Here is a 144,179-nt window from a genome sequence, read left to right as displayed (position 1 = left end):
TTAATTTCTTAATTGTCTCCTGACCAATATTTTCAGTGAAGTCAACATGAGAACATTATCAGAAAGGAATCTAAAACAGTACAATCCCTTTCATCAAATGCCATGAAGTGTTTATTATCTATACTGTGTGCAAGTACATCTGCACACAGTATAGATCTGACTGTCATCAGGATACAGATACACCACAGGATAGATAATAAAATTGTTTGAGTTACCTTGTCTCCAAATTCCTCATTAAACATTTCTTCTTTTATGGAGAAATCTTCTGTAAAACAGCAGAAATCTTCTGTGATGCATCTTATGTGATGTTGTTATGATCCAGGTTCAGAATTTATGGCAATGAATTATTGACCCTTCTGGATCATCCTGAATACTGAAATATAGCTCATAGGGCTTACATGTGCTCAAAATTCTTCAACTAGTGTGAGATACTGCCAAAGCACCACTAACTCCTCTGCAGAGATGCAAGAATTTTATCTTTACATTCATTGAGGGTAAATAAAGCTGCGTTACATTGCAAATAAGGAATTATTGTGACAAATCCATCAGCTGAATCCTTGGCTCACAGGCATAACTATATTCCAACAATTATATAAGCTGAGCTGCACTTATTTCTGTTGAAAAGTTAAAAATAAAAAATATATGCAAAAGAAAGTAGATAATAGAAATATACTTTACACATACTCTTTTAAGTCAGTGTGAATGTGAATGTGTGATAGCAAATGGACTATGAATGTTTGTATCTTGGACTCTTAAATACATTACATTCATAAGTAAGTTGTGCCTGTGAGTTCTTGCTGTGCTAGTAAATTCTATAAGAACCTTTTGTTAAATTGTTTAAATTAGTCTATCAATTAAGTGCTGTCAAGTTTAGGTGCTGTTAAAACCTCTAAGCCTAAACTGTTGGCCAAGTCCTGGGTTCAGTTTGGCAAGGGAGTCCACTCTGAACCTTATGATACAACAGGAGAGCCTCCCTTATTCCTTTTTATCCTTACTCTTTCCCATCCTTACCCCTTTTTCTATCCCCAGACTCCACATATATCATTTTAGGTTGTTTTTTTGTTCAGATTGATTGATTTTAGTCTGACCATTTTAGTCTGATTTTTCTCTATGTGCTTTAACCATGTATAAGTAACAGAGTGAACTTTGCCAATGAACTTTATCATACTTTCCCTTTTATATTAAACCTGCTTCTGCTGATACCTTTGCCAGGGATTCTTTGAGCAACGTAAAATACTCATTCACAACAGTCTTAAAATCCCACATGGTTTTTCAAAATAGAAGCTCTTTACAATGCAGCTATTAAAGCCTTTTCAAGGTTAATGAATGGAAGGCTGAATATACATCCCAGTCCTGGTCCAAGATGCCAACTCAAGTTAACATTGTTAATCTCCTGTCAGTTTGCATCTACTAAAACATGAGGGTTAGTTTTGAAAGTAAGAATTCAGTTGTCTCCAAAACTGAGTAAATAACCCCAAATTGATGTTTGAATAATTCAGCAACTTTTTTTAAAGAATCTTATTAAATACTTCCAGATATAGAAAATCCTTATGTACCATAAATTTAAATTGCCTAAGAAAATTTGCAACAAATATCATAAAACTCTTAAGAGAATCCTTCACCATTGCACCAACTTGTTGTTCAAGAGGATTTTGTTTGAGGAAGTTAGAGGTAAGAACTTTTTATTTAATCATGAAAAATTTATTGCAATGTTAACTACAAAGAGCCCACTCCTACTTCATAACCATTAAAACGCAGGAAGTCACCTATTCAATAATGCAGAATTGTTGTGTATTAAAAATTTAAATCTATAAATATTAATAGAACACAGGTCAGTCTCTTAACGAACAGAGGTAGCTGTACACACAGCTATTGTTGTAAGCCTTAAGGGGTGTACATTAGTTATGACATAGAGAAAAACAGACATGTTAAAAAGCAGTTGTCCAAAAAAGGAAGTTTTGTTCCTTTTTTCAGATGAAAGACAAGGACAGTAAATCCTTTACTAATCCCAGTGTCTGTGCTTGTCCTTTGGGAAGGCAAAGTTCCTATTTCAATCTAACTAGTCAACGTGTTGGAGTCAGCTTTACAAGGGCATGGCATAAAGGTGTTTATAAACTAACAGCAGCCAAAGTCACCTTCTGCAGCCTTGCTCCTTTACACCACTTCGGCTGTATCAAGAGGTCAAAGACATGATATTGCTTTTCAAGGCACTGAAAACACCCGGACAACATGTGCCAAATGTATCCAACGTCAACAGAGTGATTGCCATGAGGAAAACTCCCAGGTTTTCACAGCCTGGATATTTATAACCCCCAGGAAAGGGGAAGCTGAGTGGGTTGTGAGAGAGCTTTCAGTATCAGCATAAAGCAAACCTGAAGTACTGGAAAGCTACCACTAGCTCGTCAGCAGTGAATCCTGTTAGATGTAGTCAGCTCTTGCAGGAGGATACTTGTGGCCCTTCCCAGCCTAAACCAAACTGACACCCTCAACCACTCTCCAGCTCAGCCAGGGTAGCTAGTTAGCAACACAGGTTGAGTGGTGGCCTGCGTGAAAAGCACGGATGTGGCCTGACAGCAGAGCAGAGCTTGGGCAGCATGCACAGCACAGGTCTGTCCAGGCTGTGTCTGGAGAAACATGTTTGCTTCTTTACTTGCAGCTCTCAGCCACTCTAGGTAAACACTGGAACGTGGCCACGTTTTTCATAGCCTTATCTGTGTTTACCATACTGGTGACACTATGTAATGCTGCAAATGCAGGAAGACACAGATGTCTTCTGCCTGCAGCTGAAGGGTGAGGTGTGGGTGGCTGAGTGTCCTCCCCAGCTCCTGGGGACAGGTCTGCTGCTTGAGAAATAGAAAGAGAAATAGCAGTAGACAGACCACTGGTCTGTCCAAGGAGGGCTTCTTTCATATTCTTATTTCCATCCCTTGCCTGATCCAAGATATCCTTCCCCAGTTTTGTAAGAATACAAAATGCAAAAATGGAAGCATTTTTTTTTCTTACAGGCTGTCTGTTCTTCCTCCTGTCCCCCTTAGGTGGAGCAGTAAGAAACTGCAGGCTACAGCATAGGAATATTTCTCCAACACACTACAGGGAAAGCTGATCATCTCACATGCATTGTTGTTTGGCACCACATCAGGAAAGCACATCTGTCTTCACCACTTCTCACAATGGCAGTGTTGAACACTCCACACTGCTCTGCAGGGTGCTCCTTCAGCCCTGCTCTCTGAGGCAGCACCTGAGGCCAGAGGACCCATGCCATGGCCTCTCTGCTTCAAAGCATGATTTAATATTAAGCTTAATTCAATTTTAGACTGATGACAGTCATAAATATTATCACAAGACCAGTGGAATGAGGAAAATACAAACTTGGTGGAGACAACACTTCAGTTAATGAAACGTTTTGAATTAGAAATAGTGGCTTGAAATAGAATGTTTGTTAGGCAATCTGGGCCTGTTTAGAAATACTGTATTTAGTTGAGTCTGAAAGTGAAAAGCAATTTCCTAGCTGTGTGTTTGTCCTAAACTTCTTCATCTGCATTTCTAAGGGCTCTTGATATGCTACTTTGTTGAATGCTCCCTGCTTTTAATGATGTGACAGCTCTGCAAAAGATTGATGGTTGCTATTAATATATAGGAGAAGATGCAGGTCCCATCTGTATATCTGAGTGTTTCAGAATAGAAATGGAATAGATTTGGCCACATAGAAACAGAATAGGCACTGCTGCAGCTAGTGACAGATCTCCATTCTCCTGAAATTTTGTCCCTCTTAGGATGACTATTTCTATCCCATTGTGACATTTATCCCATTTTTGATTCCAGTTTTTTGAACTCTGTAACACCAATGCTAAACATGGCACATGAGTTGTTCTAACTTGGACCTTGGCAAGAGAAAGAATTCAGGATGTAGCAGTAGTTAATAATTTTGAAGTACAAGGTTAAGTAGTCTGAGGTTAGAGAGGAAGAGATCAGCAAAGCACTTCTTATTGATTTGAGATGAACAAGCCAATTGTATTCATTTGTAACCAGCATCTGTGCAATAAAATATATAAAAACAACATAAAAACCTGTTCTTTTGTATGTTTTACCCTGGATTGCTCCCAGGACTTCTCAGTTTGTTCCACTTCGCTATTCATTTTCACACACTTGGGTTCATACCATCCCATGTAACTGTGCTTGATTAACACCACTGCCATTCTTTATTTCATCATCTCTTTAATTTACTAGGCTTTTTGTTCTTTCATCAAGTAATTGGATCCTGTCTTTTATTCTTGATTTACAGTATTATCTTCTTGAAACATTGAACCTGGTTGTTCCTTTTGCCTAGCTTCTTGGCCTCATTATCTTTACTTTTTTTCTTCCTTCTTCTCTTCATGACACATTGTGGTTTTTGGATATTGTTTGTCACATGTCTATTGTTGGACAATTATAATTAATAAATCCAGCTTTATCATTCTGTGTGCACTCACAAAAAGAGTGTGGGCATGGAAGCAAGGAGGATGTGGCTTTCCATTTATATATGGTGCTTTATGGACAGAAATTCCCCTATTTCTGGAAAGCAGACAGATATGCTTAGTGTTGGCTCCCTAGAGAGACTGAGAGTATTATCTGCAGAACCAAATTCCCTACTAGAAAAAACAGTGGGATTGCTCCAGGAAAAAATGCAACCTAGTGTCTGTGTGGTATTTCAAAAGTTCACATTTTTGCATTCTCAGCATTAGTCCTTTCAGAAGAATACAGAGCATCTAACAAATACCAGTCTATCAGTCTGTTGGGGCCAGTTGATGGCTTCAGTGATGAAAGTCTAAAACTCTTTTGTCTCTTATGGGAGCTTTTGCCTAATTGAACTATATTGTCCTTTAGCTAAAGGCAGTTTTATTAGTGCATGCCCACACCAAAACATCACCTAACACAAAGGAGAACATTGAGTAAAGAGATAGGCTCAGTCTCCAAATCTTTTGGACTTGTTAGTGATGGCCACTCATTGTATTGACAGTGTTGTGTGGCTTTTGCTTCTGAGGCAGCATGGCATCTCCTCAGTATCTGCCCTGTCTTTGCAGGGTAACAGGGCATAGCTAAACTATGCCTTGGGCTTAATGAGTTGTGTATTTCACTAGAAATCCTCATTTTAAAAAATCTGGATTTACAGTAACAAAAAGAAGCAAAACCAAAAAATTACAGTATAGGGTTGTAAATACCAGGACATTTTATTTGGAAGACAAGAGAAGATGTGCATACCTATGTGTCCTAGATACAGAGGCATAGATGCTGAAACTTTAGCATTTGAGCACGTATCACAGCAACAAAGTGGAAATTCTGTGTGAGGAATATCAGTAAGTTTACTGTATAATAGTTTTTATTTAAAATATATCTGCAGTCTTCCATAGCACTCACAGTGATTTACAGGATTCCATTTAAATGCTTTTTTCAATTTACACTATTTGCTGTAAGCATTGAAAGTTGACTGGAAACTATTAACACCTATTTATCAGAGTATTTTTTGCAGAAGTCAGATGGTAGCTAATGCTAATGCTTTTGGAAGAGATTTCTGTCTATATACATAGCCATTCCTCAAGCAATATTCAGAGTTGATTCAAAAAACAAGAGAGAGAAGTGATTTCTTCTCTTTGTCATTTACCATGAACAAAAAAGTGAATTGCATAATATGCAGCTACCAAGGCTTATTTGACCAGCACTGGTTGTAATAAATGAGAAGGGGAACAAAAAACTCAGGTTGCCATCCATCTGCAAAGGCATTTTTTAAATGATTAAATATAAAGCCATTTAAACAATTTTGGCATTAGAAAAAAAAATCCCAGGGAGACAAAAAAAAAAAAAAAGGCAAAAGAAAAAAAAAAGGCAATGTAAAGCATGATAAAACCAGATTGTTCCTTCCCTTCAATATCTGAAAGTAACATTCTAGCCACAGATCTATACTGTCAGAGAGAGGTAAAACTTAAAAAAAAAAACCTCATGTAGATTCTCAAGTACATTTATTTTTTAATGCTTTTGACAGAGACAAAGTGGTATTAGATTTCAGTAAGCCAAACATTACAGTTTTGTCATGTCATATATACAATAAAGTATTTGAGTTTTTCAAAATAATACTATCAATTTACAGTTAGAGAAAATTCTACCATTAGATGGTGAATTGACTTAGCCTATGGATGTATACTCTTGCAACAATGCTGATGATCTTCAACTCAATAATCAGATAGATATTAGATCAGCAAATAGGGATCCATGTCCATGGAATATGCTCTGTTTATGGGTGTGTGTGTGTGTGTGTGTGCCATGCATGCACATCTTATATAATTTAGTTTCTTCAAAATGTAAATTAGTTGCTGTTCTCACAGTCACTATATCAGACTGCCTGATTAAGGATCCAAGAGGTTTTCCATTGCAGAAATTATTTATATTTCTGTTTTCTCATGGGGGAATCTAGACTGTGGTACACAATGGTACAAGCAGCTAAATTTTGTGCTGGCTTCTAGAACAGGCTCGGTCATGCCTTTACTAAGCAGGCACTGCTTGTTCTAGAGTATAGCTGGAATATAGTCTGGTGTTTAGCTAGGTGGGACTAACATCAAATTGTGCTTCCTGGGCTTACTGAAAACATACATGTAAGAAAGTTTAGTTCAACCGAATATGATACTGTGCTCATTGCCCAGCTCTTCTCTCAGCCGTACAACTCATATCACAGTATGACAACTGTTAGTGTGGTCTGACAGAATCTGTGCCACTACTGTAAATGCTTTGTTTTTCTGTGTATTGCAAAATTGTGTATTGAGAAATTTAAGGGATAATTGCATATTAGATTTTATGCCTGTCGATCATATAAATTTTATCTCAGCTCAGCTACAAATAAATTTAAAATTTTCTGCATTTTAACCATAGATTAAAATGTCACTGTGAACAATTCTACCATTGTCTCAATTAGATGAACGTAATCCTGTTAGTCAGTTAAATAACTCTCTTATTGTGTAAATAACAATTGGCATACATTAATTCAAATATTTAGGGAGATATTACCATGAATAAAACCCCTTGGGAACACATCTCCCTGCTGTTGTGCTCACAATTCTTTAATTTCAATGACTTCTTATCTCAAAATTCAGGACAAAAGAGCTTGACTGAAGACATGTTAAGCTTCTAGAAAATCTAACCAATTTCAAAATGCTTAGAACTGGCCTTGCTAGTTGCCTCTAATATTGTCACAAATTCATAGAAAATCAGAGCAGGAAAGTCCTTCATGGGATCGTTTAGTCATTTAAAGAGAAGCAGAAGCTGTCACTGAGCTCAGTGACAGCAAATCACACATTAGGAAATATAGTTCCTGGTGCTGAAAAATTACTCATTATAAATAAGTTTTTAGAGGGGTTGCATTTTTTGTTCCACAGGAAGAGATATTTCCCATTTTTCATTATTTGCACTTTCTGTACTACACAGTGGATGCAGTGTTTTTCCAGATGCCAGGTGCTTCCAGTCAAAACTACTTTTCCCTTCTAGCCAGCTGTAATCTTTCAGGATACCCCAGGGTCACAGCTGAGCTCTGCTTCTCAGAGCATTCTGTTAACCTACCCCAAGCATAGTCCTGTCTGTAAACATCCAATTTTGCTTATGTTTACGATTGAGTGAGGAGCCCATCCACTTAACAGATGTGCTAATGAGGGAAAAAAAGTGAAACAATATTGGCCAGTTGTCATGGTTTGACACTGGCCAAACACCAGGCACCCACAAATGCCTTTCACTCAGCCTCCCCTCTTACAGATGGGCAGAAAATTTAATGATGGGTTCAGGAGTTGAGATGAGGATTGGGAGAAAACACTCCAAGGGGAAAACAGGCTCATCTTAGAGCTACAAAGTGAGTTTAGTACTAACAGAGTCAGAGGAGGAGAATGAGAATTAAAATAAGCCCTTAAAAACACCTTTTTTCCCTCAACCCATCCCTCCTTACTGCAATAGCCCAGGGAGACAGGGCATGGGGGTTTGGTCAGTTCATCACCCAAGGTTTTCTTCTGCTGCTCTGGGAGAGGAGTCTCCTTACCCTGTGAGACTGTGGGGTCCCTCCCAAAGGAGGCAGCTCTCTGGGAACTTCTCCGGAGTAGGTCCAACCTCACAAGCAGCAGTCCTCCCAAAATGGGCTGCAGGTGGATCTCTGCATCCCCCATGGATCCCCATGGGCTGCAGGGGCGCAGCTGCCTCAGCAAGGCCTCACCATGGCCTGCAGAGGAATCGCGGCTCTGGTGCCTGGAGCACCTCCTGCCCCTCCTTCTCCACTGACCTTGGTGTTGTCATGTTGTTTCCATCACATGTTCTCGCCTCCTCCTCCTCTTCTCTGACTGGAATTAAAACTGTGCCACTACTTTTGTTTTGATTTCTTCTTAACTATGTCACCACAGAGGTGTTACCAGCCTCTCTAATTGGCCCAGCCTTGGCCAGCAGCATGTCTGTCCTCAGAGCCATCAGGGATTGGCTCTGCTGGACATGGTGGAAGCTCCTAGCAGCTTCTCACAGAAGCCACCTCTGTGCCAATGCCCCCCCCACTAAAACTCAGGCTGTGCTAAACCAAGACACCAATAAAAAAATAATGGCAGCTTTGAGTGCTTAGTGATTCCTCTTGGGGTTTTTTTGTGTAATTTCTTCAGAGAACAAAAATTTTATTCTGTGCTGAATAATCTACCTTGGAGTTTAAACTTACCATAAAGCAGATTTGCTTTCAAGTGTATACTGTCACTCATTAGGGTCCCTCTTGCCATTCCACTAACATGTTTACCTGCCTCTGAAGTATCCTTGCAAACTCTCTTGAAGATTTTTGTTAAGCCTATACTCTGCTTATTGCATTGTTATTCCTTGCTCTAGGGTGCACCTGGTGCTTGTTGCTTTGAACTTCTTTGGCTTTGTAAAATTCTACCTATCCTTTCAGGCTGGGATAGAATCAAGCATTGAGACCATTCTATAGTGTGCTAGGACACCTTGTTCAGGTTTGCAGAAGTCTGTGAAAATCCATATTAATACATAATTTAGAAACTTCTGGTTGCTAATCCTTAGTCAAGGTGGTAAAGGGTTCCTTAATGGAACAGAAACCAGAAACTCCTCCATGGAAAAAGCTCTACTCAGAGTACAAAAGTCATGATGTATGGCAGTGCTGCCCTCCTCTTATGAATTTTTGCCCAGCATAAGTGGCAGTTCTTCTGCTTGTTCTGGATTTATTGATAGCTGTGACTCCATCAGAACAGCTGTGCTGGTAGATGCTAATTGTACACTGGCTTCATGTTGTCAGGGTTTGATGGACATTGTACACCAAAGCCTCTTACACCTCATTTTCCAGTCTGACTGAAGTCTCACAGCCAAGCCCAGATGGAATGGATTTTGTGTCCTCTGCATTAAATTTTAGAGTTTATCTGTAGAAACATTGGATGATGTGTGATTAACTGCCAGACTTTCATTTTGCTGCAAAGTTCACCTTGTATGTAAGAGTCCCTGCATTGCCATGAGGGATGTTGACTACCATTTAATTGCTATTTCTTCTAGCATCATTAGTTACACTTTCAGCTTACTCTTGTAATCAATCCCAGCTAATTCAGGAGTTTATCAGTACATGACATCTGCCTTAAGGAAATGTACAGAAAACATTACTCTTTTTATTATTATTGTTATTACCTAAATGCTAAATATGCATTGTTTGGTGATATCTCAGAAAAGGCATATACAAATTTTGGCTACAGTAATGGTCAGAGAGCTGGAGTACCTCTCCTATGCCTGGAGGAAGGAGGGCTCTAGGGAGACCTCACTGCAGCCCTCCAGTGTACTTCCCTAAAGGGGAACTACAAAAAAGCTGGAAAGGGACTTTTCACAAGGACATGGAGTGATAGAATGACGAGGAATGGCTTTAAACTGAAAAGGGGCAAATTTAGATTAGCTGTTAGAAAGAAATTTTACTGTGAGGGTGGTGAGGCAGTCGCACAGGTTGCCCAGGGAAATTGTGGGTGCCCCCTCCCTGGATCTGTTCAAGGCAAGGTTGGATGGGGCTTTGAGCAACATGGTCTAGTGGGAGGCATCCCCTGCACATGGCAGGGAGCTTGGAAATGAGATGATTTTTAAGGTTCCTTCCATCCCAAACCATTTTATGATTCTATGATTCTAATTTACTGTTTCAGAGTTGTATAGCACTGAGGACAAAAATGTATATTTGGCTTGTGATAAATCTTTTGGCATAGTCACCCAGAGCTCATAGATTTTTGACTCATGCTACATTTGTTGACATTGTTCCTGGCTTCTAAATAATTTACTTTAGTTCACAAAAAAAGCCTCATTTGAAGTATATAGTTGAGTGAAAATATAACTATGTGCAGTTAGAGCCTGTTAACTGATCACATTCCTTTGGGAAAGGATAACTAGCATTTTATCACTAAAATTTTTAAGGAAATACCTGAGTAAGCATTTAGCAGTAGAAAAATGCCACTTTCATTAGTGCATGGAGTGAAAGGATTTGGGAGGTTTGGGTTATTTATAGAGAGGGGCAAGCCAGGTGCTGCTGCATATAATGGTTGCCTGGTAACACATCTAGGATTACAAGATAGCAGGGTCATTGATGTAGGCCTATTTCATCAGTAAAAGAGAAAAGAAAGGAAAAAACCCCAAACCCACACCAGCAAACTGTTCCTTGGCAAGTAGTGTTTTCCAGTGCTTTGTGAGCAATTCAGTAATGCCAAGCTTTCAGAAATAAATGCTCTAGAAATGAAAGACCACAATAGAGGCTTGTTAGTCATTGCTTTTGTTGTATCAATAAGAAACCCAGTTTTGCCTTTGGGCTTGGATAAGATTTATTTTCATTTGCCTTGCATGTCAGTTTACAAATACTCAAAAAGCTTTACATGACTCTCTGCATGCTGTTCTACTTTAATAAATATTTGTTGATATTTTGATTGTAATATCTTTGAAGCTGATCCTAAGAGGATAACTGGTACTGAAAGCAAAATTATTTAATAAGATCACTCATGTATTCAGCTATTACCTCTCATCATTAAGAGTGGCAGATTAGGTTCTGCATAGCTGTAGATGGGCGAGCTTTTGTACACGTGTACTTAAAGCTATATTTAGGTAGTCAGTTGCTGAAAAAATACCCTAGCTTGCATAGTCATTGAGCACTTACAATGAACATTGTTTGTCATGGGAATTTTTGATCCTCATAATGCCTTGGTTTGGGTAGCATTCAACAATTTTGGCATCAAAATATGCTTGAAATTGTTGGTTAGCAAATATAGTTGTCACTGCCATATTTATTTTTCCATTTTTTTTCCTCTGAATATGTCTTACCTTTCTGCCAAAAACACTTCTCCAGCCAAGCTGGGAACGGCTACAGAAGTTACTTTGCAAGTGGCTTCTCAGAGGCACAAACTCTCCCTTTGAAGTCTTTCAGCTTTCCCAAAATCTTTTATTCCAGTCAGGCCTGGGAACTCATCCTACATCATAATTTGTTTCATGTTTCTTTAAAGCTCTGGTGTAAACAGAAATCAATAATGATTGATGATGAGACCCACTGGCTCTTGAGTTTCTTGTGCAGTAATATTAATATTCCCAGGTTTTGGATATATGGACTCAGCCTGTGACCTCTGCTAAAGCACAGCACATGAATCATAAAAGGACCTTGTCATAGATTTGGCAGGGGGAGGGAGGGACTCTCTTTTGCTGCCTTCTGGACTCTTTTCATAAGGAATCAAGGGACAGTCAAACTGGGCAGTATTATCCTCCAGGGCAACTTACTCAAGTAGCCAGAAGACTCAGCCTGAAAAAGAAGGATATTTTGTACCAGGCACAGGCCCTGCAATTCTCATCTTAGGAAGGTGTAGGAGTGTGTGTGAAGAGCCATATTTTTGTTTCCTGATCCATTCTCTTGTTCAATGGTTGCGTATTCATAGAATCATTTAGGTTGGTAAGGACCTCCAAGAACATCAAACACCATCATGTGAACTAAACCATAGCACCAAGTGCCATGTCCAGTCACTTCTTGAACACCTTCAGGAATGGTGACTCCAACACTTCCCTGGGCAGTCCATTCCAATGTTTGGCTACTGTTTCAGGAAGAAATTCTTCCTAATGCTCAACCTGAACTTCCCCTGGCACAGCTTGAGGCTGTTTCCTCTTGTCCTGTCACTGGTTGCCTAGAGAAGAGACCAACCCCTACCTGGCTACAACCACCTCTCAAGGTAGATAGAGAGAGTGATAAGGGCTCTCCTGAGCCTCCCTTCTTCCAGGCTAAAAAACCTCAGTTCCCTCAGCAGCTCCTCAAAGGATTTCTGTTCCAGACCTTTCACCAGCTCCATTGCCCTTCTCTGGACACACTCCAGCATGGCAATGTCTTTCTCGAAGTTAGAGGCCCAAGTACAATCACTGCTCTGGTTCTGCTGGCCACCCTATTTTTTAATACAATCCAGGATGCCATTTGCCTTCTGGGCCACCTGGGCACACGCTGGCTCATGTTCAACCTCTGTCAACCAGCACCCCCAGGTCCTGTTCTGTCACAGTTGAGACAGCCACCATACACAGAGTAACAGCATACAGCTTCAGAGGGCCTCAAGCATGCAGAGCACCGCCAAACCACATCAAAAAGCCTCAAGGTCCTGCACTTTATTTCTCTTCAGTGCACTTTATTGCCCTTCATCTGACATGCATTGCACCTGAGTGCCCTCTGCACCCTTTGGTGATTGGTCAGTGCACCTCAGCACTGCATGTCTCATCACCTTCAATACTGTTCACATGTCCTGCACAGCTGTAGCCCATTAGGGATGAGGCTCAATCACAGCCCCACTCCCAGTTATCACAAAATGTGTGCCTGCACTTTTCCACCAGGCAGCTTTCCAGGTGCTGCCCTCAGCCTGTAGTGCTGCTGGGGATTGTTGTGACTTGAAGGACTTCATCTTATACTACATCTTGTACTGTTGGCCTCAGCCCATGGATCCAGCCTGTCTGGATCCCTCTGCAGAGCCTTTCTGCCCTCCAACAGATCAAGACTCCCACCCAACTTGGTGTCATCTGCAAACTGACTGAGCGTGCACTTGATCCCATCATCCAGATCATTGATAATGATGTTAAACAGGAGTGGCCCCAATACTGAGCCTTTGGGAACCCCAAAAGTGACCAACCACCAATTGGATGAAGCTCCTTTCACCTCTCTGGACCCAGCCTCCAGGTAGTTTTTAACCCATCAAAGAGTGCACCTGACCACGCTGTGGGTTGCCAGCTGCTCTGGGAGAATACTGTGGGACCCAGTATCAAAGGCTTTACTGAAGTCCAGGTAAACAACACCCCCAGTCTTTCCCTCATCCACTAGGCAGGTCACCAAATGATAAAAGGGTATCAGGTGGGTCAAACAGCACCTTCCTTTCCAGGGTTCCTTGAGTACACTGGAAGATTTTTATATCAGTACTTTGCCATGTCTGCTAGGAACAATTTCAACATCATATATGGAATCTGTAAATACCGATTCTTGTGAAAAGCAAAAGAAATAAAATAGGAGAATCACTGATTTTGATTTGAGCTATTTTCTAACATGCCATTCTTCCTTCTCTTTAAGTGGTGACCTGCATTCTCCCTGAGAAGCAGAACTAACTCTTACTCACCCTTTCTTCACAAGACAAAAATTCATCCCCTCATACCACTCATGTTTGTGCCGTGTTTTGATCAATATTAAATTGCAGGTTTTGATTGACAATATTTTACCAGTATGAATTGGTAAATAGGAAAATTCTATGTTCATTATAAAAATTGAGCAATTAAACCATTGCGTCATCCTGGTATTGTCATTCCATCAACCCAAATTTTCTCTATTGGAAGCTTTGTAGTTTGTAGTTTTGGTTTCTGCTAACAAAAGTCTTTACTTTTTAAATTTGCTTTGTTGCTTTTTTTCTAATCAGCATTCTTGTTCACAATATATTTTCATAATTAAAATAAATAGAAGAATCTCTTCCCTGCTTTCCATTTCCACAGAAAATAAAAATAAAAAGAAAGTTTTTCTCTTGAGTATTCCAATTCTTTTAATTACTGTCTCAAATTTGATTTAGGGTTTTTTTTGTTGTTGTTGTTATTTTCATTGCTCAAAGTAATTTTGCTTGCCGGCAATTAGAGATAGGTGTTGTGCAATAAACACTGGGAGAAACCTCAGCAAAATTGTTTCCATGGTGTTTAGTCTGATCTGCAAAACTGTTGCTTAGTGAGGAAAATAAGACAAGAGTACTCAAAAGCAGAAAAACAGGGGTCACTTGAAGTTCTGCATTTCAAACTGGCCACATCTTCCATCCAGCCTGCTGGGGTGGTGTGCCACAGCATGGATGGGGCATTTCACCAAAGTGAATTTGTTCAAAATTCTCAGTCTGAATGACAGATTATTATATTATTCTGTTTCCTTTTTACTTTGTTATTTATGAAGAATAAAATATGCTGAAAGCATGATTTATGAAGAAGTAGATCTAAAGAACTCCCTCCATCAAAGCATACCTTTCTTCTCTCAGCTCACTGTGGCATGCAGCAGGATTTCATGCCTGAAAAAGCATCCCTGAGCCTCTTTGGTACTGATCCAAAGCTGCAGAGTCACCCAGAAGCTGGAGGCTGGGTACTGCTTGTCCTGGAGCTGCAGCTCAGGGGGTCACAGAAGAAACTAGTGAAATGTGTGGCAATTCCTTAAAGCTAGAAATACTATTTCTTGCTTCTCCTACTCAAGGGAAGAAAGTAAGAGGGAAGTCTCTCTGCAGAGTAATCTGTATGCAGAGCAGGTTCATTTATACAACTATATGAGAATTAAAATTTTGGGGTTTTTGAACCTGTAACTTGGACATCAAGCCGTACTTCTATAGAGTAACCTTGTATTTAGGAGTTCCCACAAAACAAAGTGGAATATCCTTCACAAATTAAGCCAGAACTTTTCCTCTCAAAAAAAAAACAAAACAAAAAACCCAAACAAACAAACAAACCTCACAAAGATAAGAGAAAGCAAAATATGACAGATAAGCGGCTTTCCCCACATTTGTGTGGGGCCATACGATGCCTGATTGCTGATTCCATCTGGGAGCTTTCAAAGTCCATGGCTCGCCCTTTTCCCCACGTCCCTTGCAGCTTTTGCTCACAGAGAGACAAATCCCTGCACCATGCCTATGGGCCAGTGGAGTCAAAGGACAGGGGATGGATAGCTCAATTCTGTTCTGTCCCATGCTCCAGTGGGAATAAAAGAGTGGTTTTGTGGTTTGCAGCAAAGGGCTGCTTACGGGCACGCTTGTTTCAGCCTGTTTATTCACTGTGGTTAAGCAGAGCACCTCCAGCAGCACTGCCCAAAGTGTTACACAGTCCTGGACCTCCCCAGGCTCTTCCCCATGTAGCTGTGGTTTTATCTATTGCATTACACTTCACATTATCAGTCCCTGTTAACTCCATCTTCTGTATATACAGTCTTTCATTTCACTGTCAAGCTAGTAAAATCCATCTTTTATGTGTTAAGCCAACTTTTGTCCACAAAGCACTCCATTAAACCCATCAAATCCATTTTGGTCTTATTTCTGCCATCAGTTCTGCCCCATTTTGTGCCAGCTCAGACCAATAACTAAATTATTAAAGCTTGGAGCCCTACTCAGATAATATGGGCACTCTCTGAGCAGCATAGGACAAAGGTTAACAGCAGAATGAGCAGTGGAAAATGAAGCACAGAAGGGATGTAGTATAAAGACGTTTTGTAGCCAGTCCTAGCATTAATGTACTTACTATATTTTCCATGTCATTTATAGCATCTTCCTCCCAGTTAATTTTGTAATCTAAATCTGAGGATTCAGGCTGGGGAGGAGAATTGCTCTTCTGGAAAAGGGGAGGCTATTTTAAATATTTGATAATTGAAGTAGAAAGAGGGAATATGTAGAGGGAAGGCTTGAAAATTTGGTCCAGGGAAACAAATTTTTTTAATTTTTCTTTTCTTGCACTATAAAATGAGTGCAAAATGAACAAGATTAAGCAGTATTAGTTTAGAATTATCCCAAAGTTCTACCAAATGCAGCTGAGTTTGTTTTTGGGAGAAGCTTCATTTTCCATTGAAGAATTATATGATACCAGAAAATAGGAACTAAAGCCTCGATTTGCTCCTCCTATATTGCAGAGTTAAGTGTCAAGATACCATACTAGAACAAGAAAAGCACCTTTCAGCAACTGGTGTCTTTCCAGCTCATGGTATCCAGAGTAGGATGGATCCCAAGGCATGGGATCCTAACGTCCCCATGCCTTCTCCAAGATCTCTGGTATTTGATTTACTCCCCCGATGTGAGGAGTGTGACCGTCTGTACAGAAAGAATTCACCCCGTCCTGACCTTTTTGCTAAGAGGGGAAAAAACAAACAAGAATGAGCTGAGTGAAATAAACATTGAGGGGTTTCTTTTAATGGGCAATTGTGAGGGCAAAATGAAGTGGTTTGGAAGAAATAAGCAGGTTTTAGGGAGAGAGGTTAAAAAGGAAACCAGGCCTGTGAGTTTCTTGTAGAGTTTGTCACCTAGTCACTCTGTATGGAATGCTGGCAGAGACACGACTCAGGGGTAGGAAATAGTTGTATGCCAGTATTGGAAAGCTCATGGAGGATGCAAGATCTAGCTCAAATATAAAAGATCAGCTCTGTGTAAAAAAGCAGCAGAGTGCAACCTTTCATGATTATCTGTCAGTTCCCTGCCACCATTGATCTGCATGGTCCAAGTTTGGTTCCTTCACCCTCTTCACTTCCAGGAATCCCCCAAATAGGCAGCTATTTCATAAGGAAATCCTAATGGGGACTTTTGTATTTCATACTTAATGCTTCTCTGCATGGCGCTTACTACTTTAGGGACAATGATTAAGTGTATACCAGAAGGCAAAATGCACCTTCTTTATCAAAAAATTTTGGTTTCCTTATGAGACTGTATTTAATATTTATAGATTGTCACATTGTTTTATTTGTTTACAAAATATATTTCTCCTCCACAATCTGTGTGAGAAGCATGAAAAAGAGAAGCACACTTATTTGTAAGATTAAATTCCTTTTATCTTCCTCATCACAAATCTTCACTCGGATAAGATAATATAGATTAGGAAGTCTCTGGAAAGCATAGAGTTCCAGTTCTGAACTTTCTTAGTGCAGAATTCTGAGTCTCTTTCTAATCTTTCTTATTACTCCCATCTCTACCCTTAGAATAACTATATTTTGAGATAGGCTAACCTGGGGACAGTATTCCTAGAGCAGCAGACATAGCTCGATTTATAACGGGCTTGCAATCTGTTTTTTCTTCATACCGGCCTTTTGTAGACTAATAGTTACTTTCAGATTCTCATCTCTCTTATGCAGTGATCCTTAGAGAGCTGTGATTAGTAATTTATGACTGCATCCAGAGTTATTGTTTCATTGAATTTCTCATTGCCACCTCACTACACTGCCTATTTCCCAATATTAGCCAATGTTTGGCCTGGGTTTTCTTGACCTATATAATTTTGCTATCTTGCTGTTTATCACCCTCCCCAGAGCTACTACACATAGACAACCATACAAACCTCATGAATATATTTGTTGTATCTTAGCAGTCACCTTTTTTAGACAGTTTTTAGTCTATATCAACAAATTGCCTCTCACCTTGATCCTTCTGTATTTCATTATCAATGTGAGGAATATTATGAAAGGCAGTTTCAAAATCTAAATAAATAATGTAAATTAATTTTCCTTCCCTTATAAATATTTTCCTGGCTTTTTGAAAGACTGTTAAATATGTAAGAGGACATGATCTCCCTTCTAGCATATCTGCCCTTACTGAGCCATGTGGTCATGAAGCTTCAAGGGACATATGTTCTCTCCATAACCAATTCACAAAGTACAAATTCATAGAATCATAGAAAGACTTCAGTTGGAAGGAACCTTAAAAATCATGTAGTTCCAACCCCCCACCATGGGCAGGGATGTCACCCACTAGATCAGGTGGAATTATTCTAATAGAAATATGTATTTATAAGGCACTAACATTGTATTTGAATAAGAATAAATGCTTTTGAAAATTTAATGCTTTTGATTTATTTCTCATTAGAAAGCAGCATAAAATATAGGCATTGTGGAAGCTTACTGCATTCAGAAGATAAGTTTCCCCTCTGTGAGTCATTTGTGCAGTCATTAAAAGGGGTGCCACATGGTGTTGTGATGATCTTTTAGAACAAGATAGTCATGAGGGAGAATTCTGTGCTACTAATTCTTTCAGTTACAGCAACCTTGTAAGAAAAACACTTTTAACATTTAGCAAAGATTTTCTTTGGGACCCCTCAGTTGTTACATGGGCCTTTTATTTTTCATCACTTACTGAAGAACATGTTAAAGCACAATGGCAAGTATAAAACGCCTGACACTCTCTGCTTTAATGTTGATTTAGAAAAAGTTTCATTAATGACTATAAACCATTGGTTTGAACAGTCTTAAAGACTGGCAGAATGGATTGTCAGACTAAACAAAAATCAAATTGCCAAGTAGGAAACTAAAACATTAGATCACATTTTGCCTAGAGTTTGCCTCTATAATACTGGGCCATTTTATAAGGAGAAACAAATGCCCATATTCTTTGTTTAACTGGTCAAAATGTGTCACCCCAGTATGCTGATCTCTACAGATCCCTGCTGGGTTCTTGACCAATTAAAAATTTTCCACATTTTGAATCGCCAGAACATCTTATTACTAAGAGCTCTACTCCATCTCATTCTAAGCAATGAATAATTTTTCTGCACATCGTTTCCTTTTCCTTCAAATGGGACAAGCTTTCCTAAGCTTTGGAAAGTCCTAGAGGACCCAGAGTGAAACACAGTCTTTGGGAGGATGATTCAACCCATCTTGAGATAAGCATGAAGACAGATAATGTGCATTGCCTTTGGGAAGCACCTCTCTTCTCACTGACTGTGGAAAGTAAAAACATCTATGTTTTGCAGGGCTGCACAGATACCTGAGCTTGGTCTGAAAACCAGCAGCATCATGGCCATTAATTCCACCCTCATGGGACAGTCATTCTGAAAATGCACCAATGTGTCTGACCCCATGATCTCAGTTTGCACCTCGCTCGACATTGCATATTCAGAACAGCCTGGAGAATTTTCTATGGCAATACACTGCAAAGGTTCAGGCACGTGTCAGGTGTAGATGGCAAATCCATGCTCAGAAGCAGACAGGAATGTGACTGTATTTTGTCTTTGAAACTACCTACAGAAACATGAGGGTGTCACATAAATGCTGAGATGATAAGGTAATGCTAGAAAGCCTGAAGAGAACCTTCTAACTTTATTAAAATGGAATTAAAGAGAGAATAAAATTTTTCTAGCAATTTAAGGATTTCGAGGTTTTAACTGATTATATAGACATTTTTAAAATGTGTGGCTTCATTTCCCTCTTTTATTATTGAAATCCTTTCCACTACAATGTGTAGATTTTCTTTGTGTATATAGAAAGACAATTTAAATCAACTTTCATTTTTCATTCTAACAGAGAAAACCAGATTTGCACAGTGGAGCGACACTAGAAAAAAATCTAGTAAAGAATATGACTTTTACTGAGCTAAAACTGCTACTTAATTATCAATTCTATTGTCATAATGGATTTCTTGACAAAATTAGGTGCAACAAAAGTGGAACTTCTCTAATCTATCTCCATGTGCCATTTTACTCAATCACAACATGCTTGCCTGGAGCACAGGTTAGCTGTTTGCTCAAGCTGATCATGATACTGCATTTATTCTAAACATGACTAAGTCTTTTAGCCAGATGGCTGCACATATAGCTCTTTTTCAATTTTTTTTCCAGTATTTGTTTCCTGGGACTCTTGTTTATATTTATTATGGGATTTTATCACCATATGTCCATTTTTTATACCTTTTAATTACTTAGACTTGGTACACAATATTTTCTTTTTGAATGACTCCACAAAGCAGTGAAATAACCAAATTGTTACAATTCATGGCCATTTTCATACGCTAATGTCTTTTTTCATAATCTATTTAAAAGTAATTCTGGTACCTTATTCAACTAGTGCTGCATCCTCTGAGAAATTCCAGAGATATTCTCAGAAAACACAAAAGGTTTGTCCATTCATTAAGCAAAATATTAATGAGACTGAGTTCTCCATCTATCACATTCCTGATTTTAGATATGCAATTCTCATCATCAGTTGGCAAAAGTAAGTGATCTTGTTCCCATACAGAAAATACCATAATTCTCCTTTATAATGGAAAACTGTGTGAATAAACACTAGATTTTGCAAAAAATTTTGGTGACTGCACAAATGTGTTCCCAGTTTGGGACTCTATTTTCAACTCAGATATTTAAATTTACTTATGTGAATAATGTCACAGAAACTTTATTTTTTTAAATTTAAACATACTGCATGTAGAATGTTTCACTAAGAAGACTAGAGCCAGTACTATTGTCTGTACACAATAGTACTGGCTCTAGTCTGTGCTCTGAATAGGAGTTACAAATAATTGCTGAGTTAATCTACAATAGAAAGAAAATATTTTTAACATATGTAACCAGTTTCTTCAGGAAAAAAAAAGTGCAGCTCTTATTGTAATTGACTATTCCTGGTTAAGTAGCCTGCACTGAACCTAGATGTTATTGATCCAAGATATCTTCCTAGGTGTTGCAAGTCATTACTGCAGGGAGGCCTCTCTGTCTCTGAGTCTTTAGTTGAGGCCTCCTTCCATGAACAAAATCTTGCCACTCATCAATGCTGTCATCACCTCCAAGCTGCCAGTATGAACATCAGATACATCTACATTATTTTTCTTGGTTCAGGCAATTTTCTTTGTGCTGTTTTGAAAAAAAATGAAACTGTTTCCCCTTCAGAGTGGAAAGCTCTTAAACCTTTCCCTTAATTTTTTGCTATAAAAGTAATACCCACCAAAAAGTCAAAATGTATTGTGCTTACGTAAAAGCTGTTAAATATTAAACACAGCTTAAATAAAGTCTTCAGATTTCTAAAAGACTTTATCTGAAGAGCTTCTTAGAGGAAAAAAACACTTGGATGCGCTAAAAACTAATTCATATTGGCAATGGAGTCACAAAGAGGAAACAAAATTTCTCTTTTATAATCAAAAAATGATACTTTTCTACTCATTAAATCAGAAAGCTGTCATCTTGCCAAGCAGTATAGTTCTGTGGTCCAAATACCAGGTTCTAAAACTAAATACAAACAGATTGTGGGACACATTCTGGACAGCTTATTCTCAGATAGCCTGTAATGTGATGTGCCTTTCAACTGGCTGGTGGACTCAAGTTGTCCCCCCAGAGGCTTGGGAGATGGTCACTGGCCCCAGGGCAAGAAAAAAAGTGTCTCTGGGTGACAGAGACATGGCAAAAAGGGAGGAACTGTAGCCCACAGAGATAGTAATGGGATGAGTAGAGAGAGCTGGGTCACCCATAGCCCAAGCCCCACTGTGGCAGACAGAAACACTTTAGGGATGAGAATGAGTTGGCTGTAACTCAAACCATACTGGGATCGCAGCAGCCAAGCAGAGAAGCAAGAATTTGCCTGTGAGGATATGATAGATAGAACAGATTTGCTTATACACAATTTTATTTCTGTTCTGTCTATTTAGTTATGCTTAGTATTCTCTCTTTCAAAGGCTTCTTATTTTAGTTTATGTTTTAATAAAATCTGGCTTTGAGATGAAAGAGCTTTTTCGTCTTCTGGTCTCCACCATAAGGCCAGGATCTCAGAGATATACATCTCAGAGATTCACCTGCCTCTCCTCTCACTCCACTGCACATACATCCTTTGCTTAACAGTGTGCAGCATTTGAATTTATCATAATTGACTGCAAATTAGTACTTACATCCTGTGAAAATGCCAGGGTTTCAAAATTTGTGCTGTTAGGCAGAAGAAACATTGACACTTTTTTTACACAGCTTCCCATTCTTTTTGTATTGTCATTCCAAGCTAAACAACACTTCTTGACATTTTCATGTACTGGGTTCACTATGAGTTTAAGTGAAGCCTTTAGTTTCATCTTCCTCTAATTTACTGTGGATTTTGAGCTGCTGCACTGACTCCTGAAGAGCTGGTCTTTGTGCCTCCACTCTACTTTAACTCAACTGTAATAGTAAGATTTTAAAGTGACACTTAACTGTCTCGTTGTTGTGTAATGCAGCCCCATATTAATTATTTAATCACCCAGTGGTAAGCTGAAACATTTCAACATCTGCTTTTGGGTTTGAATTTGTCATTTCATTGGGTTTTAGTTTTGAAAAACTCCCAATAAAGTCTACATGTCATTAGTGAATTTGTAAAGTATTTTGTTACAAACATGGGAATGTTATTAGATAACTTATTAAGTCCGTGCATTTCAAAATCTACACTATTAGTTTCAGTAGCCTTCTAAAACCAGAGATCTACTTCAATTTCTGGAAAAACTGCTGGTTTTGGACTCCAACCGCCTGCTTCTCTGTTGGAGTTCTCCCACCTTATCTCCTCCTTCACAGCATTTCCTCTCTTCCCCACTAGGTTTGTGTGGCTGTTTCTACTTACTCCACAAGTACCACAAATTTGAATTCTTGACAACTGGGCAGGGTCATCCAGAAAGGCTCTTTGGTACTGTGGGAAAGGCACAGATAATTGTGGGTCATCACATTTTGTTACTTGTTTATTTATTTGTAGGTTGAGATCCTGATTATGTAGTCTGAATTGATTCAAAGTGAGCTAAAGGTCAAACTTATTTTGGCCAGGCAGTTGAGATGATTTGTAATTCATGTTTCTCCAGTTTTAGGTAGGGTCAAATACTTAAAGGAGATATGGCTGGGATGTTAACAAGTTCCTAACCTAAAGTACATGAGAATATTTTTATTATCCATTCCCTTCCCTTCCCTTCCCTTCATTTTATTTTTTAAAATGAAGAACATACAGGAAAGGTAAGTGAGAACATCCTATTTCCTCATGCACCACAGACAGAGAATCATAACTTTTATAACTTTGCGTGTGTACACAGACAGACATACATATATATATCCATCCTAAACCTATTATGAATTATTAGCAGAGGATTTAATAACTATTCCATGAGTACCATTCTGAATATTCTGAAAACTATTAAATAATGCATTTTTACACTAATATTATGTCAAGTAGTCATAGTATTTTTAGCATTTTTTGTTCTAAGTGTCTATAACCTATAACCACTATATAATGAAATTATTATTTGTGTATAAAGTTTTGTGCATACTATGTTGCCTGCAATAACTGTGCTTAATTCTGAGGAAAGGCAAACAAATAATTTTAAAATATTTGTCTATAATATTTTGTTTCAATGCATTGACAATTTGACTTTAGATTTTTGATGTTATCTTTTGCTTTCACAATACCAAGTCATGAAAGACTCCAATTTATTGAATATAAAACTATTTTCTTGGAACCTCTGTTAACAAGGTCTCAGACTGAAAAATTTTCATTATGTCTATGGAGAAGAAATAGTATTTTTCAGAATGTGCTGGTCTGGCAACTATTCTAATGCATAAAGTGCCTTTAAGTGGACAGGCACTTCAATTTAAATAATATCTATCTGCAATGTGACAGGCTTGAAGGAACTGGATTACTTGTCTAGTAGTCTAATTTGAAACCCCAGAGGTAATCAGTGAAATCCACAGGAAACAAAGCTTAATTTGACTATGTGACCTTGTGCGTTAATCTAGATTAGTTGTTTGATGGTCTCCAAAACCCTTATCAGTTTAACAGCTGCCCTGTAATAAGCTCCCAGTAAACAAATCTTCCTCCTCCACCTACCGATTTTTTATTTTGAAGAAGGCAAAAATTGGTGACATACAGAATGAAAACTAAAAAACAGTGAAGCAAATATACAACTAGATAGAAAATAGCAAACTGTCACACTACCCAGACCCCTTATTCTGTTTTGATTGCAACTCCTAACTTCTGGATACATCTAATTTAAATGCAAAATAAAACTGCAGAGCTATACTATGTATTGCTAGTTTACAACTGTTTTCACAGTTTTACATGAAGATTTTCTTCATATTTCTTATTTGAAAGAAATAGATCTGTTCTCTTGCAAACAAGTTTGGTTTGGTTGTTGTCATGGTTTGACACTGGCACAATGCCAGTGCCCCCATGAAGATACCTTCTCCCTGGTTTCTGCTGTGAGATGTGACCAGGAATAAGCAAAGCAGGCTCCTACTTAGGGAAAAAGAACCAGAACTTTATTAACTACTCTACAACTACAGATAAAAAGGAACACACACACAGGGAAAATGAAAACTTCACAAGTGCATTTCCTCCTCCCCCCACCAAATTTCCAACACAATACATTTGGTTCCTCAAATCACCAACTCTCGGTCCAGCACCACCTTTTAGACAATCAATCCTCAGTTCATCAAGAGGAGAGGAGTCCTTCTTGTACCATGGGCTTCCCCTGGAAACACAGCTGAAGCCTCGTGTGTTTCTGTGTCACTCGTGGCACCGCCCGGAGTACATCTGCCGTCGTGACTTCTTCCTTTCATGTCCAGTGCTCTCACCACTGAACACGGACCAGAACTGCTTCTAGGGTTGTCTTTTAAGGATGCTCTGTCCCGATCCAAAAAAGGCACAGTCTCTCCTTTGGGACACCTGTCCCCACAATCTCTCCTTTGGGACACCTGTCCCCCCCATATTTTTTCACCCCCTGCGGCCGAGGGGCATCAACACTGAGCAGTCTCTGTATCACAAGGAACATGGGTCTGTCCATCTCTCTTTTGGGACACCTGTTCCCACAATCTCTCCTTTGGGATACCTGTCCCCCCCATATTTTTCACCCCCTGGGGCCGAGGGGCACCAACACTGAACCCTCTTGGTTCTGAGGCCATTGCCTCCCCCTAGAATGCAGTCTCTGTGTCACAAGGAACATGGTTCTGTCCATGGCTGTACAAAAAGAGTCCAGCAAAAGCCACTCCATCATCTCTTCCCACTAGGATTCTTCTCTATTCTTCCACTATCTCTCGCTCACCCAGACCTGTCTCACACTTGCACATTCCTTCCTCATCTTCCACTCTATCTTCCAGGAGAGGTCAATGTTCTGTAAAGTTCTCATTCTCCAAAAAGGGGTTAAAAGCTCCTACAAGCGGCCGGCTGAACCCCCCCCTCTTCTCCGTCCCAGCCGTGCTGCCGGCACAGGCCCATGTTTATCAAGCTTCAAGGTTACAGTCCCAGGCAGCGGCTCTCTTTGTCTCTCCCTCTGTATCTCTCAGGGGGGGCTGCCCGATGGCTCCCGGTGTCTCTCTCTCTCTCTCTCTCTCTCTTCCACCCTTCCACCCCCGGGCTCAGGCCTACCTCTCTCGGCCACATGGCTTTCCCCTCCCCCTGCCCAGCCAGCAGCTGGGCCGGGGGAGAGACCCGAACTCTTTCCCGCCAGAAACCCAAGAGGACCCTCCCAGGGGAGAGCTCTGCTTTTAACCTCGTGTTCTCAGAGGCGTGTCCATGTCCCAATGGCCAGGTTAAATGCCAATATTAAAGTCTGAATATCCATTGGCCAAAAACACAGCATCCCAAAAACCACATTTCCTGTCAAACCAATACAGTTGTTTTTATGTTCTTTACCTGATCTAATGGTAAGGATTTTAATGTACCTAATCTTCACTTGATTTATTAATCTCCTTGATTGGTTTAACAGTAATCACACATGCAGATCTTCCTAGGATGTGCTTTCTCTTTTTATTTTTTTTTTTATGAACTTGGAGTCCTGTGTGCTGAATGCTTATCAGTAAGGTCTGTATTCAATTACAGGACTTTGTGTTTCACTTTCCTGTTTGAGTTGGGTGATTCCATCCAGAAGGTTATTTAACTGGCCCATTATCTTGCAAAAGGTATGTTAAGTTTCCAAATAACTTTCTTCATTTCTTATCTATAATTTGCTTTCTCATGGCCTTTTCTGACTGCTTCAAAATTTTCTTATTCGAATTCTCACGGTCTGACTCTTCCTTCAGCATAAGAACGGGACAACCTGGACAATATAACTAAGTATTTTGAAGTTCCTAGAATTGTAGACCCTGGTTTTCTTTCCCCCAAGCTTGACTTTCCTATACCTCCCCATGTCGTTACTTCAGCAAACTTTTCTTTGGACATTTTTCAGAGCCAGCATCCAGTGGGTGATATGGGGTTTTGTGGTTCTTTAATGCTGTTTCTCTTATCCTGTTTCTTATCCTATTTCTCCACCCTGGAAGACTTCCAGTACAGCTCTGCCTCTAGCAATGCAGTTGTCAAGATGTTTAAAGAGTAGAGAAGTTACTTTTTAGCTCTTTACACTTTTAAATGAGGCTATCTTTCTTGTACTTTTTTGTAGAATTTTTGAAATACAAGGAAACTTTCCCAGCATCTGGAAATCATTACGCAAAGGGGTAAATGCTACAGCGGCCTCTGCACCATGAGCACGTTGTCTGTATGCCAGTGAAAGGTCTGGGGACACAAAAATGCTAACTGCTGGGCATAAATCTCTGTGCTTCAGGAACTATAGTATTAGAAGTTCTTGAACTTCCAGACCTTCTGATAGCAGCAAATAAAGACTTCAGCACTACTTCTAATATCCAACTGTGAGAAGGGGCAATTCTTAGGAGTTCAAAAGAAAATATATGCATATGGGTGGGATGGGTATGTTTCATGGTATAGAACCATCTTGTCTACTGAGCACCTGGGAAAGCCTTACAGAACTGCAGCTTGACAAAATCCTCAGGGAGGACAGGGCAGTGGGGTCTGACCATCCCATCTGACAACCTCAGCAACTGCAACCTAACCCTTTCATGGTAGAAGTCACCCTGAAATTGGCATGAGAGGGGAGAGCCTGAAATGCAGCCTTTTTTGCAATATGCAGGTAGCAACTAGGATTTGCATGGAGGGCAAGGAGGGGAGACTTTATGGAGAGACATTGTATTTGGGAAGTGAGCTTTAGGAACCTCTGGCAAAAACCACCACAGATGGTCCAGAGAATATCTGCTGTTCTACCCAGGGAGGGAGCTCTTGGGGTTACTGCTGGCTGGTAGAAGGCCACTGTAAATTTTCTTGGTCCATAAGATTTTTGCATTCCTTCAGAGGAAAAAAAGGATCTTTATGGACCACTGTAAACATACATCTGATTCAACCAGATTTACCTGTGAACAGAGAAAAGGAGACAGCAAAGACAGGTGATAAGGTGTGTCATACTGACTAACTGTACAAACCAAAAGGGAAAGCAGTATCCTTTAGATGTTAGACCTCCTACATAGTTATTTCACATCTGCAACACCTGGGACCTGAGCAGCACAGGATTTGCTTTCAGACCTCATGGCCATGATTATACATTGTCATTCATTTCTTGTATACTCCTGTATTCTTAGAAATATGCATAAAATACTGCTGATCAGTCTGGATCTTTTTTAATCAACTGATTCTTTCCTGTACAACAACCAGAAGCATAATGAAAATACAGTCATTATTGGGTAATAGGTTTATACTCTCCAGGAAAGACAAGATTAAAGCGTGAGACTGAGAATCATTGTGGTAATAACCAACAGTGACATAAAGATTATATGGATGAAAACAAGAGGGATTTTGGTCAGTTGTATTGTGGAAAGCTTGCAAGAGAGATTTCACTGAGGCAATCTCTGAAATACTGCACAGCAGGTGAACAGATATCTCTATATTTCCAGTAAATTCTTATCACTGTGATTACAATTTTTCCAGATGTATGCTGAAGGACATGTATAAATAATAATGATAAAGCTCAGTTATTACAACATAGCCACATGTACAGGAATAAAAGACAATGGAATTCCAACCATAGATGGGATAGAGGTTTCTGCACCCTGATGAGTTGAGCTGATGATTGAGTAAACAGAAATGGGACAACATTCAGTGGCATAAAACACAAGGCCAAAAATTAAGGAGTAGTGTCTACAGTTTCTGCACCAAATCAAGTCACCTTTTGAAACAATACAAAAAAAAAAAGAAAAAAAAAGATATATAGTAGAGACCCTGTGATAGCCTGATGTGATGCAGCCATGTGAAAACATCTTCTTGTGAATAGAAATGTAGAAATAGAAAATAAATATATAAAAATAGAAATAAACAGTATTCTAGCAGGAGTTTACCTGGAATATAGTGTACATTTACAGTTGCTCACACAAGAGAATTAAGCATGTTGAGAAGCAGAGAAAGGCATCTAAGATGCTTAGAGGGATGAAAGTTTTCACATGATCAGAGGCTTGGAGTACCTCTCCTATGAAGACAGGCTGAAAAAGCTGGGGTTGTTCAGCCTGGAAAAAGAAAGCTCTGGGAAAAGCTTATTCCAGCCTTTCAATACTTTGAGGGGTGGGTTATAAGAAAGAAGAGAGAGACTTTTTACCAGAGTCAGTAGGAACAGGACAAGAGGGGATGGGTTTAAACTAGAAGAGGAGAGATTTAGGTTAGGTGTTAGGGAAGATGGTCTTTACTGTCAGGGTGGGGAGGCACTGGCACAGGTTGCCCAGAAAAGTTGTGGATGCGCCATCTGTGGAAGTGTTCAAGGCCAAGTTGGATGCAGATGTTGTAAAAGACATCCCTGCCCAAGGCAGGGGAGTTGGACTAGATGACCCTTAAAGCTCCTTTCCAACACAAACCATTCAATGGTTCCATCTTTCCAAAGGAACTTGTCTTTCACAGCCTAACAAAATGTTGCACGTCCATAATATTGCATGTTAATACACCAGAGAAAAGCCATTTGAACTAATAGCCACTAATAGCATTTGAACTAATAGCACAAGAAAAAATGGGTATAAACTGGCTATTTATAAGTTTATCCTGAAAAGAAGGTTTCTAAGCATCAGAGCAACAACATTTTGGAACAGCTTTTCTAGTTGCAGCACAAAATTTAATGTGGTTAAACAGCAAAATCACAACCTGGATTAAATTATATGATCAACCAACTAAGCAGAACTCCTGTGCTTTCCTATGGCCTTTATTATTAGAAGGAAATGTAATACAAGGGTTTGGGCAATAGCTCCTATACCTCTAGATAAGGTTCTGAGTTCAGCACACACCAAAAAATGCATTTGGTGCTGCTGATTTTTTTGTGCTTCACCTAATGCTTAGTTTCTGTGTCTGTTGTTCATTAACAACACTTATGAACTTGATTATGCTTTGGTTTTACTACTGTTTAGGAACTTAATTGCATTTCCATCATTAAATATGCACTAATTCTTTTAATTGAAACTTTTTGAAAAATATTTTTTCAGTAGATTAAATCTTTCCAATATATTGTGGATCTTGCTGTTATAGTATTACATTTCAGCTTGGCATGCTGATGTGTAATGTCCATTCCCCTCTCCTGTTAGGGTTTTATTGGTTGCTATAGTTACCGACCATTGCTCCGTTCATGTCATTTATGTAGGCTAAATTCTTAGTGACCCTAAATCTGTTATCATGCACACCTTGTTGTTCCTATATTGTGAGATGTCAAGGCACCCAACATGTCATGAGGAAGACTTCCAAAAAAATTAGTAGAGCTTGTCTGCCTGACAGTCTGGATTTGCAGGGCTGACTCCTTCCATGCATTGCCATATTTTTACATCCACCTTTAGAGTAAATCAGCCAGGTCTTGTACATGCTGTAACACAGTCGATCTTGATATTTAGTATTTAATCTATTAAAACATTTGGCTGTCTCCACACACAGTTGGGGGACCAATTAAAAGTCCAGAAAAACTATACAAAGTTTCTCATGTAATTAGACGTTTCAGGGCATGCTATTAAGGGCCATCTGTTCTCCTGGATGACTGAGTATGACTGAGAAATGAGATGTTTCCTTCTGTGCTTGAGGTTCCGTCTGTCTTGATTCTATATTTGATTAACTCTGTATGGGGGTGGGGACTGAATTTATTTATAATGGTCTTAATCTGTATAGCAGGTTAAGTATGATTAGGGTAGGATATTGAACTGTTCAGCATTTGAGATACCCTTTATTGTTTCAGAGCAAATAACTGTCTTGAACATTTTTCTAGGAGAATCCCCACTGCTTTTCTGTTGTTTACATTTCCCCACTGCCTGTTTTTTCCCTTTGTTATCAGTGATCCAATTTTCCCATAGAATAAATGGTTCAACTAGAGAAAAATCACTGCCATTTTATGCATTTTGAATTTGGCTAGTAAAGCCAAGCAGATCTGAGCAGAGCAGCAAAACATATGCTGTAAACTTATGAGAACTGGCTTGCTTTCCCCTTGGTAACATCTGTGCAGGCTCACCAAAGGTAACGTAGAACATGCCAGACAGCTGCAAAACGTGGAGATACCCAAATTAACTTTTAATTTAGGTATTTCTGCTGTTCTGCCAGCTGTGATGTGCCAATACCCTTAAGAGCAGATTTCAGTCGCTTTTTATCAGTGCAGCTGGCTGCCTACACTTTTCCTTCTAAGTGCCTCTAAATCCTAACAGAGCAATGACATGCAGCAATACTGTTGTTTAACATTCCTAACAACAACTGGTGGCTTTAGCCAGAGTTTTGCATTATCACACAAACATTTAAAACTTAAATCTGGCTCTAAATAATACTTCAGCTTCTTTGTATAAATTTTTGCAAATAAGATCAATGGTCTCTTATGCTCTGCATATTGCAAAGTATTTACAAATCTGTGCCAAGCCAAGACATCTGGTCATTGTGTTTTGGTTATAGTAATGTGGATTTTTCTATCTACCATGTTTTCTTTGAATTTCACCCACTTTACATACAGCAGCAAGTACAGTTATATTGATATTGAAAGAAAACGTTCACTTATTCACTTAAATGCAATATTGTTTGAAAAATTAAACAGGAAATAAGAGTTTATGACACTCTGTTGCACACTTAGCACTGCTAATGTCACTGCCCTAGCATCACTCTTAGGCATGTAAACCTGGCACTTTCCTAGGCTTCCAGTTGATTTTAGGAATGGTTATCATAAACAGTTTAAAACTAGTATTTGATGATAATTGTAGGCACTTAGAATAGAAATATCACCAAAATTTTGATACAGTTAGCTATCAAGGAGTGAGTTAGTTACCTTTCACTCCCTTTGGTGTCAGCAAATAATACCAAGGAATTTCCAATTTGAAGTAATTTTTCTTGACTTAGAGAGGATGTGTAATTGGGTATCTCCCTTGGAGTGAGGTATATCACCTAGGAGCCCACATTCCTCATCCCTATGAAGAGGTCAGTCTTAACTTCTCTTTTAATTCCTTGAAGTTAACTTTGCCACTCCCCTATGTTTCCTTGGCCTGCAATGAACTCAGTATTTTTCAGCAATTAGTATCTGACTCTAGAAATTACTTCATCTTCTCTCTTGAGGAGAAAGCGCATGGATCTTTCTACAAAGAAAATATAAGTGCAGCTATCGTGACCATGCAGCTACAGCTGTTAATGATGCACATCACAGTGAACATGATTCATACAGTCATCTGGAACTTATTATCTACTGTGAGGGAGATGTGGACTTTTTTGTGTAATCAGAATGAGAATATAAATTCTGTTTTAAAGACTTTTTCCTGAAATGAAAAGCCTAATTTCTCTTATTACTATTCAAAGTGAGTAAAGTTGTTTAAAGAACACCACAAAAGCTATTAAAACTTTGACAGATGTTCTGGTGAAATGTGAAACTGTTTTTTTTTTACCTTCAGGAATAACATTATTTCATTATTGTGATAATTCTATGATCAGAAAACTGGAAAAATTAACGTTGATGGATTTTCTTTTTTCCTGGAATGTTTCTTTCATAAGAGAACGGCACAAGAAATCTGGAGGCATCAAGATTTGGCAAGTAACTAAATCATTCAGAAAGTGGAATTTTAATCCTTATAGGAGCTCTACTTAAAGTGTCTTTCACAAATGTGTTTTCGTCTTGGGAATGGTCATGTTGGCTGTCTGCTCCCTTGACAATAATAACGTACATCTGTTCTCACAGTTTTCATAAAATGGAGGATAGTATAAATCACTGCAGATTATATAATTACTTCACAGTAAAAACACTGGGTTTATAGATGTTTTTACATTGTTTTCTATGTATTTTAATATGTGTATTGCTCATGTGCTACAGGAGTGGCTTTGCTTTCTCAAAATTCAATAATAAGCAGAAATCCTTAACACATTCCTTATCCATTTTCATCATAAGAATACAAGTTATGTTACAGAGAACTAAAAAAAAGGTGTGCACATGAAAATCAAGGTTTATATAATTTTCCTGCTACACTAGGAGCAGGATGGAAAAGGTGAGTTTTCTGGCCCTCTTGGCTTTTATGGGCCCTGTTAAAAGTATCTACGTTTTTCAGGCTCCTCCCCTGGCTCAGCAAGAAACATGGGACATGTTTTCTTATAACTGAGACAGTAAAGCCTCTGCTATTCAGTGGCATCATTTTCCATTACAATACTTCACCTATAGACACAGTAGATCCTTTTTCTCTCAGGATCTAAATTAATTACAGGTTTTTATCCTATGTAGACATTCCTTTGTGATAACGTGTTGTTTCGCATGCTAGAGAGGAGGTCACGGGAGAGATCACTACAGCCCAATCTGGCTGCAAGAACCCGTGAAAAGTTCAGAGCTGTTACCAGTGACAATCCTGTTCACGGAAATTGCCAGTGAAGTCATTTGTCCCCCAATAACACTTGAAGCTTGTGTCCCATCTGCCTCAGCCTGTGGAGCCCCGAAGAGCCTGGGTGACTTGTGCCTGGTGCATTTCTCCATGAGGATGAAGCCCCAGCAGCACAAAAGGGGTGCTCCTGCTTTGAGGAGCAGCTGTTCAAAAGATACTGGGGGAGCTTCTGCATCAGTGGGGTTAGTAGCTTTTTGAGGTTTTAAAACTTGTTTTTGTTGAGGAATAAATGAGAATGGATATGTGAAAACTCTCCTGTTAGACAGAATAATATAGACTCTGTGTTCAAGCTGTATTTTAATTAAGGGTATCAAAAATAGAGTGTCATACAGACTGAAGCTAGGGTTGATTTAACAGGCAGAAAGAACAATAAGTGAGAGCTTAGCAAACTAATATAAGGTTGGAAAACAAGATTTGATGACCTTTTAATCACTGACTTTCTCAGTATGTAGAGGAAGATCATTTATTTTCCCAATGCTTCAATTTTTTTTTGTATGGTGGGGAAAATAAAACTGCTTGAAATAAGCCTTTTAGGGAGAAATGTTGAATATTGGAAATTGCTTACAGCTTTGATCAAAGAATCCCACTGGCTATTTACTTTGGGAAGTAAATGCTATGTGTAGATACAGAATTTCAAAGTATAATAGGTCATGAAACCATGATATGGTAAGGTCATGAAACCATGATATGGTAAGGCATTCCTCTCAGACTTGTGAACTAAAAAAGCCAACTGGACATGAAAGGGCCTTTGACAATCTTCAGAGGAAAGAACAAGTTAGCACCTTTAAATCTGAAATTACAGATAAGTACATTTTCTTTCCTTAAACCCCCTGTAGTTCCAATTAGGGATTCTACTTCTCCCTTCCCTCCCAAAGTGTGGCACAATGCTGCTATGCATTATTGAATATGCTGCTGTGCCTTACTTGACCCCAGAGGTGACTGCTTCTTGGCACCAGATAAAACGAGTCACACAGATTCCTTGAGTACCTTACTGAGAGATTGTGACTAGCTTAATTAGAGAATGCTCAAGAAGTGTTGTGAGATACTTGGATTACATGCATTGTTTAAGGCCAAATTAATTATGAGCATTAATACAAACTTGATCTAAAGAGTAATTTGAATAAGGGATGAAATAATAACAAGATCCCTTTGAGTCCCATACAGCACGCTTTGTTTTTCCACGTAAAATATCTCCCACATCATTTAATGTTTCTGTGGAGCAGAGCAAGGCAGTGCCACTCAGAAGTGCTAGGAAAATGCACTGCCAGATGTGAGTCATTGCTGAACTCCAGCATTCGTTTTTTTTTTTCACCTTTCAAGCACAAGACAACCTGTTCCCTACTGCAGTTGCCTGCAGGTGCCTTGATAGAACATGCAGTGAGGAGCCTGCCAGACAAGGGGGGGTTGTTTGATTTTCTTCTGAAGTTTGAGGAATTATCTTCATTTCCTGTGAACATCTGGGGTGATATGGCACAACCATCTTTGTCCTTGGGTGAAATCTTGGCATTTGTGAAGTCAAAGAAATCTTCCCTTTTATCTTTCAGTGGAACCAGGATTTCCACCACAAACATGTTTCAGTACCATGCTCTTTCAGGTAAGGAAACAGTGAAGTGCTGGAAATGACATGAATTTCTGTGGTCAATTTCCCTACCAAAGTAGAAGAATCAGACTGGATGTAAGTGACCAATCACCAAATTGGTCTTGGAAGTTGGATGGCCAGAATGGGCTTCCACTGCAGCTTTTTGCATGGTAAGATTCATACATTTTGTGGATACCTAGAAAGTTTGGTAGCAGGTTTACTTTAATGAAATCTGAATACAAGGAGATCAGATTTCTAAGTCTAAACTCTGTATGTTTCTAGGCTAGATTCTTTTGATTAAATACACATATCCACAGTAGGACATCCCAATTCTAAGACAAATTGAGTTACTCCCTAGATCTGCATTGACTCTTAAGAGTGACTGGCTACAATTAGTCACATGAATTTCATACTTTTATACTTATTCTTTGTAAGTACTCTAGGGTTTTAATGAAATGGGACTGGAATACTAAATTATTTAGTGTTACTAAGCTAGTTACCACAGAAACGTGAGCGGAGAATTGTGTTTTAACTTTACAAGCAGGGTACCTCTGCAAAATTTTCCCTTTGATTACTACCAAATGAAATATTTCAGCTGAATAACCATTTTCTTTTCAGGTATTGAACAAATATCTCAAACAAATACTCTTCACACAAGCTCCACTTATAAGACCAGAATTCCACATGCAAATTTCCTTTGAATGTAAAACCTAGGGTGCCTGTCTAAAGCTAAGCATACAAATGGCATTCTGAACATTTAGTTCTAGTCCATTTATTTTTGTTTAGTTCTGTGCTTCATTATAATGAGATACACGTTTTTGTGTATCGAGGACTATAATTACTCGTGTCCATAGAGCAGCTCAGCAGAGAGTATAATTATTGCTTACATGTCAGCTCAAGGCAAGAATTAGACTCAAAAGTCTGACATGGTCATTACTCCTACATTTTAATTTGTTCACCTCCAGGTAGCACCTAACAGATCACCTATGCCTGTCCTAATTTTTCAATACAAAGAGATTAAACTCCTGCCTCTGTATCCTTTTTTGTGAGGGAGATAGTCACACCTGAGAATGAAGCTGGTTCTTCATTCATGCCAGAAGGACACAGAGCTGGTTCTGGGACAGGACCACAGGGCAGCACAGGGCCACGTGTGCAGCACTGCCAACATCACAGACACATCTGAGGCTGCAGAGATGACAGATGGTCCTGGGTGCACAGAGGTGGAGGGTGTTCTCTTTCTTTGGAAAAATCAAGCAAGGTCTTGGGACAAGCTAGGCATTTGCCACAGCTGGAGAGATTTTTTTCAGTCTGGAAGTGACATAGCCATTGTTCATGAGCTATGTGTAGATCAAAAACTGGTTTGATGTGGCTGCCAAAGATCCCTTCAAGACAGGGGCTACAGCAGGGATGACCAGAGAGCCCGCATTGTATGCTCTCTGTAGGTGCCCCTCATGCCCACCTACCTCCAAGTGCAACTTGCTCCAGAATTCAAAAACACTTTTAGCACAGGAAGACACTGGACTGTCCCTTACTCAGCTGAAGAATGGGAGCAGACGAGGGCTGCTGTCCAGCACAGGTACCCATCCACTGCTGTTACACGGGCCTGTGCACTGCTGACACTTCTCTTTTCTTCTGTTTTCTGGGGTCTGGGGCACCATTAAATTTCCTGAGAACTCTCACAGTTCAGTACAACAAAAAGCCTTCAGGCTTTAACACAGTGTTTGTGGTTTGTGCTATTATGTTGGGCAAAACCAAACAAGTTACAAAGCCACAAAAAAACTTCAAACATCCCTCCTTTGCCTATTAACAGTGAATCCTGGCTCTCTAAATAATTTAAAAATATCTGGTACTTAGGCTTTTTTGGCTGGCTTTCTCTGAGTTTGTGTGAACTTTTTTGAGTTTTCCTCCACAACAGGAAGCCCTGACCATCTCAGTGCTATATTGCAGGGCATGTCTGCATACTTCCCATTATTTCAGGAACTACAGACAGAGATACAATGCTACAGTTGGCCAAGATTTCTCCATAAGGCCCTGGTAAGGTTCAGGAGCCTACACAGAGATAATCATCTCATCACAGAGATAATTACCCTGCTCTCTACCCTATGACTGAGGGAATAACGGAACCACTTTTTCCTCTATATTCATACAACTAATCACAAAACAATAATATTTTTTCAGAAAATTGTCTCCATTACAGTAATGTTGGAAGTAGTCGGGTGAGAGTGAGTCAGCTGCGAAAATTAAAAATTCTGTTTTAATATATTTTAGTAATAAATGTTCACAAACAAGCACAAATTAAGTTTGTTCTCTATATTTTAAATTAATTTTTACTCTTCAGTTTATAAGACTCATGTCTCACTATATGATTTTAAGTGGTTTCACAAAATTGCTTCAAAAGAAATGATTCTGTAGAGTTTGCATATACTTGATATATATCTTTGAAATTATTTGATCTTGTGCATGTTTTCAGTTACAGAATAAAGGCTTCTTAAAGTTTTATTGAGAAAATTCAAGTAATTCCCTTATAACTAAATGAAAAGCACATCATTAAAAGAAGATTTAAAGGCAAGAAAAAATCCTTTTATGAGAGCACAACTCTTGAATAATTTCTTCAGCTCTGGCAGTGAATACTTCGTTATTTAATGAAATCTTGGTATGCAGTACTTTATCCCAAATGTGTCACGAATTTTCAGTGAGAGAAAATGAACTTTGGTCCTAATGTGTACTCTGGGAGTGAGAGGCACATGGCAAATATTATAGCAGTTCACTTTGAATGTTATTTGCTCAGGTATCTTTGCTCAGGTAGTATCTGGGGTGTCAATAACAGCAATTTCATGTTCTCTGTCAGGCTCTACAGGAAAAAATCCATCAGAGTCCTTTGCTTCCTCACCCACTGGCTATGGATTTCTCATGCTGATGCACAATCCGTGTCCCCAGGTCTCCCCCCAGCAGCCTCACTGTGTCTCAGCTGCAGCTCTTGTGGTGCTCACCCGAGCCCTTCTGTGCCCGTTCCATGCGATGCTCGGAGGCACCCCCGCACTGCTGGCTGTGCCTGACCCCAGAGTGCAGCACTGTGTCTGCACTGGGGCTGCAATTCCTCTCACCTAATCTCCACTTTCCAAAGGTTAGAAATATAGATATTACTCTAGTCTCTTTCCAGCTAATGGAAGGAGACAGGAACAGCTGGCCAAGATTTCTCTGGGTGGACCTCACTGCTCTCCAAAGGTGTCAGTCCTGCACCTGCAGGGACATCAGCTGGATAATGCTAACTGCATGTGGCATTGCCAGGTCTCAAGAGTTTGCAGAGACGGAGCTTGACCTTAATGTGCACCAAAATGATTTTAGCATTAACAGAACCATTTTTGGCAAGCACGTTGCTCTACATAAGGAAAGATCTGCACATGGTCCTCCCAGTACTTGGGCCTGATATTTCAAATGTTGCAGATTATAAGATGCAAGAGCAATACAAACAAAAAGTTTTCTCAGTGATTAAGAAACATCATTAGAAGCTAGTGAAATACTTTTATAAACCATTTAAAACCATTTTGCCAATAGGTCAGGTGCAAACTAAGTTAACTCAAAAGGACTACAAATACTGATTTTTGAAAATTAATAAAATAAATAAAACAATACTAACATTACCTGAGCAAAATTAAAGTTGGAACCAAGAAAAGTAGAAGCAAATTATGTATATTTCTCAAAGATAATCGCTGGAAGTATATTTATGTCTCTAAGTAAAAAGGGGAAATTGAAAATAACATTATTTGTATCTCAGCACTTTTAAAGTAATATCACATATGTAATTCCAATGAGTGTAAGTTCAATTATAAGCCATACAGCACAGAAGAACTGTGCTCTCATTATGTGAAGTGCTTTCTAATAAGTAAGTGAACCACTAAGCAAATTCTTCTTATTCATAACCTGCACAGAAGAAGACAGGGGTAATCAGTGGAACAAAAAAATCTGTCAGTGTCCAATATGAAGTTCTTGTTTAGTGCCAAATTAAACTTCTCAGTTTTTGTCTGTCACTATTCTTTGATTTTTTATGTAAAAGATATATTTCAATAGAATGCCATTTGTAAATATGAAATAATCTAAAATTTGATTAAATACATTTATCAGGATGTGATTTTAAAGACCTTGCAGTTTATTGAATAGATTTTAAGTGCTTTTTGGAGGAAAAAAATACTTACTTGCTTTCTTTCTAGCACTACCAGTTACTTTTTTACAAATACACTTTCTGTACCTTATTTTTTCATGATGGAGATGTTTTGACTGATGCCACAGTTTTAAAAGTCAGTGAAAAGTCTGCTTCACTGAAGTGGAAGCCCTGATCAGGCATTGCTTTTTCTTCTTAAACCTGAAACAAGTATAAAAGCATGTCTCTTAGAACATTTAGATCAACCTTTTTTTCCTGCTCATGAGCAAAGAATTCAGGAGTGAAGGAAAAAGACAAAGGATTTCTCTGTGACAGGAGAGAAAGGCAGGGAGAAAAAAACAAGACAAAACAATATAAAAGCCCCACCATTTCTCCTTAAAATCCTTAGGAGACCAAGTCTCCTCCTCACTTTGTGTTTTGTGGATGGAGAGGTTTGAGCTGATTGATGACAGAGTTGGGTTAGCATAAGGACCATTTACTGAAGTGAGGAAAAGTAGCTCTTCAGTCAAATATTTCCATATCTTTTGCTTTTTCCCGTGGCTCCTCGTACTGTTTTCTGAAACAACATGACTATGTTGATTACTGCTCCAAGAAGATTATTACTGTAAAAATGTTCAACTGACAAAGATTTCAGAGTGGATATTATCAATTTGAGTGAGTCAGACCTTTGTTGGCAAAATCTCAATGGAATTGAAAAATACAGTTTTCCAGCTCGGCAGACTTGTACCAGACATGTACAACGCTACGCAGAATGCCAGTTCCGTGCATCACAGGAAAGGTTTTCAGCATGTTGCAAAACAAACAAACAAACAAAAAACCAAACAAAAACCAAAACCAAAAATTGTGTTCATCTCAGAAGATGCAAAACAACTGTCTGAATGTGAATGAACACACACACTACACGTGTTCTCTAACACATACATGCAACATCAGTCAGGCTTCTAATATCTACACCCAAAATTGCAAAGAGGAACCATTTGACACAAGACCATAGTGACAAATGCCAATGCTGAACTGAAAAGGTGGGGATATATTTTTTGAACTGTGCCTCTTACTGCCACCGATATAACTGACAGAGCTATCCTATCTCTCATCAATTAATTTTTTAATTGCTGTAGGTGAAAGCTAGATTTAAATAAAAGCCTTGGAGGCATGAAGTTTCATGTAATATTTCAGTAAACAGCCAGTTTTATCAGTTTAGATTTCATTCACTTGTGAGGAAAGTATAAAAGATTCTGGACATTTAATTTGAGTTGTTTACAAGAACTTACAGATCAATTGTAAAAATCAAGTTATAATAGTATTGCTGATACAAAAAAAATTAGAATTAGTGAAGAAATTTGCATTAAAATGTCCAAAACTTCCAAGAATTTTAGAAGACTGGATTTCTTCTAAAAACCTTTTTTCTCAATTTAGCAGTGCTCAATAAAACTGAAAAGCTATTAAGCTAAGTGAATAAACTATCAGAATCTATTCACTTTTTGATGAGTCAGCATATCCAGTTGTAACAACAGCCCGGGTGTCAGATTAGGAAAACTCATGGGTCTAGATAGGATCTTAGAGGAGAAATTTCAATGTCAAAATAACAAATGGTTTCCATGTAGCTTTAAATTTTTATTTTGCTTCCTTAAACTATATAAGGAAATGAAATTTTATTCTCTCATATACCAAGGAGGAGCTAGGCAAGTTTAGCAACCATATTCTGGATAGATGGTTACACATAATATACTGAGTATAACAATAGGATGTGACATGCTGCACATTGCAAATGACATAAATCATTAAATGTTTTAATGTTGAAGGCCTTAAAGTAATTTATGCAATTTACTGGTTGGTCCACAAGTCAGTGTTTCGAGATTAATCTTATACTGCTATGGGTTGTTGAACAATGTCAGTGGTCAGTTCCCTTCTTTTCCCTCTGCCTTATTTTGTGGTTGTCATTAGCAATATTGCTTAATGCTTTATTGAACCTCCATTTGCCTCACTATGTTTTCTCACTATGTAGAAATATTTCTGTTCCCTGTAGCCAAGTGTCCACAGAATAATATGAATACTATTATTTTTAAAATGTAGTGTCATTATGAACACTTGCCTAAGCACGCAAAAATTGTTTGGGTTCAGAGGCCAGTGAATAAGGAGTCAAGCCATTCTGGTGCTATTGTCAAAGTCCTCTTATTTTTCTACTTAGGTTTGTACATATACAGAATCATATGATAACCTTGTTCAAAAGAATAATGGGATCACATTCATTATCTCTGTTGGTTTTGTAATAGTATACACTCCACTTTATCATCTTAGAAAATTAAGAAAAGAGAATTGTGGGTTTTGTTCATCACTGTTCAGCATACAAAGTGTAACTCTAATCTATTTGAAGTTCTATCTGAAAATTTTAGCACTGTTTATTGAAATACAAACAGAACAGAAAGGAGAATCCTATAAACTCAATTAAAATGGAAACACAAATATCAAGCACAAAAAATCCCATGAATTGTCAATTATTCCTTTAACATCATCCTGTTCTATAAGGCAGCTGTGAAAGTAAATTACCTCCTTGTTGGAGGAAATACCAAGCCAAATGCTATTACTGTACTCTCTGATTTTAAAAGAAGATGCACAAAGTCAAAATGTTTTATTCCTAAAATGTACCTGACATTTTATTTTTCATTATGCCTGTTTGTATGTGTTACAAGATTTATTTTGATGAAATGAATGGAAAAAAAGAGGACCGTAGAAATAAAAATTGAAATTAAGGCAAAAATAAACTATCTATATTTTATTAGTTTTTACAGTATATCAGCATCTCTCTGTAAAAATACCAAATATCCCTGGCACTGCGATAATTAGCTGCTTTTTGTGACAAAGGATATATAGGAGGCACTACTTCACCACAAACTGTATGGGCTTTCATTGGTGGTATCCAGTCTTCTCAGGTCCATGCAGCCCAAAGTCCACCTGGAGAGAAGCTCCAGTTCCAGGTACAGATCCACATCTCTGTGTCCCCCGACCTGGTCACTCTTGTCACATGAAATCTTCAAGGTCAGCATGAAGTAACTTGTGCTTTTCTAGAGAGGTAGGACAGGAACAGTAAGTCCTGCCTTGGGCTGGTGCAAGCAGTGTTTGTCTCATTTTTATATCATGATTTCCTTTCGTCACCTGTTGATGCAAATAATGTAATTAGACTAATACTAAATACAAAACCACTTCATATTACATCCATGAGCAGTGTTATTGTAGTGTAAATTCCTGCCACTGAATGGAGGATGGATCAACAGAGATATTTTTCTCCTGTGCCTTTGTCTTATTAATAATATCAATGAGCAACATCAGTTGTCTTCTTAGGCAGGTTGGGGAACACAAGCAACTGTGTCTGCTCATTATCTCATTTACCCAAGTAGTCTTTGCTAAATAGGCACATATTCTTGTATCCTCACTGCACAGACAAGACAAGATTGATGGAGATTAAAAAAAAAAAAAAAAAAAAGAAAAGAAAAGAAAAGAAAAGAAACAAAAAAAAAAAACCAAACCAAACCAAAACAAAAAAGATAAACCCAGAGGGACAACAGGTATTTATTTAATGACAGGACCTGATTTTCATAAGGTGTTTGCTTACTTGAATTGAAACCATTCAAAATAAGGAATAAGCAATTCACTGAAATTTGAGAATTAGACATCAAACCAAGTCTGATTTATCTGTTGAAGTAAACTGAAAAGAAAATTTCACAGTGTCTGGCACAGTCAAAGGTAGAAATCCTTCCTCTTCATTACCCTCCTCCAGATGCTTAGACCTTGTCTCCAGGAATACATCATGTGAGAAACTTGTCAGTTATCAAAACTTTTAACTCTAAGACTGCGATTAGACAGAAAATAGAAGTATGTTTCAAAATTAATGCAGTAAAGAACTATGGCAGTAATAAAAGAAGCCTTATGCTTCCTTTCAATATTTCCTCATTTTAGTTATTGGTTTGCAATATCAGCATCCCATTAACAGTCTAAGCTACAAAGACTTCAGGATAATAGATCTTCCTTTAGGCACCAGTGTTTGAAGGGAAAAGGACAATTTAATATTCTAAAATCAGTGAAACTGTGTGGGCAGTAAGGAAGAGGGGCTTATCTGGAGATTTACTGTGAAACAATTATGCTCCTGCAAGCTCTAAATCCCTCTCCTACTCACAATTAAAGGCATAGATAACTTCCTAATGTACAGCAGCTGACAGATCAGATGATGGAAAGCCAATATCTATCACTCCCTGTTTACTTCTTACTTTGTATGGGAAAAATCAGCCATATGCAGAATTCATTTGGGATAAAAAGAGCTTGGGTAGCAGAGCATAGTAGGAAACTTTCATCCATCAACTCTCCCCAGAAAGACAGGATGTTTCATTTGCAGGGCAGAGGAGGAGATACCAAAGGAAGAAGCAATCAGTTCAATAACAAAGGGAAAACTCTCAAGCAGAACTTCAAGCTCCTAAATGACTTCCTGAAAGGCCCTTGCACAGCTCCTTATTGGTTCTTTTGTTTGTCCTCAGAAAGGCAATTGCCAGAAACTTGATTTCAATTTGAAAGCTTTCATTTATAAAGAATGCAGCACCAAAGGAACCAACCAGTGTGGCATATTAACCGGTACAGTGAATCAAATCTTGAAGACTTTCTTCAGAGTTTATGTTTTACAGCCTATAAAAACTCTAGAAACCAGACCTGGCAGAATCTTTAGCACTTCAGGAACCCCAGAATTTGGCCTGCTGGGTTTACCTGTGAAGCTCTTGCCTTCAACTTTTAAACAGTTTGTACATCCAAATTCAGTTCATGTCACTAGTAAAATTAATCCAATCCACCAACAAAGCTTACATTTAATGCACATTACTGTTCTCTTATGTCAGAGAAATCTATGAAAGTGATCCTGCTGAATCCAAAGCATCCTATGACTCTCCTAAAGCTCTTTGGAGGCAGAGAGACTTGCCCACTGCAGAGCAGGGATTCACTGCCTGCGAACTCAGCATCTGTGATACTTAGATTGTCAGCTTAAGTACTTTAAAACTTTCTTCTGTGTCCTTATTTTTCCCATTAATCTCTTATCTTATGCAATATAAAAAGAAGACTGACAAAATAAATTGTGCAAGTAGGAATCCAAATGAGTAGTTTGGCTTGTCTCCAAAATATCAGTAAAAACATCCCCATTTTCACATTACTTTTCAAATTTCTGTATTCTTCCTTCTCCCCTTCTCTTAATTTCACAGGAGATTCCTGGCTGATCCTTGCTTGTCATAAAGATTTTGCAAGGAATTTTTGAAGGGGGATTTAATTAGGATGGCCAGTAATAGCTCACTTTTGTTAACTCAAACACAGCATCACCAGCTGGGCAAGGGAGGGGATTGTCCTGCTCTGCTCTGCACTGGGGCAGCCTCACCTCGAGTGCTGGGGGCAGTTCTGGGCACCACGATGTCAGAAAGACATTAAACTATTAGAGAGTGTCCAAGGAGGCCAACAAAGATGGGGAAGGGCCTTGAGGGGAAGCTGTGTGAGGAGCAGCTGAGGGCACTGGGTCTGTTCAGCCTGGAGGAGACTGAGGGGAGACCTCACTGCAGTTACAGCTTCCTTGTGAGGGGAAGAGGAGGGGCAGGCACTGATCTCTGCTCTGTGGTGACAGTGACAGGATCCAAGGGAATGGCCTGAAGCTGTGTCAGGGGAGGTTTAGGTTGGATATCAGGAAATGTTTATTCACCCAGAGGGTGGCTGGGCACTGGAACAGGCTCCCCAGGGAAGTGATCACAGCACCAGCCTGACAGAGTTCAAGACGAGTTTGGATAATGCTCTCAGGCATAGGGTGTGACTCTTGGGAATGGTGCTGTGCAGAACATTGATGGACTCAATGATCCTTGTGGGTCCCTTCAAACTGAGCATATTTTGTGATTCTATGACTGAGGAGACCTACACCTTCCTCCATCTCCCAATACTTCTGGGTCCAAGCCCAGATGCCTAATATATATGTGCAAAACTGCATGAAACAACTTGCACATAGAGTCTGCTTGCCTGGCCCAGCAACTACACAGAAGCCTGGAAGCAGCAGGTCCTCTGAAGAAAACATACCAGTTTCCTGGGTGCTACCCCAAAGGCCCACTGCTCTAAGGGATATGTGAAAGGAGCTGAATCAAACCAATGAGAAATCTTTCTTGAAAAAAAGAGTCTATTCTTCTCATCTCCTGATAACACAAGCAACAACTTAACCTCCAAAACATTTACCTAAGGGGAAGCATTATCTAAGTCTTCAGAAAATCTGGGTACTTTTCACAGTGTTATATCTCAATGACTGAAATGAAGTCAAAACCACTGTGTCAATTGTGCTCCTTCAGGATTACATTTCAGTTGCAGTGAGATTGATGCAAATAAGTAATGACCATGGCAAATACTGGTCAACAAGTAAATTACTTCCTTTTTATTCACTGACCCATAGCTGAAGTGACTGGAAATCACCCTTCCAGAAAATGGTTATCAAAAAAGCAGGTTCAGCTGTTTTTCATCCAACTGGCTGTTTATGTTTAAAGCTTTGCAGCAGAGTTTTTATTTTTTGAAAGAAAGGATGCTTGCTTTGATCTTACAAATGTGTATCATTATTTTTTAATCAGTTCAGTTGTGAATGTGAGAAGCATGTTTTTGTGCTTAAACATATGGTGCAGAGACTTGCATAAAGGAAAACAATAAAAGGAATTGTAACAATTCTTGTTTCCAGTTTCTACAGTTACTTCTAGCCAGTTTTAAAGTCTTGGTGTTAATTTCAGGTGTTATTATTAGTGACTAAACAAGAAAACACTTTCTTAGTGTTTAGATGCTTTGGAGGCTTATTTTAATGTTAGACATCGGAAGACAATGACCTGTTTCAACAGATTAAAAAACATAATTTAAAATGAGATGCTACTGTATTGGATGCGTCTGAGACAGGGCTAGTTTTCCCCATTGCAGCCTTCATAGTGCTGTGCATTGTAGGGGATCTAGGATCTAGAAAGGTGTTGATAATGCAGCATCAGTGCTGGCCCTCCAAGACCCCCCTACTGCACCCAGTAGACTGGGGGGGACAAGGTCTTGGGAGGGGACCTTGTATGATATCCCGTTGGACCAAAGTAACCAAAGGGATATCCATACCATAGGACATCAGTTCAGCAGATGTTCTCAGCAGAGCAGTACAGCATTTGTCTTCCAAAGCAACTGCTGTTCATACTGATGCCTACCTGTGAAGTAGCTGGGTATCACCTGCTGATGGGAAGTACAGAAGAAATCTTCTGGTCTTCCTTTGTTTCCATGTGCAACCTTTGCTTTTGCTTTATTAAAGTGCCTTTACCTTGAATCATGAGTTTTCCTGCTTCTTATTTTCTCCATCTGCATCTTGCTAAGGAGGGAAGAAAATAGGGTGTCTTGGAAGGCACCTGGCACCCAGGCAGGTTAACCATCACAACTATCAAATTAAAGAACTCACTACCAAGAACTCTCTACCAAGACTGCCTACTTTTTTTCTCTCTTTGAAATATTCAGTGGATTGTTCTATGTGCTAATCATCATGCAAGAAACTTTAGCTCCTAGGTGATCCCAGAAATCAAGACTCAAACTAGGGGAAAATAATGAACAGGATGTGGAAATTTCCAATGCACAGATTTACCCTGTAGTTTTTGTGGAGGCTCAAAATTATTTTATAGTCTTATTGTTTCTTTGCTTCAAATTGAAAACATAAATCCATGCTTTATCGTTTTTTCATTTTAGTTTGAACTATTTTAGTCACTTAGCAATCAATCTAATGTTCATGATTTTCTGATATTAATAACTCAGTATTTCCTTTAAACTATTTCCTTTGAAATCTCACTGTCTAAGCCCTTATAAAAGTCCAATTTGAGTGGCATTTATGATTTTATAGTGAAGGACCTGTCAGTTTTTTAATTATAAAGTTTTCAAGAAAATTTACATAATCTTTTAATTTGTTCAGAGAAAACGGAATGATTTTTTTTTGGATTTTCCCATATTTGATAGGATTTTGCAAGGTTTCTGTGAGCTACTTAGATATTTCACAGGGGCTTTCTTAGCCTTGTGGTGCAAACTAACTGCATCACAGTCACTCAAACTGTAATTTAAGCATAGAAAATCTGTATGGGATAACATTTGACACAGTACTCAATAGCAACTCTTTCAGTTACAAATGGTATAGGATCTTGTGAGTTCTGTTAGAAAAATATAAATCTCCTGAAAACGTGCAAAGAATTTAGGTTGGAGGAATAATGGTTTGGACACATGTAAAAACCTACTCTATTTAATTTAAAACCAATTTATCTAAGCACCCAGTTTTGCAAAACTGAATTAACATCTCTGATGCATAAACATACATGCATTTGGAAAATATAAATAGTGATATTTTATATGGCTACAGCCTGACTTACAGCTGTCATTTCACCAAAAAAGGAGGAAAAAAACATTGCATAATTTCAACCCATCAAAATAAGTCCTCTAGCAGAAAAAATGAAGTAAGGCTCTGTAAAATTTAGTTGATGAGCTTTGATGGTAATATAAATGGAAAGCAGCCACTTTTGAGAAAGGCAAATTAACAGAAACCAACTGCTCTTTGATGTCTCCAAATTCTTTGTTGCTTTAAGCTCTCTGTCAGCCTTATTGAACTCCTCCCTTTTGCTTTACTGAAGACAGTTTCATCTTACTATCTAAATTTAAAAGATTTTGGTATTTTCTGCCAATGGAGTGTCCAACGGCTATCAGGTGACTTATCTCCTGTGGATAATTAGCTGAAATCATCTAACTATGATCAATAACACTTGGAAGGAGATATGGTTAAAAAGCATTACTTACATTAGTAAAGACTATGTATATAAATTGCATTTTTCCTTTGAACATAAAAGACAAAAAAACTTAGTGGATGATCTTGGAACCACACTGAAGAAGGCTAAATAAATGATCATTGAAGAAAGCAACTAGGTCAAAAAATTTTGGCAAAACTTAAGTCCAAGTTAGTTGCTAATCAGTATTTTTCTTAATCACATGGGTCAAATAGGGTAGCTGACCTCATTAGATAGGGTGCTAGTAGAGAAGCTGGTGACAAAAGTTTAGTTCCCCCACTCTGTGGCTGATCTCGTGTCTCACTCTGTTCAATAAAATTGAAGCAATGGCACATTCTTACCAAAAAGATACAAGCAAAACAGAAGGATCATAGAATCATAAGATTATAGAATAGTTAGGGTTGGAAGGAACCTTAAAGATCATCTAGTACCAACCCCTCCACCATGTGCCAGGACACACCTCACTAGACCAGGTTGCTCAGAGCCCCATCCAACTTGACTTTGATGGGGCATCTTCAACTTCCCTGGGCAACCTGTACCAGTGCCTCACCACCCTCAGAGTAAAGAACTTCCTCCTAATATCTAATCTAAACCTACTCTCTTTTAAGTTGAATCCATTCCCCATTCCCCCTTGTCCAATTAACATAAGCCCTTAAAAAAAGTCCCTCTCTGTCTTTCTTGTAGGCTCCCTTCAGGTACTGGAAAGCTGCAATTAGGTCACCTCAATGTGTTCTCTTTTCCAGGCTGAATAAACCAAATTCTTTCAGCCTTTCCTCATTGGAGAGGTGCTACATCCCTCTAATCATCTTTAGAGGTAGCCTCCTCTGGGCTTGCTTCAATAGGTCCAGGTATTTCTTATGCTGGGGACACCAGAGCTGGATGCAGTACAGGGAAAAAACACTGACCAGGAATGAAGGACGATCATTTACAGCAGTAATGAAGAGCTCAACAGCGTCTACAAGCTGAAACAGCACACAATGAAGAAAATACATGCCAGCAAATAAACTCTAAAAAACATTCTAACAGCCTTTCCCACTGCACTAAATGAGAGACAAAACTGGGCTAGGTAGACCCTTGGTCTCGCTTACTGAGGTGTGCATTATGTTTCCAATGTGTGCTTCCCTCCTTGGTGTTACTTGCTACTTGACTTACTAGTTAGAGACAGGTGAAACGTATTGATTGACAGTCCAAGGAATGATCTGTGGGACATTGGGACCATCTCTTTGGCTCAGTATTGACTTTAAACTGAACAAATTCCCAGAGCATTCAGGCAGTCTATCTGATCTGTTTTCCACAAATAAAATGTAAGTAGCAAGGACAAGCTCATCTTCATGAATATTGGCAGAACAACTTTTAGCCCTGAAAACAAGTGTAGAAGTAATTCCTTACGAGGAAGGAGGGTTTCTTAGCATATGAACAAATGCCAGTGGCAGCACAGGTATCTTTACATTTTGATAGTACTTCAAAAACTCTGGACAGTGTGAAGTATTTAAAAGCTGAAGCATTCTAAATGTCTGAAGACATTTAATAGCAAGGAATAGTGTTCTGAGGGCTACATAGATGAATATTTCAAATGAGGAAACAAAGAGGAAAACATTTTGTTAAAAGAATGGCCTCACTTACAATGGCCACAATTCAGGTTGAGAAGGTATTTAATTTCTATTATGACATACAGAGGTTTAAAAACATGATCTGTTGTGCTAATATCGTTCATGTTTGTTCATTACCCAACTATAAATTATTATCAAAGTGTAGTAAAAATCCAGCCTGGCTAGTTCTGAGGTATGGAATACAGACAAACAGATTACTGAATACTTTGAAAAATGTTTAGGTTGCCCTTTTACACTCCAACTCATGTATCTTTTATCTTGACATATATCTGCCTTTGGCATGTTTGAAGAAATCTGGTTTTGAAATAATCAAGTCATGCATCTTAGAACTACCTGCCCTGGTCACAAATATACCACATTGCATATTTATTGACAGACATATTTTCTCTTGAGAGAATTATATTCATATGTGCATGGCTCTCAATGTATTCGTGCACATTATCTGTGTGTCAGAGATGGGAATAAAGCATAAATAATATATTAGAGTTGAAGAAGAAATAAAAATTATGAAAGCTATTGGAAAAACAACTCCTCTCCAAATGCAAGGTGCATGGGAATAGAAGAGGATCATCTCCATAAATACATTTCTTCATCCAATTTCACCTTAGGTTCTCACAGATCAGTGCAGAGCAAAACTTCTGATTAAACTTCAATTTAATTTTCTTACAGACCTTAAGGAAATTATATATAAAGCACATATATCAAGTATCACATGCACTCCACAGAACTCATATTTCTTTATTCTCAGATATGAATTATCCAAGTAACCTATATAAGAATTTCACTCTGCTGAGTTGCTGCTTTCATTGTTTCCTAAATCCTTGAGACAAGAAGTTATAGAGTCAATCAAGCTTAGAGAACAAATGAATGTCACAGGTGAAATGAAGAACTGTGCATTTATTTTACATAACTGAAAGATCAAACAGTGAATTATTTCAACAAAAGTATAGAATTTAGTTAGAACAAAATTCAATAGAACTTAGCTAGAAGTGAATTTAGTTCATTTTATGAACTACACTTATACAGTAGTTTCCACAGATTTAAGTGGAATTTGAAGTGTCCCTCCTTTAATAGGGGTTTTATGTTGTTGTAAGTTCATACATTCATGACATCTATGCCCAAAATTACACATGTAATAAAATTTAGGTTCACTTTTATTGCAGCCAATTCCTTTTAATCACTTGTTTTCTTCATAATTACAGGGTTTAGCAATCCTGGTTTTGGTTTGGTTTAGTGGTTTTTTTTGGGGGGAGGGGAGAGGCAGTTGTTGTTTTGGAGTTCTTTAATTTTTTTTTTTAATGTTTTCGACTCATTCAGCAGAAACATGATTAAATACGACATAGATATTTTAGCAGATGGGTGATTATCTCTTAAAACCTCCTATGGAATGGCTGTTTGTAGCAACTTATGGGTACATGCAATTTTCTCCCCTTAAAATATGCACAGCCCAATCTTCCTAGTTCTAATGTGCAACCTGAGTCCCACATATGGACTTTCAGATTTCTGGACAGCTGCATGAGGACATAACTTGTACAGACTGATTTGAATTTTAAATTGTATCACTTGAGTCACATCATGCAACTTCTAAATGGCATCTTCATTTGTACCTACTGGTGCTTACATTTGTATGTCACCACCATTTTATATTGGGCGTGGGAACCATGGTAATGTGACCCTCTCATGCTGCAAGCAGATGATCTTCTCTGAAGCAACAGCCCAGCTGCTGGGAGAAAGGATTTATGTCAGTCCATGGCCCTTCCCTGATGAGTGCCTGGAGCCACAGGAAGCACAGGTTAAGAGTTCCAAAGCAGATACAATATTGATTACAGCTACCTCGGTCTGTTAGCATCATCTACAGCCCTTCAGCTGTAAAGCTGAGCAACCACTGACCCAGGATATGTGATGGGATTTTTCTGAGGAAAGGAAAGATTCATGCAAAGGAAATCTTAGGAAGCCCGTTGTTATAGTTGAAACATATTCATCAGATAAATAAAAATACTTTCTTTACCTTTTTACCACACCCTGGTCACCTTGTCACTTCTGTACCTATCTATCCATCCATCTAAAAGCATATATATTTGTATACATTTGTATATGGATACCTCTATAAATGACCTATTTTATTTATACAGCATTTGCGTTAGAAATTCCTTTTACTAGTCTAAAATATTTAAGTTTTTCCGAGGAGTGTTTTTTTCTTCTTCAATCTTCTTTACACAGTTGCCAGATACAAGGAATTCTGGGCTTCAAGAATCTACATTTTTAATATTAACCTGAAGCCTACATTTTGCACTAGGAAAAATGAATGAATTAATGGTTTAAGCTTGTTAAATTCAGATGGACATATTTACAATTAGAGCAAACTGACAAAACTCATTTTAAGTGAATGAAATGGTGACAATTTGCATGGCTGAGCAGATGGCACTCCCTCTCCTCGCCTACAAGAGCAGTACAGCATGGTCGTTTTGAGGAAAGACATTAGCATAACTTTGAATACTAAACTGGACTGCACAGTCTATAAGAATAGATTTATTATGCATTACTTATGTGTGCATCTAGCTTGACATCCCAGCTCATGACCATGATAGTGCCACAGTATAGCACAGGGCCTTAAAACAGCTTCCATGTTGCTATGCAGTGCAAAGATGGTGGAATTTTTAGTAGGGGACTTCTCAGCACTACTGCCAAGGATCCTGGGAGGGACGAAAACTGGCAAATGCAGGTGCCACGGGAGAGATTCTTGCATTAATCAAAAGTCCTACCTGTGTGTAAGAGTGCCAGACCACATGCTATTTTCTCCAGTGTAGATCAGACATATGTCCATATATAGCTAACAACCTCCAAAAACTCTCCTGTGATTTTACGTCTGGAATACTAAAATTATTACAAAATAAAGATAAAAGCTATGCTAACCAGTTTCTGTCCAATAACTCAGTAGTCAGAGTGCTGGCACACACAAACTCCTTTCACTTCTGTGTCAGTGTTAAAGCCAACCTCTTTCACCTTGCAACCCAATTGACCAGGTTACAGTGAATCTTCAGGTGGGTCAGGTAGAATCTCAGAGTGGAATACTGAGTTTGGTTTGGTTTTGTTTGGCTCCGTTTGGTTTGGTTTGAAAGAACTTCTAGAAGTTCTTTCTTACTTCTAAAACTTCTTACTAGTCAAGACTTATCACTAAGACAACACTGCAATTACAGCTGTTCCATCAAAGGAATGACTCTTTGGATTTTGGATCAGAGAATCAATTGGAATCATTGGAAAAGACCTCTAAGGTCATTGAGTCCAACCATTCACCCAACACTAAACCATGCCTTGAAGAATCACATTTGCAAGTCATGTGGTATCATACATTTATACATAACCCCTCACAGGAAGGTAATTTGACTTCTTATCTGAAAATAGGGCAAATTTCAGTTGTCTCTAACGAATAATACATGCTACCTGGACCAGGGAATCAAAATCGGAGCCCTCATCTTCCTGCCTGTTAATTACTCTTTCACCACATTAAAGCTCCCTGTAGCCTAAAAACTATTCAACTTCACCCAAAGCAGGGCATTTTTGGCAAAAAGGTATTGAGACAAATCTCTTCCAGAACATCACTGTGATTACTGGGTGCAATGCTCCTTTGGGAAACAGGGTGCAAACTACCTGAATAAAAAATAAATCTGTATCCTTTAAGCTCTAAGCTGATTAGACAGGTGAGGTGCTAGAAGCAATAGCACAACCACTGTGTCTCAAGTGGGCACCTGGCCTTTCCACTGTGTGAAGCGTGTTAAGTGTGTTAAGTCAGTATGTTCCAGGAAATGAAACTCACTTCATCACAACTTATGCCTGACCCAGCTGAGTCAACAGAAAAAAATGGACATTGTAACCCATGATTCAGCTGACACCTCATGCTTGCACAGAGGATCGTTAATCAAAATGTCTCAGGATTCAATCACAATCATGTGGATATTTTAATGCATTCAATTTTCTATATTATGAGGCAGTTAGCAAGGACTGCTCATATGTTGTTTGGTAAAGTTCTGTGTATAGAACTGTAATCTGTATTTTTTATATCCTAGGACATCTATATCGTAGCAATTACCTGTTTACCTCTTTGCCTTTTTAAGAACTTCATGAAGAAAACCTTGTGGAACTGCAATAAAAAGTACTAAATTAAATGAAAAGTCTTTATACGTTCTTTAATTCTTCTTCTCAGATGTCTGTTGCTGTAGAGAAGGAAAGTCTAGCAACACCCCTGTTTTGTTACTCTTAGATAAATGATGAAATTTAAATGCAGAAAATTACCTGCTATATTGTCACATTAATTTTTAAGTATCATTCGGACTACTTGCTAATATGCTTTTATCGTTTTTCTTACCTAGTGGAGTGAGAATCTTTCAGTACTGATTTCCAGACAGTAAAATTCTTTGAGGGAAAGGTTTTATCTTTCCTTCTACTGTATAGAAAGGAATGGAATCTGTTGTCATTAATTTTATGTGATGACAAAGCACTATGAAGTATCTATTCATAATTGATGGCATGATGCCTATAAACCATACCAAGTTTTTTAGTTTCCCTGTTCTCCTCATATCATGTCTAAATTTTTACATTGTTTTTATAGAACAAGGTTTTCATTGCATCAGACACTGAAATGTGATCCTTTTTTCCCTGATGATAATGCTTTATTTCTCAACAGAAAAAAAGATGTCATTGCATAACTCACTGAACATCCTGGATCAGATACGTTTAGAATTGCAGATTATGCTCAAAGGGACTGCTTGAGCCATATTGGTTCTATCAGAATTACATAGAAAATAGAGCCATCAAAACCACATTATATTCTGTTTTGAAAACAGCTTGATGCTGAGTAATAAAGTATCATGATGCCAATTTTTTAAAATATTTTTAATTAAATATAGCACTGAAACACATGGGAAAAAAGGGTCAAATGGGAAGATTTTGATGCTTCTGCTCACGATGTTCACATGCTTTTAAAAACACTGTATCTCTTGCACTACCTCAGCTAAACAAAATTGCAGCTATGACAGTTGAGACAGCACGTTTCATGTGTTTTCAGACACTTCCAGTTCTCAGGCAAAAAGACATGCATTAAAATATAAAGATGCCTTATAATTCTAACATCCTGTAGTTCTCCAAATGAAAATATATTCTTCAATGCTCAAATTGTTACTGATACTGTAACCATCCACTAAGAGCAGGGCATGCCTGTTTGACAGTAATGTAATCCACTTACTTTTAATAACTGATTGAAGCCTGTGGTTTTTGGGTTTGGTTTTAGTTCACCACTCAGTTGTTTGAAATCATTCAGCATGTGGATTGGTTAAATACTGAGAACTCATGACCTCTCAGGTCATGTGACTAAACACCTCACTGCTTTTATGTTTAATTAATAACAAAAGCAGCTAATTATTTTGTATGACCTTTTGGCACAAAGATATCCTTTGACTGTTTTTGAGATCAAAAGACATATTCACAAAAAGATCAAAATAATTTATGTGCAACTAGTAGAATCAGCTTCTTTCACAAACTACAAACTGCTTATCTCAAACTGAAGCTTCATTTCACTGTTAGCTCACTTCAGATTACATACAGTGCTAATCACCCCATTTTTGGATAGCTTATTTTTTATTTATCAGATATAATATTAATTTGCACCATACACCAACACATGTGCACATACACATTGTTCATTTATGAAAAAGTAATGTTAGATTATGTTGCTTGGACATCACAAAGAAACTCTTCATGAAAAGTTGGTCAGGCATTGGAATGGGGTGCCTAGGGAGGGGGTGGAGTCACTGTCCCTGGAGATGCTCAGGAAATAACTGATGTGGCACTCAGTGCCATGGTCTAATTAACAGGGTGCTGATCAAAGGTTGGACTTGATGATCCTCAAAGTGTTTTCCAGCCTTAATGATCCTATGATTCTATGTAATCACTGGGAATACTCACTGAATAAAGTTAATGCAAGTTCTACACATTATTTTTTAGAAGTGTTCTTCAATAGAACAGGAACACAAATCTCAGTGATTCTGCAGTTGATTTTGCCCAGATTTTGCTGCTTTCAGGTGAATAAAAAAGTTGTTAGAGATGCTCTGTTAATAGTGGGGGCGCACCAGCATTTTTCCAACTTGAAGATATGGGATTCTTCAACTTATTTTAAAAGCAAACCTAAAAATGGTAGTAAGTTGTACTTTGGTTGGTATTCTGAAGTGGTGCACAGTAACTTTGCAAGTTACTTAAACTTGCAAATTTAAGAAACATTCCTTCTAACTACTAGCTCCAAATTTAAAAAAAATGGGAACTGTGCATCTAAAACTGAATTTATACAGCTCTTTTATTATTATTATTATTATTAATGTAGTTAAAGTACAAAACAATAAAGCGAAAAACATCTCTCCAGGCAGCTGCCTAATGGTAGAAGGCCTCAGGATTTTTAGGTGCCTCTCAATAAGCCTAAAATTGCAAGCAGAACTGCTACTCAGAAAAAGTAAAGCCCCTTTCTTTTTAGAACAGTAATAATGTTGCCCCTGCCGAATCCTATTTTTTAGATTCAGCTCTCTGCATACAGGTGACAGGTTTGCAGGTAAAAGCACTGATGTCTCTGAATCTTTTATTTCAGTCTCAGCTGAAAAGATTAAATGAAAACATGGGTGTTCCAATCTATATAATGAGTGTCCAGTTTGCAAAGCATCTGCATCACTTACATGCACAAAAGATGCACAGAAAATGACAGGGTAGCTGCTGATATGTCAGTTTTAGAAGACTGGAGAATGTTTTATTTTTTTCTCCTTGAGTTTCACTGAGAAATCAGTGCTGTCAGAATGAAAATGCTCTCCAACTTTTTCTATCTAGTTCATTTTTATAATTTGAAGTCTAAAATGAAAGTTTCAGTGTGTTAACAGTTTTCTGTAGTTCAGAAGGTAAATCCTTCAAAATAAAAGAAAATGTGTATTTGCTCAAAAATTTTCCATTATGTATATTGGTAAAAAAAGAAGTTTTTTGAAGAAAGAGCATTACAAAAATAATGCTCCTTAGATTATCCAAGAAATGAAGATGAGGGTTATAAAAGTGTGTATTGTTTGTCACATCTGAATATTTGTCTGTTCAGAAAGATTGACTACCCTCTACTTAAAAACTTGATGTATTGTGATAAGCATAACTGCACTTAATGCATCTGACTTCATTACTTATTTTTTATCTCTCCTGTCTTCCCTTCTCGGCCTCCTCAACCAAGTATTAGTAAAAATTTCTTCGGGCTGTCAAGCATTAGAACAGGCTGTCCAGGGAAGTGGTGGAGTCACCCTTCACCCTTCAAGAAAGTATTTAAAAGTTGTGTAGATGTGGCACTGAAGGACATGATTGAGTGGTGGACTTGAAGTGCTGAGTTAATGGTTGGAATCAATGATCTTAAAGGTCTTTTCCACCCAAAATGATTCTGATTCTATGCCTCTGGCATAGATTCCATTTCTGGCCAAGAAGGCTTTTCACAGCCTTTTCAGCACAGTTTGTGGAGAGAACATAATTTTTCATACAAAGATAATTTCTTAACTGGTGAGCTTGGTTCACAGAGTTTCTGCTAAAAGGCAGCTTCTATTTCCAATGCATGGTTAAAGAAGTTTCCCGATCCCATTTCCTCTTACAGTATTGTGCTGGTTTTGGCCGGGATAGAGTTAACTTTCTGCACAGTGGCTAGTATAGGGCTATGCTTTAGGTAAGAAAAGTTTAAAGAGGCATAAGTTAATCAGCAAAACACTTTGAGAGACCTTAATGGAATTTATAGCAATAGGAAGTGTAAAAGCGTGGGGGGTGGTTTCGGTGACCCAGGTGATGGGTGAGCTCTGCCACCCGGACCCTGAGCAGGCCCAGCGTCCGGCCGGACTCCAGGGCTGGGACAGGCAGGCCACGCTCCCTACAAACCTGCCCACAGCCCCGCTCCCTTCCTTCCCTGGCGGAAGGACCAGGGGCCTTCAGATGTGTCCTGCGGGGTTCCACGGCTTCCCCCCTCCTGCACCTTCCCGACTGAGGCGGCCTTTGCAGCCAGCCGGCCTTCGCGCTTCCCTCTCATCCCAGCCCCCGCAGCGGGAAGCGAGGCCCGCGCGTCCGCGGGCTCTGCCGGCTTCCGCAGGGAACAGCCGCCTTCGGTCCAGATAAACGCGAGTGGGAGCGAAGGGCCCGCAGCGAGGAGCTGCTAGCCCTGGGCCCCGGGGCCGGGGCTGTGCCTGACCACAGCGGGGCCGGAGAGGTGACGTTCCGGCCCCGGGCCATGGAGCCGGGGCGCGGCCCCCGCGGCGCTGCTGCAGGTGGGTGCGAGCGCGGGGCCATTGGGGCTTCCGGGGAGGCTCTGAGGGAGGCTCCGAGAGGGCTCCGGGAGATGCCCCCAGCCCGCGGTATCAGTGGCTTTTGGGGACATCCCTCATGTGCAAAGGCTGCCTCGGACAGCCCCCCAGGTTCTCCTGGTTCCCCTGGAACAACCACCTGGTTCCCCTGGGACACCCGCCTCGTCTCCATGCGGGAAGCCTTATGTGGGCAGCCTCAGGTGAGCAGAGTGGTTTCCTCAGGAGAGGTTGAGTTTATCTGAGAGGAAACGGGAGCCTTCTCATGAAAGCTGCACTGCTTTGGTTATTAATAATAAAAAATTAGGTATTAATTACTTGTCTCTATTAGTTACAAATCTGAAGTTTTCTCCTGTCCCTTTCACCTGATTCACAAGGAAAAAACACTATTGTGAAGTTTTGTTGGATGGATGCTGGGATTCAATTAATGTTGTTAGTCCTCCTGTTAAAAAATGGTTGTGTGAATATGCAGATATAATAGAGTATCAAAGAATTATCAGTTACCATTATTTTTACCTGATTATTTCCAATGTCAGTGAATTGAAATGATAGTTTCTGATCACTCTGACCTTAAGAATCCAGAAATCATAGGGCTTAGTCACTTGCATTTTTCTCATTGACTGATGGAAGAAAGTAATTATTAATTTTGTATTATCACAGAATGGCCTCGAGTTAGAGGTCCTTAAAGATCATCTAGTTCCAACCCTCCTGCCATGAGCAGGGACACCCAGGTTGCTCAAAATCCAATCCATCCTGGTTTTAAACAGTTCCAGGGATGGAGTTTAACCCCAGCTGGCAACTAAGTACCACACAGCCTTTTTTTCAGTCTCCCCACCCCAGCGGGGATAATCATAAAGAAAAGGTAAATCTAATGGGTTGAGATAATAATAATCTAATGATTGAAATAAAATATTATAATTGTGATACTAAGTATGCTAGTAACATGATTAATAAGAAGAATTGTCAAAAGAAAAGGAAGAGAGAGTAAAAGAACCCAAGAGAAACAAGTGATGAACATGGTTGCTCAGCTCCTGATAACCAATGCCCAGCCCATTTCTGAGCAGAGATCCCAATATTCCTTTGGCCAGTTTGGGTCACCTGTCCTGGCCTTGCTCACGTCCCAGCTTTCAGTGCAGCTCCTCAGTAGTGGAGCATGAGACATTATAAAGCCCTTGACTTAGGGTAAACACTACATAGCGTCAGCCAAAACATCAGGATGTTATTGACATCATTCTCATACTAAATCCAAAACCCACAGCTTTCTACCAGCTACTAAAAAGAAAATGTCCCAGCTAAAACCAAGCTGCATCGACAGCTTCTCCAGGCAGTCTGTTCCAATGTCTCACCATCCTCAGAGTAAACAATGTCTTCTTAATATCTATTCTAAATCTGTCCTCTTTCAGTTTAAACTCATTCCCTCTTGTCTTGTCCTTGAAAAAGCCCCTCTCAAGCTTTCTTGTAATACCCTTTAGGTGCTGAAAGGAACCCTGGAGCATTCTCTTCTCCAGGCTAAGCAACCTCAACTCTCTCAACCTACATTCAGAGAGGTTCTCCAGCCTTCTGATCATCAGGGCTTAGATGTTGTCTTAATTTGAATAAACTAGTAATTAAGCCAAATTAATGTGTAAAAAAGTACTTGTCCATGGACTTGTCTATGATTCCTTGGCAAGTCTCTTCTGTGGTTCCGCTGTCTTTTACAACTTCCAGTGCTTCATAAATTAATATTTAGATGCTACATATTTAAATGTTATAGTTACATTAGTGTCTATACTATATGTAAGGATTCATTATTTATTGTATGCTGTATGCTTTTTAGACTATGGATTCCTAGCAGTATTCCCTCTTTTCCTTGTCCTCTGTTACAAACATTTCCTTTCTTCTGAACAATCTCATGTTTCTTTCTGCCTATATGAAATTTCTGTAAGAAACCCAAAACCAAGGGTTTTAAAATACAGTGGGTGCATTCTGGAAGGTCACCTGAATGAATCGCTACCACTGAAAGATACTGATTTTGTAGATTTGAAAACTTTTGGAATCTGAACTGTTCAGGTTAAGGCTTGAAGTGTGAAACTGAAAAGGAAATTATGGTGATATTTTGGTCACTATATTTTAACATGGGAAGAAGAGATATGCAAAATAGTCTTCGTATAAAACTCCAAACTCTTGATTATTGCCTTTTTTTGAACTCTGCTTTGAAATTCTGCATTCAAAAGCTAATACAGTCATTGCAATAGGTAAAACTGGGGAGATAAAGGCTGCTTTCTTGTTGGAACTTGGCAGTACATAAAGGCTGGGATTGTTTTCCACAGTCCCTAATGCCAACTGTAAATTTACTCTTTATGTAATTATAATTAGCATTTATAAAATTTAACTTTGTTAAAGAATAAGGGTCTGAACTTCATGGTTTCATAAATTTCATCTCATAAAGCTATAATGAAAAGTACATCCTCAGTTCCCAAACCAAATGGATTTACAGCCAGCTGATGAAGTGAGCACAGTTCTGTTTTGGTAGCGGAAGAAATCCGTGCTGACATAAGAATAGATAAATTTACACCACTGAGTTATACTTTAATTTCTGAACAGCAGGTTTTATAGAATAAATTCCCTATTCTGGAAACACATTCTTGTCTTTAGTAGTCAGAGTAGTAAAGAGAAAGATGGTAGTGGTACTGTGTGCCAGATTGACTATATATAGTTGTGAGTGACACAAAAAAATTTTCCTCCTGTTGGAGGAGGAAAAGGAGTGAAAAAGGAAGAAGTCTCAGCTTGTAGGGGGAATATATACACAATTTTAAACTACCGTAAAACTCAGGTTTAAATTACTGTTTCCAAATTATCTTGTTGAAGAGTGAGGCCCAGAAACTTTGAGGAGCCAAACCAATTTTTTATGCTTATATAATTCCAAACATACTTGAAGTTTCTCATGTCTTTAATTTGCGCCTACCTGCTATTTTGTGCATTGTAATATGTTCGCAAGGTTAGTCTCACAAACTTTTTTCCATGACTTCTGGGTTGTTTTTCTAGAAAGCTTTTTTTTTTTTTTTCCCCCAGAGGTATCAAAAAGATCTGGAATTACAAACTTCTTTTAAGGGGTGATGCTCTCAGCCTTGCAAAATTTCTCTTGTTAGTTAGGTACCTTGAATAGGTCTTTGAAGGTCTCAGCTTTAGCTGCCTGTAGTGCACCAGCTCATCTCAGTGCAGTTGCCTGTCCACAGTACATGTGTGTGCATCTGATGTAGTCATCTTAACACTCTTTGTAGCCCGTGGGGGGAAACAAATGTTTCTGAGTCATGACTTTACCACAAAATGTACAAATGACTTGGCTTATTTTTAACATTAGAATTCTCTGTTTCTGCCCATTGATGATAAAAGAAGTCCAGACAGCTAGCTCAGTTGTGGCCACCTAAACTGTAGGTTTCTGTAGTTAAGAGGAGATAAATCCTACGTCAGAAATGTTACTGAAATCCTGAGGGATTATGTTTGCTTATGTTCTTAAATTCTCTGAAATGGTTATAATTGGGGAACATTAGTAAGTTCTAAAATGTTTTTTTCAACTCATTCATGTTACTTGGATTTGGAGAATTTGTAACATTTGATTTCAGAAGCTAAAATTATTTAAAAGTTAGAGTTTGAAGAAATAAATCATGCTACATCTAAGTTTCCTTGTGCTTTTGACATAAAGTATTTTAAATATTTATTATTTTCAGTATTGTTTTACCATTTTATGTTCATTTGAAAAAAATATGCTGGAGTTATTGTTAGGCTTGCTGTAGGAAGAGCAAGTTCTTCCCTCATTATGTCCACATTACATATCTTTGTATATTTGAGCATAGGTTGTTTAAAGATGACACCATGGAGTAGCCTTGGTTTAATACACATTTTTACAATAAACGCTGTGTAATTGGAGGCATACTTCAGTTCATCTTGATTGTGTAGCTGTCCCATTATCATTGTCTATAATATATACAAATGTCATTTTGTTAGGCATACCAATTTAATCAAGTTTATTTTATTGTTGCTTAATATTGTGGCCATATGTCTCTGAGCTCAGCCCAGTTCCACTACAGCAATTGCAGCATTTTGTGCTCCATCATAATGAGTCAATATCTTGGTTTCTATTGTATAAAGCAGATGAGGTTACAAAGATGTGGGTAATTTTTTCACCTTTATTTACACTGTGTAATTGACAGACTAGTTAAAGTAAAATGATGGTAACAAAACAGTTTTTCCTTAAATGTTTGTACCTTTAAGGACAGACCATACTCTTAAATTTAGAAGGAAAAGCATTTTTTTTTTTTTTTATGTTTAGGGCTGTCTGAAGATTCTTAGCTGTGTAGTAGTGGTGTACAGCAATTTGTTTCTGTCCTGACAAATCCTCTTATTTTTAAATAAAAATTTCACATGTGGAGAAAACCGAGCTCTGGAATGGCCTGGAAGTTATATGAATTACAGTCTATTTTGTATCTTATGCTATTAATTTTTGAAATTATTTTTTTAATTCATACGATAGTGGTCTGAATAACAAAAGAGTGTCTTGACTTAATAAGGTTTTGTCTATGACATTTGCAGCAGTTTCCTCCATTATTAGCCATGAATTTCATGGCCAAATTTGGAAATCACACCTAAGGTCTATAATTCTTTGACAGTACTGATAATTACTCCAGTGTTAAATTATTCTAAGCGAATTTAGGTTTGGGGTTTGGTTTGAGGTACCCTATAATTTTAAATCATAGCATAACTCAGCTAGCTTCCCCCCATTTCTCTGTGATTTGCCCATTTCCAAGGTCAGTGAGAACTGACCTATGTGCCACTCAGAAAAGTAAAGTATATAAAGTTCACCTCCTTTACCCATAAACATCCCTGAAAGACTTCTTAAAACCTCTGCAGGTGAGGATTCACCTTCTTCTGCAAATGGCCGATTCTTTGAGTTGTTAACCCTTAACACTTCAATCTCTCCATATGAGCTGCTGCATCAAATGCACCTGCAAAACTGCGCTGGCAGATTGGTGGATTAGGGTAGTGCTTAGGAATCAGATTTATCCTGGTTCTTTCTGTTATCCTGTTTCCTGCTTATATCAGAGGTCTTCAATGGATCTTGCACCACATGTCAGTTCCCCTTGGTTATGTTACACAGAGCTGTGTGGGACGGTTCATCACTTCTTTTGTAATTATTTCAGCAGGTGAATAATTGCTCAGCAGCCTTCCATGGCTAGGATCTCAGCAGCTCTTTGGGTTCTCAGTACCCTCTCTGCATGAGAGCTGGAAGCATGGAATGTCATTCTTGTGTTGGAAATCTGTAGACTTAGCCCTGTTCAACAGTGTTGTTAATCCATCGTGTCCTCTGAGTGGTCTTTCAGTATCAGTTTGTGGATTAAGGGGTTTGCATAGGGAACCTGTCACCAGGTGGTACCTGTTGTTAGGGTGCTGAGCCTTGCTTCCAGCAGAGTTTGCAAGGGATTACTGGTTCTCTCCTTAACACTGAGTAATCACAGGAATGGAGCTTTGGATAATTCTTGAACCTTTCTTTTTCTCTTTACGTCAGAGATATTTTGGCATTAGCACCTGGAATTAGAGAGGGACTCCGTTCTGCTCTTGGTCGGGTACTGTTCTCAGTCAAGGAAACTCTTTGGTCTGATTCTAAAACTTTTTTCTGCCTAACCAGTGGTGTAATTTCTGTGCTGATAGGAGCAAAAACATTATTGATAAAACTCTGTAGCTGCCAATATGCTTTCAGTGGAATATATTTAGTGGTTCGGCACTTCCTGAGAGCAACAGATTGCTGTGCAATTTTTGCTAATGCACAGTTGGCCTGCATCACCATATTTCTAATAGTGTCATCTGGTGTGTTTTTTTCTAGAAGACTTACATAGTAGTTTCTGAGAGAGCAGTTGTCCCTTTAGGGGAATGGTGAAAAACCTCAGTCAACTCTTAGAACTTCTGCTTTTTGATACACAAACTTCTCTTTTCCTAATCAGAAAAGAAATAAAGAGACATGGTGATAGTGTCAGTAAGAGAAAGCAAGTAAAAGAGCTGTTTATTCTTCATAAAATCTTTAAGAAATCCATTCTTTCTCAAAATACATCCAGGAATATTGCTATTTGTCATTAATTATCTGATTTTAAACTAGAGATTTTGGATCCAACAGAATGACTTCTCCAAAAACTATGCTGTGACTTGTTCCTAAGAAGAACCAGCTGTGTTCTGTGATCTGTCATGCTGGTGGGGTTTTTTTCTAATGACATCTTTACAAGTAATTTTTCCAGAAAAGTAGTGACTTTTTTCCTCCAAAGTAAGAATATCTCCCTAAATTCATTCAGTGTAAGGCACTCCTACTGCAGAAGTGACTCTGTATAAAATGTTAAAGAGGAAAAGGCCTCCCTGAAACTCCAAATTAATTAATTAATTAAATGTATTAAATAATTAATTCATTCATTCATTAATTAAATTTATGTCTTAAGTGTTAAGGTGGAATGCTATTTAAGATTCTCAAAGCAAAATTAGGTAATGGTTTATGTGGTTTATCTGACTTACTGGGGATAAATCTACTTTAGAAAAAATCATTTTGGAATGTTGCAGTTGAAAGATCCTTTTACTTACCTCCATTATACCATTACCTTGTGCACTAAGGTTTTTGTTATGCTTGAAACACAGTAGTCACTTTCCAGATAAAAGAAAAAGTGACTCTCTTTATTTTGGTAATGGGTGGTCAAAAAATGCTACCAAAGTAGCATTTCATACTGGTAGCATAGTGGTAATATGTCAATGGTCAGACAGCAAACTTTGTATTTTCTTTGTATTTTCTTTGTATTTTCTTTGTATTTTCTTTGTAATAGTATGTCCTGTAAGTAGAAATAGAATGCAATAAATAATGTATTGGTGGTGGCTCTGATGATAAAAGGCACCCGAGCATTCATGAAATGCTGGCACAAATACCACTTCCCAGTCCATAATGGAATGTTGGTCATTTTGCAACTTCTGTGAATGTAATTTAAAGGAGAAGACTTATATTGGCAAAGCATGTTATGAAGCAGAAAGTAAATGTGTGTTTGTCCTTAAAAGGAAGATGAATCAGAAAGCTTTGGCAGAGTGCTCTTTGGAGGCACCAAAATATTAAACAGGCAGTGTAAGACATTTTTCTGCCTGCCCTAATTTATCATTCTGCTCTGCACAGGGACTTTGTAAGAATGGACCTTGACAGACCCTGTTTGAGTAACATCTGGGTGAAATTTCTATTGATGAGATAATCTGGGAAGCACCTTCAGATTCAAAGCCAAATATTTTAGATACCTTATTGTTACTATTTAATCTTCTTTCAGTGTGGTTCCACATATTTCATTTTATTCACAGCTTTGAAGGCAGTTCAATTACTTGCATGCTTTTGTATTTGTAAACATTTCCTTTCATGTATAGGGCAAGCAAGATTCTTACACCAGTTTGCTGTCCCAGAGGTGCTAATCCTTTGAGTTTGAGAGAATCACCTTCTGCTTTTCACTGAAATTCTAGATATGAATTGAAAAGTTGTATGAAAAAAATATTCTTTATCAGAAATTTTGCAAAAGTACCATTTAATGTATAACTGCTTTAAGTAAGGGATATATATAGTATAGTTCAGCTTCTAAATGCTTACTATTTAATTAGTTTAAGAATGCATTGGTGGCTTAGATTGGGTGATTTTGCCCTGACACATGGCAGAAATTGAGTATTTCAGGTGGAGAAGAGTAGCCTAAAGTATAGCAGTAGGTAAATCGATCCCAAGGAATGTTTGCACTCTTGTCCTTTGTGCTCTGTACTATGTAAAGTCTTAACTGGCTGCTGTGTCTGAATGCACAGGGTGCAAGGAGTACCCAGGAATTCTTTGTGCATTTCAGAGGTATTTGAAAGGTGAAAGAAATACATAAAAAACAGTGCCTTCTGTAAGTGTCCCTGATGGATAAATGCATATATGATGATTTATGACTTACTATCTGAAGTCGAGTACCACTAGAGGAAAATATCAGCTTAGATGATCTGGTGAAAGGATGACCTAAAATACCTTTTTCAAACCTTTACTGTGACTGTTTCAGAGCTGTTCAACGCAACTTATTAGTGCTTAACCTGCAGCTTTGATGGATAACAAGAAAAAAACAGCCTTGTGAAAAAATTGTAGATGTCAAGGTCAGGGCAAAAGTGTAGGAAGTGATTTTTTTTCTTAAATTATTATTTTGGGAGTGATATTTTTTGAGGAAAAGAATACATCAAACAACTGCATGAAAATGGTGGGGTTTTTTTCCTAAAAAAAAAAACAACTTTTTTTTTAGGAAAAAAAAAAGTAACTTTGCTAATTAGATAGGCTGGTTGATATTAGTTGGTTGTAATTTAATTTTTTTCCTTCTCTGCTCCTAGGCCCTGTGCTGTTGCACATGATGTAATCATCTATTTAAATATTTTATTTCTCTGACTCTTTTAATGCCTTTTGCCCCATTCTCACTGTTTGTAACAAAGCTTATAAAACTGTCTTCTTCACTTACTAGCCACTTGCATCCCTTTGATGCTGTCTACTTAGCCCTCTGCAGGCTTGAGGCTTAATGTAGACTTAAAACTACAAGGGCACCAATATCAGGTGTCCAAAACCAGACACAACCTCAAAGTTTTATGTTTTGAGCACTGAGGCCTTCTGGTACACTTTCAAGAAATTACATGTTTTTTACTTAAGTATAAATAACCCCAAATGAATTCTTCTGTCATGGGTTCTTCTGTCATGTCAGAATTCTTTTGAGGGGGAGGGAATATCAGGGTGGGTTTTTTGGGGTTAGTATTTTTACTTTCTTCATCCTTGCTTTAGTGGAGGTAACATTTGCATTAAAATTATGCTAGGATAAGCCTATTTGAAGTGCTTACTATTTCTACAGTTATTCTCTGACATTGGCTGAATTTTATTTTTATAGCTGACTGCAGCTCATGTATGTTCTGTTCTCACATTGTGCACAGATGCTTGTATTTCTGTTCTTGATGATTTAGGAATGCACTAGAAATTAAAGAATTGGCCTCACTGTTGAACAGTCTTCAAAGCCAAGAAAATATTTTGTGTCATTTCCTTAATGGAGTCATAGTGAAGTAACCTTTTTTTTTCTGTTTTTCTAATGCAATAGAAATCAAAGGCGGAAGAGAAAATCAGATTTCGTATTTGAAAATATCAAAACTAGCATTGGCTTTTGCAATTATCCACTCAAAACCACCAGGGAAGTGTTCCAAAGAATACACAGAGCACCTTGCCAGAACTGTATCTGAACAAGATTTTGGATGGAAATGGAAAGTGGAAGTGCTGGAAGCTGAAGTTCTTCGATTACGACAGGAACTCCTTTTGAACAGGATCTCTCCAAGATTCTGCTTGGAAAATAGTAAGTTCCTCAAATAATTTCTGGCTATGTTGCAATAGCAAGGAGCCAAACAGCTTTCATCTTGCCTGTACCATTTCTTGTACATAGATGTGGGAGTCTTCAGTGTACAGTTTTTTATTTTTCCCAAAGTTTTGAGGTAGTGGAACACTTAATTTATTTGTAGGGATTGTGCTTCAGAATTTGATGCTCATGCAGAATTTATATATTTAACCTTCAGAATCAATGTGTATTATACAAAATAATTGCAGACAAAAATTGTCAATACACAATCTTACTCTATAACCTTGGAAACACTTGTTTGTAATAACTAGTTTGTATTTACATTTGGAACATGTCTTAAAAATGTATTGCATATTTTTTAACCACCCTACAGATTTTAAAATCCGAATTTAAGCCTAAAGTGTTGGAAGCACTAATCTTTAATATGTGTAACAGGAGCATAGGGCAGGCCAAGGGACTGCATGTCTGTTGTTTCTGAAAGTGTATTGAGACTGTGGATATAGTGAACGTTTTTTATGGCATATGATAAAATATTGTGAGTCTGATATTATTGGATTCAGGAAAGCTTTTAGTGAAAGAAGAGTTAAAATAAAAAGATGCTCTCAAACAGCACCGTTTCTCTGACTTTTGATGTGTAGTAAGTCATGCTCGGTTCAAGATATCGGTGGCCCTGTGTGAGCTTGGAAATCAGGCAGTGGAGGATTTCTGCAGGCTCTGGGAAGATACTTTCCTGGGAGATGAGGTCAAAACGCTCTGGGCTGAAGGAGAGAGAAAGTTCACTGCTGAGGGCATCTCTAAAATAAAAATGTATAGCTAATTGCTTTATGACTTGAGATTTTTAAAAGGTTCCCTGGTGGAAAACTTGATGAGGCTTTACCATACTGCTTTTGTACTGAAACAGTAGCATCTTTATTGCCATGCCTAAAGAGTTCTAATTTGTAATGTTGACTGATGGAGAGATCATTAGACTTCAGCTAGAAGCTCTAATGGTTTATGTATTTAATTAGTATAATAGACCTTTCTCTACAGAGAAGTGATTTAATGACTATTCTTACTTTTTTATTGTCTGTCTGTCTGTTTTCTGCAACCTATTGCAAACATGACATTTAAGACTAAAAGTAATTTTTAAGTTCAGTTTCCAACAGGTGTCTTACGTTTTGAAGAACTGGTTGCGTATTGTCGGGAGAAATTTATAAACATCTAATGTCTGGAGAGGTTATTCTAATTTTAGATTAAGCAGAAGACAGAAAACACTACCAATTAGCAAAACATAGCAAACAAGATCAATTCACTTGCAACTTCTGTGTTCTAAGTCTAATTTTTGAAAGATTCTCTAAGCTCTAAATTTTAATTTTGAGATAGGCAGAGAAAACTGTCCCTGGCAGATAACACCTCTTGCAAAGGATATTAATTTTCATTACCCTAGTGACACTGAAGTTTGTTCACAGACTTAAAATGTGATCATCTTTTCTAATTTTAGATGTCATACACCCGCACTGTTTCTGCTGAGTGTGCATTCATGATTACAGTTCCACTGGAGAAAAATGCTCAGTCTTGCTTTTGAGTAAAGAAAGATTGTTACTGGTACCTGATGGAATATCTGTTGGTGAGATCTATTCACTTCTTGGGAGGGCAAGTTGATGATATATGTTAGTAGTAGAGCATCTATGGTTGACATGTATGGGAAGATGGTCATAGAAACAAGGCCTACCTGAAATAGGGGCCACTACACCACTGACATCTTCTGCCCCAAGATAAAAAAAAAAACACCTTTCTTGTGTGTTGTGTGCCAGTTTTGAGATTTTTCAAGCCTGTGGTGAATAGAAGCTAAAGGGTAGGTACTGCTGAGATACAAAGTCACCAGGAGGTTAAATCTAAGTAAGGAGATGAAGTGGTAATAAGTGGTGTTTCATCCTTTCTAGTGAAACTACTATAGACCCATCAAGTCATCTTTATGGTTTCCCAGGTTTACCACCTAATATCACACCAGAAGTGTGCTCTTTAGGGCTGAGGATGATTACTAAGACTGCTCTTAGCACCAAGTAATCTGCAGCCATGAATCCTTTTCCTCCTCCACTCATTTCTCTAGCCTCATTTCTGGAGTTGGTGTTCTGCTTAAAATAATGCAGCCTCATAAAAATATTTCAAACCCCCAGCCTTTCTATGGCTTTCTTCTGTTTTGATTAATGACTTTAGATACAGGAATAGTTGGATTTCACAAAATCCACCACCAGAAAATCTCATGTAGTGAGGATAAGACTGCATTTGTTCCTGCTGGTGCCTCTTGAGAATTGAAGAGTTTGAGTCCTTCAGACAGGGTTCACTTTGCAGCTGTATGTTCTCTGCTTTGCATCCCAGATGTGAGAGCTTTCCTCTCCCACCTGCTGTTTGTAATAATAGCAGAGACTTCAGGAATGATTAGAAACTGTCCATGGAGTTTTATTTCCCTGATGTGAGAAATTTGTGAGCTGTTTTCCCCCTTCACATACAGTTGAACACAGTACGGATTTGCTAATACATGAAGGATAAAGAACAGAAAATCCATTTTTAAAAGAAATGATGCCTAAATTTCTTTGTTCCACCTGAAGAGTTCTTTGTCCTCAGAGACACTAAAAAAGTTGTGGGTTCCTAACTTAGGGGGAGAAGCATGCTTTGGTGCAGGTAAACTACTTGGTGGTATGAGTTCTTACAGATTAATGTGTTTTTTATGGAAGTGTTGAGTATTCACTGACTGTGCTGTGTCTGAAAGGTCCTTATTTGACTTACTGTTCAGTTATCTTTCTGAATACAAGACTCTCTTCCTTGGTGGTGCTTTTGGCTTTATGTCAATCATATGTGGAGAAGGAGAAGCAAATATTTTTGCAATTATCTGTTATTTTTCACCTTGACAGTATTGTCTTGACAGCTAAGTCCATGGGTAGAAAAAAAAGTCAAATCTCATGTTAAATCAAAGTTTCATGCCTTTCTTTGATTCAGATCAAAATTTCATAGAAAGGAGGATAGAAACTTCTTGATGTAATTTCAAGAATAAGCATTGAAAGTATTTGAGCATTCTGTTGTCACTTTGCTTTGGAGCAACAAGAAAAGATAAAGGTTCTTACAAAGCATTGATGAATTGATAGGTTCATGGATTGAAGCACCTGTCCTCTAATACAAATTCCTTCACTCTTACCAGTTCATAAAATCAATGATCATATTGTTTCTTGGCAGGCTGTGTTAAAGACTTCTGAGAAGCCTGCAGCTGTTACTCCAGACCAAGAAGCCATAAATGAAGTATTCTGCCCTTTTTTTGCCAAGCATGTATTTTAGGAATGACAATTTAGAGGATAGATGTTTATTACCTTGGTTGCTTCCAGCTGATACTCTTGAAGGTTCCAAATCGATTATCCAGGGTTTATGTTTAACAAAACTTGTCTCAAGTATGTGTTCCCTCTTCCTTAGTTTCACCTTTGAAATTGGTTCAAGTTAGTCCCTTCTAATGCGGTGGGTAGGAATTTACTGAACTGCTTGCTCCTCTAATTAAAATTAAAACCAGATTCTCTCCACCCTGTACCTTTTCAGAATTGGATTACTCTTCCTTTTATTGGTCATTTACAGTGGAACGTGTCCTGCCATGCCCTGGAGTTCCCGCCCGTTTTTAGCCTCCACAGTAGCACACAAGCCAATCACCCTACCACAGTGTGTCTGTGTTTAGGGAAATGCTGACCTCTGAGTCACACTGTGATTAACCTGAATGTCTGATTTTTAACTGTATCCTGGGGCTGTTTCACCTTTCAGGATACTGTCCTCTAAATCCTATTCCATGTCAAAGAAGCAACTTGTATCTCTTTGGGGAATAATACCCTGAGAAAACAAGAATTTTTAATCTCCTGCTTCACTCCTTAACTTGATGTGTTTCTTGAGGCATTTAGTTGTACATGTGGAAAAAGGGAACAACTTCTTTTGTACGTTTGTATGAATGAAGACACTTCAGTCTCATTTCTTCTCACTGGGAGCTTTATAGAACTGGAACTAGCCAGTTCAACAGCTGAAGTAAAACTGATGATAAGCATTACATACCTACAGTTTACCAGCCGCCTTGCTTTGGGCCACAGAATTCAGCCTTCTCTTCCCTTTCCACTTCCCTGTAAGTAATGGCTTGGGAATTTCTTGCTCTAGAGAGGCAGAAACTCTGGGTGCTCACATTACACCCCAGGATTTCCCTGGAAAGCAGAGACAGGATCAGGTACATCCTGCTTTAATGATGTCAAGAAAAATGATGGCCAGTCCAAATATTTTCTGAGTAATTGGATTTCAAACTTTTGAAAGGGCAAAGCTCTCCATCATAACTTAAGTAATATAGCTTATGATGTTTTCTCTGCCTCCTTACATTAAAAGGAGTGGTGAGAGAACATAATTGATAATAGATTTTTTAAGCTCATTTTCAAAGAGAAACCAATCAGATGAATTCAGAAAGGTCAGACCAAAACCTGAAGATTTCCTCAGTGGGTATGTTATCTGCAGCCTCATAAAGGAGTCTTCCTTGTTATGGGGTTAACAGCAGTCCGCATCTGACTGAATAGTAATGATACAAACACATTAGTCTATTAGGGGAAATTATTTCCCTCCCCAGAAGATAGATGAAATGGTGTGAAATGTTCACATATGTTGTAAATAGCACTTAGCAACAATTTTAGTTCCTATGACATGGTACTAAGGTCAAGGACTACAGACTAGAATTTCCAAGTCATCATAGTATGTTTAAGGAAAAGCTATTTTTTCATGTTGGCATGTTTAAATGTGCTGCTGTTACAGATTGCTGTGTCCTGTCATCACTTTCCTCTGCTGGTATTTGGAAGGAGTACAAAAGCACGGCAATTGCAGAGGAGCTGTCAGCCTCTGAGGAGTATCTTTTACTTCTTGCTTTTGCTATCTTCCTTTTTCTAAGGTCAGAGTATTCTCCATTGGGCAACACTCAACTCTTAATTTGATGTTGCCATGGAAAACAGTTCTGATTATTTTTTCAGGTGCTTTAGGGATCTGATGTTTCTGCATGAAGACATTCTACCTCCCTATTTCTTGCTTCCCCATCCCCCCAGATAAAATAGGTGTCTTTCTCTTCATTAGATCCATAAGGGCAGCCCAGTGTGTCATCTCAACATTTTTTCTCTAAGGCTTAGGGGTGTCACACAAACAGTACTTCAGAAATGTAATTTGACATCTTAAGTGTGCTGGTGTACTCCCATGCATCTACCAGTGGTAATAATGCAAGTAGGCAGCATGGCAAGGAATGTCTCACAACCTAAGAAGTATTTTATGTTTTTATGAGGAGAACAAAGAACTGAAAGCAGATCTGTGAGATGGCAAAAATGAAGTTAAATTGTGTTTAGCACAGATTTATAGGAATATGGCTCTTGGAATATGATGATGAGATAAATCTGTTCTCCATAATTGTATTGACACAATGGGGAACTTCATGAAAGCTGAGGCCTTTTCAGGATAATTAAATAAGTTAATTTGCAATCTGTAAAAAGCACCAGCTGGAGTGTAATGATTCATTGAAATCTCAGAGTACTGCTCCTCCCATGGATAACAGGTCTGTTTTGGTTGTGGAAACTTTCTCCCTTTGAAAGCAGGTGCTGCCTGTCTTATCTGATGGCATTGCTACAGCTGTTCTAAGCACATAATTGGGGCAAAAGGACCCAAGAAACATCCTGGTCTTTCCAGATTTCTGTGTAAGGAAGGCATTCAGAGGCAAAACCAACCCAATTTTTCCAGCAAGAGAGAGGGTTTGTTATTATTTTATTAATTCGTTATGAGATGTGTAGTGATTATTAGGAATAAGATTCATAAAAACAAGTGGGATTTATAGTTAGTGTAGATTATCTTTTTTTCTTCTGGGTAACAGAACGATAGTTTTGGGGAAAACTGAATGTATATGGTAAAAACAGATTAAGAAGTGGCAATTAGGATCCTTTTGCCTTTAAGTCTACTGTGGAAAGCTAAGAATCAGTCATTTTTTTTCCTGGAAATACAGAATCAGAGAATGGTGGAGGTTGGATGAGGCTACTGAAGATCATCTTGTCCAAGCCTCTTGTCAAGCATGGTCATCTAGAGCCAGTTGTGCAGGACTGTGTCCAGACATTTTCTAAGTATCTCTGAGAGTGGAGATTTCACAATCCTTTTGGACAACCTTAACCCAACTCAAACGTGGAATCTAGTTCCTCAAGCAGATCTTTGTTTGTGTCCTTCTGGATATATAGACAGAAAAGTCAGGCATTTATACCATGTTGTATTCAAGAACATGAATACAACATGGGTTGTTGACTTCCTTAAGAAGTCAGCTAAGTGTACCTACCTGTATTTTTAGGTAGGTACACTTTAGCTGACTTCTTAAGGAGTCCACCTCATTTTAGCCTCCATCTCACTAAGTTGCATCCAGATCATTGCAGTCTTCATAGGCTGCTATTTCCTGTCTCTTAGCAAAGCTCAGTTTGTTTCATAATGCAGAGCATTTTTAATAAGACATAATGCTTACAGTTTAGTACTACCAGTTCAGTCAGGTAGTCTAGAGATAACATGAATTCATTTAATATTTTGAAATATCCCCTATCTGGCTCAGAACTCACATTTCAGTCACATCATTGAGATGGTCAATATTGTAAAGCTTGTCAGATCTTTTGTTGTTGAAGCTGCTTGGTGAGCATTAACTGACCCAAATCTGTATATTTGTCACCTGAATATTTACCCTTTCATATCTTTACTGCAAGTTTGCTTTGTTTGACTCAAACTACAGAAGATTTGTGCTGTCATCTACAGAGATCCCTTAAAAATGAATGTTTATATCCTCAAAATCCTTCTCAGTTCTTACTGAATTCTAAACATTTAGGTGCCTTATGTGAGCAAAATCCCTAACAAATTGAAGTATATGCTTCTAAGCCTTTAGAGAAGCACTTAAATCCTAGCACTGAACAATTTAAGAATTTTAGATACTCAGTCCTATATTCATTTCTGTGAAATTATCCCTAAATGGGATAAACTATGTTAGCATCCACCTTAGCATTAAAAAGCATAAAAAAGCACTTTCCATTCAAACAAAGGACCTTTCTTGTCCAAGTCAGTTACAAAAAAACCCCTATGGAGATGCAGAAGCAAAGTGTGGGATGCAAGGCTTCTAAGACTTCTTCTTTGGACAATTCTAATAATATCTTATAATAATATTTTGGAATTATTATTATGGAATAATGAAAATAGAAGTTTGGCTTGGTTCCAGTGGGGTGCTAAACACATAAGAGTTCATGACAAAGGGGAGTTGTTTTTTCCTCAACCAGTCAGCTTAGTTAGTAATGAAAACAGCAGAATAGAGGCAGAGTTACACATGAAAGGCAAAGAAAATGTATGGGTTTTTAAATAAGAGAATAAACTTGATTCATTGTTCATGGAAAGTGCACTTCAAACAAACTGATCAATGAAAATTAAATGAAGAATAACAGAGCTCTGAAAAATGTAGATGTGGACATAATTTCCCTTATGTTTTCATTTCCTTTTAGAGCTTATTGACTGAACACCTACTTGGAAAGCAGAATGCTGTTAATGTCTCATTTTTAGTTGTCTCTTGTTTTTTCTTTTAGAAGTAGAACTGAGAGTATCAACTGTAACTGAGTTTCAAGAGAACTTTACATGTCTGATGTAAGTGGTCTTGATTTTCAAGTGATAATCTGTGTGTCTGCTCATGAAATGAGGGAATATAAAAAACATCTAATGCTCGAAACAGCAGTAATTTTCTCTTTGCAGAATTCAGATCACGTCTTCAGGTTGCTTCTCACCTCTGCCACCTTCAAGCCACTTTTCTGTTGTCATCTTATTGCAGGCATTCCGTACTGTTGCCTCCTTATTGCAAAAGTTTCACACCTTCTTGATATTTTCTTGTGGGCATCTCTTCAGAGCACTGCCTCTTTCTTCACAAAGTAGCCAACTGACTCCAGCTCAAGTCTTAACCAGCCAACCCACTCTTTTATAGCATTCTTCTTCCCATTGATTACAGCTGTGGCCTGGTAAAGTCAGGCCTCTTCCTATCTTTAATAATTGGCCAGCTGCAAGTCCTTAGGGGTAAGATTACTTTCTACACTATCTTTATTTTCTTATATTCTATCCCCCTACACTTTTCTGTTCTGCACTCCCTGGTGGTGGTGAAACTGCAAGGTAGATTATGTTTTTCAGAAGACTTGAAGATCATTTTACCATTTCACAGTAATTTCATCAGTTGAGGACCCTTCTTCCAGGTTTTAATTGTAGAACTACTTGTAGCATTTGGCCTTTCTCTTTCAAATGTTCTCCAGTCTGAGGCAGCCACCAGCAGAATGTCTTAGGAAAGCATCTTCCAGCACCCAAGCTCCTACTACACAGATCTTAAACCTGCTGCCTCTTCTACTCCCCACTGGGTAATGAGAGAATGAATGTGGGAGATGGGATTGACTTTGGTGTTTTCTAGAGCTCTGCTTCCTTAGGACTAGCTGAAGGCTCCCTATTCTCTAATCATGGGGCTGGTTGCCATCTCACGGCCCTGATTAAAGCCTCTATTTTGTGGTCCCACTGCAGTATGTAAGTTCTGAGTCCTAGTGCCAGCACACGCTGCTGACACACTGCAGTATGTAAGTCACTCCCTCATCCCTCGAGTACCTTCTGATTTTCAGGTCATATTTTTTCTGCAGAAGTGTGGATGTGTAGAGGGATGTGAGTTCTTCAGGCTTTGCACCACAAGGCTCTTTGTGGTACCATATCTTGCTTTGTTTTTCAGGTCAGGAACTTAGTTTAGTAAGGAACTAAAGTACTAAATAGGAATTAAGAACTTAAATATTTCCTGAATTTGATGTGACAAATTTAAGGAGACTGTAAAATTGTTCACAACCAGATATTTCATTACTTAGAGTGTTGTAAAATTTGTGGTCACTTTATCACACACACTACATTTTCATATTTCTTGTTCCAATACACTTAGAGTCAAATGTTCTTGAAATTAGTATTTAAAGATTCTTGTTAGTCTGAAGCAGGCTTAATGCCATTTCTGTTATTTTTTTTTTTTGCTTGATAACCACATGGTGTGAACATCAAGACTGCTTTCTCATTTGAATAGTAGGTAAGTACAAACTAATGAGTTTAGCTTCTTTCAAGAAAAAAATTACAAGCTATTTCTAGACTTGTAGAGGGAAGTAATGAATATTTCCTGGTGCATTGTTATTTTTGTTTTACAACATAACTGCTACCTCCTCCCCAGATGACTGAAGCATGTAAATTGCTTAACAATTTTAAGCATTTTGTATTACTCCTTTAGCTGGAAATACACTGATATTGGGGACTTACTGTAATAGGGTTTTCTGGAAGCTCATCATGGAACAGGAGTTTGATATTGCAGTGACTAGGAACCTACCATAAATGAAATATTGTCTCCTAGTAGAAGGAGTGTTTCATTGAATACCCTACCTCTTTTATTTGGGAACATCTTAAGTTTGGTTTCTATGGATATTACTGTACTATTCTTCCCTTTTTCTTCTCATTACTTCACCTTTCTTTCACCTCTTCAGTGTTTGGTTGTTTGGTTGTTTGGTTTTTTTTCTTTTACACATCCACAAGAGAATCAGAAAACATACATATCGGGTTTTTGCACATACTTCTTGCTTTGCAGCTTCTGACATTAAATCCTTATGAGCAATTTTCATGTTGTCCCATGGGATTGAGAACAGGAACAAAATAACCACATAGTGGAACTCACAGTAGATGGATTCCCTGGAAGGGCCTATTTTCGTTAAATGGCACCAAAAACCACTTTTCCATTTTTTTTCTTCTGAAATGTGTTTTGCTCAAAACCCAAGGGAGAGAGAACATGAAAGATGGATTCCTGTTCTTGTTAGTCAGACCATGGGAAGTGTGCTTTGCTTCTTTGCTTGCTTTCCAAGTTTAAAATGCTAGGCTGGCCTTAAATGTCCAGCTTTTCCTACCTTCTGGAAACAGCAGTTGATTTCCCTACAGTTAACCCTTTCATTTTGAGTCAGTTGGTGCCAATACTGTGCAATTTCAAATATGTCCTAATGTTAAGGACATGAAACTCAATAATAAATAAATAAACCACATTTCCAGTTTTGATCTTGATAATAGTACTTGCATTGATACTGGTATGTTTTCAGAGACTTGATGGTCAGAATTCAATTTGAATAGGTGAATTTAATGAAGTCCATATTAAAATTTTTGAGTAGTTTTTTATTAACATACAGAATACTGTAGGTTGCTGCTTAGGAATGTTTTCTGTGTTAAAAATGCTTTTTTTAACTTGCTATTAAATTTAACATCTATTTCCTGTGCGGCCAAACCATCTATAATTTGTTCTAATTAATTTAAGAGGAGTATGGTACTGCATGGGATCCTTGTGGAAAATGAACAGTATAGTCAAGTTTTCCAAGACTGAGAAGGGAAGCAGGGCTGAGCCAGGAGTTGGTCAGATGGGGTTCAAGCTTTGCCTCGTGGCACTGAGATGTTTATGGGTGTTGGTCTTACACTTCACTTCTCCGACTTGTTTTGACTGTAATCTTTTGGCATAGGTAGCATGTAGAACAGGTGTCTTTTGTCACCTAGAGCTGAGATTATGTTGAGAGGCATTGCCTTAAATGTATTTAATGTGTGAAATGGGATGAAAGAGATTCTACAGTAGCACACAAAAGTAATTTATTGGTGTGAATGTACTGTATACTCTTGTAATGTAGTTTATGTGTCTTTGAAGGAGATGGTATGAGATAGGTGATGACTGAAGAAGCTTTTGATTCTCAGTGTTCCTCTTTGTTAAATAATGAAAAAATCAAACCTAATGTTCTGTTCAACTTTGACTGTTAGAATTTCCTACCTGACTGGGGAGAGAGAGTATACATAAAGCAGAATATTTTATTTGATGCAGTTATAGTAACAGACTTTCACTACCTTCTAAAAGCAGTCTGAGTTTTTGAGAATAAAAGCAGTGAAAATGTTTGGAGGACCAGAAATTTACATGCATTTTCTTCCCTGGAAATTAATGGGAGTGTATATATTCACTTAAATTGTTTGTTTACTTAAATTATATATAGGAAAAATTAAAATTTCTGACAGTTTTAAACTTAAAATTACTGTTCATATTACTATAAGCATAAAACATCTTGTTCACAAATAGACATTAACTTCTGAATTTTTAACTTTCATTTAAAAATATCTTCTTCCACAGCTAAGTTCTAGTTCATGGGAAGTTCTTGGGGAGCCAGCATATGCATGTATTACATGAATTTTGCATGGAAGCAAAAAGGAGAAAGTATATATGGCCCTTTCAATAAGCATGTATCTAAGCATTGCACAAATATAATTTTCATGTTTGCATTTCAGGAAAACAGGATACCTCTGCTGAAACTCTTCTGGGTCAGGAATCTATAAACCCTACAAGTTACTCGAGCCAGCTAGAAGACTCTGGATGTGATGTCTGTAATGACTCTGCATTTGATTCTTTAGGCATAGCTTCAGATTTTCACCAATCTGAGCATAATGTCAACACTTCTAAATATTGGTTGGAAAGAGTTCCTCCCCTGAATCTCTGCCATACTAGCAAGGAGCAATCTCTGACTGCTCCAGTGCATTTTTTGCAACGTTTGCTTGAAATAAGAAAACTGTCAGAAAGAGGAGTTCTTCAAGCAGACTTCTCAGAGCTTGAGAATGATTCTTTCACCATATGCAATTCAGTGTCTCAGTTGCTTGATGGACTGACTTTTTTTTACAACAGTCCTGAATTCCCGGCTCCAGGTTTCCTTACTGAAGGGGTTTGTGTTTTGCTCAGTTTAATAACTGATACAAAATTATCAAATCATGTTTTGAAGAAGTGTTTCAAGAAGATAGAAGAATTTAAGAAAAATCTAATTCAGATTATTTTAAGAAATAGGAGTGTCAATAGGGTAAGTTTAAAAAATTCTTTCTTTCGTATCCTTTCTTTCATATCCATTCTTCCATATACTGTAATATTCTCCTGGTTTTATGCACTCTTAAAATACCAGTTTGTCTTGTATTTTGAAGAGCACCAGAGATTTTTGTGATTTGGTTTTTTCGTCAATATGGATAATAAATCCTCTGAAGCACTTGAAAAAGTTCTTGCTCATGCATGCAAGAACTTCTAGCCTATTCCCAAGTACAAGACTTCTAAATAACTGATAAAAATGCAGTTTAAAGCAATTTTATAGATAGTATGCAGGAAAACCACATTGTTTCTCTTGTTTCTCTTGCTATATGGAGATATACTGTAGATATTCATTCATATGTAATGAACTTCATTGTTGAGCATCTAAATAAAATAGTTTGTTTGCTTCAGATATCCATCATTCTCTAGCTACTTGCAAATTTGTGTTTTAAAAATATATAAGCAAATGAGTGAAGAGTTAAAAAATAATGTCCCCATCACAAACAACAAGTAGGACTGAATTGCATTTTGTTTGTATTGATTGGTGTGTGTAAAAATCAACATGTATCATCATGTTAATTTCCTCATTCAACTGAAATATCCCTGTCCTTCTTCACAAGTTGCCCTACAGGTAGTGAATTCCATTGCCTGTTTTAGGATTTTTAGTTTTTATTCTGGATTTTAGAGTATCTTGGAACAGACATGATGGTTGTCTGTTTTTTGACACTTAGATGTACCAATTTAGTGTCCCCATGTAAGTAACTGTGCTACCAGAAGAGCGAATTATCTTATCCCTGTAATCCTTGGAGCCTAAAGAATGTTTTCTGGGTACTAGGTGCCTATTCTAGGATAAATTCAAAGTTGCCTCTCTCAAAATGAGAGCCTGGACATCTGATATGCCTATGGATGGATGTACCCATTTGTCTTAATTTAAAGTGAATCCGACTCACTGTGTTTTCAGTGTTTACCCCAGAACATGAACATCAAATAAATATTGTCACCAAATTAAGAGGAGATTGGGTGAAAAGGATGTACCTGTATTTTGGTTAGGAAGCATTCAGACTGAAATCTTTCTAGGACTAGAGCTTTGTGTTTCTAGTACCAGAAACATTTCCACTTTAGTGTCTGCATGGTGTAAGACTCAGTTTTTAACTAGAGGTGTCCCTTGTCAGTGTTTTGAAAGGATATGACCATACATTCCTTTTGTATGACATCAGGACTGGAGTTATACAGATGTGACTCCTTTTGTGTGTGAGTGTGTGTGTGTGAGATCAATGGATAAAAGAAAAAGTTTGAACAGTCCTTCATTAAGGACTTCTTTATAATTGATGATGTCCCCTGTTTCCACCATTTCCCATCCTCTTCCTGAATGGGAAGTCAGTAAATAATTGAAATAAGTTTGTGTGAAAGAGCAACCCAGAGATTATCCAGAGACGGATTTTATGTTGATTGGAGGAATCTGGCAAAGTCTAAGTGAGAGGTGTCACATCTTAAATGTGAGAAAATACTCTGATAGATCAGGGGTCTTTCAGGCCTGCAAAGTATTTTTATGAATCATTCAGGAGAGACGGAGTACGTCCACATAATTTGAAAGTGGCATGTTTTCTCTGAATAACTTCACTAAAACAGATGGCTTTTCATGAGATGTGTTGTATCTTGCTTCCACCAAAATATTGACATAAGAGTCATTACTACTGGCAGCCATTACTTCAGTCAAACAGATCCACAGAGTTTAAGAATTGTATAAACCAATTACTAAGGGGGATAATCTTGGATTCTAATCTCCCAGATTAGAGGTTTAGTTTTCTTTAAACTGAATTGAAAATGGAAATAAATGTGTAGCATTCAGAATTAGTAGTGTAAATTGTATAACTAATCCTTCATGTGCTGCGTACCAGATATCTCCCAGGAACACTTTATACAGGTGATGATTGAAATATCACAATTATAGGTTTAAAAAATAATTACCATTACTTACAAGGCTATCTTCTGGAAAGGGTCGCAAACTGTATGAATTTCAGTTCCCGGAAAATGCTTAAATCCCTCCAGCATAAAAATATTAAGAATTTTGTTGTATCTAACCTTACTGTCAGAAAGCATTTGTATAGACAGCCATGCAGCAATGTAGTATTTGACACAGCTTTCCCTTTATCATCCTCATCATTAAAACTGTCAGGATCTTGCAAGAAGGACAAAGGTCTGTGAGAAATACCTTCAAAAACCTCACCAAGAAAAGTGGCTGTGGATTACACTTAATTAATTAATTACATCTTCAAAAGCAATCTCAGATTTTTTCAGAGCAAGTTAAACAACTTTAAATAATCTTTGAGAACTGGGAAAGGAGTCATTATCTCTACATTAGGTGTAAAGGAATAAAAACAGCAGCAGAATTACTTTCTGTAACTCTGGAGTCCTATTTTTTGAAATGTTTCTAATTATAAAGCATTGAAGCTGTAAGAACCAGCAAAGATGTTTATTCAGAAATTTTTTCCTGGATTCAGCTGCCTAAAGCTGCCTAAACTCTTGGATAGAGTCTGACCTGAAACTCCAAACTGACATAGGTATCAAAAGGAAAAAAAAAAAAAAGTCAATTAAGGTATGTGGCAGAAAATAAAAGGCAATTTTACGTAAAATATTAAATTATTTATATCAAAAAATTAAAAATAGCCTCTTGAATTTTCCTTTTTTAATTTTTTTTTTCCCCTCCATGTTTGGAGTGCAGCTCAGAAATATGTACACAGTTGTTAGACATACAATCTTTTGGAATAAACCTTCTGGAAATATTTCAAAAAGGGAGCCTCAAGTCACAGCTGCTCAGGGTGAAGCATGAATTTTCAGAGGTTCAACTGTCTGTGCAAGGCCTAACTTTGCACCTTCTGCTGTGGTGCAAAGCCCAGCACAAGGTGCAAAGTTTTGCAGTTGTGCAGTTTTGCATCCCTGTATAGCTACCACAGAGAAGTTTTTGAGGATTCTTTGTCTAACTCTGGTACAGATGAGCTGTTGCTTTCATGCAGCAAAATGTGTGACAGTCACTGCTGATCTGTGGTGCAAGTGCTTTGTTCATAACCAGTTTTTGAGTCCTCAGCCCTAAGACCTTGGAGGTTTGTAGACGTGTGTATTGCCTTGCAGATTATAAATTGTCCATTTGTGTTGAGACACTCCACTGACACACACTGCTGTGTCAGCAGAACCACTGTTGTATTTATGTAGGTTCCTTGAAAGTCCTGCTTTCAAGCAGACCTAAGTGTACTATAAAACTCTGTGAGATTGTATTCAGTTGGCAGAGCCACTGACTCTGGCTTTCAAATGGACTCTACCTGACAAAACATGGGAAAACATTTTGCATGGAAAACTCTGGTAGGAGCTATGGTATGTAATTTCAGCCCCAGTGGAGTAGAAACTTCAGAAAGGAAACACTGGAACATTGTTTTGTGCTTAATCTACCTGCTTGGGATTTGACAATGTCTGTCTTTGTCCACCTCTACAAGACACAGCAAAATGTACATTTCTCCTGCTCCTCGTTGCAACACTCGCTCACTGGCACTGCAGTGTGCCTGTTGTGTTGATGTTTGTGTCTGTTGTCCAGAATGTGTTCGAACAGGGGATCATTTCTCCTATATCAGAAGAATACAACAGTTGGAGGCACTGGGGATTCCCAACTCCCTGTGCTGTTTAGGGTAGCATATGTAGGATTGTGTATTGTATATCTGGTGGAGGTTTTGGCAGCAGAGCACTTCAGAGATGATGTCCTGAAGCTTGCCTGGAAGTCTCCTGTGGTAAATCTGGGCTTGCTGTAGGTTCATAATATATGGAATTAGCTTTAAAAGTCAAATCCATCTGACAGAAATTAAGACGCTTTGTATGTGTCATGTTTCCATCTCTTGTCTATACAGCTGTGTGAAACTTCAAAACAGTTATTGTGAGGGAATCCAGAGTCTCATTTATTACTTTGGAGATAGAAGAAAAATAGGTTTATCTTTAGCCTCTTTCAGTGCCATTCAGTTGTATTCAAAGCTGTCAGGGCCAAGTGCATCACAGGATGCTGCATTATGTAGGATTTCTGTGGTGTGATCCTTAGTGGTGTCACAACAGTTTGTCAGCACTGTAGACAATTCAGTTCACTGGTTGTACTTCTTTTAGGTTCAGCTGATACTGTAATTCAGAGCCTGGTTAATGCATCTGTTACAGGCCAAAAGATCCTGGCCTTAGTCCTGGGTTTTTTACAGAGATCTGTGTGTGTTTCTTGGACCTCATGTTTTAAGGAGTTAACCAAAACACAAAGACAATAATTTTGGGATTCCAACGTTGAGCTTATTGGGCTCCTGTCCAACAAATACCTCATCTCTCTGGCCCATCTCACTCATAATGTCTTTCAAGCAAGACCTGGAAAGAAAAGAGATGTGTTTCAGTGGTCTGTTGTTTGCTTCTTCTCATGCTATGTTTAAAACACCAGTACTGACTTTGAAGATGATGTTAAGTCATGAATTGCCGTTCCAGTCAAACAGCACACACATAAAAAAAAGTTATGTGATGCTTCCTTCCTTTTTTTTTTTTAACCTTTTTCTTTTTCAGAAATTGGCTGCCTTTAGGGTAGTTTTTTTGAATTTACTAGCATTGACAGTGTCTGGAGGGACACTGAGACATCAACATAGTTTTAGGAACTTCTCATATCCTGTTTGGGACTTTACTACCCATTTTAATTTTTCTCTCATGTTTCACCAAAAGCCTTTATGTAAAATTTTGCGGCTGCTCAAAATACTACTATTGATAACATTTAACAGAAAAGCAATTGCAGGAATTCTGAGTAGTATTTTACTGCTTTTACTGGGTATTTGTGTGAGAAAGAATTCACAATTCTTCATGAAAATAACAAGTTGAAAAGTAATACATTGAAAAGCAGAAAGAGAAATGTTTAAATCTCAGTGGCAATTATATAATGAAATGTATATGTGTGCTTGTGCAGTTTAAACAGCACACATTCATCAGAACCATGGTTTTGAATCTTTTCTTATCTAGGATACAGTTTGTATGATTCATTAATGACTGAATTTTCCTGGAACAGAGTCATCATAAACTTACTCTGATGCTTGAATACATGCAACAGTATGCATTTAATACATGCTGCAGTTAGTTGTGGTTGACAATAAACTTCCCCAATTGTGTATAGGTTTGCAGTATCTTTTGTCAGCCACAGCCAAGACAGGACTTAATTCATTGGTTTGTAAGAGTCTTTCCTGCTTAGGGACAAATAAGATTTAGAAATAGTTATTCATGTCACTGGTGGTTTTCAAGTGTAAAATGAGCAGGCTTCAGTTTTCCTAATTAATTGAGTCCCAAGGGGAATACTGTGGATGCATTTTCATATGCCAAAAGATTTTACTTTTATAGGGGAAGAGCACTTCATTTGTATGAATATTAAAACATGTTGCCTGGATTTTGAGGTCTAGTAAGAGTTCAATACTTGAATCTCTTGATTATTGAATTAAATTTTCTCAGCAATCTGTTGTCCTTATGTAGAGTGTTAAGTCAAATGGTAATCAGAATCCATTGTTTTGAAAATTGCTACTGTCTAAAGCAATCACCAAACTGACTGACCCTCATTTACTTCAGTAAAGTGGATCATAGAAGTAACATAGACAAGAATGAATGAAAGAAAATGTTGTCCATCTTCCCCTTTCAGCTAGCTTCAGCTGATGCAGATCATACACTAAAGCTACAATTATGGAAGAAACACAGAACAAAGTTAGCTTGTCCAGCAGATGCTGAGTGGGCTGAAGCTCCCCATCAGGACAAGAGCCTGTGAGCTTAATGCTTCTTGCAAAAAGACTTAGTCAATAGGCTCCCCTTGATCAGGGGCATGTAGTAAACCCCAGTCACAAGGTTCCCTTTGTTGCCTCAGTCTCTGATTCCTGCCTACAGGCTTTCAAGCTGCTTGTGGTTGTTCTTCTAAGACAAGTCTCCTCACTCAATCCAGTTCTTGAGGCAGAAAGCAATCTCTCCACTTCTCCTTCCTCCCCTGTCTATTCTGAACACTCTTTAGCCTTCAATAATTGTGCTCCAGTCATGGGATTTTTTCAGCTGAGCTTTAGTAATGGCAACAAGGTTGTAGCTTTCTAGCAGCACAGTGGCTTCCAGCTCCTCCAGTTTTTGCCCATGCTGTGTGCACTGGTGTAAAGGCACCTCAGCTGAGATGTCAGCAATGTCACCTTCCTAGAGGAACACCCATAAATTCCTTTGATATGTTTGCCTCCCTGATGTTCCCCTGTTGGCTTCTGTTACCTCAGGAGTCGCTGGCTCATCTCCCTAAGACTGCAAGTGTGCTTCAGTGCAGCTAGCAAATTTCTGAATCAGCAGCAGAGGATCCTCACTAGCACCCCATGGCTCTAATCTTTGCATATCACCCCACAGCATGCCAGGGACAAGCCTGACAATGACAGCCCGCAGCAGTGGAGCCAACTGATGGTTCTACTGGAGAACATTAGGTTGAGCAGAGTGGAGAAAAGCATGAACAAGATTATGACAGAGGGGAAATTTAGCCCAAGTATTAAGAAGAAATTCTCTACTGTGAGGGGAGTAAGATGCTGAAACAGGTTGCCCTTAGAAGTTGTGGAGGTGCCAGGCCTGCCACTGTTCAAGGTCATGCTGGATAAGGTCTAGTGGGAGAGTCTCTGCCCATGGCAAGAGGGTTGGGAGTAGATGATCTTTATGGTCCCTTCAAACCTTTACATTCCATGATTGTATGATTCTGTGAAGGCATAAGGGCAGAGTAAGGGCTGGAAATGTGGTCTACAGAGAAAAGAGTTGAAATAATATGTATAAATTTTCAAGACTGATGAAAGAAATACTGGCAAATAAACAGGAAGAGAGAGATCCATGAGAAGCATCAATTAACAAAGAAAGCAATGTGAAGATAAGAAAAAGGGGTGCGAATGTTCTTTGTATAAAAGTGAGGTTTTCAACTGGCATCGATGATTAGGAGTGGAAGTCAGGTTGGACTAAATGGGTAAGGGTAGTGTGAAATCAAAGATGAAAATAGTTTTGTTTGTAAGACTTCACAATTGAGGATTCCTGCAATAATTATTTGCCCATCCTGTATTGCCAAATATGTCAGTTTATTAGGAAAGAGAGCTGTTACTTGGGACAAAAACTGTAAACAGAAAAACAGAAAGTAAGGTGCAGTTGACACAGCTGCATGGTGTAGTGAATCATGTAACTCATGAAGGAATTAAACTCAGAAATTTTAGATCTTTTCTATTAAAGAAAATCTAACATGCTGATAAATGAGTTCTAAAAAACTATTTTTTAAAGTTTTTTATGCTGTTTCCTGGGGAACAGGGCTTACAGTGTGTGTGCTGTCTGCTTTGGTTATCAGTCATTTCCTCTGCAAGTAAATTTTGATATCCAGCTTGAAATCACTTGGAAAGAAGTGAAAGGTCAATAATACCTTCAAGTAGGCTTTAAAATCTGTAGCTGGGTGAAGGAGGGACCCAGTTAGTATGCCTGAGATAAGCTGAACATTGACATTATATATTCATTTCAGCAACAGCCAGGTTGACAATGCATGCATCCTTCCAGCTGCTGGCACAGCATTGCCCTCTCTTGCTCTGCATCCTGAATAACATGGGAAGACAGTAGAATGTGGGATGAGGGCTAGGAAGAGGTGATGCAGGACCTGAACAGTGAACCAGGCTCCATTACTTCCTGTTTCTAATGGTATATTTTTTACAATCCAGTTTTCTAACTGCTTTTACCTGAGGATTCCTGAAATGCATTGGTTTTATTTCATCTACAACATTAAACAAGCCAAAGGGATTAAAAGATTTGTGTTCCTTTTTAACATTGGAAAGATTGGAGCAGTGAATATATGCTTTTATCTTTAATGAAACTATACACTATTAGATTTTTTTGTTTGAATGTTTCCAGAGTAAAATTAGCAGTACACGAGCATTGCTGTACAAGGTCTTACTTTTGTTTGCTATTTGCAGATTCATTGCTTATATGCTGCATTGCTTATGTGCTTATTTGTTCTGTGCACTTTTAATCCACACAGTCTATGAGCATTCTTTTAACCTGCTTTGTTGTCTCTTATTTTCTTAAAATAGTCTTATAGGAACATAAGAGGTCCACCAAGATACAATGTAAAACCTATGCTCTTTAATAAATCAGTGGGATGTAAAAAATCAGTATTAATATTTATTAAAGATAATTACAATATATTTTCTATAGCATGTAACTGGGAAATATTTTATTATAAGGTTACATTTAATAAGAATATTTATTAAGTATTAATAAATTCACCAGTGGCATTTTTCAGTGCCATTGATACTCATATCTCAAGTACCCTAAGTGGCATCATTACAAAATACAAAATACCTACTTACTTCTCTTAGTAGAGGCTGAGTCTTTAAATTTCAAGGTCCCTTGTTATCTAGTCTTCAAAAATTCCAAATAGAAAATGGCAACTCTTGCCAAACCATAAAAGATTGGAAATTTTGTGAAAGATTCTATTTTAGTTAAATCTCAGCTGCTAGCATTAATAATTGCACCAAAAATATCATTGCTGCATTATCTAACAAAAAATTATGTAAGCAAATAGAAGAGACCTTAAACAAAAACAATATTTATGTTTTACTGTGATCTTTTGGAGAGGTTACCTTGAAAAACTGTTCTGGATTGCCTAGTTTCCTTGCTCACCAAAGGCAAATTAGCAAGTATACTCAATGTTGTTAATGTTCTGAAAATATAGAACTGTAAAATTTGTATCCCTCCTTAATTTATTAAAAGAATTAAAAATGAATGGTAAATTTACTGAAAAATGTGCTTCAACCTTGAGTTGAAGCAGTTGTAGCCTTGGGAACATAGGTGCTGTCAAGGCAGAACTATCCAGGTGTTGCAAGCTTGTTTCTAGTAGATACTGTGGAATATGCTTTCAAAATGCTAATTTCTACCTTATTTTTAGAACAAGGAGTCATTGTTTTGCTTGGAAGGGTATATATTTCTAGTATATGAACGTCTCATTTTAGTTCATATAGCCTCAAAGCATAGGTAGGTGCATGCATTTCATTATCCCTTTATATAATTTTCATTATTCAGAAACCTATTTTTATCACATCTTCATTCACATTTCATATTTATAGACTCTTTGGTGTATATGTTAATGAACAATTTTAATTACACAGGTTTTCAAAGCTGTATGTGTACAATTTATGAATTCTTTTTAATAGGAAGAGTTTACTTTATATCTCTGCATGAAGATTTGGTTCTGAACTTGAGACTTGTATCTCTTTTGTAGATTTCTTTTGAAACTTCTTTTGGGATTACATGCAGAAGTGAGATGATTGAGGGCAAAGTTTTATTAAAGTTGGATTGGACTGTGCATACAAGTCTCATGTTGGGCAGATGATAACCAAGCTGATCCAACTCTTTACCAGCTGGAAGAGGCTGGGAAATAGACATTGCATCACCTGCTGATCAGGCAGCCAAGCAAGAACTGTAAATGCGAAGTTGCCTAATTAATGGGTTTTACAGCAAAAGATTTCAGTCACCTCATTGTCCACTTGCCTAGCCCAAAATTTGGTCAGTGACAATTTTACTGGAGGCCGTGTTGAAAACCATGGTAAAGTCGAGGTAAATGCTTCCCCTAAATAAAGTCATGCTGACTGCTCCTGGAACACCTTCCTGCCTTTTGTGTGTTTGAAAAAGTTTTCCAGCAGGATTCAAACTTGTAAATGGTGGGCAAGTATTTTTATTCATATATATGTGTGTATATATCTATATATATATATAGATATATATTTGTCTGCATCTGTATACACATGTGAGTTGGCTGGAGGTATAATCTAGATTGTTATTAGGATGCAGTAGTCTCTTTTGAGTGGTTCAGACATCATAGTTATTCTTAGGCATATGGATTTGTGTAAGAAATTTGTCAGTCAAAATACTCATTTACAAAGAGTTACTGAATATTAATGTTATAGGGGATATGAATTTATATAAAAACACAAGTTATAATAATTGTAATTAATGTGTCTTCTTTTTCCTTTGAAATAACTCCAGTATGTTTACATATAGAAAAATCTTGTGTACTTTGTAGAGAAGTATGCTTCATTACATAATAGCTATTTATTTCAATTTCAGGAAACAAAGAAAACAGTATTTTATTTTATTTTTTTTTAGTAGAAGAAACTGTGGCAAAAAATTACTAACATAATTCTCATGTAAGTCTATATCACTCCTCTTGTGGTTCAGGAAAAATGCATTGTTAAAGAACAATATGAAAATGAATTATTTGAATTTGAAAATACATACAGATACATAGTGTCTCTTCTAGCAGTTAGCATTTGATCAGTTTTTTTCCTGATAACTATATTGACAACACCCTAGTGCAGCTCTCAGCTTGCATGTTTGAATTTCAAAGAATTTGTTCATTTATTTGTCTATCTATGAAAAGCAGAAGAACTGTATGTGCAGAGTAGTCACCAATTTGCTATGTGAGGAGATGGGTATGGTGACATCTAATCCTGAAAAGCAGTGTCCTGGGGAGTTCACACTTTTGGAGGAGTTTGTTCCTGTGACAGTTTCCTATAGTGTTATTCTTGTGAGGATGGATGTCGATTTCTCATAGATCTCATAGTCTGTAATCAATAGAATTTTGAACTGAACTTTTTCCTTTAACATTTTAATATGTAAATCCCATTTCTACTTAAAGTAATCGTTTGGGATAAAAAAAGACTGAGATGCATTTTGAAAGATTAAATGTACTGTTATTTCTCTTTAGTTTCAGGCACTGCATTCTGTATCACAAACGCTGGGTTTGCTAGGAAGGAACAACATACTAAGAAATTCTTTAATATCCCTTCTCCTGTCGGGAGTCCGTCAGTTTGCTGAGCAGTTGGTACAGGCTCACCAGGTACTGTCATCTTTTTTTTCAAGAAAGCCCAGAAAGTGGTGTTGGGCAGTGTTTTGGCTGTATTTATTTGTTTCTTAAAATTTAAAGAAAATCATCATTCAGATTTATTAACCCAGAAAATGCTAGGAGCTACCTTAAACAGCAAATTCAAAAAGAGAGGCATAAAGTAAGAGAAAATTCTATACAGAAAGGTAAAATTATCAGACTGGATAATAAATAGACTGTATAGGTTTTTAGATCATACTATATAATTTGCAAAATACTTAAAATAATGAGTTAGAAGATTTAGTACAATGCGTAAATTGTTGACTGTGCAGGCAATACAACTTTGGTATTCAGCTAAACAGACAATATAACTTTGGTATTCTCTCCCTAGCTCATGTAAAACTGGAAAGTCATCTGCTTTATTTTATTTCAGAATTAGATGTCATGTTTCACATTATTATTATTATTTCAAATTATTAATTTTCCTGATGCAAAAGTTGTCCAGCACATATTTAGTTTGTTACAATGAGTAGGAGATAAATAGCGGAATAGAATTTCTGGTAAAATTTATTCTTAACTTAAATTATTTCCAGTAAACTATAGAGGAAAGAGAGAGACAATAGATGTTCCTTTAACATTTGAAAAAAAGATATATGCACTAAATAGGGGTTTCACAGATTTTTCATGCATTTGTATGTGTTGGTGTGTATTTTATGCAAAAATGTTCAGCTTCACTTGGGATTGCAACTTGATTTTACACTATCCTAAAAACTTTTTATTTGGTGGAAAATAAACTCATTGATACATATCAAAAACATTCACCATAGATTTATTTTGCAGTGGTCTAATTTAACAAAAAGCTTAAGTATTGCTCAAGCAGTCTTATCTTTTTCTCTCTAGGGTATGATGTAGTAGTAAGTTGGACTGTTGGAGAAAGAATATGTAATTGCCAACCCAGATTTCTAGTATGTTTGAATTATATTCTGAAAATGCCAGTTTTGAAAGAATAAGACAATGAGCTGTGCCTTATTTTAGGTTACTGTTAGCATACAGGATTTATTGGTGGCAACCAAAAGTCAACAGACTTTTGACAATTGTAAGGATAGAGAAGAGAATAATTAAAAACAATAATTGTTTTTTTAAGTTTAAAGTAGCTGTTCATTTTTAACATTATTAAATCTCACCTGTTTAACAGAATTAGTAATCTTTCTTTTCAGAGTTTTGCCAATGGCAGCGCAGAACCTTTCAGTTCTCCACAGTGATGTCCAGCTCATACTGAGCATTGTGCTTTGCTGAGTTATTTACTATGGAACTGCTTAACCTTGCCATACTGTAATTATTTTTATTGCTTTCAAATTTGGTGAAGCCTCAGGAGCTGGCATCTGTCAATCTGTATCTGACACTGTAGGAATTTGAAAAGCTGCAGTACATGTAGGGCAAGTAACTGAAGTTTTGGTTTGCTTAGCTTGTAATGAAGTCAGTGTTTTTAAAGTTCATGCATTCTTACACTTAGTCCTAATAGATGTATTGTGTTCATTTAAAAACCCTCATATATTCTGTATGTGATAATATTCTGGAAATAGATCACAATAGGACTCAATTCTGATGGCCTGATTTATGGACCTGGTTCCAAATGTTTCTGAATTTGTGTAACATGACTTCTGGTAGATATGATTCTAAAAAGGATTAAAGTATTTTTTCTTGCTTTATAATCAAATCTAATGATACAGTATCAGTTTGAAATAAAAACCCCCAGCTTTAAAACAAAAACTCTTCATAAATACTTAAATTAGAGTTTGGAGAAAGATAATACTTCGTATAATCAAACTTCATTAGCTGACAAGTATTCTAATTGTGTTTTGTTACTAAAGCAAAACCACTGTTAATTGCAAAGAGTATCTCCCATTTAAAACAATCAAATTAGAGATTCCTTATTTTAGTTATGATTAGAAGTGTGGAAATACATGAGGTTTGTTTTGCTTCACTGTTAGTTAGTTTTATTGTTGTTGGCACATAAGAGAAATAAAGAATTACCTAAGGCATGTATCCAGGTTAGTTTGCAATTAACTTTTGAACATTTGATGGAAAACAGAAATTGAAAAAAATAGCTTATTCATCCAAAAAATGTCTTTTTATTTTTTATAGTAATATTTTTTTAATTGAATATGGTTTTCAACAGTGACTTGGAATAAAAAGAACTTTCCTTTTAATTTTTCTAAATTAATCATCTAGATAGCTCAACATTTCTGTTTTAATTTCCTCATTAAGACTTGAGCTAAGTTCCAAGTAGTTTGCCAAATGCATGAATTCAAGAATATGCAACTTTATATTCCATCATGTCTTCAGTAGGAAGTGTGCTCAGCTCAACCCCTTGCAGGTTTGTGTATACATCTTTGATAAATATTGAACATATTTTAATTTCAAATTCTGACTGATTTTAGAGAGTTTGTAACTGTGTCGTCTTGGAACAAGCTTATCAGTCTATGACCCACATTTCCAAAGTGCTATCTGTGCCCCATGCTTTACAAATTAAAAAATTAGGTTGTGTATTGGAGAGTGTTTCTAATAAACTACAAGAGACAAGCACAGGGATTACTCTAAATATTTTTATATTGTTGTCTAATTGGTTAAATCCTTTAATCTTACAATAGGCAAATTAATGTCAAATTCATGAATCATAAAATTTTGTATACAATATTTCCACATATTAATATGGAAATTAAAAATAATTAAGGAGCATGTAAAACAGTATAGTCATCCTGATTTTCCACACAGTTAAGATGATTTTTATGTTACTAAACTCTTAAGCAAGTTAGTAGTTTGCTTTAATTCATTTAGGTACTTCATCATGGGCTCAAAGTAAAGCCCATAATTAAGTGCTTTGCCAACACCAGCATGCTGAATTCTAGGCAAAAGCATATTAATATAAACTCAGTTGGATCTCTTTATTTTTACAGATGTTGCATATGGTCTTTTGAGTTTTATGTATAATAGGAAGCTTTCATGCTTCATAAATAAAATTTATAAGAATACTGTAATTGAACCTTAAGTTACTATGAAATAGAAATTTTCTGATCCCGAACTGGATTTCTACTGCAGAACAGATAGAGGTGTAAGATACTAAGATTTCTGAATCAAAGATTTCAAGTACTGTGGAAGATGGATTAATTTTCACATGTTGAGCTCCTCTCATGATAGCAGATTTGCTTTTATGATAACTTTCAAAGACAGAAGGCCAGAAATGGAAAGCACATAGTGGTTTACTGGATTTACTGCTCATTTCTAACCCCTCCAGTATTAATTCCAAGAATTCTGAAAAAGAAAATTAGAAACCAGAAAATAGATTTTGAATTAGGAAAGAAAGACATACTATGAGGTTTTGGGAAGCTCTGTTATTCAGTAGTTGCTGATGCATAGCTGGGGTAGCATTACCCAAGTTTTATCACATTACTCTCTAGATACCATTTTTATTTTTTTGAAAATTTAAAATTGTTTTATACCAAAGCAGTACGCTGTATAGCTGTTTTTGTGGGGTTTTGTAATCAAAGCACTAAAGAATATGTAACTCTCAATATTATATGTAAGCATTAAGTCCAAATTCAGATGTGAGTGCTGACTTCTCACCTGAAGTCAATGACAGAGGATATAAAGGGCGAGATTTCTTCTTTAGTTTAGGTGTATGTAGTAGACCTTGCTGTCTGCTTCTTTTAAAAGTCAAACAAGCAGCTAAGATTAGCTAAACATTTGGCAACGTGAAGATAGATAGTCACGCAAGGCTTTGTTGAATGTTACAAAAATTCTTGAGAATCGGGCTCATTACAACAAAACAGCTTTGACTCAAAAGAGCCAAAGGAGTTAGACATAAGGTGGGATTTGTCTCACTTGAATTCAGATGTGTATGATACTTCCATCTGACATTCTTACTTTAACTTTCCATTGTAGTCAAGGGAGGGGAAAAGTCACTTCTTGTCCAACCTGTGTTCTCTTACATAATTATGATAATTGGTCCCAGACTTGTTTGCTTCTTTCTTCTGGCTATGAGAAAGGACATTTAAGTTGATAACTTGAAATGCAGATATTTATGTTAAAAATTCCAAAGTTAAGGGACAAAAATCCCATAATATCTCTACAAAAATGTCTTTTTTGGATGATCTGGGCAAGAGATATTGGAGCAAAGACCTGATCCCGCAGAACATTGTAACAGGTAGTCATGCAAAGCCTACTTCTGTCTGTACACTGACACACTTATGTGAGTAATGTTATTAGATGTTTGGAAAAAGTTATATTTTAGTTACTGTAATTAATAAGTTAACTTCGTTATCATACATTTGAATTCTATTAGTGTCCGCAACTGGTGACTGATGATGATGGATTGTACAGGATATGGGGATTGGAGCTTCTTGTAAGATGTATTCAGCCATGGTGTGTCTGATGCATGTGCCTCTGGACAGGCAGACCTGTAAAACCAGCAGTCTATGCAGGCAGTGTATTGAGGCAGAAAGAGAACAAAGGGGAGCACAGAAGCACTATGATTTTGAGTATTTCCCGAGATTTTCATTGCTATTCACCACTGTGTAGCTAACAGGCTTGTCACTGGAATGTCAAACTGCACAGGAACAGCTCTATATGGAAGCAAATGAAGGGCTGAAATATTCCTGTGGCTGTAGAGCCTTTTTTTTTTCCTAGCTGGCCTGCAAATTAGAGGCTTTATGAATGTCAAGTTGGACTAGCTCAGTTGGTAATCAGTTCATCAGGGAAAATGGAGTTTTCCTGTAGCTAGGTTCAGCTAGATGATCAAAAGGTTTAAAGTGCTGAGAACTGAGCTATTAATGTCAGAGGTTGTCTTCATAAGCCTTTCTCCATGTATCCATTCTGTATCCAATGGTTGCTCTGGGCAGGTGTGGTACCCACCACATGCTTTATTCCAAAGACAAGTGTGTCTGATGTGATGTAGAGAATTCTTCAGACAAGCTCCTCTTTCCAAGAAGTTTACTTCATTTATGCAGTATGTCTAATCTCTTCAAACATAAGTTTATATACATTGCAATAAGGGTTTCCTATGCATTAGAAAAAAAAGCTATGCTATTTTTTCTCTATGATAGAAAATGGCTAGAATAGTTAATAAGAAAAAACAACTGAGAATATTATGCAGCTAGAGAAGCTAAATACCTTTTGCAGTCTGCTGTTGTTTGAGGTACTAAAATGGCTACCAAGTATATTTGGCTTTTTATAATTTCTACTGTTGACTTTTGCTGATGCATAAGATTAATAATACTTCACCTAGCTAAAAAAAAGAGTCTGGTGTTATGTAGACCTTATGAAAATAATTTAACTTGCATCTGGACATCTGTTCATCCTGTCTAAGATGTAATTTCTTTCCTTGTTATGCTTGTAAGCAGAGATTGTAGCGTATTTCAAATTGTGAATTCCTAAAGATGCTGCAAAATAGTGCTCTGAGTAAATGTAATGTAATTTTTATTCCATTCAACTGCTGATGCTACTGCTAACAGAGGAAATAATGAATGGATAGAATAATTAGTAGATCTGCATTATTTCTTATGTACCTTGTGTGGAGATACAGTTTTGGGAATATGTAAATGCCTTCCCTGAAAGGCAGGAATAAGAGAGTCAGTCAAGACTTGGTATATGCCAAAAGAGTGCCATACACCTTTGAAGTGTATACTTGCTTTTGCTGCATATGTCATCCCCTATTACAGATTAGATTTTAAGACACTTACAGTCAGACAGAGCTGGAAAATGACAAATGGTTCATGCAGTGTTCTCTTCCCTCTCATATTATCTTGAAATGATACCATTAAGGAGAAAGGAGTTTAGAAGTGTTCCTACAGAACTAAAAGGTAGCAGGGCTTTGACTACACTTAGGTGCTTGGCAAAATTGAGGATGACATGTAATCAGAAAGCCTCAGATGTGTTTGGGAACAGAAGCGGCAAATATCGATTGCATGAGAACTGTCGGCTAGGGTATTATTACTCTTAATATTGGTGAATCATGTCATTCATGGAAATATAATACTGGAAAAGGAAAAATGCTTAATTAAAAATACCAAAATATATTATATCTCAAAATGTTACTAAGTATTATTTCTGGAAATCTTGTTTCAAACAGTGCACAAAATTCAGGCATAAAAAACCCCAAACCCCCCCCCCCCCCAAAAAACCCAAACAAAAAAAAACCACAAACAAACAAACAAAAAACAAACAAACAAAAAAAAACCAAAAAAAAACCCAAACAAAAACTCAAAACCAACCAAAAGAAAAAAAAAAGCCCCTAAAAATCCCATAAGCCAAAACCCAATAAAACCAAAAATAACATGATTATAAATTAAATGAAATTGCCTATTTGAATTTCTGGTGCAATTAAGCTTTCATTACATCTTTTTTAAAATGTGGGTTGATGCTGCTTTTACTTCCTTATTCTCACTGTTAATACTGTCCTTTTTCTATTGCTTTCTTTGCAGCTCATTTAGTTCTTTTACATGCCTGAAAGCAAAACATGAATAAGGACAAAATGTCAGATTTTTGTGCCATGTGTGGTAAACCTGCTAGTCTGGAAGATCATTTGATTTTTACTTAAACCTGTGTCTTCAAATAAATAGCTTTAATGTTCCCATTAGGCTCCCTTCCTTATTGAACATTCCTGCTTACAGACAATGATTTGCAAAATGGAATGATGTTACAGAAAATTGAGCACTGCTTCCTTAATGCTTTTTGGGTATTGCAGTTGTCTATGTGAATAGCATATATATATACACCATATGTGCTCTTAAAAGTTCAATTTCCAGGAAAGGTAACATATTTTGTTACCGATTTACCTTTGGCTTTTGATTTTGGAGAATTGTTTAACATCCTCATTATGCATGTTTTTAACACAGATTCACTAAATGCTTTTTTAAGATATGATATAAATGCACAGTTCCTGTGTCAGTGGCTTTGCAGTCTGTTTGCTGCTTTAGTATTTCACATCTTCATAAAATGGAAAAATAAAGAGTTGTAGTCCTAGAATTTCTAATGGGGAATCACTGATAAAATGATTTTTTGTTTAAAGAGTAACTACAGCTTATAATTAAAACTCTTTTTAAGACTTTAGATAAATATAATAAAATGTGAGTGGAAACTGGAATTATAGAGGATACTAGTGTAAACTCATAACTCCATCTTTCTTTCAAAACATTCTTTTCATTTTACAGGACACATCCATATCTTGGATGTCTTAGCTTTGCACACACTTGTCTTTCTAAACATGTCTGACAGATCTGTACATAATGACTTAGAACACCAGCTTGCCCTGTTGGAACCTCCTTTCTTGGTTCCATTTGGTTTTGCTAAAAATTCATTTAGAGCAGTATTTATCTACCTTTAGAGCATATGCACAGCCATCACTATTTTAAAGACCAGGAAGATTAACTGATGTTTGTTTGGTGCTTTCTAAAATGTTGAAGTGCTGCCACCATAGTCAGAAGGAGCTGCTGTCCCAAGTTTGGCTCTGAAACAAGCAGAATTTGTCTCTCATGGATTTAACTGATGCAGAACTTATTAACAGAGTAGGGTTATATCAGGGACAAAAAGTATTAGCTGCTTAGAGTTTGCTTTGTAGCTAAGATTGAAATTATGGTTTGCACAGCTGAGACATGTGGAAGATGAAATCTGGTTCCATAGCATATTTTAAACTTAGTATATATGTTGGGTGACAGCACTATGCCTGGCTGGGTAAGGCTTGATCTGGCAAGACAGCAAACCATGACTAATTCTGTGCCCAGAGGGAAAAGTGGGTTCCACAACTCTGTCAGCAGCAACTCCTATTCTTTGCTACATTGACAGCGTTTCTGGTGTACATTTAATTAAGGGAGATAGAGTGGGTTGATCTAAAGCTGAACATCTTTATAGAAGGTATCAGAGATAGATTTAAGTTTGTTGTGCTGAGGACTTAGGGAACTGAGAGTTCAGTTTTAGGTAGGCACTGATGATGTAGCCTCAGTCCACAACTGATTCAATGCAGCTAATGAATTGGTGAACCTGAGTAAGTGTCAGAATGAGTTTATTGGGACTCATAGGGACTTTAGAGATATGGGAATGGGACACTGGACTAGGTTTGTGGTAAGAGAGAAAGAGAGCAGCAGCTAAGTGTGTTTAGATCTGTGTATTAATTATGTGAGTTGCTGGATTCATGTAAGGCTTGGATGTCCAGCATTTGCACAGCAGAGGATGTTTTGCTGAAGTTGGAGGTGCTCCCGAAAGAGAAGCTGAAGTGTTCTCAGTCAGGATGTATGATTTATATGGCTTGATTAGATTGAGGATTAAGACATTGCTGGTTGCAGTCTTGAACTTGTATGAAAGGCAGGTAACCAGGTACCTCTGCTGAGTTGAACCACAATTGTCAATGCACACTTGCACACATACCATATTATAGAAAAATTTATGGCAGCACAATTTGTGTTGCATGTCCTGTAGAAATATTCCTTTTCTGCTAAAGTATACATTTGAAATGCATGTAGCACCAACATTACAGAATTAAAATCAGTTTTAGAAAATAATCTCCTTGAATCCACTCCAGTTTAGCTTCCTATTATTTAAGAAAGGATTATTTTCACTTGATTGCAATAGCAATTCACATAGGGAGAAGTCAAATGCATAGAGCAGAAAAATGAGAAAAATAGAAGAAAAATATATGTTTCATTCTCCTTTCTCATAGATAATGACAGGTTGCATGATTATAGTGCAGACTTTGAAGATGTAACTTGTACATTTTGAATTTCTTGGCATCTGTCATTCCTGGAATTGAATTGGCAAAGCCCAATTAAACCTCTGGGTGTATTGTCTTGAAACAAGATCATTTGGGCTCTGTTTCATCTTTATAATTAATTCTTTCTTTAAAAGTTAGTACTAGTGCCTCTTGAGTTTTCAGATTATTAAATTTCCAGCTGAACTTGCAGTTTTCAAGAATGCTTTATGGAGCCTTATCATTTAATCAAAGCTCTTTTACTTAGCCTAGCTACAACATTTTATAGAGAGTACTATAGTGAATTGTGTATGATAAATATGAGAGAATGGAGTAATAGAGTTAAAAATTTAAGCAGTATTTCTGCTTATTGTCATAAGTTATAAAAAAACTTGGTTAAGAGTAACTGAATAAGTTAACCATCTTCCTACACAATTTGATTATTTTACCTATGATTCAGTCCTGTTGATTAACTTAAACAGAGTAAATTCATTGAATGATTGTTGAAGTATGGAATGGAAAAAGTTGGAAACAACAGCTGGAAATTATCTAATATAACAACCTGCTCAAAACATTTTTTGCACTTCTATTTGCAGCAACTCAGGATTTCTTTCGGCAGTTTCTCCAGCCTTTTGAGATCATTCTGAATGGTAGCACAATCCTCTAGTGTGTCCATCACTTGTGCTGTTGTGTCATCTCTAAACCTACGGTGTTTGATAAATTTTCTAGAAGTGAGATTATAGTTGCAAATTAGTTGAGTTCCTAGAAGAAAAGATGTTAAGTCATGTAGAGACAAATCATTTTTCTACCTACGAAGGAGGTAGAAATACTGTTCAGGAAAGTTTATAGGAACTTCAGTAACCCTCTAGGATTTACAAATTAGTGAAGGTATAATTATCAGTTTATGAAAACATAAGGTGAATATTGAGGCATGCTCTGAAACTCCTAATTTTTCTCAAACATCCTGTAGAACAGCCTTCATGCACCTAAGAAACCCGGAGGATAGCACATAACCGCTAAATTAGCCCTTAGCCTTCTAGGGCTGAAAGATATTTCAGAGGGACCTTGAATAACAGCTAGAACTAATTATATTTAAGTATCTTCCATATATTTTTCTCTTGTTGTTTTTAAATTGTTTTAATGAAGGAAGAAGTTTCAAGGAAAGCAACACATTAGCTTCTCTCTCTGTTTAATTTAGAACTTGCCTGATTTTAAGAAGGGTGTTGAATAACTTGAGCAAGCTAGCAAAATTATTTATCTAGAAACTGGAGTACTTGGATCTTTTAGGAGCTGTTTTGTTTTTCACCTGGATAGTTTAGTTGGGAAGCATGCAGCTTATATGATAAGCTTGATAAAACTTTCTTTTTGTCCACTCATGTCAGAGAACATAGATTTTTCTTTTGCTTCTGGGGGAGATAAAGTGCTGCTGTTTAGGTCATGAAGAGGGAACAGGTAAATGACCAAGGATTACTGAGAACTCAAATTACATCTAGAGCAGTGTTTGCCAGAAGCAGGAGTTATCAGCATGGTGATCCTTCACTGTGATTAACCTCCCTTTTGTATCCATCTAGATATCCTCATTGTCTGCTGCTATTGTGCTACTGCTAGGTCTTTGATGTTACCACACCTCCCTTCCAGCCACCTAAACCCCAACACAATTACCTTCCTTTAACTTCTCAAACCTGATTACATACCAAACCTTGTATGTCTTTCACAGACTCTTAGCTCCAGAGTAGCCAGGAGGAGGTAACCCCAGAAGTTTGGGGCTGAAGAGGGCAAGGCACTTTTAAGCTTGAAAACTCTTTCTCACTGAAAATAAGAAGTAATTCTAGATAATAGGTATGTTTTTCTCAAAAGTAAATGGTGTATAATTCCAGTTAGTATTTCCAATATTGATAGCAAAATTAGACTAGTGGGTTGTGCTTTTGTCAGATAAATGCTGTATTGTTGAAAGACATTATTGTACCATCTGCTGAAAACAGAATAAATTTTCAGATATAATGTGAAAAGAATACTTTTCTCTCTCAGAAGCAAGACAAAATAATCAATTCTCACACAGTAAAATTCACCCACATTGTAGATCAGGTAAATGATAGTGTTTTCTATCATTAGAGGTTTTTTTCCGTTTGTAAATTTTGGAAAATGTTTACCATTCAGACTGAAACTTTTTTTTCTTTCTCAGACCATTTTTGTCTGTGAGGAGGAAGACCTAAGTGTCCACAGTTTTCACAGAAGCCAGCATGGGCTTTGCTTTGAATTTATGCATTTCTGTGTAATAGCAGGCATTGTAAACTCATGTCCTAGACAGCCATGAATGCACTAGCAGCTAGATTGAAAAGATTCTTTCTTAAAAGTAGAAAAGCATTACCTCACTCTAAAAGCATTTATGAAGTTAAAGTAATATTTGTGGTATGTGTGGGATTATAGCAATGATTGTCATAAAAAGAAGAAAGTTTTAATTCTGTCTTCAGAAGAGACTGAATACTACACATTTCATGCCCATGCATGTAAGAAGAACAGAAAAAATACTGAATAACATTTCTTCTAACTGAGCATTATCCATTCTCTATAGTAACAGAAGCAAGAACCCTTTTCAAAAAGAAAAACAAACCAAAAAAACCAAATCACAGCCAAACACCTGTAGGCATAAAAGAAACAAATTAGGATTGTAGTGCCATTATATGGATTTAAAACCGCCATTCCTAGTAAAAGCAGGGAGCTAGTAGTACTTTAAGAAACTATATAAAATAAACAAGATCATTATTTGCAATATTAAAGAACATTGTCTGAATCACAGACCTTAATTTCTTCTACGTTTCATGATTCTGCTAGTGAATGCTTTGGCCAACTTTTGGAATGTGTCATGCTACTTTATTCTGCATGGTGGTTGCTCAAGAACTGCTCAACACTGCTTAGCTTGGAAGAAGAATCTACTTAAATTTGAGTGTCTGAATTTAATTAATTAGAAGTTCATACCTATGTTTTGTAATGTAGAAGTCAATTCCAGTCTGTGGGTTATTCATGATACAGTCTTCATGGTCATGGGTTATTAAAAATTAATTATTATGCAAAAGACAGCTCTTTCTAAACCCATCTGTTTCTCTAGAGTGTAGATACCACTGTAGAAAAAGTAGAGGAAGTTAACTTCCAGGGAAAGCGTAAGGCTGCTGAGATTCTCCCTGTACATGATTTAAGATTAACAAAAAGGAAGACAGTTTCTGCTCCCCTAATGACTTTAGAGAGTCACGTGGGAATTAAACTGCTTACAGAATTATCTTTTTTATGGGATAATTTTTTTATTTGCTATACAGCATAACTAATCACCTTTAAAGTGTAACTTGTGAAATAATGGAAAAATTATTAATATATTTCTCAAAATTCATCTGTTTTCTACAGATAGTGTTGTTAAATAGGCCAAGCAGTAAAAGGTGTTTTGTGATGAGGACTAATAGTCATTATAATTGTAATGTAGTATTCATTATAATTGTGCTAGTGTATAACTAGGCAACTTATGATATATGAGAAAGAGTTGCTCAAAATGCCAAAAATAAATTATAATCACTAAAAACAATTATTATTGGTTAGTTTGTGGTTTAGGTTTGTTTTTAAAGTTTTGCATCTATTTAAAAATACCATAAATCATAGAATAGGGCATTTCCATCTTTTCTAAGTAATCTTCATGGGATTCTTTGTGTGCATATTTGATGTGTTCAGAGATATTGTTGACAAAATGTTAGTTTCCATAAAGTAATCTGGAAAAAGAGAGGACTGAGGGGGAAAAGAAGTTGTAATTGCCTCCCAGAACATGAAAAGTTGTTATACAAGGAGTAATCCTTTTGTGTACTGGTGTGAACAAGAAGAAATGTACTCTGTGATTAAGGTTAGATGTCAAACTCACTGAAGTACTGAAATACATTCATGATGAGCATCTTTTGGAAGTGCCCTAGGTATACAGGAACCTCTCTCTGGGTGAGGGGTGGGATTAAACACTTCAGCACCCTTTCAGCCATATATCTGAGCTCTTAAATGCCTATTTATATATTATATTAAAATTAATAATTATGGTCAAAATTCTCACAAAGGGGGAAAAAGGAGGCAGAACTACACTGCAGATTTCCCCTGCTTCTGAGTTCTAGAAGAAATTGAAATACTGTTCTAACTAAGAGTGTGAATGCTAGTTTTGGGTAGATTGGTATAATAAGGGTGTAATACTTAATGCTAGTCGGTCAGGAAAGAGGCTTTACAGAAAATTTACAAAATTTGACTCATATTAGAAAACTACTAACACATCCCACAGTCAGGATTTCAAATTGCAGGAGGTTAAACTTTCTTCTTCAGGCAGTAATAAAAATTCACGATGTAGATTAGATGAGTCCTGGCAGGCATGTTAAACAGGTAATTTTTGCACAGAAGTGACTGGTTTGCATCAGAGGAAGCCTTTTGGGGATTTCATATTTGGAGTCCTGTGAATTCTGTGTTTCTCAGAGAGATTACTTCTGATGTCCCTGGTAATATTCAATATTCACTGTAACACCTGTGTATAATACAATTTATCTCTAAAGATGGAGGAAATAGTAAGCGTAAGAGAGGGCTTGGAACTGGGGGGAAAAAAAATACAGTTGAAGACTGGCCTGCACCACTGATGGAGACCTCAGAGAGTTGTGCACAGTTACATGTAAGGATCTGAGTAACGAGTAGATTACAGCTGTGTTCACTTCAATAGCATTTCAAAGAATTTCAGCTGTTCTGGGTTGTTTTATGCTAATGACAAAATAATACTCAAGAACCTTTTTTCTCATGTTTGAATACGTCTATTTATCATAAGAGCTGTTCTTCAAAATGTATTTTAGCATACATTTCAATTTCAGGACCTACTTTTTAACTTCCTTACAAAATATTTTAAATTCATTTGAAAGTTAAATTATATTATTGATTCATGGATTCTGAGGTCAGAAGGAGTCATTTAGTCCAAACACCTTTCTACCCAGATTTTTCCAGATGCTGAATTAAGAATGTGTTAATACATCAAATCTGAAAGCTGTTTTTGATTCTATTTATTGTTTACAATTATTATTTGCCTCATTCTTTAATAATAGTTTATGAGTTTTGGCTCTCTATCTGAATTTTATTGCCTAAAATTAAGTAACAGCTAATTAAAAGAAAAAACAAAGCAAAACCCAAGAAAAATCCCTAATCAAGATTGATAGAATATGCTGAAATAGTATTACAGCTGCATAAAGTTATATAGGGCAATATATAAAATATAATTGCATAATAAGTTAGAGAAATTATGTATGAACTGTAAGCAATTTTCCAACCAGGTTTATGTTGAATCAACTCAAATCAGGAGTACTGACTAAATACTATTTTGTTTTGCTATGTATTATCTATTTATTAAAATATTTGTTTGAGGAAGAAATCCATCTAGGGGAAACTAAATCTTTCCCAGAACTCATGGTCCAATAGTAATTCTGAATACTACTAAATTCAAAATTTAAAGACCAGATCCAGAGCCTGTTGCAATCACTAGAGGACTCCATTTTACAGTCAAATTACATTAAATTTTTGCATTTATACTATGCTAACATTATGTACTTGCTGAGTTTGGGCTCTGTTGAAATAATAGAATTAACTTAGAATTAATAATATTTAAGACAAGAATTGAGAATTTTTTCCTGTAAGTATAATGGAGTTTCCTTTTCTTCTATTTAGAATCTATATAGAATCTTATATAGAAGGATTCTGTAAATGCTTCCTAGTGTTTTAAAATTCTTGCTTCTTCTTCTTCTTCTTCACATAGTCCTTAATTTATATCACTGATTTTTATTATGGCTCTATGTAAGGCATGGCTTCATCATTTTTGTTGTTTATGGAACAAACTCTTACCTAATGCTACCTGTACTTATCAGTGATGTCTGCCCTGGTTGTCTCTTCTCTTCTACCTGATGCTCTGAAACATGATTCTCTCCTCTGTCTCCTCATGCACAAAGTGTAACACATTTAGCAAACCTGAAGTATTCTAACTGCATTTTCAAACTTAGTATCCTCCACTTTTGCTATGATTCCTGTAAGCAAGCATCAGTTACAGTAATATGTATTCAGTATCAAAAACTAATGTCTGGTTTAAAGAGAAAAGAAATCTTAGTAGTCTAAGATATCTGTACTACTTTATGATTGTTTTCATGCCATCCACATTTTCCTTCTCTTACTGCTCATTTGAACAGTCTTAAACTGTAGTGTAAGATAATCAAAGAAGAAATTAAGTAGAGATTTTGAGGGGCTACCAGGATACAAAGAAAAGAGTATTTGAAATTGCTCCAGTAATTCAGTGTTATTGATTCTTAATACTGTAGGAATGGGGAAGAAATTTTTTGGTTTTAACCCAACCCCCATAAAGATATATCCAAAATAAGATGTACTAAACATAGAAGAGTTCATAGCACAGTTGCCATGGCAAAGCTGTTCTTTCTGTGGCAGGGGAAGTAACTGGGAGGGCTCCTGCTTTTCCATGTGCCCCTGGTAGCCCATCAGTCTCCAGTCCTGTGGGACAGCACCCTGGAGAGCTGCTGCCAAGCCAGAGAGCAGCAGTTCTGCCTATAGAGCCAAAGGATCATTTGCTGACTTGGCACCCTGGCACATCTTTCATCATCCCAAGCTGCTTCCTGATTGATTCTCCTGCCTGAAAAGTGAAGGCAGAGGAACCAATGCAGGGCTTTTTAAATATCTTTGCTGGCAGCTTTAGACACTTCACTGTGACTGTTGCAGGTATGAGAAATTCTGTCAGAATAGCAGCATGCAGCATTGTTTTTAACTCTACATGTAGCACCACCACCTCTCCAGCCAAAAGAGGTCAATTTTTTGCTGGTTGTTTTGTCTTTAAAGATGCATTACTCATGACCACTATTTCTTCAAATAAGCCGTTCAGTGTTAGGAAAGAATGTGACTTTATTTTTCCACCTTAATCAGTATTCATTTGCAGATTTCAGTTCTCTGTGAGCAACTGAGTGCAGTTCATGTGTGCAGAAGTGATGGCTCCCAAAGAATTTCTGCACATACAGGAATCGGACTAAAATAAATATGGCAAATTTTGTTGTAATCTGTGCGCAAGGTACCTTTATTTTTAATTGCAATTGACTCAGCAGGAGACAGACTTCTGGAATTTCACTGACAAGGATACCATGCCTGTAGCCATTTTAACAGTAATATCTTACTTGTAAATTACCTCCCTATGCTAAGTTCCAAATTCCAAAGGCTTTAAAAAAGTAATAAAAAAATCTAAAGCCAAGAGTCTAAAATACCAGCTTATTCCTAAGAAACCTGTTTCTCCAGTAGGAATTTAAAAGACACAGGATTTTTAGTCAAATGCATCACGTGAAATACAAAGAATTAGAGAAATTTTGAAGCTATTGGTGTAGTTATGAAACTAAGTTGACAGCCCAGCCTGTGGATTTTTATGGATTTAATTATGTTGAAATTGAGGCATATTGATTTACTTGCCCTTATGGTATGTTGAGGGTCTACAGGAGCAGCAAGGGACAATTCTGTTATCCAATCATAGTTGTTTCTATCATTGGAAAGAGATTTTTTTTTCCCCAAGGTCTGAATATTTAAGTGTAAAAGCATTTGCATGTAAAAAACAAACTCAGAAACAGACCTCCACTTTTCGTTGACATATTTCTAACAAGGCTTCAGGGCTTTGTTGCTATAGGGAAATATTAGCAATTAATGTGAAATTCAGTAAGTGCACATCTGTCTGCTAAGCTAATAAATAAAACATAGATGGTTATGTTAGTTGCCAATTGTATCCAGGAGCATAAGCAGTGAACTGTGATACTTAAAATAAATTGGCATCTTACAAATACTGTTTGAGAAATAATTACGGTCCCTGAAATGATTAGCCATAATAATAAATTTTATTTTTCCATTTCTTCATGCTATTCTAAAATTAATTAACTATGTAGAAGTAAAAATATGTTTTCGTAATTTAATCAAATATCTGTTAGTGCCAAGAACTTTCTGGGGTTGAAGAAAGGTCTCCTTCCTTTGATATTTTTTATTTGCAGTCCAAACCATGAAATGCTATGTTTGTATTGAACACAACACTTTTTACTCTAGAAAATTTGTATTTTCATAACATTCAGTGTGAATGTGGAGCCAGAATTGTGTTTCAGTCAATTCATTACTGTACTAGAATAAAGGAAATTCCCTAGCAAACAGGCTCCACTGTCATTTTGGCAAATGCATTATTCTGTTGAAACAGATCTTCCAAGCAGTTATCTAGAATTAATGTACAAAGTTGATGTTTTAATATGGGTTTTGGCATATATTCATTGTGAGAAATACTGCAAAGGTGCTCTGGGAGGAATTTGAGAGGATGTTCTAATGAAGTCTTGGGTTGTGGCAGATCATTTTTCATATCCCCAGTTTTTTAGTTCCATCCACACTATCATATGGAATAGAAATATATTTTTCTTCTTCCACTTCAGGATTGGAGAGCAGAAACCATTCTGGACTATTTCTGGTTTGGATTTTTTTCATAACTACTTACTTTCCTACTTACCTTTAGTAGGGTATCTTTCTTTTTGTCTGTAGCTTTACTTTTACTCCTAATATCAATTAAAGTTTTTCCTTTTGGGTTTTTTTGGTGGGGGTGTTTGTTTGGGGGCTTTTTTTGTTGAGTTTTTTTTTTTTGTTGTTGTTGTTTTGTGGTTGTTTTGTTTGTTTGGTTGTTCAGTTGGACAGGGTTTTTTACTCTAGCACTTAATGATAGAGTAAAAAAACCTTTTAGCTTCTTTCATCAATTGCTTGCATGACAATATTGACCTTACCTTCAGTTCCATTCATTGCCACCTGTTCTACTTCCTACATATAGATTATTTAATGTTTTATCAGTGCTTTCACATTTTCTTTTAATAAGTCACTTTTACATGAGCACACTTTTCCTTTTCCAGTGTTGGTACTTGGAAGATTCAGCTGTTGCACCAGCAACTTACATGGAAAAACATTGACTTCTGTAGTTTGTCATCTTTAAGATATTTCTGAAAGACAATTAAATTCACTTTTTGGGAATTTTCAGATCAAGCAGTGTGGTCTGTTTGGTCCTTTCTTGACTTAAAAGTCAGGCTATATAAAAACTTCATAAACATGATTTAATACTTTCAGATACTTTGTGATTCTTTCTTTCATTAAGAACTTGGAATCCTTTCTTAATAGAGGCAGAATTACTTCTCTGTTTTGTTGTTTTTTGGGGTTTTTTTTGGTGATTCTTTGCTGTAAGAACTTTAAGTAAAAATATTTGTTCAGAAAAATCTGAATTTGTTCATTTAGTTTGGTTTTACCTATTCTTTCCAACTCTTCAAGGGCAGCGCTGTAAAAATACAAATGAATGGATATTAATTTCAAATTAAGAAGGTTATGTCTTATGTCATAAGATATGAGTACAGCAAAAAGAAAGCCTTTGAGAATTGATTTCTAAGTAAGAAAGGGTTTTTTTTTACTTTTTTTTAATTCTATGGAGTGTGTAAAATTTCAGCCTTCTGCAGTCTGATACACACACAAAAATAGAAACAATAAAGCCTGTCACAAACTTAAGGAGATGCTGCACATAATACACAACCAAGTTGTGTCTGTTGTAAATTCTAAAAGTAGCTGACTTCTTACCACCTAACTGTTTCTGGTGCTTAATTTGTGGGCCTGCTTGTACATTATATTTGAGACTGAGCAGTAGATGTGTTTTCCTATTTAGGGTGCACTGCTCAAAGCGTGCTTGGCTTTTTGCTGTCAGCCAGTTCTTGCTGTCTTTCTCAAATCTTTTTGCAACTCTGTCAGCTTTGGATTATTAATAATTTTTCCCTACTATTTCACTATACAGTTTGCTTGAAGACTTGATTTTTTTAGTTTTAGAACTTCATACTTTTGTTTGACTACTTTTGGAAGCCAAACTGCTGTTCATTTAATTTTTAGAAAATATTCATATTTGTAAGAAAATGAGACATCAGGAAACATCATGAGACATCATTTTGATTTTAAAACCCCAACAGGTATTCTTTGAACTGTTTGTTAGAGAAAAGGGTTCATCTTAGATTTTGTTTTTCTGTGCATCTCACCTGCAGTATTGCAGTTTGCAAACCCTAAGTGGTTTCCATAGTGAAGCACCTCAACCATTTGTTTCAAGTTGGAAATGGGAAGGAGATTTGTCCTTTAAAATGAAATCAGTACATAGAAGTGCTCCTGATGTCTCATTTCTTACAAAGAATTACTTTTTTGCAAAGAGATAGATTTGTACAGCCTACTTGCTGACTTAGGCTAACAGATTGTGCTGTTCTTCACAGCTTGCTATATTCTTTACCATACCACTTACATAACATACACATTTGATCAATAAGAACAGTGAAACCAGTCTGGGAATAAATAGGAAAAACACTTATGTCATTGTGTCGCCTTCCACAGCACTTGGACAACGTGAGTTAGCAGCACAGGATGTCTCCTGTTAGACACATTACATTTTTCAGTGTCCCGATCCCAGCCACGACAGGAGTAGGAGGTTATTCTATCCCACCTCATGTCATTGCCAGGGGCAAGAGGAAGGGCATGTCTTCTGAGGAGAAAGGGATTCCCTCCTATAGCCAGGGTGTGGGGAGGGAGCAGTTATGTGGTGATGTTCCCCTTTTTCTTGTCCATTCTGTCATTAGTATTTTCTTATCTCCTTGCTATTTCCAGTAAATTGCTCTTATCTCAACCCATGATCTTTAGCGTTTGTGCCTCCAGTTCTCCACTCCAGCCCTCCAAAGGGGAGGGGTACCTGGGGACCAAGTGGCAGCATGGTTTCAGTGGGATCACTAAATTGGAGAATACCATTCTAAACCAGGACACCCAATCTTTCTATTTCACAGTTTCTCACCAAAACTATCCTTAAGTATTGTGTTGTGGTAATTTTCTTATAGATAATTTGTATTTTGTATTTGTATTGCATTTTCTCCTTTTTCATTTGCCTTTGAACCATGTTGACATCCATTCATTCTTAAAACAGATTATGAATTTGCATGAGTCTCTTAATCATCTGTGTCAGTATGCTCTAATCATGTTACTATCATGCTATATCTCTCTAAAACAATTTTGAGCTTGATTGTCTCTGTAGTGAACACTGCAGTTACTGGAGTAATCACTGTACATGAAACAGTTAATTTCTCTTTAAAAACAAATAGCAAAGAAATACTTTCAGACATGCACAAAGTCAAAATAAATCTAAAAATGTTCCTGTGTTCCTACAAAATTATTCCCACCACTCAATGACTGTCTTCTCAAATGCTTTTAATATAAATGCAAGGAGAGCATTTCAAAACATGAGTATTATAAAAGCAGTAGAAGGGCAATTACAGTCTGTGTGGAATACTAATGTGCTACTTAGTGTGAAGTAGGCCTGTGTTGCAAGTTCAATTTATAGGTGAGCCAATGTAGATTGTTTTCAATATGAAGTATGACAGGCAGTGATATTAATAAAAACTTGTTGCGCATATTGCCGTCACTTATTATGCAATTAAGTACAGTTTTAAATCCTAAGATAAATCATACTGCATGCAAGAGCAGCAAATTAAAAACCACTCCAACTATTTTGTCATTATTTTTAAATCAATTAAGGTAGCAATGTGGTGCTAGCTATTGTAAATTTAAATTTTGAAGATTGTGGTTACTGTAATTTTTATTCATTAATATAATGAATGATTATTTTGTTTCACTCTCAAAAGCTAGTTCTTTAATGTCATTAACTGAGTACAGAAAATAGGGTTATAGCTATTGTTCCAATGCAGAGCAACTGTTCTGAAATATTTTTTAAGGTTGTAAGAGAAACAAATAAAGATATAAATGATGGGTGGGAGCAAAATTCGTCATGTGATAATATCTTCTCAGAAACTACGGAACAGACTAGAGAGAGTTTTGGATAAACACAACATATTTAGAGACTTGTAAAATCCTTGATTCTGAGAGAACAAAAGATTATGACTTAAAGAGCAAACAAGTGAGAGTAACAACAGAAATATATAAATCAGTGTATGGTATAAAGAAGAGAAACTGAGTATTTTTCCTGCCCTTTATCATTGTGCAAGAACTAAATTGAAATTTGAAGGTAAGAAAAATCCCTGCATCGGATAGACACCTTTGTTCAAAGTTAATATCTAGTATATTTTCTTTCCTGATCTTCAGATTCCACACAAGAACATTCTGGCTACATTCTCTGTGTGAATATTCCATACAAATTCTTGTCATATGAGCTAATTCTCTAATCTTTCTTCCTAAGTCACCTCTTATCTGTTGATAAAAGCCACCTTTTGGCTGTTGATATCACTGCAGATGTGCTTCTCTCTAAGGTAGAATTTTCAGCCAATACTTTGTGCTTCTCTGAGGATCCATATCTAATGGATCCTAAAGGCTGAATTGGAAGAGTAAATTCTGGAAGTACTGAGATTCTAATGTATATCTTGTTCTCAGAAACTGTTAGAGGATGCTGCAATTTAAAAAAGGAGTTCTAAATGTAGTAAGGAATTAAAAAATGGAAATTTTTTTGGAAAAAAAATTGGTGTTTCTGGATGTTTCCAAAACTGTTTTGGTTTTTCAGAAGGGGAATGGGGCACCTGTTGTCAAGGATAGGATGATCAGATCATTTCCATCATCACCATAGTCTCCCACCTTTGAAAGAAGCAATGCATGTGGATTACCCACTTGATCTGTTAAGCTTTTTTTTTCTTTTTTTTGGTAAAAATGTGATGAGAAAACATTGGTTTAAGAATGTTTTATTGACTGTCTGAATCTCTCAATTCTTACAGTCTTGCTAATTGCCAAATATAGTTTAACTTTTTGCTGCAGTTTTGCTTGACAAAAAGGCAATGTCTTAAGTCAGGCAGTATGAACTTAATGTTCAAACAGACCTGTGAAATGAAAGATGTTTTTCCCAAACAATGATGATTTCCAACTGATGAGTGAAGGCAGAAAGCTGACTTTTTAGGATCTACTGCATTTTATCAGTGTTAAGGAAAAAAATTCGTGAAGCTTTGCACAATTTCTGCTGTTAGTAGCAGCTCTGTCATTCACCTCTAATGAAGCCAAAGAAAGGCAGCAAAAGGCATTGATCCAGAAGAAGGTCTTTAGTTTCATGTTTCAGCACCAGCAGGAGATGCATATACTGTGTCTGGCATCACTTCATTATTACTATTTAAGATTGTGGTATATCAGAAGAGCTACCTTTGGAATTGCTTGAATTCTTTCAGACAACCTCAGGCTAGACCAGCTGGCTCAGGGATTTGGTAGTATTTCGGAGCTCCCATTCTTCAGACTTATTATGCTCCTCTTGATGACACAACTGACTTCCTTTTGTGAGCTCTGACTTCCCACAAGCATGGGATTCTCCCTCCTTCCTTTTTTCAGCTGTTTACTAAGTGGGAGCATAGGAGAAGCAACACAAATCCTTCTAGAAAATTAGTTGTCATCCTCATGAAAGTAATGAGGGGGTATTGTACTGTTCAGCATGTGTATACTCTGTATGCGTCTGGGATGAGCCTACGTGGTATTTCCCACGTTGATCCCTGAGGCTTTTCAGCCTGCAGTTCATTCTGATTTGATCATAAGATCACTGTACATCCATGTCTAGAATGCTTCCTTTTTTTGACCAGATGTTGGCCAGAATATCTCTCTGTTTACAAGGCTATTTTAAATCTGGCAAAGTCATAAAAATCTCCAGTTTCAACTTGTATAATTAATAGATACATTAAACGAAAACAAAGCAAAACCAACAAAAAACCCCAAACCAACCAACCAGCCAAAACCAAAAAAATCAACATAGGTTGATTTGCTTTTCATTTCATTTGGGTGAAGGAGATTTGTTGATATTTCTGTGGCTGCATGGGAACAAGTGGAATATACATGTGTATGAAAGTTAATTTCTAGGCATAAGACCAGAAGCATGACATTGGAATTGGGAAGAAATTGCAGTGATTTGCATCATCACCTTCTCTAGCTAGTTATTAAGGTACTTACGCAGATTTAAGTTCTGCCTAAACTGCCCTCCCTCAACAGGCAGACCAACATTTTTGTAATGTCTTCAAGAGTTTTTCTTCCAACGTTTATTCATTGATCATATGGATGTTATAGGCAGCAGTGGTTGTGTTGATATTCCCTGTCAAGCAAGGTGTTGTACAGTTTTCATAGGGAGTATCTTCAAGTTTGAGTCTCTATGCTTACCTAGAAAAATGCCTTTCCCTGCGGTCACCTACCTGTAGGTAATTCATTCTTTCAAATGATAGAGTAGATGAGGTATTTCTTTTCACTAAAGATTTTAGAACCATATTAAGATCCCTTGACATTTACTTTTCAGAGGAATCCAGTTCTGTGCATCATACTTAGTGGGACTAGCTTCTTCACTGTCCCACATGTACAGCCAGAGTTGGGTCCACTTAAATAATGGTGTTACCATCACCCACATGACAGCCTAGTTTCAGAAAAGTTCTGTAAGATACCTACTCTCACATTGCAGTAGACTCAAGAGGCCTAATACATTCCTCTTACTATTTATTACTTTTTCCAATTTTGACTATAATCCCTTATTTTGAGAATTGCATTTACTCTATATCTTTGTGTGTACATTTGTATTATCACAGCCAGAAGTGGTTCCATTTAATTTTAAATGTTATCATCTGGAATTGTTGTTAACTTTACCCCTTTCAAGGAATGATGCTCATTAAGATCTTTCACAACAGGTAAAGTTTTCTTCTGATCCTAAAAACAAGTGCAAGTTCCTGTAAATGGAAAGAAGGTTCTTCAGCTAAGACTTTGCCTTTTTTTTTTGTAAAACAGTGGAATTAAAATTAAGATACCAAGTTCCTTCATCTGCACATGAGTATTTGAGTTGATAATTCCGATAGAATCTCAGGCATTCAAATATTGGGTTGGAAAAAAAAACCCAAAATGTATTTCCTTCTTGTTGCTAAATCCTATGTCACTTGGAGGCAGAAGTGTTTGATACAAATCATAGGTCATATTTTATTCTGGAAAGAGAATATAGCAGTTGGAAAAGTTTCATGGGAAAGTAAAGTAACAGACAGACTAGTAATGGTTCAATGTTGACCTTTCTGAACACTAGACTAAGATCCCACTGAGGGAACAGTCGGTGGAAGGAGCCTAATTAACCCTTTAGAGTAAAGAAAGTCAAAGTGTTTTAATTCTTATTGTCCAGAGGATTGAGAACCAAAAAGAACATTTAATGAGCTATAGTTCTATATGGTGATAATCCCATTTCCTCCCTCTCCAATAGGGAATATAAAATACAGAGTATTAAGGAAGAGAGATGGAACTGGGACAGAACCAAATGAGAAATTTTTACATTTCAGACTGGAAAGCTTAAAAGCTTTACTAAATAAATGACTGTGTGTCCATATGGCGTAGAAGAACCTTAATTCAATTTAAATGAGTTAAATTCAGTAGCAGAAACAGTCGGAGCATGAGTTCCCTATTGGCTAATTCACTGTCATCAGGGAATCTTGAAGGAATGAATTGCCTGGCTACCTTAGAGCCATAAAAATTTAGCAGTATTCTCTTTCTTATTTGTTCACTCTGCAAGTTGCTGTATTATCCCAGAAGTTTTCCCTGGGATACAGATATTCTCCACAAAAGCACAAGAATAGTGACCTTTTTTTTTAATAAAATAAGCTTGAGTATTAAAATAGGAGGGTTTCTTTATACTGCAGCTGATATTTTTCACTCGTTTGTAATGCTACAATTGCTATGCCTGATAGTCCAGACCTTCTAAAAACTAGAAATTTGCTAGGAGTCAGTTACAGCATACCAAAGATGATCTATGTACCTCAATTCTGACAGGATTTGATTTTGTTTCTTCTCTCCTCTTTAAATGAGTCACTCTAATGATTTTCTGTCATGTTTTTGTTAATGTATTCCTGCAGTCATCTGAAATAATTTTGAAGAGCTAGGTGGCCTGTGTGTTTAGTATGACTTGTTAATATGATCTTTTAATATCTTTCACAGTGATTTAAATCTTGTTTGATAAATTAAGCAATTATGTTAAATTGCATTAAATTTACAGCAAAGAGGAAAGAATTGTATTCCTAAAGGCACTTAAAAAGCTTTGTTAAATTCTTGTATGTATTGCCTACTGGTAGTTATTACCTGATTGTAAATAATGTGGTACGTAAAATAACTAGGTATTTTGAATTCTTCCATCTGGTCCACAGTTAGGAACATGCTTTATTTCTTGTTCCAGATCATTTAATTAAAAAAACTCACAACTGTCCCAAACTGAAGCTTAGCTGTCTTTTTGAAAGGCTAGTCGTCCTCTGAAATATTAAATTTTTTCTAATCTTTTCGGACCAATTTTTTAATAAACACCATGCTATTTCTAACATTGCATTCTGATGCACAGTACACCTGACAAATGTGCTGGCAGCTGCAGAAAGACCAGAGTTCTCTCTGAGAATATTTATTGAATGTAGATTATCTTAATTGTGATAGGATGATGCTATTTTTTGTTTTACACAAAAGGTCATGTGCTGTCTTAATGGTGGTGAGGATTAGGGACTGTTTTCTGTTACCTTCTTGAAACTCTATTAAGCCTTGAAATTGTTTAGGTAAATATCATATCCTAATTGCATTTTTAAACTCAGCTTTCCATTGAAGCAGCTTGCAGAGTTTTACATAGTGCTAATTAGTTCACTAGTCCAGTCCACTTCAAAACATCCATGGTTTTGTAGTGAATATAAAGAGATTTGAGTATTTTTCTTCAGGTTAAATTTGCTTATTTTCCACTCTTCCATTTTTCTCCCCAATACCATGTTCTTGTGGGAAGTTCAAATTTAAATTACAAAAACTTGTATTTTGTCCAGATTTCAAAATCAGAGACATGTCCCAGACTCATGGTCATGCCAGTGGGATATTTGTCTTCTATTTTCTAGAGATGGGGGATGGAAAAAATAGAGAAAAGCCAAAAGGATTTTGGTGATGGGACTACAGCATGGAAAGGAATGGTAGAGCAGTTTGTAGCTGCTAAGGAAGACAAGAGAGGTTTTCAGATTCATGTAATATTATCCTTAGTTCAGGCCATCTGAGGAAATCACAGCCTTAGCTGAAAGGTGGATTTCAACTTCTTTTTTTCCAAAAAACTAGAACTAGATTATCTTTAAGGTCCCTTCCAACCCAAGTCATTCTAAAATTCAGTTCCAAGAAGTGCAAATATGTTCTTGACTTCCAGTGGCATCCCTGACATGCTGTTCTTTTGCTACCATTGTTTATGTTACTCTCTGGTGTTATTCTGGTTTCCTTCAGTACTATATCATTTCTTTTATGCATTCATGTCATTCACATGAATGCCAGTGTGTTTCTGGAAACTTTAGCTTACTCACTGTTATCGGGGTCCCATAAGGGCCCCTACGGGTACATTTATGTCAGCTTTCTGTAACAGACCCACCAGACACCTCAGTCATTTACCTAAAACACTGTCTTCTAGGTTTCTCAAGTCAGGTGTTTTTTCAGTGGGCTTTGTTCAGATCCTTTTTGACTTTGAATGTACTTTGAGCTCAAGTTGGGTTGGTTTTCCTTTGGTTGTTATTTTTTCCAGAATTAATGCTTCTGATTCAAATTTAATTGCCTTAAATTTCTATAATATTTCTGTAGTTTGGTTGTAATGGCCTCCTTTTGGGTGACTCAGTGCAAAAGAGTGCTCTTCTGCTCAATTTTAGCTTTTTTTTTCCTTAAATATTTGTCTTAGCAAAGCCATTTGATAAAATCATCTGTATTTTTGCTAGGGTATTCAACTCTAATATCCAATTCAATCTCGGAACATTATCCTTCAAACAGGTTTTGTGAAGAATAAAAAAGTCTGTAGTTCCCCACTACTTTTCAGTTCTAGCTTTATGGTTTTATATAAAGCTGTGGTTTTACTGAGCGGTGTTGAAGCTTTCGCATAAGAAATTGTACCAGAGCAAAAAATCACATGCTTCTCTTGCCATATGTAAATATTCCTGAATTTTCTTCAGCTTTTCTCTAGGTCATTTCAAGCCCTTCCATTCCCAGATTCCTTTCTTGATAGTATCCTTCTAGCACAAGGAATGAGGCCTGCTCTAAACCACACCATGCTCGCTGAAAATAGTGGTGTTGTACATCCAAATTTTGGCTTGACTCTGCACTCTTGAAGACATTTTGCTTTAGTCAAGGCCAGTTGTACCCTTGTCAGCCTAAGTATTTGAGATTTACAGAATCATCCAGTTGACAGGTTTGCCATGTAGAAACTCTTGCATAGCAGACAACTTTCCACAGACTACTTCAAATGGGAGTCACACTATTCTGATTTTGAAAAGGAAGCCCTTGGACTTGGTATGACCTAGTAAATTTCACTATTTAATAGAACTCAGAGCACAGAACTTTCTTCAATAATTCTTTCATTATTTATTTCACCTGATAGCATAAATTTTACAATTATAAACATTTTCCTGTAGGTAATAATTCCTGTGTATTTCTTATATATTCTTCTTCAAAGCTAGAAAAAGCTAGTTGGCTTCTGATGGTCAATTTAGAATTTAATCCCTTTCAAGTTTACTCTGCTTTTTTTGTGTTCTGTCAGGATGCTGCAATTTTCACACTAGTTACAGAAGATTTTCAGTTTCAAAAGGATCTTTTCTAAGTGTAACTGTCTTTAGACTTACTGCTGGCATGCTGAACTTTGGAAGGCCAATCTTGCACTGCATATCACTTCTTTCCAGCATCGTGACACTCACACATTCTAAACTGCTGCTCTGGAACTCTAAAAAAACTGTCTTTTTACACTACTGCACTGCTAAAGCAGCTGAAACAAACAAACAAACAAACAAATTTTAAAAAGTAAAGTTGTCTAGACAACTTCTCTTTTTGGATCTTTCCAGAAGAGTCTACCAGATAATTAAACGAAAAGTAAAATGTGAAAGCAAAACCATATTTGCTTACAGTCATACCCATCTGGTTTCTGTAAAGCCTAAAAAGATTGTAGATAGCAATCTGTTCCATTTTCCGTTTTATGTTTTTCATCAAAAGGTCTAATTCCTTCCAAAATTAAGTTTTGATGCATGTATGCAAACTTTTAGAAACAGTGTGGTGTTCTCATGATTTCATGACATTTTATATTTTATTTGATTTTCAATTAAATATGTTGAATCTCCAATTTCTCACATCTTTAAGCTGTATAAGAAATATTTTCATGTTGTTCAATTTGATTAACCCACTCAAGATTTATTCTACATATATATTCCACATAGTTTTAAATACAATAAATAAGAAAAATAGCACTGCTTGTTAACCCTGTCAAATGTTTATGAAATTATATCTTCATAAAATTGAGTCTTCCATGTCTCCCATGTCTCTTGAGTTTTCCTATTAAAGTTTGGAAGTGGTATTCTTTGAAAAATCAGAGATTGTTATGTGATTTGTTGACAAAATTGTATTGGAATGTGGGTGTTTAAGACAGATAGTAGAATCACTGAAAAACCATTATTGTTTCAGTTATATCTATATTTCAGTATATATCTATTATATCTATTAATCCATTTTAAGAGAACAGTTTGACGAAACATATATATATATATGAAATATAAACTCTTTCCTAAAGGCTTTTTATCTATACAATAAATACAAGATTTTTTCTAAAACAAGAGGAAAGATAGATAGCTAAAACACTTCTTCCTAAATCAAAGTTTGGTTTAATATTAAGTTAAATATTGCCTTGAACAGTAATAGAATATTAAACCTCTAATTATGGAAGATGAAAAAGAACTGCATAATGAGAAGGAAACCTGTCGTCTTTAGCAGTATCATTTTTTTATCCACTAAAATTATACAGAGGCTTAGATTGCTTGTATGAAAGGGATTCAGAAAGCAGATGTCAACTTCTTTTTCTTCAAAACATTAAGCTTGTGTTCCAACCAGGTTTGTTTTTTTCCTGGATTTTCTGTTTTCTTCTGCAGCAAATACGTACAAGCATCAAACACACATTTGTTCTTAGTTAGTCCAAAAACACCTAGGTTTGCTTATGTTTGGGCTGTTTTGCTTTATGATTTTGAACCTGGAGTGGTGGATTCTGTCTCTGACTTTGGAGCAAGGACTGGTCTCATTGAAAATGAAGGGGGATGCAGGTAGAGCCACTGGTTGTAAGCTTTTAGAGCTGCAAACTAAAAACGGGAAGATTTTCTTCTCTGAAGTAACTTACTTCAGGTAGAGGGTGGGGCAGAAAATTAAACTGAGATAGAAAAACACAGGAATGGCCATTCTGCCTCTCACTGTGCTTACAGTAAATGTTCAGAAGAATTTGGAGATGTTTTCAAGAACATTCTCCCAGTATCCATCTATTTGTGATATTCCAGGTGAAGAGTGATTGATTGATTGAGCGTATCTGTGGATTTCACTGTCAAACAACTGTTTACTTTTCTTTCACCCCATACAAGCTTTCAGCTTTCACAGTGTCCTGTGGTAAGCAGTTTAAGGGCGTGTTCTGTGACAGCCTTCTGCCTTAGTTTGTTCTTGGACCAACCATCTGCCATTTGCTAGGTTCAGTTGATTCTTTCCATCCCTAGCATTGGAAGAGATAATTTTAGAAGTCAAGCTCTATGTGAGGCAAAGTCATCATGCTTTTAGGAAAAAAAAAAGCTTTATGAGATGAAAAACATGTTGAAAAACTTCTTTTCAAAAATTAATGAATTATGATTCAGTACAAATAAATGTATATCTTGCATTAGTGTCAGGGTTGCCTGCCCAGTGCTAGAGTCACTAAAGTGATTGCTATTTATTTTCAGAGCTTCTTCTGCATTTTCTAAAATAGGTAAACTATCCAATCTTCTGAAACTAATGTAGCTTATTTTTCAGCATTCCATTGCTTTCTGATGTGATTTTAATTAATGGAGGAATTTTTATTATTGCTATTATTCAAAACTTAATCTTATTACCTTCATATCCTATTACCTTTAAAAATTTTATATATATGATGTTTCTTTTCAAGACTTGCTTAGAGCACTGTCCTTGCTGTACTTACAACACTTCTTGCAGGACAGAACTTAATTTCTTATGTCAACAAACAGTCTGTTATTTCAAATATGGTTATTTCATGTAGTACTCTTACACCTGTAAGTAGGCAAGTCCTCCAAAAACATAAACCACAAAAAAGCCCTTTCACTACTACTGAAGTTCATAACTGAGAAATTTTATTAATTGTTTTGTTGATTGCTTTCTCCTGATAGAGACTTTATGTGGGATAGTCTGACCTATAATTTCATTTTCAAGTTAGAAATATTCTTAAGTAGCCCATTTGATTTCTAAGGACCCACACAATAACAAGATATATTCACGATCTTTATTTCAGTTTATTTTCTGACAAAAAATATAAAACCAAAATCAAACCAACATATTTCTCATGCTTCAAATTGTGAAGAATTAATTTTTATACTTTTAGAATAAATTTCAAAAACAACATGTGTGAGAAGTCAGATTTAAAGTATATGCCTTGTAGATTGGAATAAAATGTGTTTATAAGTTCCCATTATCCTAAAAAGGTTCACAGATTTGTACTTTTTGGCTATTCTTTCCAAATGAGATAGCTTTGTGACTTATATTTCAGCTTTCTTTAATTGGATAAAGGGGATTAAAATTTGAGTTTTAAAGCTTTCTGTGTCCGTGTTATGTTACTTGCAAGGCAATTGTGATTCTTACTCCAAAATGGAAACAGTCAGTGCTCTGCTGCTGACATATTTAATTTTTTACAATATGTTGTGGAAATTGTATCACTAGATAAGAATAATATTGCTGAAGATGTCTTGGGAATTTCCTGTAATTCAGTGTGTCACACTAAGGGCGAGTAACAGATGACCCTGCTAAGTGATCTGTGGAAGAGGCACAATGCAGAGATGCTTCAGGGATATAAGTACCTTCCCCTTGGGAAATAGCAAAGACAATAAACACTTCAAATTCTATCAAAAGTATTTTCCAGGGTATGCCAAATAATTATGTCTGGACAGATACTATTTTTGCAAGATTCTTACTATTGCTTCTGAAACCTCTCTTGCATGAGCCTGTTAAGGGCTTGTAAAGTGAAGGACTAGTGACTTACTCAGGACTAGTGACTGCACATGCTGTAGATTAAATTGTTCTAAGAGTTTAGCTCTCCTCTGGAATTTAACAGTTAAAAATGTTGGTAATTCCTTGACCCTTTCTGCAGTCACATTTGATCTTGATCTGCGAGCAGAATAGTTGAAACTTAGGGATCTACTTGAGAATAAAGGGATAGATACTCAGCATGAGTAAAGACAGAAATAGAATTTCATGGAATAAAAGATGAAAATATTTTGAAAATTTGGTTTGTGAGAGTATAAATTTAAATAAGGGATTTCACATTATATGACTTCTGCTTGAGATACTGGAAGAGTTCATATATTGGTTTGAATTTACTTGGCAAGTGAATAATTGACATGGTTATGAGGATTATGATTATTGGGAGGGTTGTTCAGGAGATAGGCATTTCAAATCACAAAACAAGCTCCTAAAGAGACACGCTAATCAGCTAAAAACTAAACCCTGCATCGTGACAATTTCTAATTACCCTTTACCTTAAGACAGTAGTACTAGAAATAGAACAAAAATATTTCTAGTAAAGACTTCCATGCATGCCTGCCTTAAATATTTTAGAGGCATTTATGTTATTATATATATTATTATATATTTGTGTTATTTTATATATGTTATTTATTATGTTATTTAAACACTAAACAACAATTCTAGGTAATCTCTTTTATCCTACTGTGATTTTGTATATACTGTGGATATTGTTGGGTTTGTAAATTTTAATGATCAGAGGTTATTTACAGGTTTGCAGACCATCCACTTAAGAAGATTGCTGTCTTGTTTTGAAATTAAATGCCTACTATCCAAATGTTCTTTCTCTTGTATTTAACACTTGAACACAGCAGTAAGTAACCTATTGGGATTTCTCAAAGGAAAACTGAAGGGTCAAGAACAGAATTCCCTGTGAGAATTCATCTTCGTTATTCATAAAATGAGAATGTATTGACTTATGGAAACAATTCAGTGATTCTTGAAACATATTTCCATTAACCTGTAGCCTAAACTGGATGAGTAGAGTAAAACAGTGTTGATTCTACTGAAAATTTAGATTTTCACCATTCCCTTTGTAAACACAAAATTTACCAAATGGTGGCCATTTGTTGATAGAGTTTCCAGTCAGTCACTTTTTTCTTGTTTTTCATTATGCTCATTTAAAAACATTTTTTCTTAGAAGGTGATGCTCTCAAATACTGCTCCATTTAGGAGCTTGTAGTTATAATTATATACTCATTAGAACTGTGGTGTTAAAATGCAGAAAACCATTTCAGTCTCCCTCCTATATGCAGGCATAGTGAGCACAGAAATAAGTTTTTAATTTAGGTGAGCATCAGTGACTGCGTTTAGTATGTCATTTCCTTTTTGTTTAGTCTCAGTCACCATCCTCTCAGTTCTACATGGAGCATCCCCTCTTACCAGAAAGACAAGGCAGCAATAAAATGAAACAACAACACCAAAAAGAGTTGGGGCAATTGTCTACAAAACAGCACACCCAGGACTGTATGTCTCTAGAAACATGTAAATCAAGCTCAGAGATTTTCTATCAGGTTTGCTCCTCTTCAAACATTTTCAAGTGGTTTGGGTAACTTGAAATGGGTAACCATTTTCAAGTGGTTCCTGTGGGACATCAGCTTCCACTTGCTCTGTGGCCTTCTGGCCCATGAATTTTTATTTTCTTGCCCAGAATTCAGTCTACATGTGTACTTGCCTTTAGTAGGCACCTGCAAGGAATCAAGGGGCATTGGGGCTGTTTGCTGAGATGGTGTTCATTGGTATAAGCTATGTCAAGAGAAATGTATGCCCTTTGTTTCTACCCTCTCTGGAAAATTTCTAGGAGCTTTGGCTATATTTTCTTGCCAGAGGAGGGGACAGACAGGCCATGGGGGATTTTTCCTGGAAGTGGCTTGATGGCAGATTTGGTTCTGTTCTATCCTTCATGCTCCTTAACTAAGTAGTCACTGCCCAGAAGGTGATGCTGCTGCAATTCCCGTTGCCTGTACTTCTATTGGAAGGCAAAATTAGCCAAGCTGTAGCAGTTCTTATTGTGTATTTTGGTCTACCCTTTATGCTTCTCTGACAAATAGGCATGTAAAAGAGGAGAAATACTACCTTTTACTACTTGATGTTCCAGTGAAATTTTACTTAGAATCTCTTGAAACATAAAAAGACACTTTGCTAGCATGAAAAGTTATATCCCTGATGAATAGTAGAGGTTTGCCAAGAAATGGAACAGGCAAAACTTGCAAGATAAAAATTACAAGAAGCAAAACTGTAAGGATATGATGGATTTGGGAGATCTGGGCAGAATACTTTTCTGCTAAAATAACTATCTAGAAGTGTCAATTTTATTACTTTCTAAACACTTTTCTTTCCAGTTTGATTAAAGTTTATATTGGTATGTCAGTGTTTTATATAGGATTTTGTTGTGTAGAACTACTTGTTGAAACTTATATTTAAACTTGGTATTGCCATGGGACTTAAAAAGCCTAAATAGATGTTAGTTAATTATAGAGATAGAAAAGGAGGAAAGCTTTTTGTCTCTAATCAAATGTAATGGTGCTTTGAAATTAATTTTAATTGTTTTCATTTTGTCAGAAGTTTCAGCATTTAAATCTTCTGTTCTAAACAAAAAATAGAAGTTTTCCCAAATTAGTACCATTCCTCCTATATTCCAGAGAGCATGCAGGTGTTGCTGACACTTCTGCATAAGCATCTGAGCTGCATGAAAGCAGTTGCCGTGAACATACTCTCTTTCATCTATTTTTTGTTTGCACTGGTAAAGTATTGTCTCTGTTCTGTACATACTTTGAGATGTAAAAGGAATAAAATTACTTGCCTCTACTCAGAAAATATCAGCAGCCTTCTGCATGTGAAAATCCCAGGCCCAACAGACTGCATCATTGGAAATATGACTTGTGGCTGGTGATATAAGAATTGTAGAGAATTCCTTCCATTTCTTTGCTTGTTTTATATTGCTTTTACTAATGGCATTTAAATAAATGAAATAAATGCGCATAAACCATTAAGACAAGAAAACAAAAATATTCTAAGTACAATTAGGAAACTGTTTCCTAATCTGTTTATCAAGACTCCAAATCTGTCCAATAAGACAAAAAGCAGCAGCTTGGAATTTGATCTGGGGCTCCCTGATCTGTTCGGGTTTTTTTGCAAAGAGGAACTATAATAAAGGGCCAGGGACCTGGAACACAGCAGTTTCTTTTAACATATTAGTACTGACTGTGATAGCATTATAATGAAGACAGGTAAGAGAACTTCTCCCCTTTTGTTAATTATGTGGTAAATAGGTGTCCATTTCCAGGTGGCCACCATGTAATGTATAAGAAGCTTGGAGAATTAATTTCAACCAAACATTTTGATACTTCTTGCATTCTGAACTTGGTGATGTGAATACAATTAATTTTGATTAGCAGATCATCAGATCCAGCTAGGAGATCCTTGTAACCCTTGTTTCCATGTTACGTAAAGCTCAATTTTATATAAATAATATTTTTAAGCATTATTTAACCCTAAAATGTTTGTTTATATAAATTGATGAGCATTGATCTCATAGTGTCCAAAATCCATATTGCTTACTTGTCTGAATATCTTAAAATTTATTCTGAAAAACAGAGTTAGTGTTATAGTTACTTAAAATTAGTATTAATATATTCTGGAATAGCAGCATATATATATATATATATGTAAATATATATGTAAATATATATATATATATATGTAAGACTTGCTTTATAGATGCACCCTCTGAACTTTCTGGTGTGTACACATACATGCACAGCTACCCACTCACACACATTGGTGGGCAAGATCAATAGGCCTATTATCTGACTCTGCACCATTATGGAACAATAAAAGCATCCCTTTACCAATTATGCAGCATAAATTTGTATTAGTAGTAGTTGCATCAATCAGTGCTACAGATGACATCTAACAAAACAAATAGAGACACATTTTGTTCAGATTATTAAATGGATTGGAAAGGTTAATAATAAGCCTTGAGCCCGAAAGTGTTATAGACTGATTTTTTCCCCCTCTCAGTTATATAATGCAATATTTCAAAGTGCGTTTGTCTCTAGAAAAATAATTATCTCAAAAAATACTTTCTCCTTGCTATCATACTTACCCTTTCTTTTCAATGTCAGTTCTGTGTGATTAAAGCAATTTTCCTTTAATGGAGTAGTATTTGTAGAGGAAGCTAATTAGTTAACTTGTGGATCCTATTATCTATAATCAGATAGTTTCTAAGCTGCAATTAGTTGCACCTTTTAAGACCCACTGAAAGTAACACAATTGCTTAACTGCTTGGAAGAGCCTGAGGTTATGGGAGTAAATGAAGTGATATAATTTGCCTTTCTAAAACATTTTATATTGATTACTCATGTAAAAGGAGTGAATTTTCAAGGCCAACACTTGAGAGTCAAACAAAGAATTTTTGTTTATAGTGTTGTATGTCTAATTTCCAAACTGCAGGAACTAAGAGCATAGAACTTCCATTTATGTGTCTACATAGTCATTTTTTTTCTGAGCACAGTCACACTTTATCACTGTAAAGACTTCCAGGACATGGTATTTCTGTGGTTCCAGTTTGGAGTGGGATGAGTTATATGCTGAAGGATCCTGGGAACTACTCAGTTGCAAAAGCTCAGTTATCTAATAGTGCACCTAAGGTACTCCTCCTGGCTTACAGCTGCTACCCTGGGGCATGTGAAATGGCAATAGACATCTACATTCAAAGAGCTGTGGGCCACCCCTTGCTTCCCTCCATCAGCTGGAACAGGAACAAGGGGTAACTGTCTCAGCTTGTTCCTACCTGTGTTTGGTTAGATGACCCCTACACTGAAAATCTTAGGAGCAGACTTTGTAGGGCTTTAGAATTATCTATTTCCTAGAAATTCAATAAATCATTAATATCAGCTACTTTCACAACTTTGAAAGCTGTAGTTTAGTCAAATAAGCAAAGTAAATATATTTAGCTCCTTACTATTAGTTAACAGTCAAAACAATCAGTGTGAAGTCATGATTGCTCTAGAGTTGGATGTTCAATATTTGAAGAAACAGTCATATTACCTTTGATTTGGAAGGAGCTTTTCCCAAATTAGGCAGTTTGATAGGCAGAACTGTACTTTAAAAATATGCAAATACTTAATATATTTTTATTAAATAATGTAATACTTTTTCATTTTTCACTGTCTGTTCTGATAAGAATGTCAATACTGAATTCTTAGCAGCAGCTTCTGAACTATACATTTTTCTTACCAGGGTCCAGGGAGACAGAATAGGAGTATGCAAGGCTAGGAATGATATGTTTTGGTAATGAACCTATATTTCAAGATTTCTAGAAAACTCAGCAAAATTCTTTTTCTACACTGAGCCTTTGCAACAGGATGGCTGTGCTGTCTTAATTTTGTTTCTGAGGTGGGAGTCTACATGAAAACCATTACCCCAGAGTGCTTCAACACAGATTTTAGGCTTAATAACTGCTCTCTTAGAAAGCAAAATGAGCAATCTCTGAGGCAACATCTTCCTCAGTTTTAGCAGGAGAACATAAAGTGCTGTCTTTTGCTTAGATTCTAGAATCGAATTCTTGGAATAATAAAAAAAAACATATGTTTTTGTGAAACCAATGACTGTATAATAGATTTCACACTTTGAAAAGTCTTACAGTTTGTAATCTAGACTGAGGAAAATGATTTGATGTCTTTTCATAGACCCATGTTGAAACTCTGAGCCATCTGGCTTTGTACCACAGGTCTAAACAGTTCTTTAGATTTGCTAGAGCTATTGGTCCATTTTCTAAAATATATAATTAATTTTCTAGCAGCTATGATTTTACCTTTCAGTTCTGTTCCTCTACCTACTGTAATTGCAGCCTTTTTCAAAGCAAGGTCGTCTCATATTATTAGTAGATTTTGCTGTTAAGGACACAAAATTTCATTCCAGAGAGACGATTCTTCAACGTTTAAGTTAGTATCTTACCAGTTATTTCCTATGTACAGAAAGCTTCTATGTAAATTTCCAGTTTCTAGATAAAGGACAGGTAAATTTATATTGGATAAAGCTGTAAGAGTTTTAAAAAATTTTTAGTTTGGCCAGTGTCCTTGTTCCAGCTTATTTGACAAACTGAATATTCCACTTTAAGTGGCTCAGAACAGGCTTATGCATTTTCAATTGACATTTTGGGCTTTTAATTTGCTTTTTGGAGGTGTCACTTGAATAGATGAGTGTCTATATTTAGGAGTAAAAAATTCTTTCTGTACATCACTATGGTGTGTCACAGCCTGTGGATAATTAGGTAAAGCAAACTCTCTCATGAAGAGGAGGTTATGTTGACTTTTCATTTGGTAGTGTGATGCAGTCTTAGTTCCTTGACTGTTATCACAAAAAGGAAAACATTTTTTAGAAGTAATCATACTGAATGTATAGGTGTACTGATTATATAAACAATACTGTAAATTTTAACAGTATTCCTTAAACTGTCATCTGAGATGTTAGGCTGCAGAAATGTTTTCACACTCTACTTATGTACTGATTTTTCTTTATTCCCAGGTCCAGTCTGTGTATGACATTGCCCAGTATGAGAATATTTTTCTTTTGTGCATGATTCTGGAACAACTTCTTCAAAATGAGACAGAAGAAAGTAACATTTCAAGCTCAGACTATGGAGGAGAAGAAAAAATCAAATTTTTGAAGAATCTTGATCAAGTTATTCTTCATCTCTCAGATGAATTCCCTTTGTTTTCTTTATATTTGTGGAGAGTGAGTGTTCTTTTGAAGTCAGGTCAAATGCAAATTGATTAAAACAAGCAGCCTACTTTTTAACTATACATTTCTTGTGGGATTGCATTGGAAAATTTTTGAGCTAGACAGTGATATTGTCCTTATTGAAAAACATTTACTTTAAACTACTATTCTATACAGCAGTTGCAGAGATAATGCAATTTATTTCCAGTTCTGAATATAGAAAAAATGTAATAATCCAGGTGCCATTTTCAATAAATGCTGTTTCTTGTAATAGAAAGGAGTGTTTTGGTGTTTGTCCACACAGTGAAAATGGAACAAAGAAAGTTGTTTCAGGTGCTGTTTGAAATAAACACTATGAATTTTAAAGTACAGTCATAATATGTGTGTAGAGCTTCCTAGCTAGGAGACTGATGCCTCTCCTTTAAGAGTTGTGTAGTTTCTATGACTTAGAGACAATGTCTGGTTGGTTGAAATAAAAATGGTAATTTTAAACTTGATAATTTATCAGTAAAAAATCTTACAGGACAGAGTTCGTTACTGATAATCAAATGAGTCATTACTTGAGCAAAATAAAACCTGGTGCTTAGTTTCACAAATTTTTTACATTCATTGTATACTGCTTGGCTTTACTTGTGTCTGCACAAGTTTAGGTACAACAGGCCTAATTCACTCTAAGCTGAGTAATGATTTCAGAGAAGTGTAACTCATTTAATAGTTATTTTAAACCTTTCTGTTCAAAATTAACGAATATTTCTAAAATCCCCTTTGATATATTTACATATTATCTGATATTTAATGGGGGTTTTTTCTTTGTGATGGTATTATATGCATAGTAATAATTAAAGTAACATATTTTAACAGAAATTGTCTTAAAAGGCCCTTTAAAGTGTGAGCTCAACAATATCTTAACTGAACCATAGTCTTTGATAAATCTAATGGATAACTATTATAATGAATTGCTCTTTTTTTCTGTTAGATAAACAAGATTTTAGTTTTATTATGTCTCCTAGAAGTGTATATTCACTATAAATGCAAAACATTTTGAGCATTAGTCCTCATCCTTCCCCTTGAACTTGTCAATCAATTTTTATGACAGGAAAATTCTCTGAAACACCAGTATCTTGTTAATTTGAATGCATTTATTTTGTAATAAACCTCTTCTCTTTATATATATGTAAAATACATTGATATTTAAAAAGCTTTGATGGTGAATTAGCTCCCCAGAGAGTGTTTCTTAGTTAAGACACTGGCCCCCATTCTCTTTCTTAAACTTCCAATTTGATATGTCGTATGGTAACCTTTGTTTAATGCTTTCTTTTAGCTAACTTTCTTCCAACAGAAATGCTTGATTTGCAAAACAAGCATTTCTGACTAGTCACATGAGAAAAATCTGATAAGTTTAGCCAAACTAAAGAAAATAAGTCAGTGTGTAAGTTTGGTAGCCACTCAGGAACTCTGCCCTTTTTGTTGCTGCTTTACTTGTTTGTTTGTTTGTTTCATTATGGTGGAGGATCAGTTCTTCCTTCTCCCTCCACAGCACTGAAAGCCTGATTGCAAAAACAAAAAGGAAAGGAATAAACAAAATGAACAATTATCTAACTGATATAATAATTTTAATTTTTTCAAAAAAGCTTCATTCAAATATAGTAAGTAACCAAAAGACACAAAATGCAGAAGGATACTGACATCTTTAAAACTACACATGGCAAAATGTGTAGTTTCAAGCCTGGTATTTGAAAGAAAAGTTTCATCCCTAGATTGCATACCATATTTGCTCATTGATTGGCAAAAAGTATTTTTGTTGTTAGTAAAGCAACTCAGGCAAAAAGGGACGCATATTTTCTTCTTATTCATAGCTCTTTCTCACCAGCAAGCTCTCTAGGCCACTAAAAAAGCAATGGATATTTTGGGAAATTTATTCATCCTTGGTGAATTTTGAAATGACTGCTCACTTGAGACATGATTTTTGAAATATGTTTTTTCACAGCATACAGAAAGACAAGGTTTTGTATCCAGAGATGACACTACTACATGGCACTTTGACAGGGATTTGGAACCATTGCACTGCTTTGAAATTGTTGAGGTAGATTGAGAGTTCCCCTTGCAGTGCCATTGCAGCAAACTAGGCACACACTCACCTCTCTGCACTGTAAACTGGTCAGCTGGGCCCTCCTTATCTGCCTAGTGCAGAGTTAAATAGGGCAGTGAACCACATTAGTGAACACCTCAGCTTTGGTGTGGGCAATAACCCCAGTGATCAGAATACTTGCTAGATTGTTGTCTCTTGTTTCTTGGAGATTTTTCACTAAGAGGGGACTTGCCTCAAGATGAAAATGCACAAAGGTAGACTTGTACTTTTAGATGTGTCCATGTGGTTGAGATATCTAATCTACGAAACAAAGTGTTTTGGTCTGGGTATCTAGCTGTTACCCCAAAGGACTGCAGATCTTCTCTAAGTCTTGTGTCATATTTCCTCTCTTCATGTAGATGCCTCTGATACCTTGAAGCATCTTTAGTGGCCCTGTCACTTGAAAGTGTCTGTTTAGACAACCAAACAGTAATGATAGCATGAGCTTAGATATAGAACTCACCACTACAAACATGCATTTAGGTGTCTTAACCTGAAAACTAAACCCCCACATTTGTGATACCTTATATGTTTTAGTAGGAAATCCTAACTTTAAATCCCTGCTCTTCAGACAATTTCTGCTCTTATCCAATGACTATCAGATTTAATTTGAGTAAACACCACTGTCTTTAGTTTTGAAATTACCAGGATGACTGAGATAGTCCCTGGAGGATTTGCAACCAGGTTACAAGAAACCTGCTTGCAGGTTTAAACAAAGTCTTCAAGTACTTACTAAGTAGGTTTGACCATGTCCAAGTTTTACCTGTCTGGCCTCCAGAGAGGAATACCAAATCCAGAGAAAGTGCTCTTTGCTGAGTGTAGACTGTTGGATGTCTCAAAAGAATAATCTCAAGGTCTGATGTGCTGAGCATAACATCTCATAGACTTAAAGAGGGAACACTGAAAATAATTTGGTCTGACCTATCATTGTTCTCTGGAGTGTTTTACATTATTTACCCTTGGAGTTTTAAAATGAATAGTTCAAGGATGTTTCTTTTGTATTGCACATCTCTTTTTCTGTAAATACATGTACTTTAGATGTTGGCAAAATGCAATTGTTCTGCAAATGTAAATTGTTCAGCCTTATAAAAACAAATGTATATATAAGCACAGACAGTTAAATTATATATTTATGTGGTTGAATTACCAATGCTTATTTATTAGTAGCCTAATAACAGTTTATGATTTTATAATTTGTTGTTCTGCCACCTTCGTAGCTTTCTGGGTGACTGACTTTCATACCTGTCTCTATCTGTTTTAAAAAAGAATTTTGTGGTAGAGTATCTCGTTTTACAAAAATAGAAAAATTATGAGACAAAGAAAATAAATTTTTATTTTACTGCTTATTCATTGACTGTTCTATTTCCTGAAGAGTTTTTCATGCCTACTAAATGGCAGCAGTGGGTGGGATTTTGAAGTAGACTGTCTCGGAATGTTTTTGTAAACTTAGTTTGGAATTTTTTCATAATCTGTTCATAATTTATTGATTTTACAAGTTATTGCTTATATATGTTGGTAACAGTGAAAATGGAGCTGGTAGCTTATTTTAATCCTGTAATAATATTTTTTTCATTCTGTTATCTATGCACTACTGTCTGATACAGTTTGTAGTTTACAGTGGAGCAACATTTGTTGATGTTCACAGGATCATAGGAAAATCTGGGTTGGAGGAGACTTCAAGGTCTCTAGTCCAGCTTCCTGCTTCAATCAGCATTAACTGTGGGATCAAATCAATGTTGGTTAAATCAATGTTGTCTGTTGCTATTTCAGTATTCGGTCAGGTATTGAAAACTCTCCACTAGGAGATGGAGCCTGGATCTGCTCTTTCGCTTAGCTGTCTTCATGGTGAAAAAATGTTCCCTTGTGTACAGGCTGTCCTGGTATACAGTTACTTCATTTATGATCAGTGTCTTATGTCTTTTCACCACCCGGAGCCTGGATCTGTCCCCTTGATATCTTTCCCATACGCACTGGCAGCTGCTGTTGGGTCCCCCTACAACCATCTCTTTCCCAGCTGATCAGGCCCAGCTCCCTTAACCCCCCTGGCAGGTCAGATGCTCAAGGCCCAGACATTTCAGTAGCCCTGTGCTGAATAGCTTCAGTTTATCCACATCTTTTTACTGGGGGCCCAAAATGGGCAGCAGTATAGCTGCAGATTAACAGGTGCTGATTAGAGGGAGGTAATCCCTTCCCTTAAACTGTGCTCCTGCTGGCACAGGCCAGGATGCCCGTGGCTCTCATCACTGCCACGGGCACTGCAAGCTCACAATCAGTGCCCGCTTCATTGCCCACCAGGGCCCCGAGAGCTTTGCCTGCACAAATGCTGTCCAGCCAGGCACTCCCAACCTGTATCACTGGAAAGAAGACTTCCTTCCCAGGCTGGGCACTTTGTGCTGGTCCTTCCTGAAGTGCAAGTCTCACTGATCAGCTTGAGAGAGTAGTAGTTAAAAACTACAGTCAGATAAAATCAGAGGACTACATTAACATTAGCATCTTACTGTATTTCAGTTTAACAATGAAAAGAAGGATGAGTTTTAAAGTATTTTTAATTATTCATAATGCTAAGCACAAATACAGGAGAAGCAAAGGATGTTTGTTGTGTTTGTTTTCATTCCCTGAGCAGCTGTCCATATATATATGCTTCCCTTTAGAACTCAAAGTTTTATTGATTTTTTTGCTTCTATAGCTATATACTTCTAGCTTTCCTGGATTGTGGTTTTTTTGTCTGTCACATGCCAGTAAGGGTTTTTTTCTGTTCTGCAGTTCTTAATTGCCTTGATTTGCGACAGTTTCTGCAACTTCATCCAGATGGTCTGTTTCACTTAGGCCTTTATTAAATCAGCTCCCCCTTATGTAAATTGTTTCGCCTTCTTTATCTTCTAGTTTTTCCTATTTTGCATATAAGTAAATTTACTTAGTCTGCACCTGCTTCTTTAATTGAACAAACAAAGTTAGTTTACAGCCTTGCTTTAATTAAGCCATTCTTTCAGTATGGTTTCTTCTAAACTTGCTGATTTCAAATTCATCTTGAATTTTTAGGGGTTATGCCACCCTTAAAATAGTTATACTGAAGAGAGGCTCATCCTTGAGAAGAGCTCTCTTTGCATATCACCTGTTTACCAGGCTTAAGTTCATGTTTGAGACAGTCTTTCAAATTTTACCTAAGGAAACATTCCCTGCAAACCAGTAACATCCCTCAGTGAACAGAAATAGTTTCAAGACAAGATCTTTGTTTGGGGTTCTTTAAAAGGGAACAACCTTTTTTCTTTGCTTATTCTCATAAATGCCAGTGATTCATGTGACTTAGGCCAACTCTGGCACCTTACAGAATTCAGCTGTTTAGTACATGTACCTTAAAAAGCAGCACCCACGCACTCATCAACAATTTCTCTGGCACATACAGGAAAAACTTACACTACAGATTTTAGCAGTGATGCTGGTTACTCCTCTAAGATGTCCCAGCAATTTCTTGTTTTCTTCTGTTAGCTGCTGTTTCTGGTTCTGTAAAAGTGTAGGGATTTTTTTTTTTCAGTTTTAATTACTGAATTTACTTATCTTCTTTGAAGACTTTCCTTCCAGCCTGTGGAGACTGAAATTCGTTTCTGTCCTCCAGAGTAGCTGACCTCCCCTGACCCCAGCATGATGACACCTACAAATTTCATAAGTGCACTCTCTGATGTATTCAGCTGAGCTTGTACAGTCAGAGGAATATTATGAAGTAAAATCTCTGGAGAAAACAACAGAAATTTAAACTCCTGTAAATGACTCCTCTGTTCTGAAAGGAGATAAAACATTGAAAGCAAAGGTACCATTACAAGGCAAATACAGAGCCTAATCTGTTTTCTTGCAACATAAATGTGCTCCGTTGCTTTAGTGAAGCATTTACTTTATGTTTCTGCTGAATGCAAGAAAAAATTGTGTCAGCCTAATTTTTTGTTATCTTTTTGACATTAAGAATTGACAAGAAGGAGAGCTGTAAACAACCACAGAATGCTGTGAACACACATCTGTACTACACCTTTTTTACTTGATGAAGATACTGGGTCATTTCTGACCTTTACAGCTCTTCATTCTGTCTTCCTCTGCAAAGTTGTTACTTTTGGCCATTGTGTATTCTGAGCTTTGTCTTTTGAACCAGGGATCAGGAAATACATCTTGAGCCAGAAAAAGAAAGAATGGAAGATTAATCTTGTAGCTTACTATTTTTCTTAGAGACTGACTCCTTTGAACTCTTTTTTCTTTTGGAGGGATGAGGGTGGAAAGAAGACAGCACATGGGAATTCTCAATATGTGTATTCAGGATTTTTACAGGATATCAAGATACCTCAGTGATACTTCAGTGGTACCTCAGTGGTACTCCTTATTCATGTGGTAATGAGTCCTATCAAGATCAAGGTTCTTCAGACCTTATAAACAACTGAGTGTTTTTCAGCTGATCTTTCAATTTATTTTAGTAGCCATCCACAAAAACAATTCTAAGGGCTGAGATAATTCCACATTAACTTTACTCTGAGTCTGTCTTACCCTCACAATACATGGAAACAAGACAGATGAGAAAAAGAAACAAAAAGATGAACTTCAATGAGACCTCCCAGAAAGTGCAAGCTCCAGTGAAATTTTCTAAAATCCTTCAGCAGTGTGTCATCCTTCTATGGGTCCAAGCAGCATGAACGAATCATGCCTTTCAGTGTCCTTACTAGTAGGTTGGAGGGAGCACAGTCAGTAAGAAAAATGTTTCCCCCAGTGGGTTTGGATCACTAGGGCAGGAACCTGGACACTTAGCAGGTAATTCACTACTGGTCTTCTTTATAAAATTAAGCATAGTCTGCTTCCTAAATAAAAAGTCATTTATAGGTTTTTCACGTGTGTTTTGTAAAAAAAAAAAAAAAATCAACCCCTCATAACTAGGCAATGTAAATTGCTTATGTCCCATTTGATTTTTTTTTCTGTTAGCTATCACTTTTTTAAGGCAAACATGCCGACTATTTCAAAGGAGACTTTGTTTTTCTCTTTTTGTTTTTATATAAAATGCTCTTGTGACTAGAGAGAATTTATAAGAAACTATGCAACGCTTTAAATGTTAGGCCACCACCATTAGAATGTAATAGATTTTTTTGGTAGGTTTTTAGTGCAGCAATTTGCTGTACTTTTCAGAAAACAGATTGTACTCTTTGAGCTGTCAAAAGTCTACTCATATATTAGAAGATAATAGAAGCACAAAGGAAGCCTGTTCCACATGGATCCTACTACAAATTCCTTGTTGGACTAAGGTATGATTGCAAACACCAGTGTGTGACATTAATGTATACTCTTGAGCAGCATACTCAACCTCACTTTTTTCTTCCTAATCTTTACACAAACCAAAATTGACATCCCAAACTGTAAGAAGTAAACAGACTAAAACTTTAGGCTTCTGTTTGGCATTTCTAGTTTTTGCTCCAAATGAGAAAGAAAATCTACTTAACATTGTAGCTGTAGTATTAAAATCACTCAAGGCAGTAAGTGAAACAAATAAGTTAAAGAAATATGTGTCAGTTGTGTATCTCACCAGAATTATTTTTGACACTTTCTGGTTTTCCCACTCATTAGTTTTTTAGTAAAGTTGAAAAAGGCACTGGAGGCAGGTTGTACTCAAATCATTTCACTGCTAAGTTAATGATCCTGTTCCACACAAAGTTCCCTTATGGCTATTTTGAAATAAACTAAGGGGTTTCATTTTTAACAAGGGAAAATATTGATGGCTGAAAGGCCTTGTTGTGTTCTGTGTCTAGACTGCACACCAATACCACATCTACCCTCACTGTTAACACCTTCCCTCATGTCTTCAGCCTTGCTTAGGCAGCCCATACAGTGACAGCTATCTGTACCTGTTTGGCAGTTAATGAGATGGAAGAAATTCTGAAATTGTGTGATCACCTTTAAAATGAAACAATTCCAAGGTCTTCTTACCTGTTTTAGTTTTGCAGGATCTTTCACCTCTGTTATGGTGGCTGCAGGCACATAGACCTAACTAAGGATTAGATTCTACATCCTTTATTCATGTTAACTTAGAGTGGGGTTTTTTGTTCCCATTCCTGGTTTATTAATTTTAACTTCAGGATGCACCCATGATGCAGGAATTAATATAAAAGCAGAAACATGAATCCTAAGCTCCATAGCACTCTGCTCAAAGAGCAGAAAAGACAAAACCTTATAAATTACACTGATGAATAAGGCTGTATAGTTTTTAGGGGGGCTTTATGTAGTTCTGGATGGATTATTTTCAAAACCACTTTGAAGAAAAGGGCTTATCATAACCAAACTATCAAATCCACTTTCAAGCTCAGTGACTGAATTCACATCAGTAGCACATTAAAGGAAGATGAGAAATTATAAATGAAAAAATATCTTACTGATTTCCAGACTGATAAATATATCAGAACATTTTACATGTTGTCTTGGCAATGTGCTACGAAGTGTTGATAAACAAGAATACATCCATTTAATATTCCTTGTCCCTGACATATCTTATGTTCTTCACTGGCTTTCATTTAACTCTCTATGCTCTCCCCTATGATTCAGTTTTTCCAGGCAGCATTATTTGTGTTGATATCCTGAGCTGATTTGATAATAACTTTCTGATAATGTTATTCTGCTTGGAGAGTAGTAATTCTAGCTGAGACTGTACCTGGTCTGCTTGGTGTAATTGCAATCTTCCTTGAGCATGTTGCAGCTGCTTGTGCAAAAGGTTCAAAAGGTTGCCCCAGAAGGCAGTAGTAAGGATATTTGTTCTTCTTATGCAGTATCCAGGTGGGTCATCCATCCAACTGTGGAAAATCAGTGATCCCTGTTCAGTCTGACATTTCAGCAATAGGTGATTTAACCTCTCTGTCCTGACACTCTCTAATTCACCAGTACAGACAAAGTCCTCATGTTTCAAAGGTCACGCAGAGACTGAAATATATTTTTTGTACACATGTGATTGTTGCCAGAAATTTGTGTGGATGTGTTATGCTTTGCCTAATATTTACTTATGTGTGTTTACCAATTCCTCTGCAGGGTTTGTGCCCTTTGCTTTAAATGTCACCTTACCCCGAAGGAAATGTCACCAGAGGTTCTCAGCTCTGCAGAGGGTGTCAGGAAAAGTCCTAGAGGAAGCAGGGCAGCAGAGCATTAGATGGGTAACAAGCCATGGGACCTGAACTTCCAGGAAAGAGAACAAAGGGAAGTCAAAGTAAAATGATTTCTGAAAAGTAGAGCTAGTCTGTGCTTCTGAAGCAGGTAGCATGTGACAGCTGGATCATAAATCAGCAGCTGGAGACAAGGTACTGTCAAGTGCTGAAATCACTAGTATATACGAGATTATTTTCTTCCTGGGGACATTATTTTTTTTCTGTTAATTGAAATTTTCTGTGCTTTATTTATTCCTCTGATTAATTTTGCCTGCTGATTTCTGCCACGTTTGTGATTTGCAAGGTCTGTCCTTATGCCCTCTCTATGTTTGAGAGTGTCACTAATCCAATTGCTGTTCCTTGTTGCAGATCACTTCTGACAGTATCAAACACTGCCAGTCCTGTCACCATCCTCCACAGTACACTCCAGTGTAGCTCTCTGCAGTCATTCACCAGCAGTCAGCATTATCTTTTGCTAATGATAGTCATTTTTTTTGCTCAAGTAGTAGCGTGTCTGAGCCATGGGCAGACTTGCAAGGGGAAATTTAAATGACAATCCAAATAAGGTCCCCAAGGTAGAGAAGAACAAGCCAGGCTTAAAGGGGGGGGATCATCAACGCTAAGAGTCCTGCTGTATATTCAGATTCCATCTCCAGCAGCTGTTTAAATCTTTGATAATACCACTGGTCTTATCCATTTATCAACTCCAGAGTTTATCATCCTGAAGGAAATAGGAACTGTAAGGGGGAGCAGCTGACAGTAAAGAAATTAAGACTCAGGGGAGGGTAAATCACTCAGAAAATAAGAGTATCTTGGTTTGACCTTCAAAAAGACAGCTTTAGTGGAAATAGAGCCTCAAAGCATATGATGGAAAAAATAAACTTTTATAAAAATCTGTAACAATTCAAAAAGTTACAATACGAGGTAGCTGTTTTTCAATAAAGGCTGTCTCCTGAAATAGCTGCAGCTGAATTATTACAGAAGAGAGAAGCTGAAAGTGAAGATGGATTCAGTAGTGTGCAAGAAATTAAGAAGGTAAATAAACAATAAAAAATAAAAAGTATATTAGTGCAAATAATATTGACTTCTTCAGCTTTAATAAATTCATTAGGGATGAGGATAAAATTGTGATTGTGATTGTTGTGAATTTATGTTAGTGTAGATTTCTCTTCACAGCATTTTGAAGATTAACCTTAACAGTGCTGATATCATCATGAAATCAGGAGGGGCAAGTTTTCATTTACAGATGTTGAGATTAAGGAGATATATTAGAGTTAGTAGTGTACTTCTTGTAATGAAACTAATGTATTCTGGACTTTTATTAGAATTATCAAGCATTCTGTTTCTATTTTTATCTGGTTTTATAGAATTTTTTTTCAAAGCCCATTAACTTCATAAGATTAATACATGGAAGCAAGCAGATTTTGAAAATTTCATTTTAAGTTCTGAAAATTGAGGCCAGCTACACCCAGTAACAACTTCCACATATTGAAGTCTTCAGATTGCCCAAAATTTTAAAGATAATGCTCCTTTAGCATAGAAGCTCTGTAACTTACCAAGACAAAAATTGTGAACATACTGAATTGACCTGGGAATGATTTCAAAGAAAAAAAGTTAAGCATAAGATGGATCTGGAGTGAATTGAAAGTGCTGATATAAAATTTTGCTTTAGAGTTGTAAAACTTGAGTGCTGTTTAGTTCTGGGCCCCTTAGATTGGGAAGGACATTGAGATGCTTGAGCAAGTCCAGAGGAGGCACCAAGGCTGGTGAGGGTCTTGGAACACAATTCCTGTGAGGAACGACTGAGGGAGCTGGGGTTGTTTAGTCTGGAGAAAAGGAGACTCAGAGGGGACCTTATCATTCTCTACAGCTTCCCAAAAGGTGGCTGTAGTCAGGTGGGGGTTGGTCTCTTTCTCCAGGCAGCAACTGACGGAACAGGACACAGTCTTAAGCTGCACCAGGGGAAATACAGGTTGGATATTAGAAAAAAGTTTTTTACAGAATGGGTGATAAAGTACTGGAATGGTCTGCCCAGGGAGATGGTGGAGTCACCATCCCTGGATGGGTTTAAAAAAAAGATTGGATGTGGCACTCAGTGCTGTGGTTTAGTTGAGGTGTTAGGGCATGGGTTGGACTCGATGATCTTGAAGGTCTCTTGCAACCTTGTGATTCTGTCATTCTGTGAATTATGAAATTTTGATAGTACTTTGCATGAAATATAATTTCTGCAGCTCCCCAGTTTCTCTTTTTTTTTTTCTGTATTGGAATCTTAGCTTTGAAATTCTCTTTTTAATTATAGACTGCGTTTATTTCTGGTTTTAAATGCATATGCATATGTACTTATGCTTTATATATACCTTACTTGTATATTTCATTTTATCTTAGACTTATTTCTTCTATATGCTGTAATTTTGTAATAAATTTTGCAAACTTATTAATGGTTATTGGTATGCCATAGCAACTGAAACTTCTATGATTTGAAGTGTTGCTTAATCTTTGGTTTAAATCTTATAAGCAGCTGTTTCTCAGTTCTTCTTGAAATATGTTGGTCATTTTGTCTTTGGGGCCTCCAGTTTGAAACTTGAGATGTTTCTGCAGTCATTGTCTCCTAAGACAGAAAAGTGTCTGTCTCTAAGTTTGATTTTTTTTTCAGTAGCACTTGCTAGAGATCTGCTATCCATAAGTGTTTGTTCTTATGTAGAGTTTATGCTTACAAAGTTTGCACAGTATACTTGGATTTCTAGATTTCCTGTTACCTATTACCTTTCAAGATTGTTTTGTTTTAGCATTTGTATATAATTCCAGCTTAAACTCTGTAGATGTGCTTCACACTACAGTCAATTTGTCTCGTTCAGAAAATAATTATGTCCAACATAAGTATACAGCAAGATTGTTCCAGTACTTTGTGTTTGAAAAGGTTTTAGACTGCAAGTGGCTCCATAAAGTGCTAATAATTAAGGATTTCATTCAGCATATCAGATTGCATTAAGTTCAGCTCAGAGTTGTTTAGACATGTCAACAATTAATTCTATAGAAACAAACACTTTCCATTAATGAGCTGGAACCCACTAATATACACCTCTTTGAAAACATAAGCTGCAATTATAGTGGTATGTAGTCCTCTGATGGAACAGTTAGAAAGTTTGTCTCTTTCTAAAAGCTTTCCTAATGCCTCACTGATTTCTATTTCCTACTCATTAAATTATGGCCTAATTAGTATAGAGCTTTGTTGTAGAGAAACAGTTTTCACTTTTTAAAATGCCGATCTTTTCATAGTTCTTCTTTCAGCAGTATTTTCTGTCTAAAAATGATGCACTCTGCATCAAAGTTGCCACTTCATTTACTGTTATAAAATGCTGAGGTGATGGGAACTGTGGAAACTGCAGTAATTATGCAAGTATTTGTGTTTTCTTATTGTCTCACAGCTGCCTAAGTGTTATTTGAAGATAGGGCTCATCAGCAAACAAAAACTTGATTTGCTGAATTTTTTTGTCTGTCACATTAAATCCCTTCCAGTACAGTAGAAAAGACAAACCTTCAAGCAAGAGAAATCCCTCACATAGACCAAATTTCAAGGTTTTTTTCTTCTCTGCAGTCTGGTTGAATAAAGATCTTGAATCTGTTTCTATCATTTGTCTGCCTTAGCTTACAAATTGTCCATCTCTCTGTCACTCACAGCTTGGATATTCTTGGTGTGATTAAAATCTCATTTACCTGTTACTTTTAAATCTGATTAAAAATTCTACTTGAATTTAAGAAAACTTACTCAGCAAAACTTTTTTTTTAATTAAAACTGCCCTGAAAAATAGGTTTGTCTGGTGGGCATTTTTCTACCAAAAAAACCCCAAACTTTTTTTGAAAGTTTCCAGTCAGCTCTATTTAGCTGCTGAAAAGGGGGACGTTTTGCTTTTATAAATCATGCACAGCACTTAAAGATAATTTGTGAAGCAATTAAAGTAGCTACTAAGGTTCTATGGTGTGCAATTATGTTTCTTCCATCAGAACATCATTAGGAGAACACTTGTTTGCCCTTGCAAGTGAGCTTGTTAAATGTAAAGAAAAATGCAACTGGCAAGCAATAAAGGGCAGATTAAGGGACAAATAATATGTCCAAAGAGTTCTTTATGAGTAGGGCTTTTTTTGTTTACTCAGCTCTTGTTTTTCTAGCCTTCCCTGGAACAAAAATAAGAGCTCAGAAAACCCATTTCATTCCATATAGTTGACTGACAATTTAAATACAACTTCACGCATCAGTGATAAATATACTGGGTTATAGTTTAAAAAAAAAAAGCAGTACGTGCTAGACTTGTGAACATTACAAAATAGCATTGGATACACCTGTTTTTTTCAGAGTTTTAGTGACTCTCCAAAAGGTAGGAGTCACTTGTGATTTTTAGGACTGTAGGAAAATTTGGGTTGGAAAGGATCTCAAAATGTCCAGGCCTGCCTCCTGCTCAAGGCGGCATCAACTAGAAGGATAAACCGGGTTGGTCAGTGATTTATCAGTTGAGTTTTGAAAAATTCCAAGGATGCTCAGTTGGAAGCATGACCAGTTCATAGTCTGCGTTACCACTCAGGTCAGCATATTCTGCTATTTGTTTGGCCTCATGGTGAGAATGTTTTTACTCAGTTTTAATGCCTTTTATTTCTTTTATTCTTATTTATTTCTATTATTTCTTTTATTCTTGTTATCTCTCTTCTTTTCAGGAATCACTGTGAAAAGCCTGGCTTTGGCCCCTTGATAATCTCTCTGTAGGCAAAGAATTGGTGGTGGGGTTGTTGGTTTTTTATAATTCTTCATGATTAGACATCAACCATGATGTTTGTGGAAACACTGGAAAAGTAGAATTCATTAGCCGAATAAAGAGAAAACTTAGGGGAGCAATTAATAGAAGCTTACAAGTACATAAGAGGTGTATTTGAATATTACATCTGATTCTGAATTTCTGGTTCATATGCACACTGAAGCTTATAAAGTGGCTTGCAGGAATCAGCATGGCAGAACAGAGTTGTCGGATGGAACATACTCTGGCTGAACTCCAGCTTAAAAAGGACTGGTTTCAAGTACAGACAGAACTAAGTCATGTATTACTCTCTGTCAGAAACTTGATCTTTCAGCTGAAATTAAAAAAAAAAAAAGATGAAAGCAGAAAGTAGCTTGAGGTATTTGTTCTGTTTAATCCATACTTTTTAGAAGAGATAAAAATGGAATGACAATAAGCCTGTTTACTGAACAGGCTATTCAAGAGTGGTAACATTTGTGTCATTCTTTTTCTTCCTGCACTCCTGAGAGAAGCAGAAATAATTCATTTCTTAGCAGTACACTCGATTCCCAGATGTCCACGTTGAAAGTGTATTTAATTTCTCATTTCAGACTTCAACTGAGTAGTCTAATATTTTGGCTGACACTGTTTTCCTATAGGAGTGAAAACCACTTATTTTAACCTCTGCAGCTAGAATAGAAGTAAAATATGAAAAACCCCAGGTCAGCAAACACTTAATAATGTGGGTAATAGATTTCTACACAACTTCACTCAGAATTTCCATTTCTTCTTCTCAATTGCATCACCATCTCTTACTAGACTTCACTACAAGTTAAAGTTGAATTTACACAAAAATATATGTTTCTGCCATAAGTAATTCTGAATTTAAATTAAATTTAACAGAGCAGTATGTCAAAGCTAGAAGACCAGTTATAAGAGCAGATGACATAATAAAAACTGGGGTTTTTTTCAGATTTTTAGAATTAATATTGTTTGAATTTGGGAGTTAATGTCCAGAGGGAAGATATGATATACTATGTACTTGTTCAGAATAAAAAAACACCAGTTTTGTGATATTAAAATTACTTAAAGTGACATTTTAAATTCTTCTACTCTCATTAAATTTCTGGATAATACATATGCCAAACCATGCCTGACTGAAGGATTGGTAACTTTTGTGATATTTTAGGTAATTTCTCAAATATTCCTTTCTCTAATGCTCTGTGTAAGACTGCCATTCAAAAACTGTGGTGATTCTCATTTCCTTTTGTCAGCAGTGGCTCAAGACAGATGTAACATTTCCTATGTAGCACTTCTGTTCTTTTCAATATAGTTTCTACTTCATCACTTATTGGTTTGCCTTGGCCATGAAAGTTTCGTTGATTTTCCTTTTTTTTGTTGCGTCATTGTGTCATCAGCCACCAACCTCCATCTACAGCAGCTGAACACAGCCACTGTGTTATGCATGTTTCGACAAAGAACATCTCAGGAAGATGAGACTAAACTCAAAAAATGCTGCACAAGCAGCTTTTGGAGTTTTTCTCTGACTGAAAAGGGCTAGAGGCTGTGAGTCTTCAGCTCCTTGTCTGGAATGTGTCACACTTTTGAGCAGCAGCCAAGTTCCAATTCCTGAGAGACCCTGAGAGGCCACTTGCTTAATAACTTTGCATCAGGACCCTCTTCAGTTTCTCTGAGTAACCCTCTAGACAGAGCTTTTTCAGCATAGTGCCATGAATTCACAAATCCCATGGCCTGAGGATGTATTATCTATATTGTTCTTTTGCTGTCTGTCAGCCTTCCCCTTTCTGGGGACTCTTTCAAGACATAGAGGACTCTGAGAGCCCATTTTTCCATCCCTTGGCAAGGTTAACATTGCATCTGATTTTTAAGTGTTTTTCTATTTTTGGTAGTATCATCAGGTAGGGAAAAAAGGTTTGAGTTCTGTTGTTCATCCTCTCTCTGCAAATACATGGGTTCCCTGGAGTTTCTGAGATTTATTTAATTCAGAGGGCTAATCTACCTGTATTCTATTGAGAACTTCTTATCCCAAAAGTGGACTCATTCTTCAGCACCTCCTTTGTAAAAATCATATTGCTTTTCACCACAGAAATCAGTCCCCAAGATTGTTTCTACTGGTAATTGGGAAAACTAAAGGTAGGATTATCTCCTGCTAGAGGTTCTTAAACTAGATAAATGAGACATGTCAAGGTCCAATATAAGCCTAGCAGGATGAGGGCTATGCTCAGCACTCCCTGGGATTCAATAAAAGCTCTGTTTCCATTAAGAGATAGCCATGGGTATTTATGATACAGGAGGTGTATTACTGACACACACCAAGATGCTGCTTCCACCCAAGTGCATTTTATCCAGCATTAGAATCCCTCACGGCCTTGGGTGACCTACTTTGTAGCTTTCTTTTGGTTTGACTCTGAGCCTCACACATCAGGCAAGAGTTGCCTACAAGCAATGACTCCAAGGTACAACAAAAAGATTATTTGGCACATTCATGGCTCATACGCCCTTCTGTGCTTTTCCTTACAGACTTTTAAAAAACTGAAATGTGCTTGAGTGCATATTACAGCATTCACAGTGGGGCCACAGTCGTGTGTGTCTCTAAGGACTGCTCCAGTAGTAATATATTTCTCAAGTTTGATTTAAGGGAGCAACAATTTTGATAGACAATAAGGAGGCAGTCTGAGTGAGGTTATATTTTGAAGCATAAATTCCTAAGCAATAATTGCAGTAAATTTCCTATCAACATCTATGATGCTGGGTCTGATGCCTTTTTAGACAGTCCATCTCTGGGTTCTGTTCCATTAGTCATGTCTGGGTTTTGGCCCACACTCTTTCCCAGTAAAATTTAGACTGGTAAAATGTTGGCCAATCTTCATCTCAGCCTCTGGATCCTCTCTTGCCTTGGTCTTTAGGCTATTGCCTTCTTTTCTCACTTTCTTGGCCTAACTCCTGCTTGATCGTGCATCTCCGATGTTCTTGCCTCTTCTGGCTCCACTCATCTTGTCCTCAAGGTCTTCCTCCTATTTGTACCTAACAACTCCCATGAAGAGCAACACTGTTCAAGCAGGATCTCAGATCTTAAACATCTACTTGTCCTGTTCTTTTATTGGTTTGAGTTTTTTTATAATTTTATGTTTGTTATTATCTAAATTCATGTAGTT

At 37.0% G+C, this 144,179-nt stretch overlaps 1 protein-coding gene across 1 annotated transcript; it reads left to right on the top strand.

Annotated features, from left to right (window-relative positions):
* Positions 1-34,256: 34,256 nt before the first annotated feature.
* MEI4 (meiotic double-stranded break formation protein 4) lies at positions 34,257-130,435 on the top strand. Its single transcript, XM_066545902.1, has 5 exons — positions 34,257-34,368; positions 66,260-66,508; positions 77,885-78,444; positions 89,221-89,352; positions 126,767-130,435. The coding sequence occupies exons 1-5, from the start codon at positions 34,332-34,334 to the stop codon at positions 127,016-127,018; spliced, it is 1,230 nt and encodes a 409-aa protein (XP_066401999.1). The 5' UTR covers positions 34,257-34,331; the 3' UTR covers positions 127,019-130,435.
* The last annotated feature ends 13,744 nt before the right edge of the window (positions 130,436-144,179 follow it).

The sequence above is a fragment of the Molothrus aeneus genome, chromosome 3 (genome assembly GCF_037042795.1).
Source record: "Molothrus aeneus isolate 106 chromosome 3, BPBGC_Maene_1.0, whole genome shotgun sequence".
Lineage (NCBI taxonomy): Eukaryota > Metazoa > Chordata > Aves > Passeriformes > Icteridae > Molothrus > Molothrus aeneus.
The sequence above is the reverse complement of the archived record's forward strand: the minus strand, read 5'-3'. Positions and strand labels throughout refer to the sequence as shown.

Bases quoted from the DNA above. Each gene is read 5' to 3' on its own strand.
- MEI4 (XM_066545902.1), top strand. From the start codon at position 34,332: ATGGCCAGAATGGGCTTCCACTGCAGCTTTTTGCATG. The intron at 66,509-77,884 runs GTAAGTTCCTCA...TTTGCATTTCAG, and splicing joins AAGATTCTGCTTGGAAAATA to GAAAACAGGATACCTCTGCT. The intron at 89,353-126,766 runs GTACTGTCATCT...CTTTATTCCCAG, and splicing joins AGTTGGTACAGGCTCACCAG to GTCCAGTCTGTGTATGACAT.